Source organism: Adiantum capillus-veneris, chromosome 27, assembly GCF_014529385.1.
Source record: "Adiantum capillus-veneris isolate H3 chromosome 27, ASM1452938v2, whole genome shotgun sequence".
Classification (NCBI taxonomy): Eukaryota; Viridiplantae; Streptophyta; class Polypodiopsida; order Polypodiales; family Pteridaceae; genus Adiantum; species Adiantum capillus-veneris.
This window is the reverse complement of record NC_140957.1, coordinates 62,431,130-62,575,308: the sequence shown is the minus strand read 5'-3', so window position 1 is coordinate 62,575,308 and position 144,179 is coordinate 62,431,130. Positions and strand designations below refer to the sequence as shown.

General features: G+C 42.7%; 2 protein-coding genes across 4 annotated transcripts; both read left to right on the top strand.

Moving 5' to 3' along the window:
• Window positions 1–33,012: 33,012 nt before the first annotated feature.
• On the top strand, window positions 33,013–120,152 carry LOC147422080 (uncharacterized). Of its 3 annotated transcripts, none has more exons than XM_086503559.1 (4): window positions 33,013–33,167; window positions 33,608–34,962; window positions 61,264–61,397; window positions 119,089–120,152. In XM_086503559.1, the coding sequence occupies exons 2-4, from the start codon at window positions 33,707–33,709 to the stop codon at window positions 119,916–119,918; spliced, it is 2,220 nt and encodes a 739-aa protein (XP_086359685.1). In that variant the 5' UTR covers window positions 33,013–33,167; window positions 33,608–33,706; the 3' UTR covers window positions 119,919–120,152. The 3 variants fall into 3 exon arrangements, with proteins under 3 accessions (XP_086359685.1, XP_086359683.1, XP_086359684.1); XM_086503557.1 differs by lacking the exon at window positions 33,013–33,167 and adding an exon at window positions 33,188–33,414; XM_086503558.1 differs by lacking the exon at window positions 33,013–33,167 and adding an exon at window positions 33,423–33,541.
• Window positions 100,546–102,033, top strand: LOC147422081 (uncharacterized). Its single transcript, XM_086503561.1, has one exon. The coding sequence runs from the start codon at window positions 100,546–100,548 to the stop codon at window positions 102,031–102,033; it is 1,488 nt and encodes a 495-aa protein (XP_086359687.1).
• Window positions 120,153–144,179: the final 24,027 nt, after the last annotated feature.

The window sequence follows — 144,179 nt, the reverse complement described above, 5'->3', positions numbered from 1 at the left end:
CAGGTCGAGCCTTGAGAGGCAGATATTACATCAGATTTTACAACATGAAGGCTTTGATCAAATGGCTTGTGCTGCCCAAATCCAATCATCGGACTCATGACTTTTATATTTCAAAACAAAATTTTGAAATGTATCCAATAAACATGGCATTTAAATGAAACGATCTCTTCGCTTGTTTTAGAAAGCCAATAAATTGAAGCATATAAGTGTATGACAAACACATATGCAGACTTTAGCTTTGTTGCACCAAAATAAAACTTGAACCATGGCTCTCTCTTCTATATACAACACATAGAAGTAATCTTGTAACTTCCTCAACTACATGTCTATCAAATTTAGTTGAAAAGATATTGCACCTACATGTGATTTATAACATCATCAATACATAGCAATTTCATCATGAATTAGACTCTAGGTAGAATTTTAATAACAATAAAAACTGATGGAAATTTCACTTCCAAAATTACTGTGACCAAATTGCTTTTACTTATGGTCTAAAATATCATGTCTTATACATAGATTGATCCAAATGGGCAGAACAGAACATCAGGCTTGACTAGGCAAATAATTCATTAAGATGGTTGGCATTCATCGGCTTCGGTAAAAAATTAAGTCATTCTTCGATAAAAAATTAAGTCATTAGAATGAATACCATTCATTATTCAAAAAAATTTGTTTACATTTCAATTGAATGTAAACAAGCAAAATTGAACGACCTTGGCCCCTTGGGTACTAAGACCTCTAGAGGCCAAAAAGTCGTAATTATTGTTTGATTAGACCTTAATTTTCAAGGTCAAAGTTTGGACATTAGATAGAGAGAGAGAGAGAGAGATTGGAGAGAGCAAATCCTCATACCGTGTTGCAAAAATGGATCGATGTGTGTGTGTGTGTGTGTGTGTGTGTGTGTGTGTGTGTGTGTATATATATATATATATATATATATATATATATATATATATATATGTGTGTGTGTATAGAGAGAGAGAGAGAGAGAGAGAGAGAGGTGTTGGAGAGAGCAAATCCTCATACTTTGTTGCAAAAATGGACCCATGTGAGGCTTTTAAATGAAAGTCCTCTTTTACAAACAAAATTTCTAATAAAATTAGAGACACTGTCAAATCAAATGTAAAATATATGCCTAACTCCCTTCTTCATTAAAGTCATTAAAGGCAACTCCCTTCTTCATTAAAGGCTTGTTTTAACAAAATTTGAGACACTGTCAAATGTCAAATATATGCCTGACTCCCTTTTTCATTAAAGGCTTGTTTTAAAAGGTCGATAAAATAAATTAATGAAAATGACCCATGTGATTGCGATAGGATTTGATACCCATTTGCACTTAAGTCGCAAGTCATTTCTTCAATCATAGGAACGTCAAACTTTTTTTTTTTGCAGATCGCACAAATTTTGTGCAAAATGACAAACATGTCTGTGAGCGCTACCAAGGTGGCTTGTCCGCACTCGAACCTATGACCTAGGTCATGGCGGGCAAGTGCTTAACCAACCAAGCTAGTTCCTTTGGACATAAAGGTCAAACTTTTAATGAGAGCATCATTTGAAGGGCTTATATAAAGCTTTCAATGAGAGCGTCACTTGAGAGGATTTCCAATCAATGAGCAAAGAAAATCGAACGAAACTAATTTTTGAGCAAACATGAGTTGTACCCTTTGACAACTTGATGCACAAGAAATGTATATTGAAGAAAATAATCATGTCATGTGTTGCACTCAACCAACATCTCAACACAAAAGTGTCGTACATCTTAAATTGCCACAAAGAAGCAGAGGCTTCAAAAGCTCAAACCTCCTTACATGTTGGGGCCCTAGCAAGATCCCAAGTCATAGAAGTACATATAAAGCGGTTAATTATGGATATGTCAAAAACACCCAAAAAGCTTATAACTAATAAACTCCCAGCAAGTCTATGAGGCCACTCAAGAAGTAGACATAAAATTCTTGTATAAATGAGAACCCTCATGATCTATAGCATTAAAATATTCTCCCATATTATTTTCTCTATGCTCAAGCTTTAGATGCTCTCCTGACAAAGTGAGAGGACCTCGCATGTTAGGTGTGTCCGAAAATGCTCCTCTAGTCTTTGGCACAATGGAATAGTGCCACCATAGATATCTAAGGTCTTCTGCCCTATCCCTTTCCTCATCAACGAAAGCTTGATTGTTCTTAAAATTCTTGCCTTGCCTTAAATGGCAAAAAACGTGCATACCGACCAGCAAAAAGCATTGCATGTTAGAACCTTATAGAAGTGCAAAGGCTTTATAATGGGTTGACATGATGGACCTTTTTTTTATGCTAATGGACATGTTTGTTTTGGATAAATTTAAAAATTTGACAATTAAGGGAGATGCAAGAGCAAAGTGCGACATTGCAGAAGAGAAGGGTAGGCGCAGAGGTTGACGGTGGTGGTCAAACAAGGAGGAGCAAACAAGAACAGTCATGGCAACATACTTGCGGATGCGGGTGCAAGTGCAGGGATGGTTGAAGCACACATGCGGTTGCAAGGGTGGTTATGAAGTGCAAAAGGACATTGAGGCACACATAATGATGCAGAAGAATGCTATGCATCTACATTAGTGATTTTAACAGGTGCAGACTACAGGAAAGTAAGAGTAGCTCCACAGAGCTTATGTATCAGAAGGCTCCTCATGTCCTCCTCAAGCTTCTTGTAGTGGTCGCTCTTCCTCTCTCGCTGCCCCAACAATGTAGCAAATGATGTTGATCATAGACAAGCATGCTTTTGATACTGCCAACAATGACATTCGTATTGCCTCATCACTCTCTCTCTCTCTCTCTCTCTCTCTCTCTCTCTCTCTCTCTCTCTCTCTCTCTCTCTCTCTCTCTCTCTCTCTCTCTCTCTCTCTCTCTCTCTCTCTGTCACACACACACACACACACACACACACACATAAGGCAAGCAGGCCCTCCTACATCTCTAGCTACCCAAGACGGTCTTCGCCAAAACACTTGCTCGCTGAGGGTTGAATCAGTGCGTGATCCCATACACTTAATTGTATCCAGCCAGGTTAAGGCTTGGCGTTAATCTAATGCATGATGGTTTGTGTACCCGCTAATGGGTGATGAGTAGACCAGCAAGAAGAAAAGAGGAAGAGAAGGGTGAAACTTAATACACGGGCGCAGAGTTGAGCCGTTATGAAACCTGTCGAAACCAGTCCGTGCTGGCGCGGACTGGTTCCAAAACAAGTTACGCATGACATGTAATTTTCTTTATCACCTCCTCTTTTTTCTTTTTTAATAAAATCGGCGTTATGGGCGGAATTTTGCGTGCATTATGGGAAAAAATTATATGCGACCCCGAAATTGCGCAAAGTCTCAACCGTTATAAAATCTATCAAAACCAGTCCACGCCGACGCGGACTAGTTCCAATAGGTTTATGTAATTTACTTTAGGAAAAATGACCAAAATACCCCTCTTATTTTTTAAAATTCCCAAAATGCCCTTCAAATTTTACAAAATTCCCAAAGTAAACCTAGTTGTGAGAGTAATTTCTCCAAAGATAATTTCTTTTGTAGCTTTTCATTAGAAAACTGATTGTCTATCAATAAAATACACTAAAGCTAGAATTTGAGATAGTTATGTAGACTTTGGAGATGAATTGCTTCGTTATTTTTAGACATAATTGCCTTTTTTTGCGAGGTAATTCATGACAAATTACATGCTAAGCACTCAAAAATTGATCCCAATTGTAAAAAAGGAGTAAAGATTAAAAATTCTTGAATAATTCAACCAAAATAGATAGAAGGGTATTTTGGGAATTTCCACAAATTAGAGGGGTATTTTGGTCATTTTCTCTTTACTTTATAAGCTTCTTTTCTTTTTGCTTTTTTTATAAAACCGTCTCTAGCAAGCTATACAAGCATATGGCCTTGTTCAGGATATAAAAACACATTTTTAAACTAGAATTTCTCCCTTTTTTAGGTCAAAATTTGAAGCTTTTTTTGGTAATTACTCTAAAACTTGTGAAAAATTTCCAGTTTTCTTTAAGGCAAGCTCAAAATCTAACTAGGATTTTATAATTTCAACCTATTAAAATACATTGGACCCCAGTTTTTTCTAACAGTGGCCACCATGAAACTAGTCCAAACCAATCCATGTTGGTGCGGATTGATTTCAAGATGGGGAGGGCACCACGACTAGCGACAGTGGAACCCGGTAGTGTTGTGATGGGACTGACAAGTGGTGTTGCAACAGATTGTTTATGTTTTTTTTTTTGCCTTCTTGGTTAAGTGGATCGCATTTACATGTTAAAAAATCCCTTAGGAATGTTGGAGAAGGTGGATAGCTATCGAAACTATGGGTTGCAATAGATGTTCTTCCCTTAGGGCTTGGTTTGGCCAACCTTTTCCAGCCGGGAGGATTCACCTCAAATTCCTAGGCATGACACTCTTTGTAAACGCATTGGTATTTTATATGGCTCTAATTAGTAGTCTTATTGTAACTAACTTGACTCAGAATTGTTTAGAAATTTATGAGTACTTTTCATGTTTCTAAGAAATTCACGTAACTTCAAATGTTTCCATGCCCTCTCACATTGTACATTAACTTATGTTTTTAACCATGTTTCCTTCCCTCCCACTATCTCTCTTTATCATGTGTGTGTGTGTCTGTGTGTGTGTGTTTCTTCGCTCGGAATAGTCCCTTGCTCGGAAATAGTCACTCGTCTTACGATAAGACTTTCACTTGAAGGGCTTGTTTAAAAGTGCCCTTCTCTAGAAAAGGGGAATAGAATAGAGTATATATCGATGAAAGGGGATTGTTTGTCCAAAGAAGCTAGCTCGGTTGGCTAAGTACTCCACCTCCATGACCAAGATCATGGGTTTAAGTGTGGCCAAGCAACCCTGCGCACTCATAAGGACGTTTGCTTCAATTCGTAAATTATTTGTGCAATTGGAACTGCTTTCTTGAATAATTTAGCCATCAACGAGCAATCGTTTTTGAAGACATACAAGTTCCTAGACTTTCAAACTTTTCTGATATAACAAAAGTGGACAATTTGTGTGCATATTAGAATAGATTGGTTCTTCCATATCTTTCTTCCCAAGAGTCGGTCATTCTTGATGAGCAAAATGGTCCAAGTCTTCTTTATCTATTCGCATATTTTACATGCAAGGCCTCTCATAGTTGGATAGTTCAGGAACAAGTGAAGGGGATCCTCGCTTGCCACTTTGCACCATGAGCATCTATCTAAGCCTATCCCCTTGGTTACGCGGCTTCATGGGAGGTTTGATACTAGGGAATGCATTGAATTGCAAGCTTGGTGAGGCTTGGTTTGGTGATACCTGGTTCAGCAATCGGATGTTATGGGGAGTGTCCTTTTTGGTGGCCATCTTGCCATACTCAAGCACTTCATTATCCTTGTTGCTCTCATCTTCTCCTTGCTTTGCAGCTTCAATATCCATGTTAAATATTGTAGCTTCTTTGAGTGCGGTCAATTGTGCCTATACAATTGTGTCCTCTCTGCCTTCCTTAGAGTCATTCAAATGGCAATCTCTAGCAAAGTGACCAAACCCATTGAACTTAAAACATGCTCCAAAAAACATATCAAACCTAAGTGGAATCACTTTCAGACCTACCCCTACATTGATCACCATGCTTTCTGGAGGAGGCTTGTGTGTATCCCAACAAATGCACACTTTATTTATTTTTGTCCCCAACTTCCTCTGCGTTGGTACGAACAAAGAATTATCCAAGGTGCTAGCAAGGTCTCCGAGGTTGTCCCACAACCAAGCTGGAAAGTTGACAAAATTTACCCACACTGGGCATAGATTCTTGAAGGCCTGAGGTGATTCAAAGGTCGGGTTCCATGGTAAGATACACAGATCCTTGAAGGCCTCAGGTGATTCAAAGGCCAGGTTCCATGGTAAGACGCACACATAGGGAGAGGTTCAGGTACACCGGGCTTTTGGCTAGGATCTTGTCAATCATCACAAGATCATTGACCTGACACTGAAGAAACCGTTGGTCAAATATTGGATGTAATCAATCGTTCTGCCATGGTTGATAACCATCGGACTAGAAATCCATCTAATGAGCTCTATCTGTGAGGGTATGCTTCCCATAAAGCCGAATACTAGAGACGACGAACTAGTCACCGCCGCCATCCCCTTTTTTTATCACTGGTGGTAGGACCACATCGTGCACGCATTATCCACTTCCACCACCTGTTGGCAGACATTTTTCAAGGCTTGGAAGGCCATCTCCCCAACCATAGGGACATGGTGAGATTCACCTCTCTTCGCAACTTTCGTAAGTCTCTTGAGGTGACCCTCTTGTAGAGTCTTGTTGCTTTCTAGTTCGACTCCCATAGGCTTGGGCTATTGGCTAGAGAGCTTGCCCTCAAACCCGAGCCCACTATCCAAGCACATTTCTTCAGCATTATCAAAGTTAAAAGAAAAAGGGACTCTATTACAACAATTACTAACGAGAGGGGGAGTGTTGTAAGGTACCATAATGCTATGGCCAAGATCATGCTCGACCATCTCAGTCAAATTAAGCCTGAAAAGAGGGTTGATCAAACCTATCCCCAAGTTGGTATGTTGCTCTTTGCTGAAGCACTGGCGGCCTTTCTCTATGATGACAATTGCGTACAAGATCATTGCTAAAGTGATTGCTCTTATGCTGGCTCTAACCTTGAATAACACCCCACCAACATGGATTCATAAAAGGTAGGTCAATTTATGCAACATTCTAGTTGTCATGGTTGGTGTTGAATACGCTTCTTTCACCAAGCAAGAATGTTGCCTCCTCTAGCTTGATCTAGATAAGTCTTATGATAGAATCCCATGGTCATACATTGAGGCAGTCATGAAGGCTCTGGGCTTTGGACCCAGAATGTGTGCAATTGTCCAAACCTTGGGGGAAGGAAGCTACTCTGAGCTCCTTTTCAACAACAAGATAGTGGGAGGGTTTGAGGTCAAGCACTCAATCAAGCAAGGCATCGCCCTTGCCCCACTGCTTTTGCTATTGGCTCTCACCTGTTGGTAAATTCACTTAAAGATAGTGCGGCAAAAGGGGAAATTTAAGGTCTTTCACTACCTGGAGGAAAGCAATTGCTTGCAAATCTCTTTGCAGATGACTCTTTGCTTTTTCTCAAAGCTAAGTCAAAAACGCTAAGAAGAGCCCTTGAGATTGTTCAATTATTTTCCTTTGCCTCCGGCTCAATGTGCAGTATTGAGAAATCAAATTTGATATTTCTCTCAAAAAGCGACCCCTTCAACCCCACGAAATAGTCTAGAGAAGTTATAGGAAAGGGCACTCTGTTCAGGCACCTAGGTGCTCCACTTGGGGTGGGCATTACTGGTAAACAGAGATTTGACTGGCTCTTGACCAAAGTTAGTTGTAACAGAATATGGCTATAGCATTGATTGTAGCGGAATTAAAATAACAATAGTGAGCATTTCCTTAAGAGAATTATCAAAGAGAATAAGCAGAGTACTTGATTAAAGGTAGCAAAATGAACATTATACCTAGTTAGCTTGGCATGAACAATACTTGTAAAAGAGAGAGAATTAGAGAAATTGACAACACTCGAGACCAGATTTACTTGGAGCCAGTCCCCCCTCCGAAAGGATTTTGTATTATAGATTCTCTTATGAAGAGAGACTTGGTACAATACATGCTTTATGTTCCTTGAGACCTCGTTGATGCAATGAAGATGGTAAGCTTCATGCACCAAAATTATGCCCTTAACTAACTTGCAAAAGCATTAAATTGTCACCAGCCTCAATCCCAAAACCTCAAACACCTTCAAAGGTGGAGAGAGCTAGCAGGGATTGAGGGAAGGGAAGAGGAAAAAGAAGAATCATACGAGAAAGAAGTAGTTTCCTCTCATATCATTACTCATATAGCATAGCATAGCGTAGTAATGAAGATGAAGAAGATGGCAAGCATTTCTTTGAAGCACGGCTCTTGGTTGGATTTGCATTCCATAGCCAAGAGGTGTTGGTGTAGGCTCTCTACTTCTCAAGCCGCTTGGAGAAGGACATGGAGTTCTTGCTCAGCACAATGAGAGAGAGAGAGTGAGTGTGGGAGTATGCAAAACAAATGAGTCTCCTCTCTCTCTCTCTCTCTCTCTCTCTCTCTCTCTCTCTCTCTCTCTCTCTCTCTACTCATGCTTGACCCCTATTGGCCTTTTCCAAGCTTGGCCAATCATAGGCCATGGTCATTTCAAGCAATAGGGGTAGCATTTGGACAAGTTTCCTTCTTTCCCCTTTGAGAGAGGGGCTTGAATAATGCTTGGATAATTATTTAATCAATCTAGATTTTCATTGGACCTCTCTATAGGTCATCCAATAGGCTTTAGGTACAATATGAGGGCAACCTTGCTAGGGGCTTGACATGTGTCATGTATGCCTCTTATGGAAGGTGGTGTGACCCTTGAGAGGGTGCATGTGTGTTCTTGCTTGCCCCCTCCTTTGAATGAGAAAATCATTTGGGATAGCTAGCTATTAAATTTTATGACATTAACAACAAAATGAGAAGATGGAAGTTTGTGCTCCTCCCCTTTCATAGTAGAGTCACAGTGATTAATGCTTTCATGATATGACCGTTGCTAAAAATGAGCAAATCTAACTAAAAATAATTCTTCGAGCCTATAAAGCGGCTTTTATGGAAAAGTAACATGAAAGCCACAACCCCTTACCAATGGGGGAGATGGGAATTGGTAGCAAGACCCAAGAATTAGGGCGGAATTGGGATTATTGACCCAATGGTGCATGCAGAAGCCTTTTGTGCCAAACTTGTTGTTTCTTTGATGAACTAGAAATAGGAGTGGGCTATTATGGCCCAGGATATGATAAACAATGCAAAACATGCCTCAAAATGGGGCATATGGGAGATGGCCACTGTGTCGGACAAGATTCTACCACCTTGTTGGACATCCCTCAAGCTTGGTGGCTGCATAGGGGAGCTAGCACGGAAGTGTTACAAAGAAGCCTCAGCTCTGGAATGGGGAGGGAATCCCAAATACTTCAAGGATTCCTCCTGCAATATTTGGTCCCCCTAGCTCTCCAAACTTAAAAGGGGCTCCTTGGACCCATTGTGGAGGGAACTTGCACGACTAGTGAACAACAAAGGAATCTCTAAACTTTCGCATCTTTGTGATGACAAAAGCTTTCGCTGGAAGGATGTGGAGCTCATGGTGATGCAACATAAATTGGGGATTTACGAAAGGCTTTTGATTAGTAGACTCTTGGAAGTGTTGGCATCCTCATTTCCTTCTCTTTGCGGATCAGAAATAGATTGAAGAGCCTGGCATTGGCCGAAAGACAAAGTGTTGTCACTTCCCAAGACCCGAAGTACCTTTAATGTCCTGGTGTACAAAGCTAATTGGTTTTCCCCACTCAACAGAAGTTGGAAGAAAAACTGGTTAGAAGAAGGCTGGCAAAAGAGGGTTACTACCATATGGGAGATTAAAGGGTCGGATTACATAAAGGTATTCATTTGGAAGGTTCTCTAGGGAACCTTGTCCATTGGGATTAAGGTGCAATCTAGAGGGTTTGGCTTTGACACTTTCTTTAGCTACGAGTCAGCCTCAGAGGACCCCCTTCATCTATTCGGCAAGTGCCCTACTTCGCGGGGACTAGCCGCTAGGGTCCGCAACTGGGTAAGAAGGACTTGGAAGATCATCTTTTATACCTAGTCTTGGGAGCGCATGGTATCCAAAGCCAGGCCATTTTGGTGTGCACTCAAATGATTAGATTTTGCTACTTGAACCAGGTATGAAAGTCCAGGAACCTTCAATTCTTTGAGGGGAACCGAATGTACCTCTCTTTGATTATATTGAGCCACTGAGCACTGCGCTCATACATATGGTAGGAGCAAGAAGAGGGGCAATGAACAAAGGTGAAGGATGGGTGCATGCTTTGAGCTGCTTAGAACATGCAAGAGGGTAGGAGTAACATCTCAAGTAGGCATCCTCTTTCTTTGTGTGCAAGTCTCTGATGGAACCCTAGCCCCCTCAAGGCACATGTAGTGCTTGAGGGCAACAATATTCTTATCGAGTTAATATAAATTCTCTCAACTCACAATTGTGAGTATAAAAAAAAAAAGGCAAAAAGATGCACCTAGCATCCAAGGAATCAACATTAAAAAAAAAAAAAAAAAAAGCAAAACTCACTCACAGAGTGAGTAGATTTGTATTGAAAAAGAACCTACAATACCTCCATGCTCAACACAAGCCATGGAGTTCAAAAAGAATACACCAATTCAAAGATCATATAAGTCCATAAGAGACCGGTCTTTTTACATGGAAGCCAAAAACTTATACAAATGTACCCAAAGAAAACCCAAAAGGATCAGAGAGGTTTCCACCACACCTGATCCCCTCACACAAAATCAGGAATGCCCAAGCTAGCCAGCAAATTAGAAACTGAGCATGGAAGGACTAACAAAGCATACCTAAAGCCTCAAGGAGAAACGAATCCAGAAACACCAATCACGAGGAACATGTCAACAAAGTGCCACCAAGGGATCTCCCCTGCAACCAAAGACCCACCCGCAATCCAGACATAATCGTCACCATCACCAAATGAAATCCAGAAGAGTCCACAACATTTGAATAGATAGAATGACCAATCTCCACAATCCAAACATAACTGCCACCATCACCAGAAGATACCCAATTCACAGCACGTGAAAGGATAGTCTCCACACACCTTGGGCCAAACCACCCACCATCCAATGGTTCTGTATCAGGAAGACTTTTACTCAAACTTGGAAAAATGAGCACTTGATCTCCAAAGAGGAAACGGGCATCCGCCAAGCCCATAAGGCAAAACTATACCTTCAGCTAGTCCACCAAGTACCGCTAGGGAGAGTAAGGACAACTGGGAGCTCCACCCCAAGAGCACCCCTATCCCCAGGACTCGTCGAATACCTCTTGATAGCAAAGAAGCCTGTAGCACACTGAGATCTATGTGCCATCAGCCCCGTGAATTGCCAGACAACCCAGCAAAAGGGCCCCTCAACCTGATGTGGCATTGTTGAGGCTATCTAGAGGGCTGCTCGCATAGAGCTTGTAGGATTCTTTGTGCAGGTATCCTCCAAATTTAGAATTGAAGTCCATAAGGCTAGAATTTAGTTGTGTAGTGCAAATGAGTCCAAAGGATTGGACAAAGTCTTGAGCTAGTCAATCTCCCACAAAGTCACCTTGATTGGAGACCTTTATTGGTGCTTCTCAAAAACCTTGAGTGTAGTATCAACTCAAGAGGAAAACAAGGTACTTGTCCTTAAAAATATTCTTCAGTTGCTCCTATTTTTTGTTCAAATAATTCTTTGATGCCATGTAAAAACAGGGAAGAGGAGAAACCTTGAGTTCTTGGTAGGCCCATTCTCTCTCTCTCTCTCTCTCTCTCTCTCTCTCTCTCTCTCTCTCTCACACACACACACACACACACACAAACAAAAGGGAGTAAATCAAACAAATAGAGGTTGGAATCTTCTTATCAAATGACAAGAAAGATGCACGTGACTCAAATCACAACTTAAACTAGACTAAGGGCAACATGAAATTCTTTGATTCCATGTAAAGACATGGAAGAGGAGAAAGATCGAGTTCTTGGTAGGCCCTCTCTCTCTCTCTCTCTCTCTCTCTCTCTCTCTCTCTCTCTCTCACACACACACACACACACACACACACACACACACACACACACACACACACATGAGCAAAGAAAATAGTTAGGCTAGAATCTTCTACTCAAATGACAAGAAATTAAGATGCACATGACCCAAATTACAACCTAAACTAGACAAAGGGTGACATGAAATCTAAAACAACTAGTCAGAGAGGCTTGTGGGCCATACTAACTCTCAATAAGTAGACCAAGTCAATGAAGTCAAGCTGTACTATCAATGACAATGATTTATGTGTTTGCTTACCACGTGTCAATTGAAGTGAGTGGAAGTGAACTTGGAGAGAGTGAGAGAGGAAAGGGGAGATAAAAGAATGATATCTTAAGGTTAGTGGATGCACATTGAAATAGGGTTGATGCACAAAAAAAGGCCTTTTAGCGGATGTGTCTTTAGGGTAAAAGCCCCAACTTAAGGACAGTGAACTTGCATGTTTCCGTGTTGGGGCCATTCTTCTTTGATTTCGGCTTTGGTATACGCAAACGATACGCTACATCATGCGCTTCCAAACAAGCTTGGTGATGTTCATTCCGGCAATGCATGCAAGTTTTCCGACGCAATACATAGTTCCCAATGCAAAAAAAATTAATTAGGATAGTCATGTCTCAGAAGAAGGACTACGTTGTTCCACGCTCGGACTCAAATCCCTGCAAATGGGAGAACCCCACGTCAGATGGGCTAGTCCATCTTCTCAAACGGCGCTGTGTGATTTTTGGGGGGAGGTGGGTCCTCTTAAAAGGGTAGTGTCCTTTTATTGGGACATTTACCCTAGGTAAGCTACAAACATATCTACAAAGTGTATAGAGCCCATTTCTCTACTCAATGCCCATAAGCACTCCAAAGTTTTCAAACCACTATGTAGTAAAAAGATCTATAGTGTTGTGTTTAGTGTCAATCTTGAAAATATAGATGCAAGCATCCTCAAGCATCTCCCAAATGAAGTGACATTTTACATCAATGTGCTTATCTATGGAAGAAGTGTTGGATCCATGCTAAGTGAATAGCACTCTTACTCTTACAATGCAAAATTGAAACCCTTTCGATATTACCCAAATCTTCCACTAAACAAATAAGTGATCTAGCCTCCATCTTGGCCTCTAATGCTACAACATACTTGGGTTCCATGGTAGATCGATATGTATAATCTTGAAAACAATATTTTATGAAACGCTACCACCAATTACTAATGTAAAAACGTAGTGTAAAGTAGATCTTTTTTTGCCACATTCCCTAATTAATCTATATTTGTGTGAGCAACTACACATGCTTGTTTGCATCCAAAGTAAATTCATAACTCCTTTGTACCAATTAAGTATCTCATCACACCTTTCAATACCTCCCAATACTTCTTGCTAGCATTTTTTCATAAATTTATGACAACTTTCATTGCAAATGCAATGTCTAGATGAGTCCCAATCATGGCCTACATCAAATAGTTAATAGCAGATGCATGAGGAACCTTTCCCATCTCAATCCTCTCCTCATCCAAGTTGGGATAATCCACTTTTCTGCGTTTCACTTATGGAGGTGATGGGAGGTACAAATTGTCTTCCCTCTCTCCATATTAGAACATAAGATCTCTATATATGTACTCTTTTGGATACAAGTAAAGAACATTCTTGGGCATGTTAGACATAATGTACATGCCAAGAGTAGGATCTTTTAAACTCAAATACTCCATGTCATTGTTCATATGCAACTTGAGCCTCAAAGCCTCTAGCTCAAAATTATTGTTTTTGGCTTTAAGCTTATTACCCCCACAAAGGATCAAAGTCACAAGACTAGTAGTGGTACCTCCCTTTGTATAAAGGCAATGATCAACTTCTCTCCATTTGTAGCCTTGAGACTTTATAATGCATACCAATTCCCTTGGTGCTTGCTTAAAACCATATAGGCTTCTCTTGAGCTCAGACACCAAGCTCTTTGCCTTTAGCAACAAAACCCTCTAATTGCTCCCTGTAGATATGCTCACAAAATCACCATGAAAAAATGTTGTCTTTTCATCCCTTTCAACAATATCCATGCCATCTCTAGTTATTTTCATTCCCTTTTGGTTCATACGACCTAATCTATGATGTCGCAAGGAGCTAATTGGCTGCTTGGTCATTGTTATCACATAATTATCAACATTGGATGCCTACATTAAAAGGGTCCACTTGTCATTGTTATCCCATGATTATTAACATTGGATGCCTACATTCAAGAGTCCACTTGAGCATTGAAAAAATATTATTGCACCACTAGCTAGCATAAGTGTATGCTTTGAAATAGGTAGAGAGAAGCAAATTTTTAGAAAAAATATCAATTCAAATTTTGATGTTGATATTGATGTAGATATTGACGTGCATGCCAATGAAGATACCGCCATGCATATTGTTGCCTTGTTGTTGTTTTCTAGAGCTCGTGAATTCATTTTGCTACACTTTTTGATGCAGCACCTTTGCGCTCTCCATCCCCTTCTAAATCTGATGTGCTAGGGCCCTAGCCTTCCCACCCTCTCTGGTACTTGGATGACCAACTAAGACGCTCTCCCATTGCATTAGAGGCACACCTTTTTGTGTATATGCACACGTGCACGTGCTTTTGGATTATGTCATGTTTTTTTGGTGTTTTTCTAGGTGTTTCCTCCTTGACACTATAAGATATCCAATGTAATTGCTATGACTATCTTTTCGTGCGCACACATAGTTTTACTAATTAGGATGGCAGTTAAGCTAATAATTTTTAAGTTTTGACATGGATGACAATTCATAGGTTGTTTAACATATCCAAGGCTTAAAAAATCTATTGTTTTGTTTATAGGGATGTAGGTCAAAGTTCTAGCCTTGCTTAAAGATATTTAGGTTTGCTACAATCCAACCTTGAAGATGAGGACCTAGTTCACTTATAAACCTATTTCTTGCCCTTATGTTTAGGATATTTAGAATGATTATTGATTATGACTAAATGTATATCAATGCTTCAAATATAGAAATGTTTTTGTGCATGTACTTTCTTATTGTCGAGATCCGACTGTCTTTTGAACATGTGTTCTTTTGTGTCTAAGTAATAGACTATTTAAAACAACAACGCACATAGTCCAAACACAAATCCCTCCTAGGTAACTGTATAGAGTGGGACACTGACGCTGGAGTACACTTTGTATACGGTCTTTCGACAAACCCACTATTGATAATTCTTGCTTAGGTTGATAGGTGTTAGCGAGGTGTTAGCCAGCTTTGACCAAGACCCTATACAAGGTTCCCATTCACAGACATTGTAGTCCTTTGGCTTGGTTGGATTTAGGAGATATGAACTACCAATTTCACACTTATTGTTACCATATACATGTGGTAGTGATGTGTGTGGACACACTTAGGACCGTCGGGGAATTTTTTCCCTCACTAGGAGGTTTTTCCCCCCGTGCATTTGTATATACACCATCACGCTAGGGCTATCTTATCTTTCCATTGCACACTAAGTAATATACTCTCTGTTGTGTGCCTTGAGCTTCCTTTGTCTTTTCCAAGCTGTGTGTGATTTCCTGCATAACAGGTCCCTTACAGTCTTCTACGGTTTGTGCTATATAGCATGTGTTGTTTGCTCTTTGTTTCTCCTCTTTTCGGTTAGTTTCACATCAAATGCAACATTTGCCATGGCTAACAACAACACATATGTGTTCAAGATGTTTGTTGCTGAGGATGGATTGGATGTGGAGGACAATTACCTTATGTGGGCTTATATGATGCAGCACGTCCTTGTGTCAAACGTGTTTGGAATATTGTGTAGGGCATTGATGTACATCCTGGTTTTGAGGATGTACACGATGTTGAGGATGTTGCAGGTTTTGGTTGCAGGATTGCTGCTGCCAGTGCTATTTTGCCTACGACTGAGCAAGCTCGTTGGGATGTGAAAGATGCAAAGGCTCATGCATTGATTGTGTTGTCTGTGAAGTGCACTATTACTCCTCATATTCGTTCAACAAAATTTGCGCAATAGGCTTGTGATATTCTGGCTGGTCATTATGCAAGTCGCAATGAGGCAAAATTTGCATTGTTGCATAAAGAGCTCGAGTCAAAGATTATGCATGAGGAAGATGAGAGTGGACACTTTCCTTGATGGTGTCAAGGATATCAATGAGCAACTTATTTCTGTAGGCGAAGTCATTTGTGACAGTTCCCTTGTGCATATTATTCTTGATGCTTTGCCACATTTGTACCAGGCTTTTGCTAGTACTTGGAGACTTATGACCCAAGGAAACACGAATTTGTCATGTTTGATCCATTATGTACATTTCTATTGCAAGAGTCACTTTCCAAAAAAAAAAGGGCTAAACAACATGCAATTGAACAGGCTTTTATTGATGCTCAAAGAAAAGGTGGCAGCAGCAATGTAACCACTCCTCATGGCGAGTGGAAAATCTTTTGTTCCTAATGCTTCTACTAGCAACACTTTGTCTAGGAATTCTGGTGATAAGGGCAAAATGAAGATGCGTTGTCATTATTGTAAAGCTAATGATCACTTGAACAAGCAGTGTTCGAAATTGAAGGCAAAAGAGGTTGGATAAATTATTGAGTCCAATACAAGTGCACCTATTGTAGAGTCTTCCGTGAAAGGAGATTGTGATGCTGATGTAGATGCATAGTGGGCTTTTAATGCAGACTGTACTTATGATCTTGTTTTTTTTTCTAGTGGTGCTACAAAGCACATTACCTCACATTGTGATTTGTTTACCTCTCTTGAGCATGTCCCTCATGGGAATATTGTCACTTGTGCCAACAATGCTTCTTATCCGGTTCAGGGAGTTGGAAAGATTGTGCTTATTGCTACAAATGGTGGTTCTCTCACACTTCTTGATGCATTGTATGTACCTGGGATCAAGAAGAATCTTTTGTCTGTATCTGCACTTGTTAGACTTGGACTTGTAGTCAAATTTGTGGATGATAGATGTACAATACATGATCTCTGTTTCGATGATGAAATTGTTGCATCTGGCATTTTATGATGTGGGATGCATAAGCTCACTTTGTATGAGAAGTGTGGGCTGAATTTTTCCAGTTTGCTACGTTGCCTCTTGAAGCACCTGTCACACATGTTTGTGAAGGTTGTATTTTGGGTAAGATGCAGTGTTCAATGTTTCCAAAGGATGGTTTAGGGCCACATGCAAGTTGTAGCATGTGCATAGTGATGTTTGTGGGCCCATGAAAACTCCGTCCTTGGGCAATTATTTACATTGTGCCTTTCGTTGATGATTACTCCAGGCATGCATGGGTGTATCCTATCATAAAATCTAATATCTAACCAACCCAATTGATTTTCTCATATTAAATTGATCATTTAATGTGGTAGAATAAACGAGAACAAGGGTTAGAATATGGACATGTGCTTATGGATCTATCTCAACATGGGGCCAAGGTTAAAGGGGTCCAAATGAGAGACGGTCTGCCAATGAGCAAGGCTAGCCAATGGAGCTTAAAGACCTTAGGTTTAGCTTCATTAAAAACCTTCAAAGGTTAGTATCAAAAGTCCTTTGACCTTAGGCAAGCTAGGGTTGTGCTTGAGGTGGGAACCCGGCCTAAGCTTGAGGTGCTTGTCATGCTTGCTGACTAAGGTACTTGAGGTGCTTGTCGTGCTTGCTGACTAAGGTGCTTGAGGTGCTTAATGACTAAGGTGCTAAGGTGCTCCATGACTAAGGTGCTTGAGGGGTTCAAGGTGCTCCCAAAATTCAACACGATCCCTAATCAAGGGGGGGTGAGCCCTCATTTTAGGAGCATGAGAGAGAACACACACACCCTCACACAAGGCAAGCTTGGTCTAAAGAAGCAACAAGGACACTTGTCAAGTTCCTCTCCATGTTGCCCTCATGGTGTGCCTAAAGCCTGCCTAAAGCCTATTGGTTGGCCTCTCAACGGGTCCAATGATAATTTAGCTAATTTAATTAATTGTTTATGCATTTATCAAGTCCTCTCTCTCAAAGGAAAAAGGGGGACACTTGTCCCAAGGCTAGCATGGTTGCTCGATTTAACTAAAGCATGTGATTGGCTAAGCTTGTAGGGGTCCAATCAAATTCTTTCATGAGCTACAAATGGGGGTTAACCAAGGAAGCTAGGGGCTAGCTTGGGGGGTATGCTCCCCCCCCCCCCCCCCCCCCCCACTCTCTCTCTCTCTCTCTCTCTCTCTCTCTCTCTCTCTCTCTCTCTCTCTCTCTCTCTCTCTCATGGTGTGAGGTGCAAAGTGCAAGAGCTCCATCTCCTTGTTGAGAAGTTGAGAGCCTGCACCAACACTCTTGATTATGGAATGCAAATCCAACCAAGAACCATGCTTCAATGCTTAAGCTTGTCATCTTCTCCATCTTCATTACTATGCTATTATGTATGCTAAGCAAGAAGAGTGATGATAAGTGAGGAACTACTTCTTTCTCCTATGAATGTTTCTTCTTCCTCTTTCCTACCCTCATTCCCCGCTATCTCTCTCCACCTTTGAAGGTGTTTGAGGCCTTGGAACTGAGGTTGGGGGATGGTTAATGCTTTTACCAAGGATTATGTTATGCTTGTGATGCATGAAGTTTCCCATCTTCATTGCATCACGTAGGTCACAAGGAACACAAAGATTGTATTGTACCAAGTCTCTCTTTATGGGAGAATCTATCTTACAAAAGCCTATAGGAGGGGGGACCGGCTCCACATAAATCCGGTCCTCAATTGTTCTCATCTTCTCTAATTCTCTCTCTTGCAAACGTATTGTTCATGCCAAGCTAGTTAAGTATAATGGTTATGTTTCTACCGCTAATTAAGTTCACCCTCTATGTTCTCAATGTAGTCTCATAAAAATGCTCACTCTAGTTCTTTTAGTTCCGCTATTCTCAAAGTTCATAGGCATTGACTTATGCGGTTGAGCAGATTTCGCAAAGTGTGATGCACGGATTTGCAGAGAGTTTTTGCAAGGATTTTTAGCTGAATTTTCAGAAGATTTGGATGCTCTATGATACACATTTGGTACATGCTTGATGCTCGTTTATATTGCCATGTGGATGCACATAATGTGCGCTTTTCGGTGGATGATATTCTTCGCCTTGCAATGGCATACGTGGGCTGATTTTCAGTTGTTTTGAGCATCAATTTGTGTCATATTTTTTGGTTGGTTTGTATCCAAGTTTATGCTAGTATATGCCTCGCTTATAGAGTGCAGTTGATACACTTTGTGTTTCGGATTACAGGATTGTTTTCCAAATTTAGGGAGTCGAGACTTTGGGGTAGCTCATGTCTGCTTGAGAGCGGATTTTGCGCATGATTTGCTCATGGTTTTGAGCATGTTTATGGCATGTATGGTTATTATGGTTAGATAGCCAAATACTGCCAAAACTCTGTCGGATTTTTCTTGCGAGTTTATTTGTTTATGTGTATGGTTTGCAATCGTGTTTTGATTGTATTTGGCACTTAGTGGTTGTTTTGCCATAGTGTTTTGGCATCGCATTGTGAGAGTGTTTGTTCACTAGATTACGTCATTTGACATATATGTGATAATCTCTTCAGGAGGGAGGTTGTTGATGATAGTCTCATCGATTACCACATAGTGCTCTTGGATTAGAGCGGGGTTGTTGACATCATTTGAGCGGTTTTGCTCATTTTGTTTCGTTACATTGATCCCCATATTTGTTGACACTTCTCTTAGATAGCTTATGCAAGCTTATGTTGTATTTTGACAGTACTTGGTGTATGAGTTAGCCAGGCTTTGGCTATTGTCAGTTGATCAATTTGTGCTTGGTCTTGTCATAGGTTATCGCCATGGATTTGGCATGTACATCATTGTCAGGGTTTATGCTTTTCCATACAAAGTTTGATGGTTCAAACTTTGAGCATTGGAAAGCAAGTATGCATGATGCAGTGACTCAGTTGGGCCAAGTGTTGCCACTACAGGGCATGGATGCTAGGCTAGAGTCTATGACTGATGATGAGTGGGAGGACTTGGATGAGCTTGCACGCTCAACGATCATGTTACACCTTGGTGAGTTTGTCTATCGCATTGGTTTGGATGCATGTACAGCTAGAGAGTTATGGCAAAGCTTGTGCAATGCTTTTGGCACAAATGAATCTAGAGAGATGCCTACAGTCAAAGGACGATCTTGCAGACAAGAAGATGTTGTGTGTTGGCATTGTGGTCATACAGGGCATGTACTAGGCGTTGTTTTCGATGGATGAGACAGCGCAGGAGACAACACAAGAGGGATGTTATCACTTTGGATGATGTGGGAGTAGATGTAGCAATGCATGATGGAGATGTCGCCTTTGCTTCCATGTTTACTCTTGACTTTCTTATGTTAGTTTTTGACGACACATTACCTTTGCATTGGATACTAGATGTGAGTGCTAGGTTTTCACGTCACGTCGAGTCGTGAGTGGTTTAGCACATATGCTAGTGGTATGCTTGGACGTGTGTGTCTACCTGATGGTTCAATGCATGACATAGTTGGTGCAGAAGATGTCAGACTATTGTTGCCGAGTGGTGCATCATACGTGTTGTGAGATGTACGCCATGTGCCAGGTTTGACGCAGAGCTTGATCTCTGTGAGTCAGTTTACGAGACAACGGATGCCATGTAGTGCTGGATGAGCACAGTTTTTAGATTGCATCGTGGACAACTAGTCATACCTAGAGGTGCTAGTGTTGGCATGATTCATGCGATCCGAGTACGTCATGTGCAAGACGACACAGTCTTTGTGAGTACGCAGCTATGGAGAGAGACGAGGCATGTCTCCTTTGCAGATAGGTTGCATGATGCTCCATTTTGTGAGCATGTTGAGCCAGTTGTGCAGCAGGGCATGTCATTCGTGGATACGATAACAGATATAGATGACTTGAGGATTCAACCATGATTCAGTCATTCATGGATATGCTTAGGCCAGAGGCTGATGCTCTTGCCACACATGGTTCATGACAGACAGATGCTCTTGGTGTGCATGTGACATGCGATGGACACGAGGATGGATTCCAGGGATCGGAGTTCGGGTGTTAGGGTGATTTCCATGAGTGGACTTCTGCGCCAGATTTGACCGAGATGGTCAAATTGGCAGATATTGCTAGGATTGCATCAACATTTTGGAGTCTCATGTACGAGATACTCATCTCGAGACCCGAGATTGCATTTGCGGTAGGTGCATTTGCAGTGGGAGCAGTTAGTCATGCAGTGAGACGTTGGCCTTGAGCATAGGGACACTTTGCAGTGTATGGTGAGATACCTGCATGATGTGTGCGACTTTGGTGAGGAGTATGGGGTCATTCACTCTATATTTCCTCTATGATTAGAGCTGGATGCACACAGATTTAGTGAGCCAGTGGGTGCTGGCTGAGATCATACTTGTGATGGCCTTGTACAGGTTTTGTAGGGTTTTATTATCTCTCTCATGGCCACATTGACCTTTACGTGGGAGGTTGTTGGGGTAAAGCCCCATGTGGCCGGTTAGGCCAGGTGCCCGCCTACTATACTTATTCATTATGTACATAATAGAATAATGGGGCTCACATGTAGAGAGTGTTGGGGTATAAAGCCCAATGTGGTTGCCTAGGTAAGTGGGCGGGCCGCCAGGTATGTACAAATATTCTTTTGTAAAAAACCTAATAAGAACTCACTATGCTCTACACATTATAGTAGAGCGAGTTCACCATATCGTCGTGCTCTTCTTCTCGCACTCTCTATCGCGTCGCACTTCCACTCGTACTCCTTCAACTGGTATCAGAGCTCAGATCGAGGCTCGGGGCAGCACTGCAGGAGGCTAGAGTCACCAACTTAGATTGGAGTGAAATTCGACAGGCGAAGACACGGCCCCAAATCTTGTGGGTAAGCCCGTAAGGCTTGGTGTGCTCAGAATTTCATTATGAGGTCATCTCGGTCACCGTTCGGCTTCGACAAAGTTCTGCGCATGCCATTTTCGACTACGTGGTCTCAGCGGGTGCAGATCCGACTCTGCAAATTTGGGGTTTTCGGCCTACGGCTGCAGGTGCTGAGGATATCGACACTCCCAGAGTGTTGATTTGTGGCTATCTACACATCGAAGGACGGCTCACAGTTCTTGGAGGCGTGTCACATACGACACGGGCGCATTTATACACAGACTGTAGGCGACATCCACTAGTTCATCAAGTAGCTTGTGTTTGCTACTTGATATTCCAGATTTCATCCTGACATTGCAGGTACTTCCACATGGGATGTATTGTCAGAGATGATGTATGTTTGTTGAGGGTTTGCTGGTTGTGAGTCACGCAGCAAATAATCGCCGCAGCGGTTACAGCATACAGTGGGAAATTTGTGGATGTATGACTTTGTGGGAAGTCTATGTACTGTCAGATTTACTGCAGCCTTTGTTGAGGGTCGAGTGAGGTTTTATTGAGCTGGGGGATTCTCGAATGTTGAGATCCTTTCGGTGATACAGGTCTTGGAGCGATCCCTCGAGCACCCTTAGATAGGCAGCTAGGATGTATTGACTGTGAGTTAGACAGTTGGGATTGCATCTTTGCTTTACTGCCGTTGAGGCATTGTCGCAGTCTATGCTTACAGGACAGTGACAGGACAGTGAGAGACAGTACAGGTGCAGGACAGGTTTACCCGCAGCTTATAGTGTTAGAGAGACAGTGGTTTTTTGAGCTGTTTTTTGGTCTGTTTTTAGTACACCAGAGCCATTTTACAAAGGAGACTCTGCCAAAATTTATGCAGAATCTGAAGCTTTCTTGGTTCATTTGACAGGTTGATATTGGTTCAGAGGTCAGTTTACAGGGGAAACTCTGCCGAATTTTTCCCAGGAAAGTAAACTACTGTGAAGCATAGCTATGGCTGGATCACAGGACACTGCTCTTTACAATATCATGAAGCTGGATGGAACCAATTTCCCATTGTGGAAGAAGCAGATTTGGCACGTGTTGGTACAAAAGAAGCAGATAAAACCTATAAAGCTCAAGGGGATAAAGCCAGAAGATATGGACGAAGACGAATGGAGCGAAATGGATGAATTGGCACTTTCTACCATTATGCTGACTTTGGCAAAAGGCGTTTACTTCAATGTAGCAGACGAGATGTCGGCTTATTAAGCATAGTTAAAGGTGAGTGATCTTTATGAGAAGCAGAGTGCAGCTTCACAGGTATACTGGCTTAAGAAGCTTGTTGACTTGAAGATGAAAGAAGGGACACCTATGTCCAATCATCTGAATGAATTCAACACAATCTATAGTCAGTTGTCAGCTGAAGGTGTCAAGTTTGATGAACCTGTTAGAGCTATGTTCCTGTTGATCACATTGCCGGAAAGTTGGGACACTTTTCGCACAGCTTTGAGTAATTCTGCACCTCCAGATGGTTTGAACATAGCAGGTGTAGAAGGAAGTCTGCTTACTGAAGAAACCAATAGAAAGACAATGGACAAAGGCAAAGGAACAGCCTTAGTTGTCAGGGGAAGGACCAAAGAAAAGTACAAAGGTGGAAAGAGGAATCAGTCTCGTAGCAAGTCCCGCAGTGCTAAAGGCAAGAGTGACATAGAATGCTACCATTGTGGCAAGAAGGGTCACATGAAAAGAGACTGCAGAGAATGGAAAGCAGAAAAAGGCAAAGAGAAAGTTGAAGACCATGGTGAGAAGAACAAGTCCTCAGTGAAGATTCAAGAAATAAATGTGACAAACACTGTTGCAGAGGATGACAGTCTAGTGTCAGGAGACATCTACTTCTTGAAGAATACAATGGACTCAGCTCTTCTTACAACATCTGATGGAAATGCACTGAGTGACTGGATTATAGACTCAGGGGCATCACTTCATGTGTCTCCAAACAAGGAGTGGTTTACCTCTTATGTGACCACTAAAGATCATGTTCGGCTAGGCAATGGGCAGACATGTGAGATCTTAGGTGTTGGAGATGTTCAATTGAAGTTTCAGAATGGCTCTTCTTTCACGCTGAAGAATGTGAGACATGTTCCCGCAATTACAAAGAGCTTGATCAGCACAGGTTTACTTGATGATGCTGGCTACGTCACCACTTTTGGACAAAACATGTGGAAGATATCCAAGGGTTCTATGACAGTAGCACATGGAGTAAAGTGTGGAGGACTTTACATGATTTATGTATCAAATGTCTCTAAAAATGTAATCAATGTAACCGAGCAGCCGAACGTTTCTTTGTGGCATAGCCGGTTAGGACATATGTCCAAGAAGGGAATGGAAATCTTGTCTCGTTCTGGTTATTTGCCTGGCTTTTCATTTAATGATTTTGAATTCTGTGAACATTGTCTGTATGCTAAGCAAACACAGCAGCCACATAAGCATAGAAGCAGTAGAAGAGATACACAGCTGGCACTTGTTCATAGTGATTTGTGTGGACCTATGCCTAACCTATCTCTAGGGGGAGCTTCTTACTTTATGACATTTATAGATGATTACTCGAGGAAAGTATGGGTTTACTTTCTCAAGCACAAGGATGAAGCGTTTAGTGTTTTCAAAACGTTTGTGACACTTGTGGAGAATCAGAGTGGCAAGAAGCTTAAATGCTTACGCACTGACAATGGTGGAGAGTATGTTTCAAAGGCCTTTCAGGACTTTTGTGAGTCAAAAGGTATAAAACGTGAACTTACTGCTCCTTACAATCCTCCTCAAAATGGTGTTGCTGAGAGGATGAATAGGACCATACAATAGAAGGTCAGAAGCATGTTGTCTAATGCACAGCTGCCAAATGGGTTTTGGGCTGAAGCTGTATCAACAACTTTTCATCTTGTAAATAGATCTCCTAGCAAGGTTTTGCAGAAGGATTCAGTGCCAGAGATGGTATGGTATACTCACGTTCCAAAGGAATTTAGGAACAAACCTGAGCCAAAGAGTAGAAAGTGCATCTTTCTAGGCTATGGTAATTCTGGTGAGATGGGGTACAGACTTTGGGATCCCGAATCCAGAAAGGTTGTCCGCAACAATGATGTTCACTTTAATGAATCCAAATATCATTCTAAACCAGAGAGGGTTGAGGAGATTAGAAGAGTTGTCTTCCAAGAAGATGGACCTGCACGTGCAAGACAAAATGTCAGGGCTCAAGAGGAGCAAGGACAGGATAGAGTGGAACCATAGGTTGTGGCTGAGCCTGAGCCACCTATTGTGCGTAGATCTGGACGTGTCACACGACCTCCTGATAGGTTTGTTCCATCTATGAACTATGTCATGTTGACTGATTGCAATGAGCCTTCATGTTACAAGGAAGCAGTGCAAATGAAGGACTCTGGGAATTGGCAATTGGCCATGCAGTCAGAGATGACAGCTCTGCATAAAAACAAGATATGGAAGCTAGTTAAATTACCACAGGGCAAAAAGGCTCTACCTTGTAAATGGGTTTACAGGTATAAGATCACCTCTCATGATAGTCAGCCAAAGTACAAAGCAAGGCTTGTTGCCAAGGGATTTAAGCAAGAACAAGGCATTGACTTTCATGAAGTGTTCTCTCCGGTGCTCAAGATGACTACATTGAGATGCTTTCTTGCATTGGTTGCCATATTAGATTTGGTGTTGCACCAAATGGATGTCAAGACAGCGTTCTTGCATGGTGATTTAGATGTGGAAATTTACATGCAGCAGCCAGAAGGGTTTGTTGAGAAAGGCAAGGAAGATTGGGTATGCCAGTTGTTAAAGAGTCTTTATGGCTTAAAACAATCACCGAGGGCATGGTACCATAAATTCCACAAGTTTATGCTTTCTCAAGGCTACAAACGTAGTGAGTTCGATCACTGTCTATATACAAATAAGGCTAAGGATGGTAGTTGGCTGATCCTTATTTTGTATGTGGATGACATGTTGATTGCTGGCAAGCACTTGGAAGAAATTTCAGCTTTGAAGTCAAAGATGGCAAAATCGTTTGACATGAAAGACATGGGTGAGGCAAGTCATATACTTGGTATGCGCATTGAGAGAGACAGATCAAAGAAGTTGATTTGGTTATCTCAAACAAAGTATATTGACAAGCTTTTGCAACGTTTCAATATGGGGAAGGGAAAGGCACTGAGTGTTCCATTGCCACCATATGTGAAACTTAGCAAACAAGATTGTCCTATGTCTGAGGAAGAACAGGCTGAAATGGATAAGATTCCATATGCGTCTGCAGTGGGTAGTTTGATGTATGCAATGATTGCTACTCGCCCAGACATTGCATTTGCAGTGGGAGTAGTAAGTCGATACATGTCAAACCCAGGCAAGAAACATTCGGAGGCAGTGAAAGGAATATTGAGATACCTGAAAGCTACAAAGAGTATGCGTATATGCTATGGGAGTCAGGAGCTAAGTGTAAAGGGTTTTACAGACTCAGATTATGCAGGTGACTTAGGCAGCCGAAGGTCTACGTCAGGGTATGTCTTTACCTTGGCTGGTGGAGCAGTATCATGGCGTTCTAGATTACAAGATTGTGTTACTCAGTCTACTACAGAGGCTGAATATGTTGCAGCATCAGAGGCATGCAAAGAATCAATTTGGCTTAATCGACTAGTAACAGATTTGGGAATCAAAGAAGAGATGCTTGTGTTATATTGTGATAGTCAAAGTGTTATACAATTGGCTCGCAATCCAGTTTATCACTCAAAGACAAAGCATGTGGATGTGAAGTATCATTTCATCAGGGAAATGCTCGAGGATAAGCAACTTCAGCTTGTCAAAGTTCACACCACAGAAAATCATGTTGATCTACTTACAAAAGGACTTCCCTCAGAGAGCTTTGCGCATTTTCGCAAGCAGTTAGGTGTAGGGTAGTACATCACTTCTCTACATCTCTTGTATATTAGCTTGTATAGTAGCTTCTCTCACACTTAAAGTACCACATTGGACTTTAAGTGGGAGGTTGTTGGGGTATAAAGCCCAATGTGGTCGCCTAGGTAAGTGGGCGGGCCGCCAGGTATGTACACATATTCTTTTGTAAAAAAACTAATAAGAACTCACTATGCTCTACACATTACAGTAGAGCGAGTTCACCATATCGTCGTGCTCTTCTTCTCGCACTCTCTCTCGCGTCGCACTTCCGCTCGTACTCCTTCATAGAGTGAGTTTTAGCCCCTGCGTACACAAGGTCTCCTCTTCTCCTCTCTTCTCCATTGGGTAAAGCCCCATGTGGCCGGTTAGGCCAGGTGCCCGCCCACTATACTTATTCATTATATACATAATAGATATAATGGGGCTCACATGTAGAGAGTGAGTTTTAGCCCTTGCAAACACAAGGTCTCCTCTTCTCCTCTCTTCTCCATTAATGCACACATGCTCTTGCTTGCGCACTTCATATATGTCTCATGAATTTAATGCATTTCTGGCTAATCATGGGATAAAACACCAATGTACAGTGCCATATACACCTCAGCAAAATGGTGTTGCTAAGAGGAAAAACATGTCACTTATAAAAATGGCACGATGTATGGTTAAAAGTCAAGCTTTACGGCATTCATTTTGGCTTGAGGCCATCATGTGTGCCACTTATGTACTTAATAGATGTCCTACAAAAGCTTTGCAATCTATGACTCCATTTGAAGCATGCCTTGATAGCAAGCCTTATATTGAGCATATGCATGTTTTTGGTTGTTTAGCATATGCTTTGATGCCACAAACGTAGCGTAGAAAATTGGATGATAAGATTGTCAAATGTACTTTTGTTGATTATAGTGCTGAAAGCAAAGATTACAGGTTGTATCATCCACAAGCAAAGCGTATCTTGGTCTCATGGAATGTTGTGTTTGTGGAAGATTATGTTCAGCCCTTGTTGTCATGTACTAGAGACAATAATATAAGCTCGTAGGAAATTTATGACACTTTGTTACCTCTTTTCACTGGTGGAAGTTTGAATGTAAATTCCAGTGAGGCAAATGTACAGCCTATGGGGGTACAGATTAGCCTATTACTGATGCAGATGTACATGATGTACTTGATGAGGAAAGGGTTGAGAATGAGCAGGCTAGAGGTATGCCAAAATGGTTGCTGCATACTTTGCGTGACAGTAAATTGGATGTACATATGTCTAGTCGCACTCGTTCAAATTCTCACCATGCATCTTATGCATCAGATTGTTATGCTTTGGCTGTGTCTAGCTTGTGTGATGTTGCGGAACCTCTGTCTTTTGATGAAGCACAAAATTCAAAAAATTGGATAGCTGCCATGCAATATGAATATGTTGTACTTATAGAAAATGATACATGGACTTTATGTGATTTGCCTCCTAGCAAAAGGGCCATCGGTACAAAGTGGGTTTACAAGTTGAAATGCAAGCCGAATGGTGAGATTGGTTGCTATAAGGCTTGAATTATTGCAAAGGGTTATGCACAACAAAAAGACATAGATTATGAAGAGACTTTTGCTCCCACTTGTCGTATGACTACTGCGCATTGGCAGCTTATTTTGGTTGGGATGTACATCAATCAAATTGTTCCTGCTTTCTTGAATGGTGACATATTTGAGGAAGCTTATGTAATGCAGCCTCACAATTTTTTCAAGAAAGGACAAGAGGATAATGTGTGTAGATGTAAGAATTTAGCTTTGTATGGGTTGAAGCAATCTCCTCGTGCTTAGTAAGAGAAAGCTGATACTCAATTGGTCAAACGAGGCTTTCATAACAATCCAACAGAAAGCACATTGTATGTAAAGCGTGAGGGTGATGTACTTCTCATTGTCGTTCCTATGTGGATGATTTGCTGATCATTGGACCCATATTGCTGAATTTAAGGTTGATTTGAATGCTATTGTCAAGATGAAAGATTTGGGGTTGTTGCATCATTACTCAGGTATACAGTTTAAGCAGTGTGATGGTGGTATTACCTTGTGTCAGACAAGTTACATAGAGACATTGCTATGTAGTTTGGACTTGAGGATTGCAAACATATTGCCACTCCCAATGAAACATGTTTTAAATTGAGTCTTCATGATGCTGGTGATCCTGCCAATTTCACTCTTTACCAAACTAATGTTGGTTTCCTTATTTATGTATGCAACACGAGGCCGGATATCTAGTTTGCAGTCTCACAGGTTAGCAGATTCATGCATAGCCTAGGGTCTAAGCATTAGCAGGTTGTCCAGAGGATTTTTTGCTACTTGAGTGGCACTTTACATCTTGGCTTGTTTTATCCCAAGGGGGGATCTTTGCCACCATATTTACATGCTTTTTGAGACTCATATTGGGCTAGTTGTTTTGACATGCGAGCGTCCACGAGTGGTTTTTGTTTCATGCTCTGCAGTTCATGCATATCATGGTTGAGCTAGAAGCAACCGACTGTGGTCACTTCCAGTTGTGACGCTAAGTGCAAGGTAGTCTTCAAAGCTACGATTGAGTGTGTATGGCTCAGATGCCTTATGGTTGATTGGGTGTTGGATAGGACACTGCCAACACTATCTACACTGACAGTCATACCGCATTGGTAGTTGTGAGGAACCCAATTTTTCATGCTCGCACAAAGCACATTGAGGTGCATTACCACTATGTTAGGGAGAGGCTCTCAAGAGAAGAGATCAACTCGGCTTATGTGCCAACACAGGACAACCTTGTAGATCTTTTCACAAAGGCATTGTCTCGTGAGAAGTTTGAAGCTTTTGGAAAAGGTTTGGGCTTACTCCCCTTTGTGGACTGATCATGTCCTCATGGCATGGCACTTCTCTATCATCTATGTGTCAGCTCTCGTTCACCGCATCACTCTAGGGGGGATTTGTTACCATATACATGTGGTAGTGATGTGTGTGAACACACTTAGGACCGTCGGTGTATTTTTTTCCCTCAATAGGAGGTTTTTCCCCCTGTGCATTGTATATACGTCCATCACTCTAGGGCTATCTTATCTTTCCATTGCACACTAAGTAATATACTCTATGTTGTGTGCCTTGAGCTTCCTTTGTCTTCTCCAAGCTGCGTGTGTTTCCCTGCAACCCTAATTCCAACACTTACTTTTTAGAAATTTTCGTAAACTTGATGTTTTTTTAAAAGGGAAAGACTACATTGAAGTGGATAGCTTATCAAAGTACAATAATCACAAAAACTATAATGTTGGCTCATGAAGCCTTACAACTCCTATTGAAGTACAATGTTTGTAGAAACATTGACTAATACTAACTCACAAAGCCTTAAACCTATAGAGTACATTGTTCACAAAATCATTGTTAATCCTTATACAGGTTTTGGGAGAAATTAAGCAACACTCTCACTAAGAGTGTTATTAGACAACTTACTTGTATACATATTTTCTTGATAAGGTAGTGGGTCCATACTCAATGGGCCTACTACCTCATTGAGTATGATGCTTGGGAAATGGCACACACACCACATTTATACTAATTAGGACTATAATTAAGCTATTAATTTTTTGGTTTTGACATGGATAACAAGTGGTATATTCTTTAACATCTGGAAAACGTATCCAAGGCTAATAAAATCTATTGTTTTGTTTATATGGATACATGTGAGAGTCATATCCTTGCTTAAAGATGTTTAGGTTTAACGACCTTAAAGATGAGGACTTAGTTCATCTATAAGTCTACTTCTTGTCATGATGTATAGGACAATTGAAATAAGTATTCATTCTTATTAGAACGTACAAGAATTCTTTGAATACAAAGATGTTTTTGTACATATACTTTTTTTTTGTTTGGACCCAATTGTCTTTTCAACATGGTGTTCTTTTGTATTTAAGTAATTTATTGAAAATATCAACACACGTACACACACACACACATATATAATGCTTAATTTATGATTTAGTGCCTAAAATTTAGTTGTACTTGTAATTTAGAACACACATGCACACCAAAATGTCCACACACATACACTCACACACACCCATGAAAAGACACAAGACCATAGTTATAAGAAATGGTGAAACAAGAACAACACTAGAAAAGATAACATGAACGATATTTTTTTTTTAAATTTTAGAGAGAATTTTGGATCGTCATAAGACTCAACCAAAACAAAAGTGAAAATTGAAACGGCAACAAAAAAGGGAATGGGGAAATGAAAAAGAATTGGTAATTTTGTTGGCATGCACACATGATATACTCTTGCACATGCATCAATGTGCATGTAAACGCACATAAATACACACATACACTTTCAAATATACATCAATGTGTGCAACATACAAGTATATAGTATTTAGCTATGGTGCACATAGTACACATATCTAGTATATATACAAAAGCATAATACCCGTACTCATAATAGATAATTATAGCGGATAGTAGACATAGTTGTAGATCATAACATATAGTATATTAGAGTAGGTATCTAGGTGAGTGATAGATAGTATATTAAAAAATGTGCTAGTAGATAGAATATATGATGGCAGATTTATCACGTGATAGTAGGGTTGCTACTAGATTGGAAACACGACATCATACATAAAAGTATGCAAAAGTAGAACCACATAGTGATGGAAAAAGACACTGATAAGTAAGCTAATGGGATAAAATTAATAGAAAATGAGCTAAGTGGTCTTTGCAGAAATCTTACTCTCTGAATTTATTTCTCAGGTGGATTCGTCAAATATGGTTGATAAGATGGCATGCCCTTATATGCGGTGCATGTATGAGATCACAGGGTGATGTGGTATAGGTTGGAGTCTCCATTCATGAGATGCCATAGATTTTGCGGGCTGTACAATATTCTAAAATTCTATAGTTTCTCGATGTTTATAAAGAGATACATTTTTGTATCATTTTGCTCGTGGTTATTGGCATGGTTTTTGATGGACTTGTCCATGATTTTTTCTTGTGGCTACCAATATCGGCTCTAGTTATGGCCATGGTTATCGATCTCAATTCAACTATAGTTATAGCTAGCATTTCTTAAATGTTTATGATTGTCGGTTTGGTTATGGGTATCGTTACAAAACCTTGTCAGCTATTGCTCGTGCAAAGATTTTGTAGGCTGTGTTGAACATAGTTAGATGTCACCAAATTGCCGGGGACTTCTTTGGGCTTTTTCTTGTGCAAGAGCTTATAATGCTAGTATTCATAGAGAATGGAAGGGCCCAACGTCAATGACTTCTTCTCGTATTTGAAGGAGGAAGGGGAAGAGTAGTTCCTTGACGATTTGAAAGAACTCAGTAGGAGTCCATCAAGACCTGAGGTGTTCTTAGGCTTCAGAGAGCTAATTGCTAGATAGATATTTGTTAGGGAGAGAGGTAGATTATTAGCTTCTACACTCCCAAACCATTGCACCAACTTGGAGAGGGTTTCATCTCACATCTCCTCCTTGGGGCTGAAGGGGGTTTCCAAAATTGGATTCAACGGTTTTCTTCAACTGTATGAATCACGGTTCCTTGGTCTAAAAAAGGGGGACCTTTTCACAAGCATTCTTTCCCATGATTGATTTGAACACAGTCTGTTGACCTGTCCAGCCCACCTCCCCTCGAAGAAAAGTGTGGAGTGTTTGAGGGCTGGCTTCTTCTCTTGCCTAATTTGAGCTCGAAGTATAGAGATACGAGACTGGTCCTCTTCACTAGTGCGGTTAGCCTTGAGAATAGTTAGCTCCTCACAAATAAGATCTCCTCTCTTCCTTTTGATTGCACTTTCTTGTGTGAATGAGACAATTTTGTGTATTCTTGAATACAACTCACTAGGCCTTGGTAGGAGGGGTGTGGAGTGAGAAGGCTTGCCTATAGTCCTTTATACTCTTGGATCTCGAACAAGTGAAGGTCAGTGTGAACCCAATAATTTCAAATTTTCTTGACCTTGTCATCTATTGTGACCATCACATGGTAGTGGTCCGACATATAGTTATTACATTGAGGTTTGACTTTGAATAAGTGAAGACTTTGGCTGTTAATATCTGATACGCTCTTGAGGGTGAGGAAGACGCTTGTCCACCAATGCAAGATAGGATGGATTGGGACAGATGCAGGCCAAGGTGGGGGTTATTAGGGAGAATTGGTGAGGGGGAGGGAGGGTTGGATTGATCCCATGCGTTGGGCAAGAGTGGGGCATGATGAGCGGAAGTGCTCGAAAAAAACTTTGTTCCAAAAACTTAGAAAACCTACATATGAGAAATATGAGAGGTAACTTAACAATATTTGAAGGTTTTCACACTAAATTTATCTAAAATTTTGCAGGTCTTCTCACCTTCAAATCTAAAATTTAGAGGAGGGATTACGCTAAACTTAGGGTTTTTTGAAGCACAGAATTGAGCAGATAGGGGCCCTGAAACTTTCCATTAAAGGATAAATGAAGGATGCTGCGGCCTTCAACCGGAAGTACTCAAACGAAGGGAAAGTAAGTACATACCCGAAGTACCTAGGTTAGCGGTGTATTTGTCTTGAAACCATGGTTTGAAGTTTGAACTTAGCAGGGCAGGTGGTTTCAAGGCGAGCGAGTGGATTCCGTCCGGACAACAGTAAAGTGGCCCATGGCAGTGATGGCCCCATGCTTCAAACAGGCTTTAAGTCTCAATAACCTGATGCGCTAGCTATGGGAGAAGCGCCAGCTCTTGGCTCTAGCAACGCACAGTGACGCGGCTACCTTGGCCTGCGCCATTTCATTTCATCCCGTTTCATTTTATCTCCAGGTACCCATTGCGGCCCCCCCCCGCTCTCTCTCTCTCTCTCTCTCTCTCTCACACACACACACACACACACACACACACACACACACACGCACGCACGCGCACCCAAATATACACGCAAGGACCCCCGGTCCCCCTCCCGTGGCTTTGCTTGCTAGCAGCAAAGAGGGGATCCCTTATATGTAGTACAGAACAGCATGAGGCTTGCTCGCTGAATTAGACCTCTTCTTCAGTTCTGTCTAAAGCTGAGGTACTACTCATTGTCCAAGTTTTCATATTTGGAAAAGAAAATGAGTTCTGTCCTACTTTACTTTTGAGTTCAGCAGAGAAGATGGACTTTCTGAAGCCACCATAAGGCGCATGTCTTGTTAATGCATGTGTGTATAGTAAATATGTTTTAATTCTTGGGTCATGGATTTTCACTTGGTAGTGTTTCTTGTCAGGTTGGTGCCGGTGGCTCTCACATTGTTTTCGACCCAGAACTGGCATAACTAGAAGTTTCCTCCGAGCCTGTGGAGGGTCTTCTCAATTTGAGATTATGCATGGCCTGGGATTCTACTTCCTTCCCTTGGGAGTGGGATGCAGAAACATTCCATTTACCAGGTCATGGCGTTGAGACTGATCTTAGAAAGTCATCTGGAATCTCTCGAGCACTTGAAACAGATCTCTGTGTTGGAAAGAATGGGGTTTCTCCTCATATCAGCAAAGAATTGGGTTCCTCGGTGCCTAATACAACTGCCATTTCCTTGGGCAAACATGATACATTACAAGTACAGTGGCATATGAGCAATAATGGACTTGTTAACGGAGCTAAGAAAGATCAAGCGCTTCCCAAGGGTACCACGACTTCAACCAAGCACGATGCACCTCATGTGGAGTGGCATACAAACCGGCATAACAATAACATTAGCAAAGAAGTGGGCCTTGTTGTGTACACAGATGAGACCACACCTTCAGCCAAGCATGTTGCATTGGATGATCGGCACGCAAGTCAGCACACAAATGGAGACAACAGAGGAGGAGGCATGGTCATTTACCCAATGTCTTCAACAAAGCTCACTGAATCAAACATTAATTGGCAACATGTTAACAAGTTTGTGGGTTCAGCTTTAGAAAGCACAAATAACGTGATGCTTAGCACTGGTCTGGCTAGCCATGGCAATGTCTCTTGTGTCACAACAGGAGTACTTCCCATTGTTACCACCTGCACAGGCATAAAAAATGGGCCCTTTACTGGTTGTATTTCTGATGTCACTCAAGGCCCTACTGGGAAAACAGTTCAAAAGGGTGTGAATGTTGCATGGAAAAAGATGGACTATGGATTTGCAGGGGTTTTTGAGTCAGGCACACCACAGGCTAGTTCGATGCATCATGCACAACATCAGCAAGTCCTAGGCACTAGGGGAAAAACACAAATTTCTGCAGTGGAAGTTAAAGAGGAGAAAGGTGTTGTCAGTACGTCCAAGGGTGTTGGTATGAATGATGAGCAGCATAGTAGCAATGCCACCGGTTCAGCTGGCTCAGGTGATTCTTTTACTGGTCTGCACTTAGGCAAGCGGACATACTCTCAAGATGTTTCTAAAGGTACTGCAAGCAAGCCAGCTCTAAGGTCGGTGTTGGCTTCTAAAAAAGCTCGCACAGCCTTTGCAATACCACGGTGTCAAGTTGAAGGATGCAAATTAGATCTCACTTCTGCCAAGGACTACCATCGTAGGCATAAAGTGTGTGAGCCTCATTCTAAAGCTGGAAAAGTAGTGGTTGCAGGTACGGAGCAGCGTTTTTGTCAACAATGCAGCAGGTATGCCGTACTATACTGTACTCTGTAGTAAGTCACCTTATCTGCTTTCTAGTCTTTCTACCGATTTTTTGTATTTTGTTAAAGAGTTTTTACATACACACATACCTTTACATATATACATAACACACACACAGACGTACACATATTTCATGCATTTTGTGTGTGTGTGTTCACACACACTCTCATGTATGTGTGTGTGTGTTGTGTATGTGTCTATTTAAGTCTTTTTAAGATGACTTGCCGTAAGGGTGTAAATAAGCATTCTCTTCATTCCAGCGTTAGGTTTGTTCTTGTGATCAGGAAAAGCTTTTAAGGGACCTAATATGGTTTACCTACGTCTGTAGTACTTATAAGCATAAGTGTGGATAAAATGCATATGGCCTTGCTCTTAAGCTTCTTCAGCGTACGTGGTCTCCAGGGATGCCGCATGCAAGTAGCATCATGGACCAGAGAAAATACTTTTCCACTTCCGTGGGAACTTAATCGTGTGTGTAACTTTCATGTGAAGGGAAAATACTGCAGCAATATACTGAACTAGTCACACTGATGATAATTGATTTTGGGACGAGTGTACTAACCTAGAAGAAATTTGTAGAAGGGAAATGCTGTGGAAAAAAAGGCAGATCTGCTGCTTTGAATATCAGCTTAAGAATGGTGTTGATTGATGGTTTGAGATTTGATTAAAGTCACTGCTGACACGGCCTTAAGTGGAAAACCTAGTGTGTTTGCAGTCCCAATGTCTTGTTTGTTTACATTTCTTGCTTTCAGAGACTTCCCAAGACTAACCTGGTTGAGTTGTTGGTCTTTCTTTTGTTCACTTTTAATTCCACACTGGATGCACCAGCAACTAGCTTTCTTGTTGCTATACCTGTTGCCTAGCATCTGTAGGCTCTTTCAATTTTGTGTATACTTTTGAAATATGGCACAAAACTTCATCGCTCATTTTCAAAGCCCTAGCTTACAAATCTACAGTCAATCTACTTTTTCAGACAACATTTATGTAAATGAATGTGAGCATGCTTTTGGGTACATCCCCAGGTATTTGTTTAAAGCGTTTTAGCGGGCATGTGAATGAAAGTTTTGTCCTATTTAGTTTTTCTGTGCATAGTGGTGCATATTTCCTTTCAATCACCTCTTTATTTTAGTACTTATCGTTGGGCTGCACTTGATTATGGGCAATCTGCCTTGCATTTTTGGAGCCATGATAAAATATAGCATTATATTGTGGTATGCTATATTTTGTGAGGGAGCATGTACATTGTATTAACACCTAGCTCTTTGCTCACTATTGGCCGTGTTCGACATTATTTAAGGACGTTTCACTATCCATGTGCTATATTGATGCACCATGTAGCCGAATTTAGTCTCGTGGTTAAACAACTGTGAATTTAGAAACTATACTCTCTCTTGGGAAAGCGAATACTCAAGGTTTTATACGTTTGTGCCATTTGAGGGTAGACAGGAAAAAGGAACATCTTAAGTTGTGGACCGCCGAGATTTTGCAGATTTTTTGTTTAGACTGTGTAGATTACCTTCATCTTTAAGGGCGTATATGTTCTATAAACTACCATATTTTTTTTGTCATAAAATTTATTTTGTTCAATTGTTACTTCCATGCTTGATTATGACCAAGTGTGTCTTGTGTCTTTAGAGCTTTTCACTAAATTTGAATGCATATCTTGGTGCCAAGATGTGCTTATGAGTGCGATTGGAGTGTCTAAGAGAGGATTTGCTAGACTGGATCCTACATAGCATCACCTTAAGCAAGAAGAAAGGTCACTTGCATGCCGTCTCTATGTGCCATGTGGGCATGCTATTTAGACAACCAGAAATAATGTCTCAAAAACATAGTCATAGAGGATGGCCATCTTGCTAGAGCTTTATGTTCACCTTCAATACTGCTTACAGCTTTTCGTATGTACGCACAAGCCCTTAGTTGTGGGTTGGCCACCCTTTCACTCTTTTGGTAGGGATTCTAGGCACATATAGTGTTTGCATAAGGCATCTTGCCCATTTTATATTTTTGTTCTCAATTTTGTGGGTTTTCTAGTGTTTTCTAATTTTTGTGGTTTTGCTCGACTCGGAGTTGGCTCACTATATCAGTGCAGCTCCTGTCCTCTCTCTTGTCATTATGTATCATTCAGTCTTTGGAGTTATCGAGTTGCCAGCTTCACCTCTCTCTCTCTCTTTCTCTCTCTCACAAGTAAAAGTAGGCTTGGAACCCTTTGTATTAATAATCTAATTACAAGGCTGAAGACATTACATAAGCCCGTAGAAGAGATATCACTAAGATAGATAGAGACATGACAATCTGATCTATACAAGTGACCAAGGGTGGTCTCGCATAGATGTGACTTGCCCTCGATGGATAGACCCTTCGTACACACAATTGCTATTGCTACTACCATTTGCTCCTGCACATGAGACCTTTGACTCGGCCTCAAGATCGATAGCAACCCCAAGCATCCTGAGGTCCTCAATGTGTCATGAATTCAGTCTTTGCTCACCATGGACTACACCTGCATAGGGTGAGTGCTCTCCATATGAGGTCGCTTGGCTATTGCTGCCCTCCAAAGAAAAAACCTCACGGGTAAAGCCTCTAGGTTGCCCGGAATTGCCACAAAGAAACACAAAAAAACACCCACTGGAAACGTTGGGGAGGGATGGCCCCTAAAAAACGTAGGTATACCCCCCTCTGCATGGCTTGCTACTTTTGTGGCCTAGGGCTGCCCATAAGGGGCGCCTTGTTGGGCTGCATGCCACCTGAGCAGTACCCTCATGCCCCTTATAAGTTCCATAGGCTGTTTGCTCATTCCACACATTAGTCCCCACGACTTAGAAAATGGGGCAAAGTGTGGGAAAATATGGAGAGGGGCCAAGGAGGCATGTGGGAGCACTCGGAAGGCATAAGGAAAATTCAGCAAGCTTGCTGGAGGCTACATGGCCATGGAAATAGCCTAAACTCGGACTACACATGTCACGTGCGCACTTCACTTGCGCCACATGGACATGCTTCTGCCATGGTCTAGTGTCAGTCTTAGCCTAGGAGTGAGCCCGACACTTTGTGAGCCTCTAGCAGGACATGCATGTCCAGGCCAGTCATAGTTGCATACCCTCTCTTGCACAATACAATCATTTCAGCATGAGCATTTTCCAGAGCATAGAACCCTTTTTTCCAAAGTACACATTTTTCACATATTTATTAATAAGTGACTTTTGTTGGAAGGTAGGTAGGGAAAATTGCTAAGAAACTATAAAAGAAACCCATTGGGCACTCAGTGAGGCAGAGGAGGCAATAGAGGGTAGTGCACCAAGTGTTGCACCCGGCAGGTGGTCTCTTTCTCAGTAGTATCCTAGGAGCACTAGCGTTTTTGGACAGATTTCAGCCATCAACGTTTTTGCAACTGTACCATCCCTTTAGCCTCGTTGCATCCGCGATTCCATTCCCGAAAGCAGATCCTCGCCGGAAAGCAATATGTCACAAACTGGTAATGTGGTAGGCCCCCTGACACACACACACTGTTGACGTGGCAGCAGACAGATCCTGTGAAATCCGCCGATAGGCTGACGTGGCAATGTACGGACCCCCGCAAATTGCGTTGATTACTGACGTGGCAGATTTTCGCAAAACACACTGACTTGCTGACGTGGCTATACGTACTGATTTCGAAAATTACGTTGGTTGAATTTGGTAGCTTTTGGTTACAATTGCTTTTGAGTTTGAGAGCTTTTGAGTTTAAAAGATTTTGGGGCTCTGCTTTTGGGCATCCATTGTAAGAATAAATAAGTCCTTTGGGACTCACTCTTTAGAGCATGTGGACGTATAGTTTGAGTGTGAGTTCCGACAGACTTTTGTACTTTGCACACAAATTAATATAAAAAGAAATATCGAAAGGGACGCCAGTCTTTGGAGCCATCTCAGATCAGTCAGCTTTTGGACACGAAGAATCAATCCAAAAAGCAATTGAAAAAGCGCAAGAAGGGGATTGACTACCTTGGTTATTTCGGCCGTCAATCTTCGTTTGCATCTTCAAGAAAGCAGAAGAAGCGTGTACGTTTTAAAGGACTACCCAGTTCTTCTTCTTCCTCTTTTGCAGACAGTCCTTCTAGCGAGCGAGGAGGACATAAAGGGCAACAAGAGAAGCAAAAAGCAAAGCTTCGGAAAGGGTAAGAAAAACTCAGATTTCGCCCAGTTTCTGATAGCTCTACGGAGGAGTCATCCTCTGACAGTTCAAACTCCAATGACCATATGTTTTATGCAAAGAAGAAGCACTTCTACAAAGCCAACCAATATGACTTCCTCGAGGACGAGAGCAAGAAAACAAAAGAATTTAAAGAAGGTGGACAATCGATAAAATTTGAGTCCTTTTCTGGATTTTGAGATGCTCCAAGGGCTTTGGCCTTCATCAAGCACTTTGACATAGCCTTCTCTGGAGGTCACTACCAGAGCACTCCAAGATTAGGAGGGCTGGATCTTTTCTCAAAGGGAATGCTCGAACATGGTGGTCCACTCTTCTTCTGAGGAAAGAAGCTCCAGTCAAGTGGTTGAAATTTAAAAGACTCTTTATTTCTTCTTGGTTGTTTCGAGAGTACGAATGGGATGTACGAACCGCTTAGAACCATCTTCGGATGACCAAGGGAGATTCTTTGGACGCTTATTGCGAGAGTTTTTGGGACTCTTTTCTATCAACCTCTTCATTTAAGAAGGTCACCTCTAAGGAACAGTTTGAGCGGTTTTGCTGCGGACTCCCTACATAGATCTGAGACTACTGCCTTGAACAAAGGTCGAATTCTATCCAATGATCTCAATGAGATCTTGACTCAGAGGACCAGAAAGACCTCTAACAATGAAAGTAGAAAGAAAAAGAGTTCTCAAGAAAAGAAGGATACACGATCCCGACTGATTGTTCAAGAAAGGGCTAACTATATCAAAGAGGGGAAGTGTTGTGGTTGCGTGAACAAGGGCACTTCCCGCAAAGTGTCTCAAAAAGGCTTAGCAAGGACAGACTAAAGACAGGCCAGAGAGTTCGAGAGTAGCAGAGGAATGTGCTAGTATTAATGTCACGAGGATGTGGCAATTGCTAACCTTAGTTGTCATTTTCTTTCCGATGATTTTAATTTAATTTTTGGGACTCTCTTTTTGAAGTCACAAATGGCTGGATATTGTATGGCCAGTGTGAAATGGCCGACGGCCGAGACTTTCACCCGCAGACGGGAAGGACAGGTCGCCACGAGATGGTCGGGTCAGTCGGCAGTGGAATCCGAGCCGTAAAAGGGTGTCTAGACTCAGTTCAAAGTCATTTAGGCCCCTCGCTACACTTATAAGTTGGTGGGTACTAGGAAATTAACTTGAAAGAGGCAAAGTGGACACTTGGCGGCTCCAGGCTGATTCTGCCATATCTGCATGCAGAAGGGACGCCCAAATTGAGAGAGGGGGCTGCTTTGACTTAATAAGTGACTACAGTGTGTGTGAGTAGTGGGTGCAGATGATCACAGCTTTAATGGAAAGCTTGCCTTCTCCCTTGCTCTATGTAGCACGACGATTCCGCTCTCGTGCATCTGTCTTCCCCTTTGAGTACAGAAACGTGATGCCCCGCTTGAAGGCTTTTCATCTTTATGTACAGTTGTGTGGGTTCATGCGCGATTGCCGAGGCAAGAGCCTCTTGCACAGGTACTGGATTAGCTAGTGGCTAATCCCCCGTAGGTACATGTGAATTTAGAGAGATTTCACGTGAGAAATCTTGTCCGATTCGAAGGGCAAGTAGCCCTACATGTGCGGGAGCTCAAGGGCTTGCTACGGATGCGACTGGCACGCGAAATGGAGCCCAAAACAGAAAAATACAGCTTGCTGTGTATTTTTGCAGGTTTAGGGTTTTGACCCTAATTGATCCCTAATACCCTTAGGGGCTTCGGGGAAGCGAGGGGATCGCTATACAGGTGTTCTGGTGCATTTTTGGGGCAGAAAACAGAGAATTCAGCGTGCTGCAGATTCTCGCCAGGTTTGGGAAAGTGTCTGTATGCGCCGGGACAGTCACCTTTGGCATGGGGATTTTTTTTGTGAAGCCTCCAGTTGCGGTTATGCTACTGAAATCGGGTTAAAGTAGGCCATTTTCAGCCCGGTCAAAGCGGGGCAGCGCGTAGGAACTTGCATGCAGGTTTTTCCCAAGTGTTACAATAATAAAGAAATACCGAAAGGGGTGCCAGTCTTTGGGGCCTACAGGGTGTCGCTGTGCGCTTGGTAGCACTCTAGCTGCCAGGCCGTGGTTTGTCTTGAAGTGTTGAATTTCAGTCACATGTTTCTTTGTGAAGTTCCTCTATGTCGTAAAGTCAAGTGAAGTTATCAAGTAAAGAAGCGGGTGAAAGCCAAAGTCTACCGCCCTACGGGCCGGTTTTAATTAAAGAAAGACGGATCTTGGAGAATGTCCATTGATTACAGAGCTCTCAATAAAATCACTATCAAAAACAGATTTCCGATTCCAAGGATCGATGATATTCTTGACCGACTTCAGGGATCCTCTTGTTTCAGCAGGATTAATTTGAAAAATAGATATCATCAAATCAGAATCGCTCCGGGAGATGTCTACAAGACAGCCTTTTGGACAAGTTTCGGTTTGTATGAATTTTTGGTGATGTCTTTTGGCCTTACCAATGCTCCGGCGACTTTCAACTGAATGATGGACAGGATTTTCGAGAGTATCGATCTTTTGTCGGCACTTTCTTTGATGACATTATAGTCTTCTCCAAGGATGAAGCAGAACATCGACACCATCTGCTGTAGGTCTTTTAGGCACTGCGTGATCACAAATTAGTTATCACTGCCAAAAAGAGTGAGTTTTTCTTGTCGGAGATACACTTTTTGGGACACATCGTCTCAGCAGTAGGAGTACAGATGTACCCGACCAAGATTAGACTATACGTGACTGGCCAGATTTGAAGAATGTTCATGAAGTTAGAAACTTCTTGGGCTCGTGTTCTTACTACCGGCGGTTCATTCGAAAGTTTGCAGAGGTAGCTTTCCCTTTGCACATATTGACTCAGAAAGGAGTCCCTTTCTCGTGGGGACCGACAGAGGTGACTGCCTTTCAGACACTTAAAAGAAAAACTGACTACTGGACCAGTGTTGACTTTGCCGGAGTTGCAAAAGTCATTTGAAGTATATTGTGATGCTTGTGGTTGTAGTCTGGGAGCGGTCTTAATGCAAGAAGGCCACGTGATTGCCTATGAAAGCGGATTGTTTTCAAGGCCAAAATTGGCAGCACAGATTTATGAGAGAGAGCTTTTGGCAATGATCCATGCTCTTACTCGGTGGCGACATGTCACAAGATGGGCACCACGTGCCAATAGAAAAGAACAGATTGAACAAACTTTTAGCACTTCAATATCAACTGAACTGAGAGAGAGAGACGACATGCGACACGGAGTGGCGGAATTCCATCCCAAAGAGTATTGGCCCCAAATCTTGGTGCCCCTTTCAGTATTTCTTTATATTGCATCAATATAGTACAAGATGGTACTCCAGACTCTGCACCTTTTCCGGGAAGCATGCCAGAGAATGAGCCCATGGCCTCATATCTAAAGGCCCTAGGCCCTAAAAGTACTTTACATGAAAAGCCTTCAAACTCAAAAGCTTCTGGTCCAAAAGCAAGGCCAAAAGTGGCTTAGTTCCGTGCCAAGAGATATTGGCCCCAAAGACTAGTGCCCCTTTTGGTATTTTATTTTTATATTAATCTTTGAGCAAAGTATAATCGACCCGCGGGTGCTCGCTCTCAGACTCTACGTCGAGATGCCCTGCAGAGTGAACCCTAGGGTCCTTATTAAGAGTTGCAAGGTTTGCTAAAAGCAGAGGCCCAATAGCTTATAAAAATCAAAAGCAAAACTGCCCCAAAAGCTGCCAGCGCTAAAAATGGAATTCCATACTGCTGTTTGTAAAACGTGGAGTGTTCGTACAAGCAGCGTAAAACGCAGAGGTTTCGTACATTGGCACGTCAACCAGTCAGCATGAATTTCGAGCGCCCGTACAGTTGGGCATCGCTCTGTTTTTATGGTCTATATGTCCCCAGGCCATGCCTTTGCCAATGTCCAGAAGTTGGGGCAACTTATAAGGTGAAAACCTTTTACTTGATACCACTGGTCATGCGACGTCATCAGGATGTGACATACCCCCCTCTTGAAAAAATTGTAATCGCTATCGATTACGCTTGCAAAACAGACAGAGGCCATAAACTGTCTTAGTAGACATTGATTGTTTGTACCGACGCACTAGACACGACACATCTAGCACTTGTACAAAACAACACTCACATCACAGGACATCACAGGACATCACATGACAAATCACAGAAAAATGGATTTCGAATCTCACCATGACCATCTGTCACAAGGACGTGGCAACTGCTAACCTTAGTTGTTGATTTCTTTCCAATGATTTTTGTTTTATTTTTGAGACCCTCTTTTTGAAGTTGCAAATGGTCGGACATTGTATGGCCAATGTGAACGGTAGTTTCATCTACAGATGGGAAGCTGGTCGGCACTGGAATTTGTATAGTAAGAGGATGTCTAGGCTCAGTTCAAGATCATGTAGGTCCCCCCATCGCAATTAGCAAGTTGGTGGATAATAGGAAGTGAACTCAATAAAGGCACAAAGTCAAGGTGGGGTCATCAAAGGAAAGTACCCGACAGTTTGGCCACATTGCATTTTTGGATGCGGTCCCAATGGGGATAGATGGTTAGAAGACCAATGGGAGCGCATCTCCTAAAAATTAGGGAACTGCTATTTTGGGCCATGAAATCTATTCGCGTCATTATCTCCAGAATGACAAGAGGAACATTTTAGAACTCTGCTGCAAAGTCAACTGGGCAACCAGTTGGGAGATTTTTAGGCGGCAACCCCGAAACGGGAAATTGCTTATAAACGCTCCAAGTGGCACAATTTGGTGCACTTTCCTCATGCAAGAAGTGGCGTTGAATATCTAGCTGGGAGGCTCATTTGCAAGCTCCCGCCACAGGTTAAGAGCTATTGTGTGCAAGCTTTCCCTCTCATGTACAATGTAGTGCAAGAAGTGGTGTCTTGCACACTCTACATTGCTCTTTCTCTCCCCTACGTGCAATAATGTGATGCCCCACAAGAGGGCTCTTCATTTGACTCATGTGTAGCTGTGTGGTTACATGCGTTTTTGTTGAGGCAAGAGCCTCTCTGAACAAGAATAGGAGTAGCTAACTGTTGCTCCAAAAGCAGGCACTGGTGAGGGTGATAACCTCACCGTACAGGTGCGATTTCAGCGTTGGTTATGTGTTGTATTTTGACTGTTTTTCAGCCATACGGACGCCAAAACCCTTGGGAATAGTGCCCCATTGCTAGAGGGCAGTTCAAGGACTGTTTAGGGTTGAAAACAAGGCAAAAACCAGTAAATACAGTGAGTTGAATTTACTGTTTTTGGGCAGGAATCAGAGGGTTTATGCGAGTGGAAGTGAGTTCCAACAGGGGAATTGGTTTCGGGCAAGTTTTGGGGTTGTTATGTTGCCGAAATTTTACCAAAACAGGTATTATCTAGCTGGATACAGGTAAAGAGTTCCCCGGACTCTTCTTTGTAATCTACCCTCTTAAAGTATAAAGAAATACGGAAAGTGGCGCCAATTTTGGGGCCTACAGGTTGTCGGCGTCTGCTCGGAGCATTCTAGCTTCCGAGCCGTGTGTGTGCTTAAGTGCTCATTCCCGTTGTAAAGTGCTTTGTGTGTGTCTAAAGTAAAGAATTTCCGGTGAAAGCCAAAGGCTACCGCCCCATGGGCCGGTTTCAAGGTTCCATTTTCAGGACATCAATCACTTTTTCCTCAAAGAGTGAGCCTCGGTTGTTTTGGGTAAAGACACAGAGTATAGGAACACAGGATTACACTACGGCCGACAAAGGGAAGGGCATTATGGAAGAGGGTTCCTCTTCGATGGACAGACAGGAAATTCCTATGGTGTTCGCGATTGGCGAGAGCTCACGGCCACGTCAGTCTGTCCCTCTTGTTGATGTGAGTGTCCCTCCAGTACAGGGCTTTATGATTGGGCAACTTGAGGATGATGCATTCAAGATTCAGTTAGTTCTTGCGGTGAATGTGTTTTTGCAACTGGTGCAGAACCCAAGGTCTATGGAGTTCTTACAAGCGCCACCGGTGCTATAGCAAAATAGGCAACCTACACCGTGAATAGAGCTTGTTGAGGTTCAAGCCCAAGTACTTCATGCATCTCAGTAGGATAGGGAACACTTGCATGTTGCGGAGTCAAGGGCTCCAAAACAGGTTCCTCTTGTCCTTGAACAGGTGGTTAGAACGTCTATTCCACAGGTTATGCCTGTTCAACCCGCCACCTTTCAGAGCGCGCATGCTATCTTGAATGGACAGGGATTTGGTTACCAGGCAATGCACAATTTTTTCCACCACCCACGGTACATCCTGGGTATTTTGGGGATGGATCTGTATTCGAGAGTTTGGCTGGTTATGCGCCTGGAAGTCAGCTGTACATGCCAGGAACAGTGTTCGGGGGTATGCAAGCATGATGCCGAACCCCATGTATGGTAGCATTGGCATGCGGCAAGGTTTTCAGAGCAACCAGGGCTAGTTTGGGGTGCTGTAGGGTCATTTTGGCATGGCTGGTTTTTCTGGACAGCAGCGATATGGCACCTTTGACGCAAAATGTTAATGGCCAAGATGTGCATGCCTACTACAGTGCCCTATGACAATTTGGGGGCACTGGAAAAGCTGAAAGCTTACAAAGAAGGTGGTGCAGCTGTAAAGTTCAGCACTTTCAGTGGCTTCGAGGATAAAGCAAAGGCTCTCGCTTTCCTCCAGCAGTTTGATACAGCTTGTGTAGGAGGGAATTTTACAAAGGACTCTTAAGGTTAGGAAAGCTGCCACTTTCTTGAAGGACAATGCGCTTACCTGGTGGACGACACTGTTAATGCAAGGACAGGCACCTGCCACTTGGGTTTACTTCAAGCAAATGTTTGCATCTGCTTGGTTGTCAAATGAATTTGAAGCCGACATCATAACAGATTGGCACCGGCTTACTTCCGCTACATGCAAGAGCTTGCTGGTGTACAATCGGAGGTTTTGTAAAGCGTTACTCTCAGTGACCTCCTACAGATTTGTGCCATTGACAGAGCAAATAGAGAAGTACTGTTGTGGGTTGCCTAAAGGGCTTCGGGACTACTGTACCAAGAACAAAGTGGCTCTCCTCACCCAGCTCATGGAAGTTGCTAACACTGCTCTTGCCTTGTTGAAAGGAGAGGACAGTGGGTTTCCGAGCAACGAGAAAGGAGGGTAGCAAAAGAAAAATTCAGTGCAGAAGCTCTTTGTGAAAACGGCTCCTGAAGCGTCACAAGGGTCAGAAAAAGCCACCAAAGATAAGGATTCTGCCAAGACTTCTGGAGCGCAGGCAAAGAAACAGAAAGGAAGCCTTTTGTGCGCAAGTCGCTCGAGGAAAAGAAGGTCCTAATGGCTGAAAATAAATGCTTTATATGCGAGTAGCCTGGTCACTTTGTTACCAATTGTCCACAAAGGAAAAGACCAGCTTACTCAGATGATAAAGAAGACTAGAAAGGCAAGAAGCCTAAACCCATGGCAGGTTTGGTGCCAGATATGGTGGCTGATAGGCCTAGTACAGATGCCAGTGAGTTATGCAGAACATGGGGTAAAGTTAGAGATCATACGGCACTCATGTTCTTTGATCCAAGTGCCAAAGCAAACTTTCTCTCACCCGAGTTAGCTATGAAGCTGGGCACCAAAGCTGAAGAGATGGGGTACATAGTAGAGGCAGGGTTGACATGTCCTGGCTACTCAGAGTGTGTTACTCCCATTATTGGAAAGCTGCGTCTGCATATTCAGTCATATGTAGACACATAAGAATTTTATATCATGCCATTGGAAGGGTGCGATGCGCTACTTGGAATTCTGTGGATGTTCAGAGTACATGGTGTGCTGGATGCCTTCGACAAGACGATCACCCTTCAACATAGGGGCAAAACTCATGTTTTGGATGTGAAGCTCAAAGGGGAGCTTGTCTCTATTGTATCTGCTTCGGCTATCACTTCTGTAATGAAAAATCATCTTTCTGAGTACTTGATTTTTGTACGTGATGTCTCAGATAATTGTCAGTCAAATTTATCTGTGTTAGATAAAGAAAGTTCAGCATTTTTGCAAGAGTTTAGTGATTGTTTTTCTGATTCATTACCGTCGCAATTGCCACCAGAGAAACCGGAGGACCATTGGATAGATTTTGTGCCAGGGTGTAGCCTACCAAATAGACCTCCCTACAGGGTTAGTGCGGCGCACCAGAAAGAGATTATGGGTTAGGTTGAGGAGTTATTAGAGAAGGGGCTGATTCAGCCTAGTTCTTCACCCTTTTGCTCCCCAGTGCTCCTAGTGCAGAAAAAGGATGGCTCATGGCACATGTGTATTGATTACCGTGTGTTGAATAAGAATACCATCAAGAATAGGTTTCCTATTCCTAGAATTGATGATATTCTCGATTGTTTAGAGGGTGCTGCAATTTTCAGCAGGATAGACCTTAAGAGTAGGTACCATCGGATTCGTAGAAGGCCAGAGGATGTGCACAAGATCACGTTTAGAACGACATTTGATCTTTATGAGTTTCTAGTGATGCCGTTTGGGCTAACAAATGCTCCTGCCACGTTCAACAGAATGATGGACCGGAATTTTCGCTCGCATCAACAGTTTGTTGGGACGTCTTCGATGACATGATAGTCTATTCGAAGAATGAAGAGGAGCATAAGCGTCACTCGACCATTGTGTTCGAAGAGCTGTGCAGTCATAGGCTGCTTGTCAATCCTAAGAAAAGTGAATTCTTCCTAGAAGAGATCCACTTTCTTGGCCACATAATCTCAAAGGATGGTGTCAGAATGGATCCCGCAGAGGTCGAAGCTATTAAGACATGGCCAGACTTGAAGAATGTGCACGATGTCAGAAGCTTCTTGGGATTGTGTTCCTACTATAGAAGGTTTATCAGGAATTTTGCAGAGATAGCATCATCTCTTCATGCTTTGCAAAAGAAAGAGGTCACTTTCAGATGGACCCAAAAAGAGATTTCAGCTTTTAGTCTCTTATAGGAAAAGGTGACTTCAAATGCAGTAATTGTTTTGCCAGATCTCAGGAAGTCATTTGTGGTCGAGTGTGACACGTGTGGCAGTAGCATCGAAGCAGTGCTAATGCAAGATGGACAGGTAGTAGCTTATGAAAGCCGAATTTTGCAAGGGCCAGAGAGGACTATGCAAGTCTATGAGAATGAGCTATTGGCTGTGATTCATGCGCTTTCTAGCTGGAAGCACTACCTTTAAGGTGTTGATTTTGTTGTCCAGATAGACCATTAGACCTTGCGATACTTCTTGACACAATCAAAGTTATCCGAAAAGCATATGCGATGGGCAAACATTCTTTCTATGTTCCACTTCCAGATTATGCATGTGGAAGGCAAGAAGAATGTTGTGGTTGATGCGTTATCAAGGAAGCCACAAATTTCAGCCGTGTCAATTCCTTATCATCATGAGTTGGATGACATGAAGGAACAGTATGTTACTGATGAAGATTTTTGCAAGGATCTTTGAACAATTGCAAGAGGGGCAACATCATGAGCATTGCTTCCTCAGAGATGGTTTTATGATGATGCATGGCAGACTTTGTGGCACTAGGCCATTGCGACATAAGGCCATGAAAGAGAGTCATGTCCCACCGTATGCAAGGCATCGTGGTATTGATGCGACAGTTAAAGCGGTAGAGACATTCTTCTATTGGCCTACCTTGAGGAGAGATGTGGTTGCCTTTGTGCGAGCATGCAAAAGGTCAAGTTTGACAGGCAAAAGGCACCAGGGTTGTTACAACCACGCTGATTCCAGATAAGCCATTGGAAAGCATTGCTATAGACTTTATCTTTGATCTTCCAAGAACGCCAACAGGGAATGATGGTGTATGGACCATTATCTGTAGGTTCAACAAGCAGGCCCATTTTATCCCTATTAGGAAGAAGATAAAATCTGTCCAGATGGCACGGTTGTTCATGTACAATGTGGTTAAGTACCATGGTATGCCACAATCGGGCACTACACTCAAGTTCTCGTCTTCGTTTCATCCACAAATTGATGGACAGTCAGAAGAGGCTAATTCTAATGTCGTAGATCTACTGAAATGCTATGTGTCAGATAATAAGGGCAAGTGGGAATAGTATTTGCCTATGCTTGAGTATGCATACAACAATACGGTGCATTCGTGCAGTATTTGCCTATGCTTGAGTATGCATACAACAATACGGTGCATTCGTCGACTGGCAAGGCACCTTTTGAGATTGTTGAAGGCGGCAAAAAAGTTCCTCCCATTTTGCATACAAAGGACAAGATCTTTGAGGAAGATCTATATGTTGAAAACATGGATGAAATGTATAAGAAAATTAAAGTTGCCTTGGAGAAGACTCAGTCAAAGCAGAAAAAGGCTATTGATTGTCAACGTCGTGAAATGTTGTTATCGTATGGTGATTGGGTTCTGTTAAGGTTCGAGAAGAGGCAAGGTTAAAAAAGATGAAGGGCAAGGAACGCCTGTTTCCTAAGCTCAACATGCGTTATTATGGGCCTTTTTCAAGTGCTTGACAAGATCATCGATGTGGCTTACAGGCTGAAATTGCGTGATGCGTGGAAGATTCATAATGCGTTTCACGTGAGTCTTCTAAGACCCTTCATGGGTGATGTGCCAGATGAGGATTAGCCAAAAGTTGAGGAACTTGATGAGATTCTGGTACTTTGAGCAAGTTTTGGGACATTAGGACAGAAAAGCTAAAAGGGCAGGTTGCAAGACGCTACTTGGTGAAGTTCAAGAACTATCTGCCTATGGATGCAAAGTGGATGGAAGAGCATGAACTGTTAGAGTCACCAAATGTATTGCAGCTTTACCTTGAAGCCTTTGGGTTACAACCTACTGACGCCCCAATCCAACGTGTGCAAAGGAGGGGTAATGATAGCGCTAGCACATTAATTGTACATATGAATTCAGTGTAATAGATGGAAATGACAAAAGTATGAAGGTCTCATTAAGTCATTTATATCTATGTGTGACGACCTTTCTTGCGGATACATGCGATGATAAAAGAGTGTTGATAACACAAGATCATCAGTGGTGTGTATTTATGGTATGCAATTGAGGATGTTTGCGATTTCAAGAGGGGGGTATGTCATGAGGACGTTGCAATTGCTAACTATGTCATGAGGACGTGGCAACTGCTAACCTTAGTTGTTGGTTTCTTTCCAATGATTTTTGTTTTATTTTTGAGACCCTCTTTTTGAAGCTGCAAATGGTCGGACATTGTATGGCCAATGTGAACGGTAGTTTCACCTGCAGATGAGAAGTTGGTTGGCACTGGAATTCGTATAGTAAGAGGATGTCTAGGCTCAATTCAAGATCATGTAGGTCCCCCCGTCGCACTTAGCAAGTTGGTGGATACTAGGAAGTGAACTCAATAAAGGCACAAAGTCAAGATGGGGTCACCAAAGGAAAGTACCCGACAGCTGGGCCACATTGCATTTTTGGATGCGGTCCCAATGGGGATCGATGGTTAGAAGACCAGTGGGAGCGCATCTCCTAAAAATTAGGGAACTGCTATTTTCGGCCATGAAACTGTTCACGTCATTATCCCGAAATGATAAGGGGAACATTTTAGAACTCTTTCGCAAAGTGAACTGAGCAACCAGTCTGGAGATTTTTAGGCGGCAACCCCGAAACGGGAAATTGCTTATAAACGCGCCAAGTGGCACAATTTGGTGCACTTTCCTCATGCAAGAATAAGTGGTGCTGAATATCTAGCTGGGAGGCTCATTTTCAAGCTCCCGCTCCACAGGTTAAGAGCTATTGTGTGCAAGCTTTCCCTCTCATGTACAGTGTAGTGCAAGAAGTGGTGTCTTGCACACTCTACAGTGCTCTCTCTCTCCCCTACGTGCAATAATGTGATGCCCCACAAGAGGGCTCTTCATTTGACTCATGTACAGCTGTGTGGTTACATGCGTTTTTGTTGAGGCAAGAGCCTCTCTGAACAAGAAAGGAGTAGCTAACTGCTGCTCCAAAAGCAGGCACCGGTAAGGGAGAGAGAATGCTTTTGCTTTCAAGTTTTGATTCTCTGTGAGAGAGAGAGAGAGAGCAATTGCTTTTGATTTGAAGCTTTTGGGGCTCTGCTTTTGAGCATCCCTTGTAACCTTTAAATAAGTGGTGAGGCTCTCCCTTCTCAGAGCATCTGGACGTAGAGTCTGAGAGTGAAACCCCAGCCACTCTCTTGTACTTTGATCTGATTAATATAAAAAGAAATACCGAAAGGGGCGCCAATCTTTGGGGCCAATATCTCTAGGCACGGAACTCTGCCGGGCCAGGGTACATCTATTGTGATCTGTGACTTGTTTTGAAGTGGTTATTTGGTGTTGTCGCGGTTGATTCTTGACTTGGAGTGTCCAAGTCTGTTACAGTGGTATCCGAGTACGGCCGATTTCTCTTCTACGGGAAATCCGATCCCCGAATTTTTTTTCCGCGGCACCTATGGCTTCAGGCAATGATCAGTCGACTCCCTCTGCATCTGGAGATGCAGGCAGGGATCACAACGAAGATTCTGGCACGGAGTATGGCTTGCCCAGGCCTACTCAGGCGGAGCAACAAGAGATGGAGCGTCGTCAATTGATTGGCGATGCAACAAAGATGATGCTCAATTTTGCCAAGGACCCGAAGATGGCAAAATATATGAACCAGACCTCTTTGGAAGAGGTACAGACGGAGTGGCAGAGAACCACAACACCACTCCCGAAACCCGCTCTCAAGAAACCTTCTGCCTCCAAGAAATATACGGAGAAGAAACTGGAGAACGTGGTTGATGCACGGATTGCTTAGCTCTTCGACGTGCAAAAGAAAGGCAAAAAGCACGGCAAAAAGCAAAAGAAAGGCACTGACTTCCCGGGATATTTGGGTCGTCGGTCGACATTTGACAAGGCAAAGAAATTGAAGAAGCGCGTCAAGTTTGAAGACCTACCCAGTTCTTCTTCTTCTTCTTCTGACAGTTCTTCTAGCTCTTCAGACTCGAGTGAAGAAGACAGGAAAAGCAAAAAGCGAAGCAAGAAACAACGCTTCGGAAAGGGCAAGAAAAAGGCAAGGAAGTCTAAGTCTCGCCCAGTGAGTGACACTTCTACATAGGACTCGTCTACGGACAGTTCAGACTCCAACCACGGAAACTTTTATGCGAACAAGAAGAATTTTTACAAAGCCAACCAGTATGACTTTCTCGAAGATAAAAGCAAGAAAGTCCAAGAGTTTAAGGAAGGTGGCCAAGCACTTAAGTTTGATACTTTTTCGGGATACTTCGATGCTTTGAAGGCTTTGTCTTTTATACAGCAGTTTGACATCGCTTTCTCGGGAGGACGCTATTCAGAGCACTCCAAGATTCGGAGAGCTGCCTCTTATTTAAGGGGAATGCTCGTACTTGGTGGTCCACACTTCCCTTAAGCAAGACTGTGCCGGTTACATGGCTGAAATTCAAGAGGCTTTTTATTTCTTCTTGGTTGACTCAAGAGTTTGAGCGAGATATATGAGCTGCTTGGAACCATCTCCGGATGACCAAGAACGATACAATGAATTCTTACTGTGAAAGATTCTGGAGCTCTTTTCTACCCGCCTCTACATTCAAGATCATCTCATTCAGAGAACAGATTGAGCGGTTTACCTTGGGTCTACCTACAAAGATCCGAGATCACTGCTTGGAACAGAAGTCAGCTTCTATTCAGGAGTTGATGAGTCATGCGAAGTGGGGCTTTGCCATTCACTCTGGCAGTCTGACCTACCCCACAGATGAGGCCATGACACAACGAACCGAACACACTTCTGGGAATGAAAGTAGAAAGAGAAAGAGCAACCCAGAGAGAAAGGATGCACGACCCAAGCTTACTCCTGAGAAGAGAGCTCGCTTCATCAGAGAGGGGAAGTGCTTTGGATGCGGGGAACATGGACATATCTCCGCAAAGTGCCCTAAAAAGGCACAGAAAGAACAGAATGATAAAGACGACGACATGCCTGAGAGTTCGAGGGCAGCTGAGGAATGTGGCAGAAAAGGCAAATAGAAAAGCAGAATTGGTACCACATGGTGTGGGACCTGCACCGAATCTAATGAATGGAAGTACAAACTTTGCCGCTTTTGGGGCAAAGTGAAGGATCAGGAAGCTCTTTTGAAGGAGCCAAAGCCAACTTCTTTTCACTTGGAATTGGCGGCTCGATTTGGAATTACACCCCATAGACTGACGCCACAGGCGGAGGTCGTTCGACTGGCACCCGGATGGGATGTTGCCATTTCAGCGAGCATTGGCAAACTTCGTTTGCAATGACAAGGGTGTTTAGGGCACGCGAGTGACGTTCTACTCAGGATCCCTTGGTACCACAAGAACTACGCCGTGGTTGACTACAAGGCTGAGAAAGTGACTTTGATAAATGAAGGGCTTAGAGGTTGTACTTGATGAACTTCAGTTTCTTACTCATTCTTTTAGGAGAGAATTGAACGATGGATAAAGGTGGAATATGTTTTGACCTGAACAAAAGAACTCCAAGATTTTTCTCCATGCTCATGCCGATTGCTTTTTAGAGGGCCTGAAAATCATACCATTGATCTGATATCTGGAAGCACGTCACTGAACCGGCCACCTTACCGTGTGAGCCGAGCACAGAATGAAGAGATTATGAACCAAGTGAAAGACCTCTTGGAAAAGGGTCTTGGCCAACCTAGTACTTCACCGTATTGCTCTCCAGTGTTGTTGGTTTTGAAGAAAGACGGATCTTGGAGAATGTGCATCGATTATAGAGCTCTCAACAAAATCACCATCAAGAACAGATTTTCGATTCCTAGGATCGATGATATACTCGACAGGTTACAGGGATCCTCGTGCTTTAACAGGATTGACTTGAAGAGTGGCTATCATCAGATCAGGATCGCGCCGGGAGACGTCTACAAGACAGCTTTTCGGACGACTTTTGGGTTTTTGGTGATGCCTTTTGGCTTAACCAATGCTCCTGCGACATTTAACCGGATGATGGATAGGATTTTTCGAGAGTACATGCTATTTGTTGGCACTTTCTTTGACGACATCATTGTTTTCTCCAAGAATGAGGCAGAACACAGAGATCATCTGCTTCAGGTCTTTCAGGCATTATGAGATCACAAGTTAGTGATTAATGCAAAGAAAAGTGAATTTTTCCTACCAGAGATACACTTTTTGGGACACATTGTGTCAGCAGCAGGAGTGGAAATGGATCCGGCCAAGATAGAGACTATCCGTGATTGGCCCGACTTGAGGAATGTCCATGAAGTTAGAAGCTTCTTGGGACTGTGTTCGTACTACAGGCGGTTCATACGAAAGTTTGCAGAGGTTGCTTCCCCTTTGCATACCTTGACTCAGAAAGGAGTACCTTCCTCGTGGGGACCCACAAAGGTGACTGCCTTTCGGAAAATTGAAAGAGAAATTGACTACGGGACCTATTTTGACTTTGTCGGACTTGCAGAAGTCATTTGAAGTATATTGTGATGCTTGTGGCGTAGTCTGGGTACGGTCTTGATGCAAGAAGGCCATGTCATAGCTTACGAGAGCCGTTTGTTCTCTAGGCCGGAGATGACAGCACAGATTTATGAGAAAGAGCTTTTGGTGGTTATCCATGCTCTCACTCAGTGGCGGCATTACCTATTCGGAGCGGATTTTACTGTCTTTACAGACCATGAGAGTTTGCGCCACTTCTTGTCACAGAAGCAACTTTCGGAAAAGCAGATGTGGTGGGCGAACATCTTGTCACAGTTCCACTTCCAGATTGTCCATGTGCAGGGACATAAGAATGTGGTGGCAGATGCTTTGTCTCGGAAACCGTTGGTTCTGGCTATTTCCGCGATACATCATAGGAGCTTTGAGGATATGGTCAATCAGTATGCCACAGATACAGATTTTGCAGATATTTTCACACGGAGACGGGATGGGGAGACAGTAGCTGGATACTCCCTTCGGGAAGGCTACTTGATGAAAAAGACTATGTTGTGCATTACACAGCCGTTGAGGGAAAAGGTTATGACTGAATGCCACTGTCCACCTTTTACGGGTCACCGCGGCATTGCTACCACCATGAAAGGGGTAGAGAGATACTTCTTTTGGCCGTGACTCAAAAAGGACGTGGAAGTGTTGTGCGCAGTATGCCAGAAGGTCAAGTTTGACAGGCATAAGACACAAAGATTGTTGTTACACCCTTTTACCCATACCCACCTGCCCCTGGAAAAGTATTGAAATGGATTTCATTTTTGATCTCCCGAGAACATAGAAAGATCATGATGATTTTCCGATTACATGGCACGTCTGAGACGATTGTCTCTGACAAAGACCCCATATTTATGAGTTTGTTTTGGAAGGCAATTTGGGAGAACATTGGCACGCAGTTGCAGTTCTCGTCATCGTTCCACTTGCCGACTGACGGGCAATTTGAGATTGCCAATTTAGTGATTTTAGATTTATTGAAGTCTTGTATATGGGATCAGAAGACTCAATGGGAAAAGAACTTACCTTTGGTGGAATTTGCCTACAATAACACGATACACTCTTCGACGGGGAAGACGCCATGTGAGATTGTTGAAAGTGCTACGAAGGTTCTATCCTTCCTGAGCACGAAAGATTAGATATTTGAAGCGGATGAATATTCGCGAGATTTGGATACGGCTTTTGCCAAGGTTCGCGAGACTTTGCAGGAGTCTCAAGAACGACAGAAAAGGCAGCGGATCGCCATCGTCGCGACTTGAAATGAAGGAGGATGATTGGGTGCTCTTACTTTTGAGAAGGCATGCCTAAGAAAGAAAAGGGAAAGGAGAGGCTTTTTCCAAAGCTTAGTATGCGATACTACGGACCTTTCCAGATTACTGAAAAGATAAATGATGTCTCCTTCCGATTGAAACTGCCAGATACTTGGAGGATTCACAATGCATTGCATGTGAGTCTCTTGAAACGTGTTAAGGGTGATGTGCCTGATGATGGGGAGCCTGATGAGCAACCCGAAGTGGAAAGAAAACGAGGAGATCCTTGTTCCTGAACAGATTTTGGCACATAACGATACGAAGAAAGGTAAAGTCCGAAGGCGGTTCTTGGTTAAGTTTAAGATCTTTCCTGCATTTGTTGCGAAGTGGATGGAGGAGGAGGACCTAGCAGATACTTCTCGGATTGTGAAACTTTACCTTGATGTTTTGGTTTAGCATAGTCTACTCCAAACGGAACCCAGAATTTAGCTTGGCCGGAGATATGGTGCAGTGGGATGCTCAAGAGGGGAGTCACTCCGCTCCCTTGTCAACAGATGCCTTGATTTTGATACTAAAGTCGCTGATGTCTCTTTGAGCTTCATGGATACTGAGAGCTGACAGTATTCTGCTGGATGACTTTATGAAATGGAATTCTTGATAATGATACTGATTTGTTCTTGACTTCTTGTGAGTGCAGGAACTCATAGACGAAATGACTGCAACATTTTGGTCTGATTGATCTCGAATAGACATGGTTGCAATAGGGGTTAGTCAATCGGACATCGTTGAGGTCCGGATTGGACCTGGATGTGATTGCTAGCTACATTGCTGATAAATCATGGTCTAAGATATGAATGAATGTTAACTGTCATGTGATGTCCTGTGATGTCGTGTGATGTGACTGTCGATTTTGTACATGTGCTAGATGTGTGTTCCTAGTACGTAGGTACTAATAGTCAGTGTCTGCTAAGACGGTTTATGGCTTTTGTCGGTTTTGCAGGCATAATCGCGGTCGATTACAATGCTTTCAAGAGGGGGGTATGTCACAAAGTGATGACGTGGCTATGGATAGCAGAAACCCTAATTTCTGCCAGAAACCCTAAAATTCCTGCAAACCCTAATTTTTGCCAAAAACCCTAATTTTCAGAAATCGCGGAGGCTTTTTTTTTTTTTGAGAATGATGAGCGACGCAAATTTTGCTTTTTCTCTACAATATGAGAGAGAGAGAGAATGCTTTTGCTTTCAAGTTTTGACTCTCTGTGAGAGAGAGAGAGCAATTGCTTTTGATTTGAAGCTTTTGGGGCTCTGCTTTTGGGCATCCCTTGTAACCTTTAAATCAGTGGTGAGGGTCTCCCTTCTCAGAGCATCTGGACGCAGAGTCTGAGAGTGAAACCCCAGCCACTCTCTTGTACTTTGATCTGATTAATATAAAAAGAAATACCGAAAGGGTCGCCAGTATTTGGGGCCAATATCTCTAGGCACGGAACTCCGCTGGCCAGTGTACATCTATTGTGATCTGTGACTTGTTTTGAAGTGGTTATTTGGTGCTGTCGCGGTTGATTCTTGACTTGGAGTGTCCAAGGCTATTACAATGCCCCATTGCTAGAGGGTAGTTGAGGGACTGTTTAGGGTTGAAAACATGGCAAAAACCAGTAAATACATCGAGCTGAATTTATTGTTTTTGGGCGAGAATCAGAGGGTTTATGCATAGTTATCCGTAACGGGAAATCGAATGGGGAACGGGAACGGCAATTGACATGAAATGCCATTCCTTATTACGGATACTCGCGTTTGAAACACGGAACATGGATTCGGAACAATAAGTAGAAATGGGAATGGGGTATGGAGACCTCAAAATGGCCATTCCCTGTAACTATGGGTTTATGCCAGTGGAAGTGAGTTCCAACAGCGGAATTGGTTTCGGGCAAGTTTTGGGATTGTTATTATTGCAATCATGTCTATCGAAATTGATGAGACCGAAATAGTGCAGTCATTTCGTCTTTTAGTTTCTGCACTCAAACATGTCACATGAGAGAGTATAAATCAATCATATTCATTTTTGGGATTCCGTGTCATAAAGTCATACAATAGAATACCTGAAACCCAAAGGGGGCATTAGTGACCTTATTCAAAAAATCGGGGTAATCTACTGACAAAGGAGCAGGGTAAGTCTCCTCTGTTTGATCCAAGCCAGAAATTAGCATTAACATAAAGGATCCATCTTTAACGCAAAGGACTAAGTAATTACACAATCGAGCAAGAAGGAGTATTATGTTAGTGTGATATTTGATCTCCCTGTTTGTCCCCTACACTTAACAAACTCAATTTTGTTGTGGTATGCATCTGCAAATAATTTGCCTTTTGTTTCCTTGTTCACGCAAATTATCATCAAAATTATGTGCATGTATGTTGAGAAGTTTGTAGCGGCTAGGAAAGCACTGGGCCTCTGACTGTGAGAGTTCGGAGCAAAATCAAGTGAACCATAAAACTTTTGAAGCAAAAGATACACAAAAAAAGAACAAAATTCCGGCCATGAAAGCCTCAATCTAAAAATGAACCAAGATTAACTCAAAACTCGTGCGTGTGATGATTTGGTGTAGCCTTGCTCCCAATTGCACAGATACAATGCTCATTTGCCCTGTTAAAAACCCGAGTTTTTCTCTTCAATTCTTCGTCAAGACCATTTCTTACGCCCTTTAATTAGATAAACCTAAATGCTTATTTGAAGAGAGAAAACCCTAATTGGTGGCCTCACATGCTCAACCACGGGGTAGGAAGTGCATGGAACTACTCTAGCACCTCTTTAGTTTGAGCAACAATGCCAAGTCTGTTGATGTGGCATTTTGAACCATTTTTGGGTTATTTTAGACTATTCACGGCCATTTTTAGCCCAAACATGACCTTATTTTGTTTGTTAAAAGCCCAAACAAGCGTGGAAAAATCCCCAAATCTGCGAAAACATTCCCTTAGGCTCAAATTCCATGCTGAACCTCTTGTCAAGCACTTCGGATACATCTTTTACGGCTGGCTACACATGAAACCTTATCTTTGGACAAGATCGCTTGTATTGGACTTTCCAGGCAAGACGAGCGTGCCACTTCAAAAACTTGACATTTTCACATTCCTAAACCAAGCTAAGCATGTTTTAAAAAGAGAACATGCAATGATGCCACATTGCCGCAACATCTGTTTTTGCATATATCTCACTTTGTACATTGTAGCACTTGCTCCCACATATGAAGAAGCATTAGCAGTGAGGTAGATATTTTATTTTCACATTATGCATGTGGCACGGTACGACAATGTGCACCATTGGGCATTGCCATCATTAATGGGAATGGAGCAGCATGATGGAGCTAATGCTTATATAGTTTTGTGGATTACTATCGGAGTCTATAACTTTCACTTTCCTTTGAAGTTGAATCTTGGCTTTTCGTGGATTCATTTCTGTATGAATGTGCATTGAAGGATGCTAGCTTGTTCGAGCGTCCCCCCCCCCCCCCCCCCCCCCCCCCCAACCCCCCACTCCCTCAGTTGCCTATAGTTAGGCTCCATGTGCTATGTGGCATCACACCCGAGAATCCATGGAAACAAGGAGAAAGAAACACACTATAGACTCATCACTTGTACCACTATAGTTGATATGTGCCTCCATGTCTACGTCTCCCACTAGTAGTGCCCGCAAGCCAACATAGTTACCTAGAGCGGGGAACACGGAACGGCAATGGGTATGAAATGCCATTCCTTGTTACAGACACTTACGTCTGAAACACGGAACGGGAAGTTGGAATGGGAATGGGGACCGGAGCACCTGAAAATGGCCATTCCCTGTAACTACGCAAGCCAAACATGCAACCTGACATGCAATAACAACACCGCAACAGAATAGACATCTGACACCAGACATAAGCCATATTGGCTTACTTAAGCTTGGGAGCTTGCAACTACTTGGCCTGTTGCCTGACCAAACCCAAACTTGGGATCTCCGTAAGGACTTGGGCTGGATATACTAGACCCAATATTAAATTGTAGCCTCAAATAAAAACTGAGCAAAGATCCTCCATATTACTACTACAGTAGAAGATAACAGCAAAGGATGCACCTGCCACTGGTGTTCAAACAGTGATGCCAAGAATCACTAGCACAGCCGGCTGAAAAATTAGCAAAACTGCCATATCAGCCAAAAAACAGGCGATAAGAATGATGTCATCCAAATGCGAAGCACCCAAGCACTGTTAAAGCAAAAGTAGGGCCTGTCTTTTGCTCTTTAGGGAGGGGTTGGGTCGTGACACATTGCCGAAGCTTCATGCGACTCAATGATTAGTTCACAAAGAGGTCACATGGCTCCAACATTGGGTGATTGAGCAGCTGCTGAGTGGAGATATTGTCAAAATTCAAATGAAAGGAGGATGCCTGTTGCAACTTGATGCCTTTTGTCGTCACTAGGTAGCGTCAAGCTCCTTTGAAATTTCTACACTGTTAAGGATCCTTTCGGAGTGTTAGTACACCTGGGAACTTGATGTGTGGATTTATTTAGCTAGATCATCAAATCGTGGACCCTTCATGAGACATAACCAGTCACCACCTGCATGCAGCAGTACTCAAGATATCATTGGTGGGATTCAGGATCACAATTTGTCTTGTGATGGGTCATATTATTGCTGAATTTTTGCATTCTATTGACTTTTTAGGACATACATGAGCTATATGATAACAGTCAACATTTGATAGGCTCCAATCTCTTCATGTAACTCTTTCTTCTAAAATCAACAAGACTTGGAAAGGGATATCTGAGAATGAAGGGTAGTTTTGGATGCACACGTTAGTAATATTAAGCATAGGTTCTGCTTCTTATAATTATCTCCATATGCAGATTATGAGAAGTTTCCAAGGAAGTGTCTGATCATGAGCTTGTACCTGATAATTACATCTGTTGGCTATTTGCCTTAACTAGGTTTACTATTACATACTGTGCCAGAGGAGTTATAAAACAGAGCTTTCTTTTGATACTGTCCCGGTTATGTGATAGTGACTGGAGAATTTTGTAAGCTGGATTATCAGGATGCGCTTTGCTTTCTCCATTTTGTAGGAAATATGCAAAGAGAAGGTTTCTAAATAGCTTGCTTTAGGTTCATTTTCTTCGGTTGACCGGGATTTGAAGGGGGGGGGGGTGTGGATCAATGAACTGCATTCGCGAAACTCGGTTGGGGGTACAAACTGCTTAACTAATAGTCTTCTGAATTCAGCCAGTTCTGCAATTTGGATCAAGCTTGATGTGTACTTGCACAAAGTGTGAAATGCATATTGCATTTCCTTTTTTTTTTTTGATGCGTTGTATGTATGTATATCAACTCAAATTCGCTTGTTAATACTACAGTTGAGCTTAGTATGCCATTGTGCTTTTCACTATTTCAACCTCCCTAAGTATGCATCTATTGTCCATTCTGGTTTGCGTTGATTGATTTTGTTCTATGGCAACTTTGTAGGTTTCACCTCATCTCTGAGTTTGATGAGGCAAAGAGAAGTTGCAGGAGGCGGCTTGCAGGGCATAACGAGCGCCGTAGAAAGCCTCAACCAGATCCACTGGCACTACATACAAGATTGCACTCCACATTTGAGGGTAACATTATCCACTTGTGTTAGTCACCCTTCTAATGTTCGTTTTGTAGACTTAAGACTGTTATTACAAAGACTGATTATTCCTTCTGATCAGGTATGCTTAAAGAAGCACCTTGGTGACGGTGTGCTTCTTTGACTAGTCTAGATGCCAATGTTGAATGGACATCCCTAGTTACATGAAAGGGCCAATCCCGTAAACCATATAAGACTATTCCAATACCACTGGAAAATTCAAGCAAAGTTTAGGGAACGTATATCATATGCTTAAATGGTTCACAAGATAATTCACATTACCATCTATATCCATCAATAGGTAGCTAGATACTTCTGGATCTTCCAATGTATCCACAAACACGATGTCAGGTGTCTACTCATGATGGAGGTGATGACGTTACTGTCTTGTGGATGACTACCATGAGTTTATCCCTTAAACTTTCCTTGAGAGGTGACTCTGGGCTTATCCTGGATTCATCTAGGTATATATATCTGTCATAACAGTAATTAATTTATTCGTAGCAGAATAATAGTACAAGGTCTAATACCTGATGCTCAATGCAATGGACACCTTTAATGTGGTCTATCTCACTGTCAATAACATTTCAGGGCTGCCATTCTTGATACCATTCTTGAATTATGAGGCTTCCCTGTTGCTCTGCTCTTCTCTTTTGTTTCACCTAATTATGTTAGTTGGTGGGCTGTCTAGTTTTTGTTATGTTATTTCTAGTTGTCATCTCCCAATGACAGGTGATAGGGAGTGTGGGCTGTTTTTGTTGTGATTGGCCGGAGTGCGGGTTTTGTCTAGCGATGGCTAGCCCTTTTTGGCTCTCTCCGAAGCCATATAGCCTTTTGCAGGCATACTTAACCTTTTTTTGTGGAGCCCTAGCTGCCCTACTTCCCCCATCATCCAGGTCTTGGGGTTGTAGGTATGGGTCAGGCAGCTTTCCTGGAGGCCTATATATATTGGTTCTGGGGGGTTAAAGGAGGATTCACATGAAGAGGTTGATAGAAGCAACCACTAGGATTTAAATAGTTTGTTATGTGTCAACCAAATATAGCTTGTTATGATGTCCTACGACTCGATAAACATCTTACAAAGTAGCCTAGCTCTAGTGTAGATTATGTAGCAGTTTAGATTTAACCGATCAATGGTCTTGATCGGCCACCATCCCACCTTTCAATTGGGACCATTGATCCTATGGTTTGGGACCCCGTGGCACTTAAAGGGGAGGAGGGGCAAGTGGCCCTTTCACTTCACACAACAATAATTTTAACCTTAAGTTTCTAAAGGGATGCCTAGTATGTCGTACGTCGTACACATTGTGAAAAAGAAATGGAGAGGAGAATCTAAGCAGATTCTCTCTCTCTCTCTCTCTCTCTCTCTCTCTCTCTCTCTCTCTCTCTCTCTCTCTCTCTCTTTGTGTGGACAATGGCAGAGAGAACTGCCAGTTCTGCTCGTTGCATGGTGCAAGGATAGGTCACTGCATCCTCTCTCTCTCTCTCTCTCTCTGAGTGCAACTCTCTCTCGGAGTTTGCACCTGGATCAGTGACGGTGTTGCTGCTCTCTCTCTCTCTCTAAGTTATTTTCTTTATAATAAAGGTACGTTCAGGGTACTTTAAATACTTCATCAATTGCTCAAAATTCATGCTATTTAATTGCACCCTATATAGCAAAGTTATACTATTTATCCATAGTTCATATAGCAAGCACAACTAATACCATCATAGATCATCAATAGTGCATAGCATGTTGCCAGCGTAACTGTGAAACGTTTCACCCCGAAACGTTTCACCCTCACTGAAACGTCTGATCGAAACGCCAATTTTGTGTATGTATAGAGTTATGTATAGACAGAATCGGTGTTCACAGTGTAGTGAGTTGAGACACATGCTATGTTAACCTTGAAATAGCATATACATAATAAATAAATAACTTTTTAATGGCCAAATTCTCTAAGGAGAATTTTTTTAAAAAGGCGTTTCACTCTTGGCGATTCACCCTGCAGGTGAAACGTTTCGGCCGCACTTTACGTTTTATCTTTCTATGTTTATGTGCCAGTATCTGTTCTGGGACGAGCTTTTCTCCACTTCGGGTTGCTCATATGGCTCCCCATCATCGGACACATCGCCTTTAAAAGGCTTCAAGAGACTCACATGAAAAGCATTGTGAATTCTCCAAGTATCGGGCAGCTTCAGTCTAAAGGAGACATCATTTATCTTTTCTTTTATCTGGAAAGGTCCATAGTATCTCATGCTAAGCTTTGAAGAAAGCCGCTCCTTTCCCTTTTTCTTTCTCAGGCGTGCCTTCTCAAAACGTAAGAGCACCCACTCGTTCTCTTTTAATTTCAAATCGTGACTGTGTTGATCTGTTGCCTTTTTGTGTCGTTCTTGAGATTTCTCTAAAGCCTCTCGGACCTTGGCAAAAGCAGTGTCCAAGTCCCTCGTGTACTGGTCGGCTTCAAAAATCTTATCTTTCGTGCTTAAGAAGGGTGGAACCTTCGTAGCACCTTCAATAATCTCAAATGGCTCCTCCTGTGTCGAAGAGTGGATCGTGTTATTGTAGGCAAATTCCACCAAGGGTAAGAATTTTTCCCATTGAGTCTTCTGATAAAAAATGTAAGACTTCAATAAATCCAGTACGATTGAATTTGCAATCTTAGATTGCCCATCTGTTTGCGGGTGGAATGATGATGAGAAATGCAACCGTGTGCCAATGTTCTCCCAAATAGCCTTCCGAAACAAACGCGTGAATCGGGGATCTCTGTCGGAGACAATTGTCTCAGCCATGCCATGTAATCTGAATATCTGGGCAATGAACAGTCTCGCTAAATGATCCGGTTTGACTGTTTTTTTCACTAGAATGAAATGAGCTTGCTTGCTAAATCTGTCAATAACAGTCCAGATACCATCGTGCCCACTTTGTGTCTTTGGGAGATAAAAAATGAAATCCATAGCAATACTCTCCCAGGGGCGGGTGGGAAAGGGTAAAGGTTATAACAATCCCTGTGCTTTATGCCTGTCAAACTTGACCTTCTAGCATACCAAGCAACTGCGTACAAAGTTGTCCACGTCCTTCTTGAGTCTCGGCCAAAAGAAGTATCGCTTCACATCTTTCAAGGTGGTATCAATGCCGCGGTGACCCGTAAATGGTGGACAATGTCATTCGGTTAGAACCTTTTCCCTCAACGTTTGTGTAACGCACAACATCGTTTTCTTCATGAAGTAGCCATCCTGAATGGAATATCCCGCTACTATCTCCTTATTCTGTGTAAGGATTCCAGGTACTAATCCTTAATTAAGTACCTAAACTCATGATTAAGACTTAAGAAACTTGAACTGAACTCAGAAACAAGACTCAGAAGACTCTGTGTTTGATTGATTGAAAGTGTGATACAAGGGCTCCTTATATAGGAGACGAACAGGTACATATGAAAAGGTATGACCCTTCACAAAGAGACACATCCTTTAGACGAATAGACATGTCTTTAGGCGAATGGACACATCCATTCGATGAAGAGCCACAACCATTGGTCGAAGAGACATGACTGGTCATCGAAGGAGTGTGGCTGTTGGTGAAAAGGTATGACTTTTGGGCGAAGGGTTGTGACTATTCGAGAACAGGAGTCCTCCTGGGTTAGTCACACTTCACATCTGCATCTGTAATGAATCAAGAAGAGTATAGCAAGTCACAATCGTGACATTCCCTCCCATTTAAATTAAAACCCCGTGTTCAAATGAAAGTCATCCGCTTGTCAAAGAACTCTTGAAGAAGGTTTGGGTACTGTTGCATGTCTTCATCCGTCTGCCAAGTTGAATTTGACTCATCAAGATCCATCCACTTAACAAGAAGTTCTGTTGTGATCTTCGCCTTGTCTCTTTTTGTCGAACATCAAGAATCTTTTTTGGAACAAGAATTATGTGTTCATCCTCAATTTGTGGCACATAAGAAGATAAGTTTGGAATTGGCGAATCTCCTTGTATGTACTGTTTGAGCCAAGAAATGTGAAAGGTTGGATGAAGTTTTCCCCATGAGAGTGGAAGCTCCAACTTGTAACTGACAGCTGAATTCTTATTGATTATTTTGAAAGATATATAGAAGCGAGGGTGCAACTTTGGAAAGACCGATTGTCACGTGACACATCCAACCCTATGTGTTCATGGACAAGCTACAACACGACAAGGGTTCAGTCAATCCAGTCAGTCTAGCATAGGAAGCGTTCTGGCACTTTTGTGAGTCTGTTCGCAAACCGTGTGTAACAAACTGTTGACGTGTCAAAGCCTAAAGAATGGAGCCAACTTACAGATGTGGCCGAGGGGCCTAAACCCTAATTTCGGCTAGAAACCTTGACTGCTAAAACCTTAATTTTGGAAACCCTAACCCTAAAACTTGCAAACCATAATTTTGGAAACCCTAACCCTAAAACATGCAAACCCTAATTTTGGAAACCCTAACCCTAAAACTCCAAAAACCCTAACCCTAAGGGCAGCAGGCGGATTTCCGTGATTTACGCTGGCAGCTTTTGGCATTGCTTTTTGGGCCAGAAGCTTTTGAGTTTTAAAAGCTTTTCACTGTAAATGCTTTTCAGGCCAAGGGCCTTTAAATATGAGGTTAGGACTCATTCTCTAGCATGCTTCCTAGAGAAGGTGCAGAGCCACTCCCACCCTTACTTCATTGCGCATCGGGCGTGCTCCCGTCTTCACCGCTCATGTCTTACAGGGCATAAGCCATTAAGATCACTTGCAAAAGAAGGATCCAAGATTTGTTTCGAGTAACTGTTCTTTCTCAAAGACGTTGCCATGCAGATGTTGATGTCTACAACTACCAAGCCACACACTTTCAAGGACTTGGCAAGCTTTCAAGAAAATTTTTGCCCGAAGTTATATGGTTTCTGACATCTTCCTCTGGAGTGCAACTTCTGGCAGAGTGGGGTATCCTGAAATGCTTGCCATGGAAACCCTAGCAGATTAATTTCTCGACATCTCTCAGTAGATGTCTCTTCACGAGCAAATGACCTTGGAGATTCAGTGTGATTGCTATCTCTTGGGACTACCGTCGCCACCAAAGAAACACTGTCTGTCCAAGAGCTGATGGACCATGTTGTGCTCGGCTACGACCTCATGGAAGGAACCTAACCCTAATTTTTGGTGCAGGTTTCAAGATTGAAAGTCAGTCGACTTTTCGAGCTCGACTGATATCGAGATTGCTTTTTAAGTTTGAGTTCTGTTTGATCTTGTTTGGTGATCTTGTTTGGAATTTGTTTGAAATGGATGGTATCTGTTTTGAACCTGTTTTGGTGCCGATTTGAATTGTTTGACTTTGGTTTGATACTGGTTTTGAATGATTGGTGATTTTACTTCCAAATGGAGAAGTGAGAAATACTGTTTTGGTATTGTTTGAACCTCGGAACGACGCAAGCCGATGCTTGGGGAGTGTTTCGTTGTATGTTTGAAAACCTTGGAATGCCACAGGCCGATGCTTGGGGAACGTTCCATTGTATGCTAGAAAACCTCCGAACGACGCAAGCCGATGCTTGGGGAGTGTTTGGTTGTATGCTTGAACCTCCAAGCGACGCAGACTATGGTCTGGGGAGCGTTTGGTTGTACAGTCCTCTGAGCTCATGGCCCGTACCTATTTAGGTTATTTGCGGGGGGAGTGATGAGGTAGTCGTTGAGTAGCTTCATACCGCAGATCGTTTGTCTCGGGGGAGTGCTCAACGGCTGTAAGGTGCAGCAGAATGAATGTTTGCACTTTGCTCAAGATGAGTGCTCCGAAGTGTGCTCAAGGTTCCTTTTGTTCTTATGGAAGGTAGAGCCTTCCGTTCTCAATGAGAGATTGCAATGATCACAAACAAAGTGAATGGACTGTGCGTGAAAGTACATGAGACTGAGAGATAGAGAGAGAAGAGAAATACGACACCAGAGATGTAAAACCCTCCTCCGAAGGCCCCACTCTCGTCGGCGAGAGTGGTCTACTTATGATTGCACAATCTGGCACAAATGGTATGCATGAGATTGATGCAAGTCTAGGCTATGTCGACGATGACGACGGTGACGACGAAGTCGACCTAAGGGTTGAAATCTGCAATCTTTCTACTGCTGTCCAAAAACGCTATGGGCTGAAATCTACTAATCTTCTATCTGCTGAATTTTGACTCTATGTCGATGACGATGTCGATGTCGATGGCGACGATGCGACAGCGACGCGGTGAAAACGCAGATGCTGAAATCTGTGTTTTCCGGGCTGAAACTTTAAACCTTGCGGAAACTGACCGTGCGGCGAGGAACTGCTGCGGGAAGGTGAGATCTGCGAGGTTCGGGACTTTATCTGCGGGTGCTAACTGCTAAAAACTGAAAACGCTGATGTTCCTTGCTGTTTTGTTGCGGTAAAGCTGCAAAACGCCGGGGCTGATATTCAACCAAAAACGCTAGGGCTGAATTTTTGCTAGTTGCTCTGCAAAATGCAAAACGCTAGGCTGCTCTGAGGTTCTGCTGTTGCCGGAATCTGCAAAAGCAAATTGCTGGCTGATCTGTGATGAAAACGCTAGGTGATGGCTCTGCTCCAAAAACGCTAGGTCTCCTGGTGGGGTTCTATTGAGAAGGTGCCTGTTGAGCGTGGAGCTCCTGCTGCCTCTTTTGCCATTTAGTGCTAACTTTGGTTTGCTTATATATTTTCTTATCCAAATTGCCCTACCTACTTTTGTTGGAAATTCACTTAAATTAATAAGTGAAAATGCCAAAAATAGGTAAAATAGGCTAAATGCATTGGAAAATTCCCCTGAAGGATTCTGATGGGAATACTTACGATCATGCTGTGTGCAACCAGAGGATATGCATCTACACTAAGTGACTGGGCATGCACGGTCTACGAATAGACTCACAAAAGTGCCAGATTACTTCTAAATCTAAACTGACTAGACTGACTGAACCCTTGTCGTGCTGTAGCTTATCCACGGACACATAGGGTTGGATGTGTCACGTGACAACGGTGCTGTTTGTTGTGTCTTGTAACATGCATATGTAAGCATTTGTGTTGCATTGTGATGTGCCAATTACTGAATATTCCTAATTGGATGAGATTGCCTGGGTATGTAATTTTAGTGCATCAAGACACCCGTGGAAGATCAGGACGGTCTGGGTGTGATGGCTAATTTTACTATGTCGGAATATCAAGAGTTCCGATCTGGACGAAAGGAGAAGCTAACTCCTTGATCAAAAGAGTAGAAAGGAGAAGCTAACTCCTTGATCAAAATTGCCGAAAGGAGAAGCTAACTCCTTGATCAAAAGAGCAGAAAGGAGAAGCTAACTCCTTAATAAAAAGAGCAAATTGATTGTCCCTTGGAATGTCCCTCGGAATGACCCTTGGAAATTTTTGAGCTAACTTGAGTTGTTTTGCAGATATGCTGTAATCGCGGACGATTACTCCCTTTCAAGAAGGGGAGATGTAACAAACTGCTGACGTGTCAAAGCCTAAAGAATGGAGCCAACTTACAGATGTGGCCGAGGGGCCAAACCCTAATTTTTGCTAGAAACCCTAACTGCTGAAACCCTAATTTTGGAAACCCTAACCCTAAAACCTGCAAACCCCAATTCTGAAAACCCTAATTCTGAAAACCCTAACACTACAACCTGCAAATCCTAATTCTGGAAACCCTAACCCTAAAACTTGCAAACCCTAATTTTGGAAACCCTAACCCTAAAATTGTAAAAACCCTAACCCTAACCCTACGAGCAGCATGTGGATTTTCGTGATTTACGCTGGCTGATGACGTTGCAAGCTGTACGGATTTCCATGATTTACGTCGGCAGCTTTTGGCATTGCTTTTTGGACCTGAAGCTTTTGAGTTTTAAAAGCTTTTCAGGCCAAGGGCCTTTAAATATGAGGTTAGGGCTCATTCTCTAGCATGCTTCCTGGAGAAGGTGCAGAGTTTGGAGTACCGGCTTGTATTGTGTTGATGCAATATAAAGAAATACCGAAAGGGGCGCCAAGGTTTGGGGCCAATACCCTAACCCTAACCCTAAGGGCAGCAGGCGGATTTTTGTGATTTACGCTGGCTGATGACGTGGCAGGTTGTACGGATTTCCATGATTTACGTTGGCAGCTTTTGGCATTGCTTTTTGGACCAGAAGCTTTTGAGTTTTAAAAGCTTTTCAGACCAAGGGCCTTGAGGTTAGGGCTCATTCTCTGGCATGCTTCCTGGAGAAGGTGCAGAGTTTGGAGTACTGGCTTGTACTGTGTTGATGCAATATAAAGAAATACCGAAAGGGGCGCCAAGGTTTGGGGCCAATACTCTTTGGGGTGGAATTTCGCCACTCCGTGTCACGTGTCGTCTCTCTCTTTCAGTTCAGTTGTTATTGAAGTGCTAAAAGTCTGTTCAGTCTGTTCTTTTCTATTGGCACGTGGTGCCCGCCTTGTGACACCGTGCATGCCCAGGCACTTAGAGTAGATGCATATCCTCTGGTTGCACACAGCATGATCATCAGCATTACCATCAGAATCCAACAAAATCCATCAGGAGCATTTTTCAGTGCATTAAACCTATTTTCCCTATTTTTGACATTTTTCACTTATTATTTTAAGTGACTTTTGTTGGGAACTGAGTACTGCAAATTGGGTAAGATAATATATAAGCAAACTTAGGCTAGCACTATTTGGCAGAAGAGCAAGGAAAACACAGGCCAAGGACAGCAGGTTCCCCCCCTCTCTCTCAAGCAAGACTCCCCCCCTTTGGTGGCGATTTCCTCCAGCAAGACCAGCCTTCTATCAACCATCTCCCTGGCGTTTTCAGCGCTTAAGCCTCAGCAAACCATCACCATAAGCCTTAGCGTTTTCAGATTACCAGCCTCAGCCCACAGCGTTTTCAGTCAGCCATTGCCGTCCATATAGCCCGCGATAAAGCCTCACCAAATCAGCGGTTAGGACCCGCAACATCAGCGTTTTTGGAAGTCTCAAAAGGGCCGCAAATCAGTGTTTTCAAGGCAGCAGTAAAGCAGCGTTTTTATGCTACAAAGGGCTGTGTTTTTGCATCAGCAAATTTCAGCCTCCTTGGCGTTTTTGGACAGCCGTACACAGGTTGTCGGAACATTCAGTTTTCAGCCATAGTCCCGTCCTTATGGTCCACACCGACAACATCGACATAGCAAGCATTGTAAACGCAGTGCATCAGCCATTGTATTTGATTGTGCAATCAATAGTAGACCACTCTTGCCATCGAGAGTGGGGCCTTGGGAGGAGGGTTTTACGTCTCTGGTGTCGTATTCTCTTATCTATCTCTCAGTCTCATGCACCTTCACGCACAATGTCCATTCACTTGTTTTGTGTCCATTGCTCTCTCATTAAGAACGGAAGGCTCTCCCTTGCGTAAGTAAAAGGAACCCTTGAGCACAGTTCGGAGCACTCATCTTGAGCAAAGTTCAAACATTCATTCCGCTGCACCTTACATTGGTATCAGAGCTTTGGCAGTGTTCTGTATCACTCAAGGAAAGAACCACAAGAATTTTTTTTGCTTGTTGCGGTCGCACGTAACCCAAGTCCTCTTGGGTGTGTCGATTCCTAATTGTGTTTTTGAAGAGTGACAGGAATCCCAAGAAAGAAGGGCTTGTCCAGCCTCCCCTTGTGTCTCTTTTCACTCATTGAGAGCGGACCGTGCACTTAGCGGCCGGCCAATCGACGTGAGGTGGAAAAAAGCAACCTTGGTGTGAGCGCAAGGCCGCCAAGGGGTGCATCCGCGGAAAAGAGCAGAACTCGGGTGAAGAGAAGATCCTTCTCTAACACAGATTGCAAGCGAAAGAAGACCCTCAAGAACCCCAGAACCTCAAGACCCTCAAGAATCCAAGAACCTAAGACCCACAAGAATCCAAGTTCCTCGTGAACTTACGAACCAAAGATCACAGTGCATGGTCATCACCTGAAGCGGAATGGATACTTCGCATGGAGGTGATGGGCATGAAAGTAGTGAAGAAGAATTTCCTCACCATGGAGGTTTGCCTGACCCTCCCCCTACGCCATTTACGCCCGGGATTGCACCAAATCCTATGGAGGCCTTGGTCAAATTAATGATGGACATGATGGCACGACAAGAAGCGACTCGCATTGCCTTGGAACGCGAGCACGATGAACTAAAAGAAAGAAAGGCACAACGAAAGGAGGAAGCCGAAGCAAGACGAGCTGCCTTGGAGGCCGATCGGGAGGTTTAGCGGGACCTCCGTACTCAAGAATTGGTTCGACAGGTTCTTGCCTGGAAGTCCAAACTAGCCAAAGATATTGGTAGTTCCTCAAGTGGCGCAAGCCGAGATGTGGACTCCAACAACCTAGTCGCAAAGAAGTTGACTTTCAGTAAGTATGATGGTAAGATGGATGCTACGGTTATTCATTCTTGGTTGCATCAATTTAATGCTTATTTTGCGACAACTAAGAGGATAGGAAATAGCAAGGTTTTGACGACAGCTATGTACCTTGCCGGTGATGTCATCAATTGGTACCATGCATGGCAAGAGGCACAGTTAGCCGCGCACCTAGAGGAAGCCGACGAATTTACGTCCCTTTCCTTCAATTGGATTGATTTCCAAGACAAGCTCAAGGCGCGGTTTATGCCACCTCAGTACCTCGCAAGATTGAAGGACGATTGGCGCGCTCTCAAGTAAAATGGTATGCCAATTATGTCTTTCTCTAGTCGTGTTTTACAGCTCGGCACTCAATTACGCAAATTGGATGTGGAGCGCAAGGAGGCATTTCTTTATGGATTGGACGAGTATATCAAGTTTGATGTGGAGGTGCTTGATCCAATCGATCTCAACAAGGCGGTAGCGATTGCTCTTGCACAGGATATGAAGCACAACAAGGGAAAGCTTAAGGAAAACAAGACTTCTCAAGGAACCCCTCAGAATTCTCAGAACCCGTCGAATGGTAAGAACGGTAAGACAGTAAGAATGGTAACTCTTCTAGCCCATCCTCCTCTAATTCTTCGGAAAAGAACTCTAACAATAAAAGCACCTGCAAAACCTAAGCTAACCCCGGATGAAAAAGCTGCATAAGGAATTATAGGAGGATACATCACGACTGAAGAACAAGTGATTTATGCTAAGGAAGGTAGATGTTATCAATGTCACGTCAAGGGTCACATTAAGAAGGCTTGTCCTAAGATAGTCGCACCTAAAGAACAAAAGACACCCACAGCAACCACAAGCACTTTAATGAACCAAGCTGAATCTTCTCATGTCTCTGACACACACATTGATGAGTCTCTCATGAAGTGTTATGGTCATGTAAACGGTCAGCGTTTTATCATATTGTTTGATCCAGGCAGTATGCATGATGTGATTAGTGTCTCTCTTGTTGAGAGAGTCCGCCTAGAGGTTAGTCAGAAATCTCCTCTCGAGGTTTCTGGCTTCGCTCCTGGTATGGACTCTCATCACGAAAGAGTGCCTTGATGTAATGTTTACAGTTCAATAAGCTGCTTTCCGTAGGAAATTTCTTGTGTCTCCTCTTTCAGGTGTGATATGCTTTTGGGCATAAGATGGTTTCGTGAGCATAACCCTCTCATTGATTGGGAGACTAACACTCTCACATTAAATGCCGAAACGGACTTCCCTCTCATCATTTGTGTTGAGGAGGGTTTGCATTCTTTGCCTCTCATTTCTCATGTACAGGTAAAGCGTGAATTACGACGAGGAGCACAAGCGGCATCATCTATGTTGCTCTAGTTTCCCAGAGCATTCAAGCTCTAGCTAAGTATTCAGATTTGTTTACCAAGTTTAAATATCTCTTTTTGCAGAACGATCTTCCACCTCGTCTCCCAACGGAGCAGCCGGAGGACCATCGCATCGAGCTTATGGAGGGGGCACAGCCTGTCAGTAAGGCTCCTTATCGTTTGAACAAGACCCAAGAAGAAGAGTTAGAGCGACAACTCACATAGTTCGTGGCTAGAGGATTCATACGTCCTAGTGTCAATCCTTTTGCTGCTCCTATTTTGTTTTTTCGCAAGAAGGATGGTTCACCTCGTTTGTGTGTTGATTACAGATCATTTAACAAGATGACCGTCAAGAACAAGTTTCTGATGCCTCGCATTGAGTATATCCTTGATATGCTCAATGGGACAATGGTTTTCAGCAAGGTCGATCTCAAGAGTGGATACCATCAGGTACGGATATTCAAAGGCAACATTTTCAAGACTGCTTTTCGCATCAAGCGAGGGCAATGGGAGAATATTGTTATGCCTTTTGGATTGACAGGTGCCGTGGGTACATTTAATCATCTCATGGTAGGTCGTTTCGGCGATATGGTCGATGTATGTGTGTTCATCTTTTTGGATGATATTCTCATTTTTTCTGCATTGTGGGAGCAACATAAAAAGAATGTCGAAAGGGTACTAACCCGTTTGGATGAGTGTCAGTTGTACATTGCAACAAAAAAGTATGAAATTTTTCTTACTGAAGTCACTTATCTGGGTTATATTATTTCTGCAAAAGGCGTCAAGCTAGATCCGGCGAAGGTGGAATAGGTTCGTAATTGGGATTTGCCCAAAACTGCATCTGATGTGCGTTCTTTTCTTGGTTTATGTCAAGCATATAGTTCGTACATAGAGAATTTTGTACGCATTTTCGCACCTATGACTGAAGTTTTGATAGGGGTAAAGACTCGCCGTCAGCGCGTAGACTTGTCTGAAGCAGCCATTGAGGCTTTCGCAGCTCTCAAGGTTGCGGTGACAAAATCATCGTGTTTTATCTTTGCCTCTTGGGATGATCCCTTTGAGATATAGAGGGATGCGAGCAATGTCACCATAGGCACTGTGCTTCAGCAGCATGGTCGTCGTGTAGCTTTTCTTAGCCGAAAGCTCAATAGTGCAGAGAAGAATCATTCAGTTTATGATAAAGAACTTTTGTCTGTCATTCACTCTCTTAAGCATTGTAAGCATTTTCTTTATGGTAGAGAGTTTATAGTTCGCATAGATCGTCAAGTCCTCAAGTGGCTCCAGTCTATGCCTAGTGCACATTGGAGTGATCGCCAAGCACGGTGGTCATAATTTTTTGAGTAATTTGGAGGTTTGATTGAGTATGTGCCTGGAAAAGCTAACCCTGTTGTAGATGCGTTGAGTCGCACGGGACATATTTTGGCTCTTGAGTCAAGGTCCACATTGTCTATTCAGGGTGTGTCTTTCGACAACATGAAGAATCAGTATGCGGATTCCGAGTTTGGTAAGTATTGGTTGTAGGCTCTTGCTTTCCAAGGGCCAAGCAACTATCTCATTCGTGATGGTTTGTTGTATTTTCGTCAACGTTTATGTGTGTTGCCCTCTCTCAGGCCAACCATATTGCATGATGCACATGATTCTCTAACAGGTGGGCACAGGGGAATGAACACCACTTTGGAAAAAATAGAAAGATTCTTTTATTGGCCTAAAATGCGAAAGGATGTGTTTTGTTATGTCACACAGTGCACTATATGTCAAAAGGTAAAAGCTCCTCGGGGTAAGCAACAAGGTCTCTTGCTTGCGTTGCCTATTCCCGATAAACCTTTTCAAGATATTTCCATGGATTTAACCTTCCACCAAGTTTGCATTCAAGGAACACTCAATGATTGACAATAGTCGATCGTTTCAGCAAGTTTTGCATGTTGATATCTTGTAAAGCCACAGTCATTGCACAAGATATAGCACGGTTGTTCATTAAGCATTGGTATCCCCTCTGTGGTTTGCCAAAATCAATTGTTTCAGATAGGGATGTTAAGTTCACGTCCAATTTTTGACGCACACACTTTGAAAATTTTGGCACTACGTTAAATTTTTCATCGGCTTTTTCATCCACAGTCAGACAGAGATTTACAATCAATTGGCTTTTGATGTTTTAAAGTCATATGTACATGATCAACAGTCTCAATGAGAGCTCTATCTTCCATTGGTTCAGGCTATTTTGAATGACTCTTTTTTCTCTGCCTTTGGTCGAACTCCGTATGAGGCAGCTTTTGGCCGTGTGTTCTAGTCACTTTTGACTTGCTCGCCGATGCCAATGCTGAAAGTCAGTCATTGGATGAGATTTCTGAGAGTGTAAAGCTTCGGCTAAGCAAGGCTCAGGAATTTTATTCACTGCATGCTAATAAGCATCGTCATGATGTTTTGATCAAGGAAGAGGATTGGGTGTATTTAAGAATCATGAAGCAACGTCTTAAGCAAGTTGGAAAGAAGTGTCCCAAGTTGTCTTTTTGGATGTATGGCCCATTTCCAATCATTAAAAGGATAAATGAGGTTACAATGAAATTGCAGTTGCCTAACTCATGGTCAATGCACAACGTTTTCCATGTTTCTTGGTTAAAAGTGTTTCAAGGAACACCTCCAAAGGACATTTTGGAAGAAGAACCGGAGATCATTGATGAAGCTGAAGTGGAGCCGGAGCAAGTATTGTTGCATCGGTTTCGACATGGTTCGAAGAAGCAAGTGAGACAATACTTTTTGAAGTTCAAGGATCGAGGAACCCACGAAGCGGTGTGGGTCGAAAAAGAGTTTTTGAAGGATTATCTAGAGTTGTTGGCAGACTACAAGGAAGCCATGCAGCTCGGTACCAGTACCTCGCTTTAAAAAGGAGGGGATATCACGTGACACATCCAACCCTATGTGTTCATGGACAAGCTACAGTACGACAAGGGTTCAGTCAGTCCAGTCAGTCTAGCCTAAAAAGTGTTCTGGCACTTTTGTGAGTCTGTTCGCAGACCGTGCATGCCTAGGCACTTAGAGTAGATGCATATCCTCTGGTTGCACACAGCATGATCATCAACATTACCATCAGAATCCAACAGAATCCATCAGGAGCATTTTCCAGTGCATTAAACCTATTTTTCCTATTTTTGACATTTTTCACTTATTATTTTAAGTGACTTTTGTTGGGAACTGAGTAGGGCAAATTGGGTAAGATAATATATAAGCAAACCTAGGCTAGCACTATTTGGAAGAGCAAGGAGAACACAGGGCAAGGGTAGTAGGTTCCTCTCTCTCTCTCTGCAGCAAGACTCCTCCCCTTTGGTGGCAATTTCCTCCAGCAAGGCCAGCCTTCTACCAACCATCTCCCTGGCTGCTTGGAATGGAGTCATGCCAATTACTGAAGGGATAGAGTTATTGTATGCGAACTCTACAAGTGACAAATACTCTTTCAATGACCCCAATTGAATTTGTATGTAATGTCCAAGCATTTCTTCCAAAATTTGATTCACTTCTTTGTGTTTGACCATTAGTTTGAGGATGGTATGCTGAGCTGAATAGCAAATTTGTACCAAGAGATTTGAAGAGAGATGTCCAAAAATGTCCTATGAATTTTGGATCTTTGGCTGAAACAATAGACTTTGGTAATCCACGTAATCTGAAAATGTGTTCAATAAACAATTGCGCAACGTTTGGGACCGAAGCAGCCTTCTTGCAAGGAATAAAGTGTGCCATCTTTTAAAACCGATCAACCACTACGAGAATCTGTGTATTGCCTTTTTGGGAACGAGGCAAAGTAGTAATAAAATCCATGCTGATACTTTCCCATTTTTCTTGAGGTATTGGTAAAGGATGAAGTAAACCTTGAGGAAGTTGTCGAGAAGTCTTCATTGTTTGACAGGAATGACAAGCTTTGACAAACTTGATAACATCTTGCTGCGTTTGTGGCCAAAAATATGTTGCGGATAACAATGTGTATGTCTTGTTGATGCCTGGATGAGCAGCAAAAGGGACTTCATGATGCTCTTGGATCAAAATCTTCCTCAATGGTGCATTGTGTGGAACACAAATGCGATCAATGTAATACAGCAAGTCATCAATAATGGTGTAAGCTGCAGCAGGTGTCGGAGTAGAGGATTTAAGAGCTTGAAATGCATCTCCAAAATGTGTATCTGTCAAATACTTATGCTTGAAACAAGCAGGTATTTCCATCTGCACACCAGAAGGGCAAAGTTGATAGCGAGAGGCATGCAGCTTAAAGCATCTGCAACTGCATTTGCAAGGCCTGGCACGTATTGAATAATCATATGAAAATTTGCCAAGAACTCAACCTATCGTTCTTGACGAGGATTCATCTCGTTGAGTAAAAATGTATGTTAATGGTTGATGATCTGTGTGCACCATAGAATGTGTGCCAAGAAGATAGCGTTTCCAAGTGCGGTAAGCATGAAGAATGGCCAAGAATTCCTTGTCATAAACTGGGTATCTCATTTGAATGGTTGAAAATTTGCGGATGTCAAATCAATGACACGCTCATTCTACATAAGAACACCTTTAGAAGCATGATCTGACGCATATGTCATTACCTGAAAAGGTTGAGTGGGATCTGCAATAGCCAAGATTGGAGTTGTCGTCAAGGCATGTTTAAGGGCTTTGAACGAGTGTTCTGCTTCTTCAGACCATTGAAGTTTATCTTGCTTGGTAAGCTTAGTCAAAGGAGGTGTAATATCCGAGAACTTGTGCACGTGGTATGATAGAAATTTGCAAGTCCCAAAAAAGAGCGCACATCTAAGATGGTGAGCGGTAAAGGCCAATCCACAATGACCTGTATTTTCTTGGGATCTATTGCAACGCCATTAGCAGAAATAATATGACCAAGATATTCCACCTGATTCTTGGACAAATCACTTTTCTTCTTGTTGATGTATAGCACATTGGTACACAGAATTTGGAAGACAAGCTGCAAATGCTCCTCGTGATCAGCCATCGTTCGACTGAAAACCAGAATGTCATCCAAATATATGATCACAAACTTGTCCAAGTAAGAATCAAAGATTTTGTTCATCAGCATCATGAAAGAGACCGGGGCATTGGTTAATCCGAATGGCAATACCAAAAATTCATAGTGACAATACTTCGTGCGAAAAGCTGTCTTGTACTCATCACCAATCGAATGCGAATTTGGTGATACCCTGACTTTAGATCAATTTTGGAGTAGATCTTTGCACCCAATAATTGATCAAATAACTCGTCGTTGTGAGGCAAGGGAAACTTGTTTTTGATTGTCAACTTATTCAAAGCATGATAGTCGATGCAAAGACGCATAGACCCATCTTTCTTCTTGACCACACCAAAAATTCATATAAACCGAAGCTCGTCCGAAAAGCTGTCTTGTAGACATCTCTTGGCGCGATTCGGATATGATGATATCCGCTCTTCAAATCAATCGTGCTGAAATAAGAGGATCCCTGTAGTCGATCAAGAATATCATCGGTCCTTGGAATAGAGATTTTGTTCTTGATGGTGATTTTATTGAGAGCTGTATAATCAATGCACATTCTCCAAGATCCGTCTTTCTTCAAAACCAACAGCACCGGAGAGCAGTAAGGTGAAGTACTCGGTTGGATAAGACCCTTTTCCAAGAGTTCTTTCACTTGGTTCATAATTTCTTTATTCTAGGCTCGGCTCACACGGTAAGGTGGCCGGTTCGGTGGTGTGCTTCCAGGTATCAGATCAATGGTATGATCCTCAAGACGAGCTGGTGGCATCTCTCCTGGCAGGCAATCGGCATGAGTGTGGAGAAAATCTTGGCGTTCTTTATCAAGCTTAGACATATTTGTCCTATGTTTATCATTCAACTCTCGAGTAAACAAACAGGTTGGATTCCATTAATTTCGAAACGGTCGAAGCCGATACAGTAGGGACAGACTCGCCCTTTAGTTTCACATCAAGTACAGTGTTTCGGCCCTTTTCAGTAGTCAATGTCGTAATCGACCACAACGTTGTTCTTATGGTACCAAGGGACTCCCAGGAGGACATCACAACCTTCCAAGGGCATTATGTAGAAGTCCTCGTGCCCCAAATACCCTTGACAATGCAACGGAAGTTTGCCAATGACATGTGTAATAGCCACGTCCCTGCCGGGTGTCGCTAGAACTGTCTCTGCTTGTGGTCCCATCCGATCGGGTCTAATCTCGAGCCGCGCCGCCAATTCAGGTGAAATGAAGTTGTCCTTGGCTCTTCCATCATAGAAAATCAAGGCTTCTTGATCTTTTACTTTGCCCCAAGCTCGACAAAGTTCTGTACTTTGATCAATCGTGCTTTTGTTAGTACCCATGCAATCTGGAACCAGTCCTCCTTTCATCTTGCCTTTTCGTCCACGTTCCTCAGCTGCTTTCGAACTCTCTGGCTTGTCTTCATTCTGTTCTTGCTGTGCCTTTTTAGGGCACTTCGCGGAGATGTGCCCATGGTCCCGACATCCAAAATACTTCCCCTCTTTGATGTAGTTGGCCCTCTCTCGAAGAGTGAGCCGAGGTCGTGAATCCTTATCTTTCTTTTCTTGGGGGCTCTTTTTCTTTCTACTTTCATTATTAGAAGTGTGTTCGGTTCTCTGAGTCAAGATCTCATCTGTGGGGTAAGTCAGATTGCCTGAATGTATGACAAAACCCCGTTTCGCATGACCCATCAATTGTTGAATAGAATCCGACCTCAGTTCTAAGCAGTGATCTCGGATCTCTGTAGGAAGTCCGCGGCAAAACCACTAAATCTGTGAGATCATCTTAAATGAAGCATAGTTACCCGAAACGGGAACAGGAGAGTCCGGAACTGGACGGGAACGAGGAGGAGAAGGGGGGGCCGGAACGGGAATGGGGCTGGAACGGTCCACCTAAAGTAAGGATTGAATTACCTCCATTCAGCTTAGTCTCAAATAAACTCCTAAACAACCTTAAAACTGCCCCCAAATCTGCCTCCTAACTTGCCCTCAAGCTGCACCAAATATGTTCTTCGAACAGCCCTAAATCTGCCCCCAAAAGCCCACTTTTTTCCCCCCAAATGCCTACTTTTGCCCGTTCCGCCCCGCGTTTCGCCGTTCCACCTCATGTTCCGCCCATTCCGGAACACCGTTCCGGTTACACCCCGTTCCGGAACGGCGTTCCATTCCCATCTCCGTTTCGGGAACGGGACTCGTCCGGAACGCCGTTTCGGAACGTTTAGGCTGTGTTCCCCCCGTTCCATGTTATAGTGAAATGAAGAAGCTGGTAGAAAAGAGCTCCAAAATATCTCGCAATACGCCTCCAGAGAATCTCTCTTGGTCATCTGAAGATGATTCCAAGGGGTTCATATATCTCGTTCGTACTCCCGAATTAGCCAAGAAGAAATAAAAAGCCTTTTGAATTTCAACCATTTTACCGGAGCTTCCTTGTTCAATAGAATGGTGGACCACCATGTTCGAGCATTTCCCTTGAAGAAAGAGGTAGCCCTCCGAATCTTGGAGTGCTCTGAGTAATGCTCTCCAAAGAATGCTATATCAAACTGTTGTATAAAACCAAAGCCCTCGCAGCATCTCGGAATCCAGAAAAAGTGTCAAACTTAATTGACTGTCCACCTTCTTTAAATTCTCTAACTTTCTTGCTTTTATCTTCGAGGAAGTCATACTGGTTTGCTTTATAGAAATGATGCTTCTTTGCGTAAAATCTGTGGTCGTCGGAGTCCGAACTATCTGAGGATGAATCCTTCGTAGAACTGTAAAAACTGGGCCAAACATAGGCTTCTTTGCCTTTTTCTTGCCCTTTCGGAAGTTTGCTTTTTGCTTCGCTTTTTTCCTTTCTTGTCTTCCTCTCGAGTTAGAAGAGATAGAAGAACTGTCAAAAGAAGAAGAAGAAGAAGAAGAAGAACTGGATACTCCTTCAAATCGCACACGCTTCTTCTGCTTTCTTGCTGATGCGAAGGTAGATTGATGACCCAAATAACCTCGGAAGTCAGTTCCTTTCTTTTGCTTCTTGTCGTGTTTTTGGCTTTGTTGTTTGCGTCCAAAAGCTGATTGATCTGTGTATCAATCACCTCTTCCAATTCTTGCTTTGTAAACATGCTTGGAGCAAGAGGTTTCTTGAGTGCCGGTTTGATGGGTGGCTCTGTGCCTTCTGTCACTAGGTGTGCATATCTTCGAAGGATTGCTGAGTCAAAAATTTTGCAAATTTTGGATCCTTCACAATGTTAATCATCATCTTTGTCGCGTTGTCAACCACTTGTCGACGTTCCATCTCTTCAATCTCTGCTTGAGTAGGCCGAGGTAGGCTGTACTTTTCGTGATCTCTTCCTGCATCCCCAGATCCAGAAGAAGTCTATGTTCTCTGTTGGAATCGTGAGAAAAGGATCGGAATTCCCAGTAAAAGAGAAATTGGCCACGCTCTGATACCAATGTAACAAACTTGGACACTCCAAGTCAAGATTCTACCGCGACACAGCAGAGATTCACTTCAAAACTGTTCACAATTCACACTTGATTCAACATGGCCTGGCAAAGTCCCGTGCCTAGAGATATTGGCCCCAAAGATTGGTGCCCCTCTCGCTATTTCTTTTTGTATTAATCTGTGTTCAAAGTACAAGAGAGTGGGTAGATGCTCACTCTGAGACTCTGCATCCAGATGCTCTGAGAAGTGAGGGCCTAACTACGTATTTATTGGTTACAAGGGATGCCCAAAAGCAAAGCCCCAAAATCAAAAGGTCTTAGGCTTTTCAAAAATAAAACAATTTATTCCCAAAAGCTGCCGAATCAGCCATCGTAATTTCAGCCAACGCTAAAGCAGAATTTCCATACAGTTGCCCGCTTTTTGCACCGCCAATCACAGAGATTCCGTAGGGGTGCCATGTTAGCCCTGGTAGCGGGTTTTGCGCTGTAAATCACGGAATCTGCCGTACTGTCTGCCACATGTACAGGCGGCCAGTGTGTTCAGGTCTGCTGCCATGTCACCATTTTGTGACATCGGGAGTACAAACGAGATATACGAACCGCTTGGAATCATCTTCGGATGACCAAGGGAGATTCTTTGGACGCTTATTGGAAGAGATTTTGGAACTCTTTTCTACCAACCTCTTCATTTAAGGTGGTCTCATTTAAGGAACAGATCGAGTGGTTTTTCTGTGGACTCCCTACAGAGATCCGAGACTCTACTGCCTATAATAAAAGTCAAATTATATTCAAAGTAAGGGATAGAAAGGAGCTATGGAATGTAAGAGAGAAAAGAGAGGAAAGGGAGAGAGAATGAGAGAGCGAGAGAGGAGAGAAGACAAGAGAGGGAGATATGGAAAAGGGAAGAGAGAGAAAGAGGGAGAGAGAGGGACTATACCCAAAAAAAATTGAGGGTTATGGGGGAGAATAGCCATATCGCTAGTGCCCTCTCATACCCCCTCTTTTTTTTTCTGTGTGTAGGGGTGCCTCATGCACCCCCTTACCAAAAGAAAGAGAAGAGATGACGAAAAGAAAGAAAGAGAGAGACAGAGGGGTTTGGGGCATAGTTACAGGAATGACCATTTTCAGGTCTCTGTTCCCCGTTTCCATTCCAACTTCCCGTTCCGAATCCTCGTTCTGTGTTTTAGACGTGAATATCCGTAACAAGGAATGGCATTGCATGCCTATTGGCGCTCCTCGTTCCGCGTTCCGATTTCCCATTCCGGGTAACTATGGTTTGGGGGCACTAGCTATTGCCTCCCTCTCAATTCCCCGTCTCTTTCCTTTTTTAAAAATTATCTCTCTCTCTCTCTCTCTCTCTCTCTCTCTCTCTCTCTCTCCTTTTACACACACCAACAGACCTCTCACAATAAAAGTAGAAAGAGAGAGTTCCTAGGACAAAGAAAAGAAAGATACACATCCCCGACTTACTCTTAGAGAAAGGGCTATCTATCTCAAAGAGGGGAAGTGTTTTGGTTGCGGGGACTTTGGACACATCTCCGCAAAGTGCCCCACAAAGGCACATCAAGAACAGACTTAAGACAGGTTAGAGAGTTTTAGAGCAGCAGAGAAACGTGGCAGAAAAGGCAGATGAAAGCAGAAATGGTACCACATTGCATGAGGCCCGAACCGAATCAGATGGACGAGAGTACAAAACTTTGCCGCACTTAGGGCAAAGTGAAAGATCAAGAAGCCCTCATTTTCTTTGATGAAGGAGCCAAGGCCAACTTCTTGAATTGGCGGCTCGATTTGGAATTACACCGACAGGCTGAGGCCACAGGCGGAGGCAGCTTTAGCGGCACCCGGACGAGATGTTGTCATTACACAAATCATTGGTAAACTTTGTTTGCAATGTCAGGGGTATTTAGGGCACGCGGACTTCTACGTAATGACCTTAGGAAGGTTGTGATGTCCTCCTCGAAATCCCGTGGTACCACAAGAACAACGTCGTGGTTGACTATCGGGCTTAGAAAGCGACTTTGACAAATGAAGAGCAAAGAGATTGTACTTGATGAAATTCAGTTTCTTTACTCGATTTTCTGGAGAGGACTAAATGATGATTGAAGGTCGAATATGTTTTGACCTAAAAAACGAACGCCAAGATTTTCTCCACACTCATGCCGATTGCTTTTCTGAGGGCTTGCCAAGCGAGTTGTCACCATCTCGTCCCAAGGATCATACTACTGATTTGATATCTTGAAGGATACCACCAAACCGCCCACCTTACCGTGTTAGGCGAGCCCATAATGACGAAATTATGAACCAAGTGAAAGACCTTTTGGAATAGGGCCTTATCCAGCTGAGTACTTCACCTTACTACTCTCTGGTGTCGTTGACGGATCTTGGAGAATGTGCTTTGATTTTAGAGCTCTCAATAAAATCACCATCAAGAACATATTTCCGATTCCAAGGATCGATTATATTCTTGACCGACTACAAGGATTCTCTTATTTCAGCAGGATTGATTTGAAAAGAGGATATCGTCATATCAGAATCGCGTCGGGAGATGTCTACAAGACAGCCTTTTGGACGTGCTTCGGTTTTTGGTGATGCCTTTTGTACTTACCAATGCTCCAATGACTTTCAACCGAATGATGGACATGATTTTCAAAGAGTGCAGATCTTTTGTCGGCACTTTCATTGATGACATTATTGTCTTCTCCAAGGATGAGGCAAAACATAGACACCATCTGCTTCAGGTCTTTCAGGCATTGCGGGATCACAAGTTAGTTATAAATGCCAAGAAGAGTGAATTCTTCTTGTCGGGGAGACACTTTTTGGGACACATCGTCTCACTAGCAAGAGTACAGATGGACCCGGCCAAGATTGAGACTATATGTGATTGGCCCGATTTGAAGAGTGTCCATGAAGTTAAAAGCTTCTTGGGCTTATGTTCTTACTATCGGCAATTCATTCGAAAATTTGCAGAGGTTGCTTTCCCTTTGCATATCTTGACACAGAAAGGAGTCCCTTTCTCGTGGGGACCCACAGAGGTGACTGCCTTTCAGACATTGAAAGAGAAATTGACTACTAGTTTTGAGTTTGCCAGATTTGCAAAAGTCATTTGAAGTATATTGTGATGCTTGTGGTCGTAGTCTGGGTGCGGTCTTAATGCAAGAAGGCCAGGTCATTGCCTATGAGAGCCGATTGTTTTGAAGGCCGAAATTGACAGCACATATTCTTGAGAAAGAGCTTTTGGCGATTAACCATGCTCTTACTTTGTGGCGACATTACCTACTGGGAGCCAATTTTGTGGTCTTTACTGATCATCAGAGTTTACGCTACTTCTTGTCACAACTTGGTGGCAGATGCTTTGTCCCTGAAGCCGTTAGTCTTGGCTATTTCCGCGATTCATCATAGAAGCTTCGAGGATATGGTTGATCAGTACACCACAGATCCAGATTTTTTTTTCGGAGGTATTCACACGAATACAGAATGGGGAGGTAGTAGTGGGATATTCCATACAGGATGGTTACTTGATGAAGAAAACGCTTATGTGCGTTAGACAAGCGTTGAGGAAAAAGGTTCTAATTGAATGCCACTATCCACCTTTTACGGGTCACCGCGGCATTGACACCACCTTGAAAGGTGTGGAGCGTTACATCTTTTTGCCGAGACTCAAGAAGGCCGTGGATGATTTTGTACGCAGTTGCTTGGTATGCCAGAAGGTCAAGTTTGACAGGCATAAAGCACAGGGATTGTTACAGCCTTTACCCATTCCACCCGCCCCACGAAAGTATTGCTATGGATTTCATTTTTGATCTCCCGAAGACACAGAGTGGGCATGATGGCATTTGGACTGTGATCGACAGATTTAGCAAGCAAGCTCACTTTGTTCCAGTGAAGAAGATAGTCAAGCCGGATCATTTAGCGAGACTATTCATTTACAGATATTCAGATTACATGGCATTCCTTAGAAAATAGTCTCTGACAGAGATCCCCGATTTACGAGTTTGTCTTGGAAGGCTGTTTGGGAGAACAACGGCACACGGTTGCAGTTCTCGTCATCGTTTCACCCACAGACAGATGGGCAATCTGAGATTGCAAATTCAGTTGTACTGGATTTATTGAAGTCTTACATTTGTGATCAAAACACTCAATGGGAAAAATTCTTGCCCTTGGTGGAATTTGCCTACAATAACACGATCCACTCTTCGACGGAGAAGGCGCCATTTGAGATTATTGAAGGTGCTACGAAGGTTCCACCCTTCCTTAGCATGAAAAAGAAGATTTTTGAAGCCGATTAGTACATGCGAGTCTTGGACATTGCTTTTGCGAAGGTGTGGGAGGCTTTAGCGAAATCTCAGGAAAGACACAAGAAGGCAGCAGATCGACACCGTTGCGATTTGAAACTAAAGGAAGACAATGGAGTGCTCTTTCGTTTTGAGAAGGCACGCCTGAGAAAGAAAAAGGGAAAGAAGCGGCTTTTTCCAAAGCTTAGCACGAGATACTATGGACCTTTCCAGATAAAAGAAAAGATAAATGATGTCTTGTTTAGATTGAAGCTGCCCGATAGCTGGAGAATTTACAATGCTTTTCATGTGAGTCTCTTGAAGCCTTTTAAAGACGATGTGCCCGATGATGGGGAGCCAGATGAGCAACCCGAAGTGGAGGAAAGCGAGGAGATACTTGTTCTAGAACAGATATTGGCACACAGGGATAGAAAGATTAAAGGTAAAGTGATTAGGTGGTTCTTGGTTAAATTTAAGAACTATCCTGCATTGGATGCGAAGTGGATGGAGGAGGAGGACCTAGCAGATACTCCTCAGATTTTGGAACTTTACCTTAAAAACATTCGGTTTAGCATAGTCTACTCCGATAGAACCCCGATTTCAGCATGGGTGAATTTAGTGCAGCGGGCTTGCACAAGAGGAGAGTTGCTCCGCTCCTTTGTCAACAGATTACCCCGATTTTTGATATAGAGTCCCTGATGTCCCTTAGGGTTTCAAGGATACTTTTGGGCTGACAGTATTCTGCTGTATGACTTAAATTGGAATTCCTGAAAATGAGAATGAAACTGATTGATTTGTACTTGACTTGTTGGAGTGCAACAACTAAAAGACGATGAGGTCCCGACTGGATCTAGATGCGATTACTCAATATGTTGCCGATTAATCATGGTCTGCTATTTGGAATGAATTTGAATGTGATTTGTCATGTGATGTCCTGTGATGTTCGGTGATGTGACTGTTGATTTGTACAAGTGCTAGATGGGTTGTGTCTAGTGCGTCGGTAGTAACAGTCAGTGTCTACTAAGACAGTTTATGACCTCTGTTTGATTTGCAGGTGTAATGTACCTTTTTTTTTTAAAGAGGGGGGGGGATATGTCACAAAAATTGGTTACGTGGCAGCAGGCCCCCAGACACACTGTTGATGTGGCAGGCCAGCGGTTAATGCGCCGACATGCTGATGTGGCTACAGGTCTCGGAAAGCGCGTTGACAGGTTGACGTGGCAAGCCGTACGGAGCCCCGCAATTTCCACTGACATGCTTACGTGGTAGCGTACGAGTTTCACAAATTACGCTGGCTGATTTTGAGTGCTTTTACTGCAGATTTTTAGATACAATTGCTTTTGGGAACTCTTGCTTTTGAGTTTGAAGCTTTTGGGGCTCTGCTTTTAGCATCCCTTGTAACCTTTATAAGAAACCCAAGGGGGCTCACTCTGTAGAGCATCTGGACACAAAGTCTGAGAGCGAGCACCCACGGGAGCTGTACTTTGCTCAAAGATTAATATAAAAAGAAATACCGAAAGGGGCGCCAGTTTTTGGGGCCAATACCTCTTGGCACGGAACTACGCCGGGCAGTGTCTTCTTTTGTGAATTGTTTTAAAGTGAATCTCTGTTGTGTCACGATAGAATCTTGACTTGGGGTGTCCAAGTTTGTTATAGGACCGCAAGGAAAGCCGTCAATAAAAGGGTCTTTTTCTTTTTATAATGGCTTGTTGACTATGAGCTCAACGAATTGAGCATGGCGAGCTGGCTATCACATGTGACTTTCATGACCCTGAGCACTAGAGTTCAAGTCCGCTTGTTGCGGTTTTACTGTTGCGTCCGTTGCAGGGAGAAGATATAAAGCGGAATCTTCAAGCGAAATCTCCAAGAATCTATGAAGATTCTGCCTAATAAGATTGAGAACCTACCAGTATGAACTTCACAGTCAATAAGCCACTTAACAGATTGACCGCCTAAACCACTTGCGCAGAGAGAGAGAGAGAGAGAGAGAGAGAGAGAGAGAGAGAGAGAGAGAGAGAGATGTGCATTTTCGCGTGCGCACCAGATTCAACCCGCTGATCTGTGGGAACTCATGGAATGTGTGAACCCGCTCTACTCTTTTTGAGTACAATATGTAAAATGAGGGGCGAGTCTCAGAACTTCTCTCTAGAGCAAGGTGCTTGGGAAGCTCCCTCAATCATCGAGGTGGTTACGACCCTCCCCAACCCCATAGATATTGGCACCGATAAGCAAGGGAGTGATGTGTTCGTCATTGTGTGTGCCTCCTCGTGCGTGTAATTTATTACCGAGCTAATTTTGTCTCCTTTCCGCACTTATTGCCTTAATTATCTATGTTTCTTGGCATCTTCCCCAAGCAAACCACTAGTATCTATTCCCGTATCACTCCACCTTCGTGCCATGGCATCACATGATACATCTCCGCACGAGATTGGCACTGCTAGCACTCATCAACCCATGGAAGACATGCCGGTAGCTGTTGTCTCCTCCCCTCCACACACTTGCCCGTGTAGCGTCTCAGCGGCTATTCTTTCCATCTCACACTTCACATGCATTTCTTGTTTTTCGCATGTGATCAAGAGTCTCTTGTCTCTTCTAGCTTGTTCGGGGCTCTTTTCGAGGGATTTGTAGAGTTTGAATTGACTGCCATCGGCTCATGATTTGCGAAATGGATAGCCTACTTAGGCTTATGCACGGTGGGTTGCACTATGCTCTCACCCGAGATTTTGGAAATTGGCACACTTTCAATCAATCTATGGTGCTTTTCTTGCGCCAATGGACACGATTGAATGGTGCACGATAAATATGGTACCAAAAAAACAATCAAAAACGTTGTACAATATGGATAATCACACGAGTAGAAAAAATACGGCAAGTACTAATTAGAAATAGACATACATGTCACTTAGGCATGGTTGCATACAAGTAAATATGCATGCGTACACACCAATATACATGCACACGTATACATATGTACATACATATGTTTACAACCTAATATACATGCATGCATACATGCACGTATAAAGTAACAGCGAGTAAGTTGAGTACTAATACTAGTACGCATATTTATTCTATGGTATGAGAAGAATGATAAATACTAGTTTGGAATGCAAAGTTACCCGGAACGAGAACGAGGAACCGGAACAAGAGGGTCCGGAACGTAACGAGAAAGGGGAGGAGCAGGGGGGCCGGAAGGGAAACGGGGCCAGAATGGTTGACTAAAGTAAGGCTTGAATTACCTTTATTCAGTTTTATCCCAAATCAACTCCTAAACAACCTCAAAACTACCCCCAAACCCACCCTGAAATTGCCCCAAATGTGCCCCCAAACAGCCCCAAATGCCTACTTTCTTTCCCCCAAATGCTTGCTTTTGCTCTTTCCACGGTTCTGCCTCCTGTTCCGCTCCATTCTCCCCCGGTTCCGAAACACCGTTTCGTTCTCGACTCCGTTTCGAGAGCGAGACTCGTTCGGAACGCCGTTTCGGAACGTTTGGGCTATGTTTGCCCGTTCCGTGTTACACTATTGGAATGTACCTTGGAATGGTGTTCACCTTAGAGATGGACTAGCAAACCTTGGGGCGCTTGCTCATTGGAGACCTTGACGTAGATTTTGGAAGATCCACAAACTCTCTTGCAAATATTATACATATTTGGGTTGCAGCTCGCATACCCTCTAGGTATTGCACAATCACATGGATTTTTAACAATACATCTATAATTTTGCAAATAAATTCGACAATACTTTGGCCGTTAAGATGGGGTGAGCGAACAATTGGGGATGCTCCTCGTTGTGTCATCGCTTTGCCAAAGTTTATATGCTTGCAACTTGGGCAATCACAAGTCAGTCAAAAAAACAGTAGCGGAAGAAGTACATGTCACAAATTGATGACGTGGCATGTCCAACTTATGGACCTTTGCCGAGGGGCCTAAGGACACTTGGGCCATTAAAAATTAAGCGAAGAGCATGCTGACATGGCTGTTGTACGGAAGCCCGGAAAACGCACTAACTGGTTGACGTGGCACTGTACGGATTTTCCGCGTTTTACGTCGGCTGGTTGTACGGATTTCCGCAATTGGCGCTGACTGCTTTTGTAGGGAGATTTTAGCCAAGATACTTTTTGGAGCTGCTTTTGATTTATTGGTTTTGGGGGCTTTGCTTTTGGCATCCCTTTGTAACTATTTATAAGTGACCCAAGGGGCTCACTTCTCAGAGCATCTGGACACAGAGTCTGAGAGCGAGCACCCTCGGGCGGTTGTACTTTGCTCAAAGATTGATATAAAAGAACTACTGAAAGGGGCACCAGTCTTTGGGGCCTATCTCTCTTGGCACGAAACTAGGCCGGGCCGTGTCGACTCTTAAATTTGTAAAGTGTTTTTGAAGTGGAACTCTCCTGTGTCGCGGGAGAATCTTGACTTGGGGTGTCCATATTTGTTACAGTGGTATCAGTGCACGACCGATTTCTCTTCTACCGGGAAATCCGATCCCTTTTCTCGCGACAATGGATTTCGAAAAGAACTAATCAACCTCTTCTGCAACCGTTGAGGCGAGAGGAGGCAACGTAGAAAATTCAAACGACTTAGAGAAGATGAGTACGGGGCACCTCGGCGTACACAGTATGAACTTTTGGAGATGCAACATCGACAACAAGTTGGCGAGCGCACAAAGCAGATGCTTGAGTTTGCCAAAGATTCTCTGTTTTTAAAATTTTTGACTCAGCAATCCATGGCTGAAGTGCATACTCTGTGGCAGAAAGCCATCGAACCACCAATCAAATATGCAATCAAGAAACCTCCTACTCCGAGGATGTTTACAGAAGAAGAACTTCAGACCCAAATCAATCAGCTTTTGGACACGGAGAATCAATCGAAAAAGCGCAAGAAGGGGATTGACTATCTCGGTTAGCCGTCAATCTTCTTTTGCATCTGCAAGAAAGCAAAAGAAGCGTGTGCGTTTTGAAGGACTACCCACCACTTCTTCCTCTTCTTCTGATAGTTCTTCTAGCTCTTCTGATAGTTCTTCTAGCTCTTTTGACTCGAGTGAGGAGGACAGAAAGGGTAAGAAGCGAAGCAAAAAACAAAGCTTCGGTCGAGCAAACCCATGAGGTTGCCACGAATCGAGATGGCTACGGGGCAAAAGCATTACCATAGGAGCAAGAGTCAAGTCCACAAAATAGTAATAGAAACATGTGATATACGGTGGTCATGGAGGAAAGGATCCCCTGACCACAGGCTACACATGATCAAACACAAAGAAACGGTAAGCCCATAACACGGAAGTCAACATGGCTGTTGAATAGTGCTAAACACTGAGGTGAAGCATTAGCTCCACCTTAGTCCATCCATTTGAGTTTTGATGGTTAAAAAACACTTCACATATTTAAGAGTCGACACGGCCCGTTGTAGTTCCGTACCAAGAGGGATAGGCCCCAAAGACTGGCACCCCTTTCTGTATTTCTTCTATATTAATCTTTGAGCAAAATACAACTGCCCGCGGGTGCTCGCTCTTAGACTCTGCTTCCAGATGCTCTGAGAAGTGAGCCCCTTGGGTCACTTATAAAGGTTACAAAGGGATGCCAAAAGCAAAGCTCCCAAAAGCACTAAATCAAAAGCTATTAGCTCCAAAACTTATCTTGGCTAAAATCTGCCAGCAAAAGTAGTCAGCGCCAATTGCGGAATTCCATAGAGCAAGCCAACGTGAAACGCAGAAAACCTTCAGCCAGTCAACGCGTTTTACGGCCATCCGTACAACAGCCACGTCAGCATGCTCGCTTAAATTTTAATGGCCTAGGTGTCCTTAGACCCCTTGTCAAAGATCCATAAGTTGGACATGCCACCTCATCAGTTTGTGACATTCCCCTCTTGAAAGAATTGTAATCGCCCTCGATTACGCGTGCAAAACAGACAGAGGTCATAATCTGTCTTTGTACCATTGATTGTTAGTACCGACGCACTAGACAACACATCTAGTACAAAGACGACAGTCACATCACAAGACATCCCTCGACATCACATGACATCACATGACAAATCACGTAAAAATTCATTCCAAATCTCAGACCATGGTTGTTAGCAATGTATTTAGTAATTGCATTTAGATCCATTCTGGACCTCACTGATGCCCGATTAACTAATCCTTATTGTGATCATGTCTATAGAGATTTATGAGACCAAAATGTTGCAGTCATTTCGTCTTTCAATTCTTGCACTTAAACAAGTCAAGTGAGAGGGTATAAATCAATCATATTTCATAAAGTCATACAACAGAATACTAGTTAGACCATTGGTATCCTTGAAAACCAAAGGGGATATCAATGACCTTATTCAAATTGAGGTAATCTGTTGACAAAGGATCGGAGTGACTCCCCTCTTGTGCAAACCCGCTGCACCAGATTCACCCTTACTGATTTCGGGGTTCTATGAGAGTAGACTATGCTAAACTGAATGCTTCAAGGTAAAGGTTCAAACTCTGAGGAGTATCTGCCAGGTCCTCCTCCTCCATCCACTTCGCATCCAATCTCGGATAGTCTTGAATTTAACCAAGAACCGCCGAATCACTTTACCTTTCATCTTTCTTTCCTTGTGTGCCAAAATCTGTTCAGGAACGAGTATCTCCTTGCTTTCTTACACTGCGGGTTGCTCATTAGTGTAAGGTGCAGTGGAAGTGAATGTTGAACTTTGCTCAAGATGAGTGCTCCGAACTGTGCTCAAGGGTTCCTTTTACTTATGGAAGGGAGAGCCTTCCGTTCCCTTAGTGAGAGTGCAATGAACACAAACAAAGTGGTGAACACTGTGAATGAAGGTACTGAGACTGAGAGATAGAGAGAGAAGAGAATACGGCACTAGAATGTTGTCAAAACCCTCCTCCGAAGGCCCCACTCTCTATGGCGAGAGCGGTCTACTTATGATTCCACAAATCTCTACAATGCTTGGACCTGCCGACGATGTCAACGACGATGAGGACGACGACTAGACGGCTGAAATCTGAAAACGCTAAGGGAATGAGCCCTCCGCACATATTTAACGGCCATTGGCCTATGAAAAGTAGTTTACATGAAAGGCCCTTAAACTCAAAAGCAATTGGTCCAAAAAGCTAATTGTAGAAATCAACCACCGTAAATCACGGAAATCCGTACAAGCTGCCACGTCATCACTGTCAATGTGAAACGCGAAAATCTGTACAGTTCTGCCACGCCAGCATATCATCGCAAAACCCGGACTTGGATTCTTCTGTATAGTTCCCTAAAGCATAGATGTTGTCGAATTGTTGTAGGAACTGCAATGCTTTTTTGCAATCTTTCATCCCAGAAAAAGTAAAAAATTTGATTGTCATGCCGCCATCTTTGAAATCTTTGGGTTGGTTAGACGCATATCCCGGGTATGGATAATAAGGGTATTCATATGGGCTCCAACCATTGTAGCCTGGTGGCGGTGGTGGTGGTGGAGGTGGGGGCAATCGCGGTGGCAAAGGCGGTTGCACTGGATCAGGGTACATGGCTGCACCATATTCCTGAAGACTCCCCCGATTGGAAAAGATGGCTGAGAAGTTTGCTAGTTGGAAGCTCTCGTACTTTCTGTTGCCGAAGGAGGAGGTACCACCTAGGGCATCAGAGGGGGTAACACGTAGTTCAAAAATTGTTGAAAACTTTGCAGCATCGGAAGATTCTGCCGAGGATGCCGCGAAAGAATGTCGTGAAGTTCGTTGAGGAGAAACTGCAAATATTCTGCTGAATCCATGAATTCCAAGTCTTGGGTTCTTTATGGCTTATGCCGTGTAAGACAGAGCAACAACGACGGGAGTGAGCCCGATGCGCGATGAAGCAAGGGTGGGAGTGGCTAATAAGTCCGAGCTCGGAAGCCAAAGATGTTTGCTGTTTTGTAGGACCTCTATGCTTTCAGAAAAGCATACGCGTGATGCTTTGATACCACTGTCACAAGACGGGCACCACGTGCCAATAGAAAAGAACAGACTGAACAGACTTCTATCACTTCAATAACAATTGAACTGAGAGAGAGAGACGACACGTGACACGGAGAGGCGGAATTCCACCCCCAGAGGGTATTGGCCCCAAACCTTGGCACCCCTTTCTATATTTCTTTATATTGCATCAACATAGTAAAAGCCGGTACTCGAGACTTTGCACCTTCTCCGGGAAGCATGCCAGAGAATGAGCCCTAGCCTCATATTTAAAGGCCCTAGGCCCCAAAAGCATTTTTACAATAAAAGCCTTTAAACTCAAAAGCTTCTAGTCCAAAAGCAATGCCAAAAAGTTGCCAGCGTAATTTACGGAAATCCGTACAGCCTGCCACGTCAGCACTGCCAACATGAAAAGCGAAAATCCGTACAGTTCTGCCACGTCAACAATCAGCGGAATTTTCAAAAATCTGGCACATCATCAATTCCTACGCTTCTTTCTTTGTGTGTGTAGGTCCTGCTTTATTTTAATCCTTTATGTCACTTGGTGTCCCATCGGACGGGGTCCCCATAAGTTGGTAGGACTTCTTCTTCTGTTACTTGTTCTTCTTAGGGTTTAGGCTCCTCGGCCGACATCTTTAAGTTGGGAGCTTTGATACGTCAGCAGTTTGCGACACACGGTTATGGGGAACATGGGCATGGGTTAGCCTGGTGCTCTTACAAGGCGCCAAAAGAATAGTCAAAGGACAAGCTAGAGTGTTCTAGAGCAATGGAGGAGCGCGAAAAGAAGGGAAAGACAAAAGCTAGACTGGTAGTAGATTTCGTGGGAACGGACCCCGAGCAAATGGATGAAAGTACGGAGCTCTGCAGAGCGCAGGGCAAAGTACGAGATCAAGAAGCCCTCATCTTCTTTGAAGGAAGAGCCAAGGTCAACTTCATTTGGACTGAATTGGCGGCTTGACTTGGAATTACACCAGATAAAATGGGACCACGGGCTGAGGCATTTCTAGCGGCACCCGGAAAGGATGTTGCCATTACACGTGTCATAGGCAAACTTCGGTTGCATTGTGAGGGGTATTTAGGGCATGAGAACTTCTATACCATGCCTATGGAGGGGTGTGATGTCCTTTTTGGAATCCCTTGGTTCCACAAGAACAATGTGGTGGTTGATACAGGGCGAGAAAATCAACTTTGAAGAGTGATATGGGTAGACATACAATACTTGATGTAAAATTGAAGGGCGAGTTAGTCCCACTCATATCGGCTTCAGCCATTTCGAGATCCGACCACCTTACAGAGTATGGAGAGCCCAAAATGAAGAGATTTTGAACCAGGTGAGAATTGTTGGAAAAAGGATTGATTCAACCCAATACATCACCGTTTTGTCTGTCAGTGTTGTTGGCTCTAAAGAAAGATGAGAATTGTTGGAAAAAGGATTGATTCAACCCAATACATCACCGTTTTGTTGGGCAGTGTTGTTGGTTCTAAAGAAAGATGGATCTTGGAGAATGTGCATTGACTACAGTCCACAGGGCTCTCAATAAAATCACCATCAATAATAGGTTTCCAATACCCAAGATGATATACTGGACAGGTTACAGGGTTCTACTTGTTTTAGTAAAATCGACTTGAAAAGTGGCTATCATTAGATCAGGATTGCTCTTGGAGATGTATACAAGACTACGTTCATGACGTCCTTTGGATTGTACGAGTATTTGGTGATGCCTTTTGGTCTCACAAATGCTCCTGCAATGTTCAACAGGATGATGGACATGATTTTTGAGAGTATAGATCATTTGTGGACACCTTTTTCGACGATATCATTGTATTCTCCAAGAATGACGTAGAGCATTGACACCACCTCTTACAAGTTTTAAGGCACTGAGGCAACATCGGTTGGTGGCAAATGGGAAGAAGAGTGAGTTTTTCTTACTAGAGATCCACTTTTTGGGACACGTCGTCTTTGCAGAGAGTGTCAAAATGTATCTGGCCAAGGTTGAGACCATCAAAGATTGGTTAGATTTCAGGAATGTTCATGAGGTTCGAAGCTTTTTGGGTTTGTGCTCTTACCATCGGCGGTTCATTCGAAGGTTTGCGGAGGGTTTGTGGAGATTACTTCTCCTCTGTATGCTTTGACACAGAAAGGGGTTCCTTTCACTTGGGGACGATTTGAGATTGTAGCCTTCAAGACTCTGAAGGAGAAGTTGACGACCGACCTTGTGTTGGTTTTGCCAGACTTGCAAAGGCCATTTGAGGTACAGTGTGATGCCTGTGGCCGCAGTCTGGGAGCGGTCTTGATGTAGGAAGGCCATGTTGTAGCCTATGAGAGCATAACGTTTTCTAGACGAGAGCAGGTTGTACAAATTTACAAGGAATTGTGGGCAGTTATCCATGCTCTTACTCAATACTGGGAGCCGATTTTATAGTGTTCACCAATCATTAGAGTTTACGCTATTTCCGGTCGTTGAAGCAACTTTCGAACAAGCAAATGCGGTGGGCAACCATTTTGTCACAATTTCACTTTCAGATTGTGCGTGTTCAAGGCATGTGGTGGCGGATGCACATTCTCGTAAGCCTTTGGTTTTGGCTATTTCAGTAGTTCATCATCACAGCTTCGATGATATAGGCAGATCAGTATGGCCTCAGGTCCCGATTTTGCAGACATCTATGACCGATTGCTGAGTGGGGAAGTAGTGGCGGGCTTTTCGCTCAAGGAAGGCTAATTGATGCGGATGAATTTGTTGTGTGTTACACAAGCGTTGAGCAATATGGTTTTGTGAGAGTGCCACTGTCCTCCTTTTTCGGGCCACTACGGAATAGACACCACCTTCAGAGGTGTGGAACAATTTTTCTACTGGCTGAGGCTCAAAAAGAATGAGGATGAGTTTGTTCGTAGTTGTTTGCTATGCCAGAAGGTCAAGTTCGACAGGTAGAAGACACCAGATCTTGTGCAGGCTTTACCTATACCTAGCCGACCTTGGGAAAGTATAGCAATGGATTTTTTTTTTTGATCTTCCCAAGACTCAGAGTTGGCACGATGGTATCTAGACAGTCATCGATAGATTTAGCAAGGAGGCTCACTTAATTCTAGTCAAGAAGACAGTGAAACCAGATTATTTGGCTAAACTGCTTGTCTCGTAGATACTTCGACTTCATGGCATGCCTTAGTCTATAGTTTTAGATAGAGATCCTCGTTTTGCTAATTTGTTTTGGAGGGCAATCCGGGAGAATATTGGTACTTGGTTACAATTCTCATCCTCTTTGCACCCGCAGGCAGATGGGGAGTCGGAGATTGCGAATTCAGTGGTTCTAGACGTCTTACATCTTTGATCAGAAGGCTCAATGGGAGAAGTATTTGCCTACAACAACATAGTGCATACGTCTACAAGGAAGGGGTCATTTGATATCATCGGAGGTGCTCAAAAGGTTTCCTATTCTAAGCACCGAAGATAAGATTTTTGAAGCATATCGGTATGTTTAGGATGTGGAGTCTGCTTTTGCAAAGATACGCAAGGCTCTTGAGAAGTCTCAAGCAAGGCATAAGAAGGCAGTGGACGAGCATTAACGTGACTTGCAGTTGAAGGAAGACGATTGGGTACTTCTACGGTTTGAGAAGGCACGCCTACGGAAACGAAAGGGTAAGGAGCGGCTTTTTCCAAAGTTGAGTATGAGATACTATGGCTTTCCAGATTAATGAAAAAAGATAAATGATGTATCCTTTAGACTGAAGTCACCAGATTCTTGGAAGATTCTCAATGCATTTCATGTGAATCTGTTAAAACCTTTCAAAGGTGAGGTGCCAGCAGCGGATAGGGAGCGTCAGGAGCAACGTGAAGTGGAAGAGATAGAGGAGATTCTCATTCCAGAACAGATATTGGCTCACAAGGAAAGGAAAGTGAAAGGTAAGTTGATATGCCAGTATTTAGCAGGTTCAAGAACTATCCGGCATTAGATCGAAATGGATGGATGGAGGAGGACCTAGCAGATACTCCTCGGATTTTAGAGATTTTTGAATACTCGATGATCAGCGGGTTGAAGTTGGTACAATACGGACTGCACAAGAGAGGAGTCACTCGGCTTCTTGTCACAGATTACCGAGATGGATTAAAGTCACTAATTTCTTTTGAGATTTTAGGGGTATCGATGGGTTGACAGCATTCTACTATATGACTTTAAGAAAAGAACTAATTTGAAATGGAAATTTCTTAAATGAATTTGATAAATATAGTCTCTCATGTGTGTGATGTTTGAGTGAATGTTTGAAAGGCAAAATGACTGCAACATTTTGGTCTTGTTTCACCTAAGGGGTGATGTGGATATGATAAGTAACAAGATTTAGTCAATCCCAACATCCACTAGAGATCGGTGAGATCTAGATGTGATTGCTAAATACGTTACGATGATCATGATTCTCATCAAAGATCTCGACGGGGAAAGTGATGTGGATGTTCAGTGGTTGTCATCTTCGTGCAAGTACTGAATATGTGTTGTCTAGTGCGTCGGTACCTAAGAGTCAGTGTCTACTTAACTGGTTATTGGGTTATTCTGGCTTTGCAGGTGTAATCGAGGGCGATTACATTTCTTTCAAGAGGGGGGTATGTCACAAAAGTGATGACATGGCATGACTTGTCACAAACTGCTGACGTGTCAAGTCACTGAAGAACGGAGCCAACCTTCAGATCCCGGCCGAGGAGCCTAAACCCTAAGAAGCAGAAGTAGTAGAAGAAGAAGAAGTGGAAGAAGTTCCCACCAACTTATGGGACCCCATCTGATGGGGCCCAGGTGACATAAAGGCATTTAAATAAAGTTGGACCTAGCGCACGTGCACACACGCATACATGCTAATTTGCGAGTAGCTTGATGACGTGGAAGTTGTCGTATGGATTTTTGGATTTTGCACTGGCCTGCTGACGTGGCACATTATATGGAATTCCGCATTTTGCGCTGGCTTGCTGATGTGGCAGAGTTCGGATTTTCGCGTTTCACACCGGCTGCTGACATGGCAAAACTGTACGGATTCTTGCTTTTGCGTTGACAACTTTTGAGGGCTTGCTTGTTAAGAGTTGAAAGATTTTCATGTAACTGCTTTTTATGGCCAAGGGCTTTTATAAATATGAGCCAAGGGCTCATTCTCTGGCATGCTTCAGTAGGAAGGTGTAGAGGGTGGAGTACCGAGTACAAGTAATATAAAGAAATAGTGAAAGGGGCGTCAAGGTTTGGGGCCAATACTCTCTGGGGTGGAACTTCGCCACTCCCCGTGTCGTCGCTCTCTTTCAGTTCAGTTGTTATTGAAGTGCTTAAAGTTGTTCAGTCTCCGTTTCCGTTGGCACGTGGTGCTCGTTCGTGACATGACCTAAAGGATAGACTCCGGAGAGGGAGGGTCAGGGCCTTAAGGAAAGATCCAAAGAAGTGCTACCAACTTGCAGAGCCTAGCCGAGAGACTTGAAAATAAAGGGTCCCAACGGGAAGCCGCCTCCACGTGGCGGGACTGGACGTCGACTAAGTGCTTCCCAAAACCTCAATGGGGGGACCACGTACGGTTGAAAAACCCTCTCCGTGTGTAGGAGTAAAATCCCAAAGGGGAGGGGGGAGGACATTAGTGATCATAACGCCTTAAAGACGAGTATGAGCTGCAAAGCTAGATCGGGGTGGGGTTGAAACTGGGAGAATATGGAAGGCAAGAAGGATGGTCGGACCTAGGGAAAGCCCTGTAAAAATCATCCGAGAATGTCGAACGGACCCATTCAGGGAAAGTTCTGTAAAAATCATACAAGGATGTCGAGCGGACTCGAGGGGGGAACACCCTGAACGCCCAGATACTTTCCGTCGGTTTACAACCAACCCCCTTAGGTGTAAAGGCTCGGCTTCTCATATTTGAATGCAAGGGGAGAAGGAATGTACCTCATGACACAACCGGTGGCAGCCAAGAGGGACACAATCCCTGGAGGACCGCTTGGGGGGAGAGGCTTTTGGCCGTAATTCCGCACCAATAGTGTGAAACACCTACCCAGCGGAAGGGGGGACGGTGACGGCCTGAGACCAGAACCTAGACTGGTGGACTGTGAAACGAGGGACGGGTGAGGTGAGGCGACGAGTTCCCCTGAGCCACTTCATTTCACGACCCACCAGCGGATGGGTGTTTCATACAGCTGAGGTTGGTGGGTTGAAAGCGCTCCTTGTGTAACCTTTCCGCTGGTCCCCCCCTTGACTCACGGAGAGAGTAAACTCCAAACTAAAGGGGTGGCGGTGACGTCCTGAGACGGACTGGTGGGTTGTGAAACGGGGGACGGGTGAGGTGAGGCGACGAGTTCCCCTGACCCACTCCATTTCACGATCCACCCTCCCTCGGGGCGGTGCCAATGTCACCCTCCACGGAACAGTCAACGCTTGCGGAAGGGTGGGTGCACCATGAAACGGGAGACGGGTGAGGTGAGGCGCCGAGTTCCCCTGACCCATCCCATTTCACGGAACACCCTCTACTTCGAGCCAAAATCATGGACCCTCGGGCTTGGTGATCCACCCGCAAGTGTACCAACTACGTGATGAGTTACAGTAGGGTGTGGATTCTAAAGTCTTGCTAAACACGGGACCGTTATGGACCACACCCAGATCAAGGACCCGCTTGTCCCTCGGTCTCGCCCACCGATTGAGAAGCAAAACGTTGTGCGGATTGTATCGATACCATGTGAATCCACGAATTTAGAGGATGGAGTTGATTCGTCAACACGTTGGCATTTGTGACCATGAAATCTTACATGCAGGATAACCATAGTCCGGAAAGTGGGTGGTCGATCCCCCGGGAACGACATACCTAACCCGGACCCCTCCAAATTTAAGGTGAACAACCTGTTCATTAAGTATAGTCGTGCATTTTCTATGAATTCACAACCATATTATATAAACGATCCAAGAGCACCAGTTAAGGGTACCTGGGCTGACGTGGAAGAGGGCTGCTACCAGGTACCCTCGGGGAGGCGGGTGCTGGGAGCTTCCCCGAGTACTGCGATCGACATCACCCCAGAAAATGGGGAGCGGGGCCCCGCTGGTCGCTGCTACGGTGAACCCGAACTCACAGAAACCGGGAAGGACGGGATGAACCAGTGCGTAGCGGGGCAGCAAAACTCACTAGCTATGGCTGAGACTGGACGCCTCACAGTTAACTCGGAAGGGCAACCATCTGAGGAGCTGAGGGGCGGGGGCATAGACCAAGATGGAACGAACTCAACAAGGGAAGTAAGGTACATTGAGGTCATGAATGCCGATCAACTTCAAACCAACAGGCTAAGATCCTTATCGGTACCCGAGATTGACCCGGTCACCGCCCCAAGCAGGCCGGCTAGAGAGGAACGGGTAATGATGAGAGGCAGGCTTGGGAGGGGTGTTTCAGAAGGGACGGTTGGCAAGCTGTGCATTTGGGGCGCTAATGAACACACCGAAGTGTCATTCAGCAAGGCCTTGAGGCGCGCACTGAGATCAACCTCCCTGTTTGCAAGTATTGAGCTTTTGGATCGATTCCTTAACAATCAGGCGGGGAGCACCCGCTTTGATGTTTTCACTTCTAGTAAACAAGCAGCCCTAGATGTCCTCCAGGTCATCCAATCGGAGAGTAGGCTTAGGTGGTTTGCTAAGATCTCGCTTCCTTTCGCTAGGAGAGATAGGAACCGTTTGAGGCCGGCGATGGAAGTGTGGAAATCGCCGATCTTTGCCACGCTTAACATTAATGGACTCCGGTCGAAGCGGGGGGAGTTGGAGTACATAATGTTACAAAAGACTTGGAATGTGGTGGGTCTCCAAGAGACTCGACTATTTCAGGGTGCATGGCCCCTTAGAATGGCGGGGTATTCGACATTCCAAGTGCCAGGGTCTGATAAACCAGGGGCCAGGGGACTTGTGACCTTGGTCTCCCAGGAGCTCAGATCCTTTGAGTTGGGAATGTCGGACGTAAACTCCTTGTTTGTTCAACTCTTCCCTTTAAATATGAAGGATGGTTGGATTTATGGAAATGTTTATGTCCCGCAGAGGCAGTTAGTGGATGAGCGAGCAGACGTCTTAAGTGCGTTAGCTTCGAAGCTTCGTAGGTTGGGCAGAAAGGGCCTTCCTCTCCTGATCGGAGGGGACTGGAATCTTAGACGGCGCCCGATGAAGAGATGGCTGGGGAATGAAGACCTTGATTTTAAGATTGTCCAAACGAGAGGCTCTGGACTCTCGTATCACTCTTCCCGTGGTAAAGGACGATCAGACATTGACTTCTTTTTGGCCAATGATCTGGCTCTTCCCGTGGTAAAGGACGATCAGACATTGACTTCTTTTTGGCCAGTGTCCAGAGATCGGTGGATGTTTCGGACCACTGGCTTGTTAAGGTGAAGTTGGTGTGTGATGCGGTGTGTGCGGAGCCTCCCCCACCACCCCCTCCCTCCATTGATGCGACTAGAATTGAGCCAGCGGCTCAACTCTTTTTACACCACAACTTCTGGGATTCCCTACCAGAAGCAGCGGAGGAGGGGGAAATCACGTAGGCGGCGGTGAACCGTCAGTCGAAGAGCTTTGAGGAGGCAGCTGAAAGAGTCTCTCGAGATGTTGGTGCGTTCTCCGTAAGGCCCCCCAAGAGGCCTAATAGAGGCTTTAGGCTAGACCCGAGAGCCCGGAGATCCATCAACCGAAGACGGGAAGCGTGGAAGTCTCTGCGGGATGCAGAGAGTGATTCCTCTAGTGAAGATAGGGCGTGGAGGAAGTTTGTTGAATGCCGAAAAGAGGCGCGAGCTGAAACGAAGAGAAGCGAGAGAGAGGCTCTCAAACGATTCATGCTCAAGAGTGTCGAATTGGCAAGACGCAAGGAATGGTATGCTTGGTGGAAGCATATGAAAGCCGTTCTAGGGGGGAGCAGAAAAGGAGGGCCCGCTCAACCCCTAAGAGACCAGAACGGCGAGCTGCAGGCGGACGAAGAGAAGATCCGAGACATTTGGAAGGATCATGCTTCTCGCGTCTTTGCCGACCCCTCCGGACACAGCAAGGACCCAGAACACTGGCAAAACCATGCTGTGCGACTTTGGCCTAGAATAGAGGACATCAATGACTCTATTAAATGGACTGAAGTTCGAGAGGTATGCCGCAAGATCAAGCGGCATAAAGCAGCTGGGATAGATGGCATTCCCCCTGAATTTTTCAAGATCCTTATGCAAGACAAGGGAACTAGATCGGATCGATTTAAACCAAATACAGACATGGGAAGAGCAGTCTTCAAACTGCTATGTACTTGGTTTGATTCAGGGAAGTTGCCGGAGGCATCATCTACCTCGGTAGTGGTGTATATCCCGAAGAAGGGTGATCTTTCTAATCCGGACAACTACAGAGGGATTTCTCTGATTCCAATCTCTCTGAAGCTCTTGACCTCACTCGTGATCAATAGGATCTCAGTGAAACTTGAGGAAAGAAACTTCTTCTTGCGTGGTCAAGCCGGATTTCGGACTCAGGAGGAATGTGTGGCACAAGTGATTGCCTTGAAAGAGATTGTGCTCAGACGAAAGGTTGTTAAGAAACCGACGTTTGCGGCATATATTGACTTTGAAAAGGCGTACGATACAGTGCCACACGAGGCGCTCTTTTTAAAGATGGAAGCCATAGGGATTGGAGGTCGCTGCTTGAATTTCTTTCGAGCCTTGTACCAATCTTCCAAGGTCAGAGTGCGGGTGGGAGCGAAGTTGAGTGAGGAGGTCCAAATCGCCCGTGGCGTGCGTCAAGGGTGTCCCGCGTCGCCTACTCTCTTTAATATATTCATTAATGACATCTTGGATGAGAGTGCGACTGACCTTGGGGTGGCTATTCCAGGCCTACTCCTGAAGATCCAGGGCCTGCTTTTTGCAGATGATTTAGTCTTATTTGCGGAGTCTAAGGAGGAGTTGCAGGCTAGTTTAGATAGATTGCATAGTTGGGCGGAGAAGTGGGGGATGAAGTTCGGCATAAAGAAATGCCAGGCGACCGTGTTCAACGGGGACCTTGAGGAACTTATTGCCTTGAAACCCCACATCGGACCTGAGGAGATTCAGGTAGCTTCGGAATATAGATACTTGGGCATATTAATAGACAACGAAGTCTCGATCGATACTATCCTTAAGGATAGGATTGAGAGCGCACGTAAGTCTTTATATGCCCATAAACACCTTCTATGCTCTAAGAAAATTCCGATGTGGTCAAGGTTGGCCTTTCTCAAGGCGTGCGTCTTCCCAGTGGCGACTTATGGAGCGGAGATTATGGGCTCACATGACATGAGGAAGTTGAACCCATTAGAGACGCTTATAGCAACTGGAATGAGGTGGGTAGTTGGTAAGGCCGCGAAGTTGAGTTCTGTGGCAGCAGCAACTCTTCACCGGGAGTTAGGGCTCCCCCCCGTACCAGCTTACTGTGCAGGACAAAGGGTACGAGCTTTTACCAAGTACGCAGGTCTAAAGACTTGGATTGCAGATTTGGTTAATAATATACCAGAATGGAACCAATTCAAGAAGTGGACCTGGTGTAAAAGGACAAAGTTTTGGGGGCAGAGGTATATCAACGGCGCTTTTGTTGAAACCGCAAGGCAGGAGAGCTGGAAGCTCTGGGAACACTCACATCAATGTGTCTCCCTTGATCCTTATATCGAGAGGAAGTATGAGGACATGCGTGGATACCTCTATAGGCAGAGCATTGGGAAGAACCCCGGTGGGATGGAGGAGAAAGTCTTGTTACTAGCAAGAGTGGATGGCTTAAGGCTTAAGGATAAGATTGAACGGGCACAGTCGAGGACTTGCCCGTTATGCGGAATGGAAGAAGGCTCAAGGTCACTTACGCACTTGTTGGTACAGTGCCCTGAACTGGACAATCTCAGAAGCTCAATACGACCCTGTTTGGAACATGCTAGACGGCTGTTAAACAATCCGAGCGGTGAAGATACCGAAGTGTTACTCCTGGGAGGGGAGATTAGCGGAAAGCGATTGCCAGGATGGGTTGTCCCCCGTGGGGCCCATAATGGTCGTCGTGGACCGCAACTGAGGAGTGCCTATGCGGATAACGTTGCAGCATTCCTCTGCGGGGCCGTACCGCGATACTACAATGCTCTGGCCCGTGAGGGTGTTGAAAGCTCGTAGGACTTGTAGTTATTGCGTACGGTGCGGTCCTGCCTAACATGGTCCTGGGGCTTTCCGAGCGGGCCTTGGTGACCATGGTTGGCCGGATCGGGATGCCTCCTTTGAGCCGACGCCCACCTTGGGTATGGCAGTCCTACCGGACATCCGCTGGACGGGGGCCTTTTTCTACCAGGCGAAAATCCTGGAGTACCTGGGCAAGATTCAGTACGGTCTGTGAGTTACAAGGGTTTGTCCCTCTCTCTCAGCCTTGGTCCTTAAATGCATCACTGAATTCGTTTGGTGATTTCCCGACGTTACCCTCGGGTGGCGTGACTAACAAGGGAACATGGACTGACTAACATGGCATGAAAAGACTTTTTACTCCCCCGAGGGGGAAACTTGCTTCCATTCCCCGTTGACATGCCACGATACGGCATGGAAGCGCTTTTCCCTTTGTCGGCAAGTCCGCAAGGTAATTTGTCTTTGACTCGTTTGCGTGCACGCGAAGCAAAGGCAGTTCCTTGCTGGCTTGCCGGCTCTAGCCCAAAAAAGTAAAAAGTAAAAAACTTGAAAATAAAGACCAAGGATTTTAAAGTTGTTCCAACTTCTGGGGTCCTATCCGACAAGGCCTAAAGAGAGACTAGAAGATTGAAATAAAGCAGGAACCGCCAAATCACGTGGAGATGCTGATGTGGCATGACCTAAATGACAGATTCCAGACAGGGAGCGGTCAGGGCCATATGGAAAGATCCAAAGAAGTGCTACCAACTTGCAGAGCCTAGCCGAGAGACTTGAAAATTAAGACCAAGGATTGTAAAGTTGTTCCAACTTATGGGCTCCTATCCGACAAGGCCTAAAGAGACACTAGAAGATTGAAATAAAGAAAAACCCCCAAATTGCGTGGAGATGCTGACGTGGTAGCGTTGTACGGACATTTTGCAATTCGCGTTGGCTATTGACGTGGCACTTGTATGGATTTCCACAATTTGCATTGGACCTAGGTGCTCTTAGACTTGAAGCTTTTCATGTACATTGCTTTTGGAAGGCTTAGGGCACTATAAATAAAGTGCAAGGGCCTCAGTCTTAGGCAGATATGCTTGGGAGCATTGATGAGATGAGGACCCTCGGACATTGTACTTGTGAAGCATTAATAATAAAGAAATACCGAGAGAGGTGCAACCTTTGGGGCTAATCTGTCTGGGTGCGGAACTGTGCCTTGCCGTGTGGTCTCTCTCTTAGTTTTGTTCCATTCTTTCAGTTTGCTCACGTGTGTTGTGGTAGATTCTCGACTTGGAGTGTCCAAGTTTGTTACATCCGCTAATTTGCTCTTCTTCCGAGAGTGCTTCAAGCCTTTCAATATCTGGTTAATCTTCTTTCCAAGAGCTCTGTCCAGCTCTTTTTGCGAGTACAAGTTCTGCTTTTTTGCACTCGTCTATCCTTTCAGCTTTCATCGTGACCTAAGAGGAGAATCTATTGTCGCATGCCATCTTGAGCGAATCTCATCAATCGGGTAATTCTTCAGGCATATGTCAACTTGCAGTTGACGTTTGTACTCTGCACTGGCAAACTTCTCCGCCGAAAGTTTTCCCAAATCTTCCTAGTTTTCATTAGTTGCTGATGACTGGGCAGCGTATAGAATCCCTGAAATTATGCTGGCTGTTTTTGGGGCAGCTTTTGGGATAGATTGCTTTAATTGAAGAAGCTTTTCACTTACTGCTTTTGGGGCTCTGCTTTTGGGCATCCCTTGTATCTATAAAATAGTGGGTAGGGCCTCACTTCTCAGAGCATTTGGACGCAGAGTTTGAGAGTGAGCACCTTCCTACGTCGGGTTTCAACTTTTCTTCGCCTCCCCGTTGAGAGGTGTTGTCTCTGTCAGATTCTCCGCGAGAATCCATTTGTGCTGCAGAAGGGATAGGATCCTCCATAGAAGAATTTTGTGAGCTCTAATACCAATGTCACAAGCTTGGACACTCCAAGCGTGAAAACAATAGCAACACACGAACTAAAACTGCAAAGTTACTGAACTTGAGAGAGAGAGAGAGAAAGAAAGAAAGAAAGATCTATTCATGTCCATGGGAGGCCGAGCTCGGCATATGGGACCAAGATGTTTTATTTACATTCCAGTTCGGTCATCGATAAAAGAAAATCTAAACTAATAGAGGGAGGGAAGGGGGGTAGTAGCTTCTTGGAGACTCTTATGACTTATAAGAGTTTACATTACAATGGGATTCATTACATGGGGTTGAGAATAAGTAATCTAAGTTGGATGTGGATTCGCACCTTTTGGGTGGTATGGAACTCTTCTATGATTGCTCTCCCACCTCTGTATACTTCCAATTTACCATTCTTCCTTGCTTTTCTGACCTTGGCCAACGCTGTAGTGGGATAAGTTCATTGGCTATCCATACCTTTGTCCCTTCAAGGGACCTTGTTTGCTTCATGACTGCTATTTTCTCAGATTTGCCCCAATAGGAGACCTTTGCCTGTGTGCCTTTGACTGTGATGAAGGTGGGTTTCCCTAGGTCCACAAAAGGTACGACTTTGCTCAACTATGCTTTAAGAACATCTCTTTGTAGTATGTAGTCATCTTCAAGCTTGGGGGCAATGTTTTCCCTATCCTAGCCTAAGGGAAACCCACCTATTCTGACTTGGTTCTGTATGCTCTCGACCCTTTCCTTTTCTTTGATTATTGATATGACCTCTTTAACTAAATGTGTTGAGTTTGATGAATTTACCTTTAATATGTGATCTGTTATTTCTTTTATAACGTCTTTGTCATGGGACTCTCTTCTGCTTCCTGTTCTGTCCTCATGATCAACATTTGTTTTTGCAACTTGCTAATCTGTTCATCCTTCTTTATCATCTCCTTCTTCATGTCTACCATTTCTCCATGGAGTTTCTTCAGCTCTTGCAAGAGATATCTCCCATGTAGATGGCTTGGCTAATAGTATGGATTGTGATAGAGCAGCAACAAATGTCTTCTTCTCCATCTTCGTGGTCTGTTGCTATCCACAAGAAGGGGAGGCTAACATAAGTGGCCTCCTAAGGGGATTTCCTCTCCCCCCCTAGGGCAGCCCCGACTGGTGCTGTGACCTAACCCGAAGGGGCCGGGTGTGCAGCGTGTTCAACAAGCGTGGGCGGGGGGTGCAAGCATAGATAGAGAGAGAGAGAGAGAGAGAGAGAGAGAGAGAGAGAGAGAGAGAGAGAGAGAGAGAGAGAGAGAGAGAGAGAGAGAGTCCCTTCTTGTATTTCTTTTTATTATGTGGCATCGGTATAACTCCTGAGGGTCCTCTGCTCGTAGACTCTGTGTCTTGATGCTCTGCAGAGTGAGGCCCCAGGGGCACTTATAAACAGTACAAGGGATGCCTAAAAGCAGAGCCCCAAAAGAACTTCCCCGCGAAAGCACTAATCTCCAAAAGCATCTGCTCCCAAAGTTGGTGCTGCAATCAGGCAAAAATAGCCGGCGTAATTCGCAGAAATCCATATAGCCTGCCACGTGGCAACTTCAGCACAATTCGTGGAAAATCCGTACAGTCTTGCCATGTCATTATCCGTACGGAGTGCCACGTCAGTATGTGAGTGCATTTTACAGAAATCAGCCTTAGACTTCAAGCTTTGGGATTTTCAGGGTTTGGCCCCTCGACCGGTGCTCTGAAGTTCTTTAAGCTGGTCGGTTCATTTCTCTTGTGCACTTGGCCATTTCCCTTTCTGTTCGGCATGCTACATCATCACTTTGTGACAACATCGGTGCTAGATTTGCAGCACGATTTGCAAGGAAGGCAAGGGGAGCATAGGAGGAGAGGACTAGAGATAGAGAGAGATGGCTTGGTAAAAACGCTAGAGAGAGAAATTCTAGTGAGAGAAAAACTTAAAATGCTGGAGAGAGAATCCCCCAAACATTGTCTGGTTTGCTATACATTGATACACATAAAAGTACAAGGGGTGGTTTCTCTAGTCTCAAAATTTCCTTACGATGATATAACACCCCAAGACCGTGATAAATATGCCCTAGCCTAATAAATGTGTAAAGTCACGGTAAGTGACATACTACCCATGTTTAAAAGGGAAAATGCATAGCTTGGGGTTTTGGGTTTGTTCCATGGCTATCAGGCTCTTGCAGGCTACCTTGGGTTTTTTTCCTGTAGGCTTGCCAGATTTTCTCCCTTGCCATATTGGACTTCTAGTGCCTTGGTGCCCATTTTCTCCTATTTTCCATTATTTTCTATTTATAGGGTCATGAGAGTTGGTTGAGATCTGGACGACCAGCATGCCTTTTGGCATATAGGAGTGGACATGGGTACCAGAGGGAGTGTGTGAACAATGCCCTTTGGTGCAGGGTGCCCCTAGGGGGCAGCCCTGGGGTGGCCAATGGGCGGGGAGGACATTAGCATGCTGGCGTGTTTCAGCCTAGCGTTTTTCTCCAACCTAGTATTTTGGTCCCACATGCAGCAAGCAACATCACTAGCAAATAATTGGTGTTGCAAATGATGGGCAACATGGACACCTTCCTTGCACTTATATCTCGGGGCATCCTACAACAATGCCAATGGTGCAGGGCGCCCCTAGGGGGTAGCCCTGGGGTGGCCGATGGGCGGGGAGGACATTAGCATGCTGGCGTGTCAGCCTAGCGTTTTTCTCCAACCTAGCATTTTGGTCCCACATGCAGCAAGCAACATCACCAACAAATAATTGGTGTTGCAAATGATGGGCAACATGGACAACTTCCTTCCATTTTTATCCTCGGGGCATCCTATAGATGGGTGATCACATGTAGAGGTAAAGCATCTCTGATCCAGGCCTAGGAGAACAAATGATTCCCTTTCCTGTAGAGGGCAGTCATACAACGGCAGCCTTGAGTCTTGTTTTCTTTCTCTTCAGATTCATCTTGTTGCTGGGAGGAGAAGCACGTTGGTATTGCCCATGTTGAGGCGGAGTCAGTGGTCTCATGTGTAGGAGCAGATGGTAGTAGCAGTCGCAGTTGTATGTACCTCGGGTCTATCCATTGGGGAAGACCACCCTTGGTCAATTTGTTAGCAACATTGAGAGCCTCTCTCTCTCTCTCTTAGATGTCTTGTCTTTATCACTTCAGTGATCTCTCTTCTCTACAGTTGCCTTGTTCATTCATGTGGCATTGTAGGTGTTCTCTTGTGACAAAGGATCTTATCGGAGTTGAGCTAGATCGAAGTCGAGGTGTTCAATGGATTGGAGGCCCATTCTTGTCTTCATTGCCTCTTCCTCTGCCTATTCTGACAGAGGTGTGCCCCCATTGACCTCGGACATCCTTGTCAGAGTCTCAATCTAGAATGGACATTGCATCCTTTGTGAAAATCACCTCCATGCCTAACTTGCACACTTTGTGCACAGACATAAGATTTCAACCCAGCAAGGTGGAACCATATGTAAAATACGGTACGTATTTGGTATGTAAGGTACACAATCGTGTATGGATTGAGGTTAAAGGTACATAAAAATTCGCTCATGAATGTCCATCAGCTCTCTACTATAGCTAGTATATCATCCCATTCTCAATGTTGTTATAAACAAGCATGTAACAACAATCAAGGTTTAGGGCTTAGAGAAACTTGTTGTTACTCAAATAAAGAAGCACACTCACATATGTGGCTCTTTATCTACAAGAACAGATGGTAAACCAGCCGTAGCATCGAGTCCTCTATGTCTGTGACACACAACATCACGTCTGCAAGGCTATTGTGAGGTTTTGCACCTCCGCCTAAAAAGCCCTCATCAAGAACACGCCTTTGAATGTATTGAATGGTCTCTTGTTGGGAATTGTGCATTTCTCTCCATCTGGGATCCACTAGCATTTACATCAATGGATCTTTTGGCTTGAAGAGTTTATGGAGCACCACATACATATAAGCAAACCTAGTTTTTAAAGGCCGAACTATATCCAATTCGTTGTGGCTCATGATGTCACGTGACACATCCCAACCCTATGTGTCCGTGGACAAGCTACACCACAGCAGGGTTCAGTCAGTCCGATCAAGTTAGATTAGCAGTTATCTGGCACTTTTGTGAGTCTATTCGTAGACCATGCATGCCCAGTCACTTAGCATATATGCCCTCCGGTTGCACACAACATGATCATCGGAATTCCCATCAGAATCCATTAGCATCAGTTAGGGGAATTTTCCAGTGCATTTAGCCTATTTTCCTATTTATTGGGATTTTCACTTATTATTTTGAAGTGACTTTTGAACAAAAGTAGGTAGGGCAATTTTGCTAAGTTAATATATAAGCAAACCCAAGTTAGCACTTTCTGGAGAAGAGGCAGCAGGAGCTCCCCGCTCAACAGGCAACTTCTCAGTAGTACCCCCCCGCCGCAGTACACCATCGCCACACCCTCCCTTCCCTTGGCGTTTCTAGGATCAGCATCGCCATCCCTCCACCCTCAGGCCTGGCGTTTCCATCATTCCCTGCCAGCAGTCCCTCAAGAAGTACTAACGCCAGCCAGCAGTCCAATTCAGCCAGCGTTTTTGGGATCGTTAAGGACCAGCCTTGGCAGCGTTTTTGGACCATCATGGGCAGCGTTTTTCCAGCCTAAAACCTCCTGCTGTGGCAGCGTTTTCAGCCAGGTTGTCAACACCAAAACGCAGCTTAAAGGAGTACAGCGTTTTTCCCTCAGAATTCAAGCCGACAACGACAGCCATTTTCATCCATAAGCACAGTACAAAACAGTCCATTTTCAGCCTTGAAACAGTCCAAGAAATTCAGCATCTAGAAGATCTCAGATTTCAGCGCAAGTTGCCGTCTTCATCACCGTCATCGTCATCGGCATAGTCCCATTACATCTGTCCATTGCATTCACATTGTACACTGTTGTGCAATCAAGTAGACCACTCTCGCCGACGAGAGTGGGGCCTTCGGAGGAGGGTTTTACAACCTCTCGGTGTCGTATCTCTTCTCTCTCCTTCTCTCAGTCTCATTCATTTGCACGCACAATCCACTCACTTTGTTCGTGATCACAGCACTCTACAAGAGGGAAGGCTCTCTCCTTCCCTAAGAACTAAAAGGAACCTTGAGCAATAAAGATCACTAATCTTGAGAAAATACAACATTCATTCCGCTGCACCTAACACATGAAGATGGCAAGTGCTTGGTGCTTCTTGCGGAAAGAAGTGGTTATCTTTGTGGCAACGGACAAAATAGGCAACACCCAAGGGAGTTCCCCTATCCCTGCCATGAATAAATGAAGGCAATGTGAAGCACATGGGGTCCAAACTATGGTAGGAAACCCTGTTGAGGTCATATCGCCCATTGCTTTGTAATTTGATGCATTATCAGTGATAACTTGTAGTAGATTCTCTACACCAACCTCAATGATGGCCTGCGAGCTATGTCTGTCTATGAACTCGCCTGTGGATATGTTCCCTTGAATCCACAGCTCGTAAAAAGTCATCTAAAATGATGGTGCATCGAAACCGTTTCCATCCTGCTCTTATTGGCACCAAACCCGTGTCAATCAAAGCCTTTTGCTCTTCAAGCATTGTCGTGCGCATTTCCTTGTAATCTAAGCCAACCCATGTATCTGTGGGACCAACCTCAGCGATAGCCTTCACCATCCAATTCCACTAGTCATACCACATTGAAGGAGATTTGCACTGAATAAGAGTGTCAACAATCTCCATCTCCGCCACCTTTGTCGCTCCTTGATCCAAGACTGAATAGGCACATGCGAGGGCAAGGTGGTCTGCCGAGGCCCTATGGCATTCTCGGTATCATGAACATCCTCAGAAATTACATCCGCATCCTCTTGCATGACACGTGCCCTCTTATTGCTAATATGAGCTTATGAACTAGGCTGACAACTTCCTTTTGTTTGATCGTGTGTGCCCGTGTCCCCAAGGTCTCCAAGAAGGGCATCGTGTGTAACCTGTTTACCACTACGTTTGTTTGATCTTGCCATTATCGGGATTTTTTTTGCAATCAGCTGATCTTTCACCTTGGGAGGCACCTTCTTGCTTGCGTCACAATTGGCAATACGACCTATTTCCGCCTAGTGCTCGACGACATGAGTGACGGTGCTTGTCTTCTGCATTCCACAATATTTGCATCCCCAATCTTGCGTACCTGATCTGGATCGACGAAAGGTATAAAGGCGAGTAGCTCTCTGTAAAACCTCCGCGCGGTCTGAGATGGGGGGGTTGCTTGGGCTGAGGCGGTTGGGTAGGGTAGTCACGAACCATAAAGCATGGCACCTAAGGCACTGATGAGGACGACCAATCACCGCCAAACACTGTAGACGAAACCTACATGTACTATGTAGAGTGACCCTGAGTCAAAGTGTGTCCGAAAAGTGGGTATTAGAGGGGTGTACACCTGTATTTGTGGGGAACCAATCTTCGTAGTGAGTGAGCTTGGTATAACCAGGCCCCATCGAGCAACTACACTAGTAAGACAACTTAAAAAGTCTATTGGGAGGGAGTGAAAGGAAAGAGTCACTGTTGAACTAACGGATCCCTGCTGGCGATCAAACTCCTGCTCAACATTGAAATATGGTGTTCAATGCGCTAAAGCCAACAAGCGGGTCCAACCAAAATAGGAGAGCGGTTGAAGAGAAGATTGATACAGCGCACGTCTGAAAGCTGTACCAGAAAGTTGCCATAGCCCAGCATGATGAGCTCCAAAATGTTGCCCTCGGAACCACCGAGTGCAAACTGAAGCCACTCATATGTCTCTCGTCATTTTGTGTCCATAGACAATGATGCTTGGCAGTCACCAATCTGTTTCATTTTTACAGATGCCTCTTTGGTATGCCACATTTGTCACCATTTATGTCTTGCTTGTTGTGGATTTGGAGGGATGCGTGTCTTGCGTTAAGTCGACATACACCTTGTTGTTTGGAGCAGCTAGCGAGGCAGGCACTTCTTTGGAATGCAATTTGTCACAGACTCAGAGGGTCTACAACTAGGAGAGAGGACGCACATTGATTGGGCTAGATGGAGGATGGTCCAGCATTATCCCTATGTGATTGGTTGGTGTAGAGGTCATTGGAGCTACCTGTGGGATTAGGAGAGGGGTTGCACTCTATGACAGATCCGGCCCTCATGCTTACATCATTGGGATATAGATTGGGCACTCTATAGATGGTTTCAAATAGTGTCCATCAGTCAAATTTCTCTGAGAGGGATGCAATGTTTACCACGATTTGTAGCATCAGTTTATGGATCATGTGGAAGGCTCATTGTGTGGACATTTTGGTCCACAGTCTTCCCTGACATCGACCACTTTGACAGCTATCTGGACTGAGATGTTGCATATTCTTCGCAGGCAGTGGGATACTTCAACGGGCTCCTCTAGGGCAGTCGAGAGGCGTAGACACTCTTTTCTCAGGACATGGGTGAGATCTTAGATCGTTTCAGTTTGGACTATGGACACATTACATGGCACTACACACCTGCCCAATGGTTCCTCTTGCACTCTTCATACATGCCACTCTTTTGTACACTATACTGACTTTGTACCCTCAATCTTGTACTCACTTTGTACACAGTACTCACTTAGTACCCTAAGTCTTGTACGTTCTGTGGATGATAGGCCTTGAAACGGCCTCTTTGTACGCAATATACAACCACTTTTTTCTGCCAAAAAACAAGTATGATGTGACAGGGCATTTGGAGATACTTGAGATTGAGAGCAAAGAGTCCTCTTTTGACGAGGCAAGCCTCAAAGTATTCCAAGCACAATTGAGGATTGTGGATGGTGGTGCTTGTTGGCGCATGTTTCCCAGTTGTGCAAGACTTTTGTTGCAGGCATCTTTTGTCTTGGCATGTGTAACTTTCATTTCTTAGGTCTGGTTAGGGCTTAGGTCTCTTTGATATTAGGGAGGATATTTGTATGGTGGGCCTCCATGTGGAGTTCAATGCAATTGACTATAGGATACTTGATACGGGGTCTTGTCTAGCGAGCCAGACCAGGTTTGAAGAGCTAAGTTTTTTCAGGATATTTGTTGCTGAGGGGTTTCGGGAGGATGCTTCTAACGAATGCTAGTTTGGATCTTTGAGATGACATTATGGTTTCCAATATCTCTTGGGTAGGGATTTTCGAGAGGATATTGCTAATCAACTAAAAGCTGATAGATGACACCTTGAAAGTGTTAGATTCTTCATCTCCAGATACTTCGCACCCTGCCTACAGGCTTCACACACATCACGTGTACTGGCCCTTGATTGTGGGGTGGCCACCCGTACACTTGTTGGATAGGGATCTTCATGCACATTTAGGGTTTTGCTTAGCACTTTGCCCGGCCGGACCTATTCCGGTTCTTTTTCATTTTTTCGTGATTTATTGGTTTTTTGTGCATGGTCGTTGGGTTTCTGGTCTGCCCTACCTACTCTCTATTCTCCTATATATAGGAGGGGGGGATGCACTCTCCCATTCATATCTTGTGATCTTGTACACAACAGTTTTGTCATTTGGAGTTCTTGGGGCTTGCCAGCCTTTTCCATCTGTCTCTTGTGTGTCCATCTCCATTCTCTCTCTCTCTCTCTCTCTCTCTCTCTCTCTCTCTCTCTCTCTCTCTCTCTCCACCTTTCGTTGCTCACTCCGACATGGTATTAGAGCTCTAGGCTTGGATCTGCCATCACAATCACTTGGGAGGACTTTGCGGAGATTTCCATCGTGAAGAAGTGCTTCTTCCCCATCATCGTTTTTTTGGGACCAGCGTTTTCTGCTTCAGCCCTAGCGTTTTGTGGACAGCCATCATCTTGTGCAACCTCTGCTCTCGCCCTCCCTACCTCTGCAGGATGGCAGTCCACTGATCTGCGTTTTTCAGCCCTATACCCTAACGTTTTTTGACAGGACAGCAGCCAGTTGTTCTTGCGTTTTTTGTGGCAGTCAGGACACCATTGGACCAGCGTTTTTCACCCTCTACTTCAGCCGGAGCCCCGCTCCTTGCCCCTTGGTCTTCCTGCTTGGAAGCTGAACAATTGTGACTATTGCCGGTGATTTCGTGATCACTTACCTGCGGATTTTCAGCCTGTTTTTGTGCATTTACAGCCCTCATCTTACCTTGTTGGCATCCGATGTTCATCACCTGGCGTTTTTGCTCAAACCCCTGTGTTCTCGCGGTGTTTCGAGGTCCCTTTTGCTGCGATTTCAGGTTTGGACAGCACCTCGACTTTGCTTCATGGGCATCCCTTCGGGTTTCCCTTGCCTCTCCCATCATGTACCTCCTACTTCGCGGTCTTCTGTCGTTCTATCCAGTGTGTTTTTCCGATCCCATCTTCACCTTTGCTTCTGATTTTACACACGATACTTCTCTGCTGATATTTTTGTGTGTACCTATGGCAACACTCCTAGCCATGCCCATCTTACCTCTTGCGAAAGCTCGACGGTTCCAACTTTGTTGTCTGGAAGATGAAGATCATGGTGATCCCAATGTCGTGTGTCCTGGCCTTGCTGTTGCATCTGGTGCTCCTACATCGACGACGAGACGGGCGGAAATCTGAAAATGCTAAGGGCTGAAATCTGCAAATCTTTTATCTGCCGAATTCTGACTTTATGTGGTGACGACGGCGATGACGACGATGCGACGACGACGCGCTGAAAACGCAGAGGCTGAAATCTGGGAATAGCGGGCTGAATCTGCGAACTCTGGCTGATTTGACCGTGCGGAGAGGATCTGCTGCGGGAAGGTGAGATCTGCAAGGTTTGGGGGCTGCGGTACGGAGTCTAAATGCTGAAAACTGAAAATGCTGATGCAAATGGGGTACTTGTCGCCGGGAATCTGTAAAACGTTGATGGTAGTCTGCAATTGCAAAAACGCTAGGGAATCTGCTGACGCCAGGCTGATCTGCAAGTTGCAAAACGTTGGGGCTGATTTGCAAATGCTGAAAACGCTAGGCTGTCTTGATGGCTGAAAAACGCTAGGAGTTTCTGCCGGGTGTCTTGCTGAGAAGGTGCACTGCCAGACACTTGGTCTCTGTTGCCTCTTCTGCCAGATACTCCTAGTGCTAGATTTCTTGTATAGTTCCTTGTGGAAATTGCCCTACCTAGTTTCCCAACAAAGTCACTTATTACTAATAAGTGAAAAGTGGCTAAAATAGGAAAAATAGGTTCTATGCATTGTAAAATGTAATGATTGTAATCTGATGATCATGCTGCGTGCAACCAGAAGAAATGCAACTACTCGAAGTGTCTGGACATGCACGGTCTGCGAACAGTCACAAAGGTGCCAGAACACTTCCTAATCTAACTGAACCCTTGTCATGAAGTAGCTTGCCCACATGCACATAGGGTTAGATGTGCACGTGACATCTTCTCATGGCACTGCTTCTAGCGGATCAGGTACTGTGGTTACACAGGCTATGATGAATCTGTGGAATCTGAACCATCGCAGAGTTTACTCTTTCTTACTCATGAACTGTGTGGACATCGTGTTGACGTTTTTCCGCTCTCACACCATTGCACACGAGGTATGGGGTTTCCTTTGCAACATGTACGAGGCGAAGACACCCAGAAGGATCCTCGCTCTGGAGAAGACTTTGATGGACTTACAAGTCTCGTCATTTTCGACTATTCAGGACTTTATATCCCGCATGCTTCTGCTCCGTGATGAGCTAGCAGCATGTGGTCACCAGATCTCTTCCGAGGGCATGTAAACTCGGTTGCTGCTCAAGCTTCCCGACGCTTACGATTCCTTGTTCCAGTCACTTACTACCTCCACGTGTCCTACTCCTAGTACTTGGGAGGAGCTCTTACCCGCTGTGCAGCAGATAGCTTCGCGTATTGACAGAGCCACCTCAGATGCCTTTGCGGGTTCTACTGCATTGGTTTCTACATCTAGTAGGGGTGGTAGTGGTCCCGGATAGTCTGGACCTGGTTGTACAACTTCTTGCCCTCACATTACTTGTACCTATTGTGGAAAGAAAGGTCATTATGCAGCTTAATGTTATAAATGACGGCGGGACCGCAAGAAGGATTCAGATCCTGAGGATGGGACAGCTTCTCAACAAACGTCTGCCACCGCCATCGCTAGCCCTTCAGAGGCCGATGGCTTTACCCTCTAGTTTCATCCACCTCCTTCTTCCTTGTTATGATCGAGATCATTTTTTGGCTTGGAGTTTGTCGGATTTACCACCTTGGCCTTCTATCCTTTTGTGTCAGAGTGCTCTGCTTAAAGGGGGGTTCTCTCTCTCTCTCTCTCTCTCTCTCTCTCTCTCTCTCTCTCTCTCTCTCTCTCTTTTGCTGAGCTCCACCGATGAGCTCCCTGCTTGTCTTCCATCTTTCCTTATATATATCCTCTTCAGCGACTTGTTCTGTTGTTAGCCTCTCCATCAGCTTTCTTGTGCGACTTGATTAGCCTGACCTAGCTTCGGTCATTATCACATTGGTGCTGGACGGTTCGTCGTTTTTTGTTTGGCTGGCGCTTTTTCTTTTCACACTCCAGATTTGCCCGGCGTGTTGCATCTTCTTCCTCAACAACTCCGCATCTGTCGTTGAGGGGGGGTGTTATGTTCTTCATCTCTAGATGCTTCGCACCCTGCCTACAGGCTTCACACACATCACGTGCACTGGCCCTTGGTTGTGGGTTGGCCACCCGTACACCTGCTGGGCAGGGATCTTCTGGATCTTCTGGCACATTTAGGGTTTTGCTCAGCACTTTGCCCGACCGGATCTATTCTGGTCCTTTTCCATTTTTTCCTCATTTATGGGTTTTTTGTGCATGGTCGTTGGGTTTCTGGTCTGCCCTACCTACTCCCTATTCTCCTATATATAGGAGGGGGGGGATGCACTCTCCCATTCATATTTTGCCATCTTGTACATAGCAGTTTCTGCCATCTGGAGTTATTGGGGCTTGTCAGCCTTTTCGCCTTTTCCATCTGTCTGTTGTGCATCGCGGTTCTCTCTCTCTCTCTCCACCTTCCGCTGCTCACTTTGACAGAAAGACCATATACAAGATAGCCAGCTTGCTGTAGCCTACTCAAGAGACTTGGATAAGAGAGATTTGACAGCAGATGGTCAATATCTTTAATCCAAAGGTATGGTGGGTGATCAGTGATTGGGGTTTCTCATTATGCCCTGAATGATAGTGATCTATGAGTTTTATGCCCTCATCTTCTGCTAGCCCCTCCTCTTTACATTCTCATCTGCTGCTAGTCCTATTTTCATTGTGCAGTCATGAAAAATTAAATTTGAACGTCTACTGGATTGTTTGATGCACGTGCAAGAGGTCGCACATTAGCCATATATGCAGATAAAACACATGATTTTTTTTCTGGCATTGGTTTAGCTCTATAATTTTTTTGTTTTCATACTCTGACAGGCTAAAAAACTTTTTTTTCTTTTTGGTCTTCTGTAGACTGGTCTTTTTTGCATCAGTCAAGGTTCTCCAGGATGCCTTTACTTTGGCAAGACCCTGGAGATTTTCGATCAAATGGGATGTGGCCACGAACAACAACAGGTTTATTGGAGAATTATTCAGCCTGTGATTATAGAATGCAGGGGCCAGCAGTAGAGAGACAAAGTTATCTGAAGAGTCTCTCTCAATCAACACTTAGTTACCATGACAAGCTCTCGCTTCTTCTCCTTCAGAGTCCAAAATCGGTGATGCCAAATAGTGCGGCATATCCACGAGCTCAGCAATATGCCATGGAGGGTCTTGGTGGGCTTTTGGGTGATGGCCTGACTTTGGCACCATCATCAACAGGAGTAGGAGTGTTGCCAGGCCTTGATACCACACCGGTTACTCGTGGAGTAACAAGAGTCTCGGACTCTGGGCGTGCTCTCTCTCTTCTGTCACTTCAAACACGGGGCTCCCAAGCCCCCGATGTCACAATGCCTGAATCCCCGGGTCTTGCAAACATTGCCGCTTTTAATCATCAGCTTGGGCACCATGAGGAGGTCATTGCGCCGCAACAGTTTTTTCTTCAAGGAGGGCCTCAATATTATGGTGATGTTTCTGTTGATAAAAGCATGGTATCCATGTCCTTGTCAAGCTCGCAGCAGCAATCTGGCGGTGCCCACTTGGGCTCCTTGATGACATTCGACAGAGATCTGGATGACTGCTCCTTTGCGCATGATTTGAATAGGCAGGCAAGCAATCATCCTCTGTTTGTGGTATTGCCTTATCACCAGGAGGATGGGCTGTCACAGGGAAGAATGCACGAGGATGAGGATGCTGCGGGTTGATGCACACATGTTTTTGCATTCTTACTGGATAGGTTTAACTAGCTAGTTCCTGGGATTCTTTTTTCGTATGGGCCCTTTCATTGCTCTTTAAGTTTAAGAAGTGGCTTAACTTTATGTGCATTTGTCGGTTATTTGTGTGGTTCCAAAATCATTTGAACTCTTGTTTATTTTGGAACAAATGAACAATAGCCTTTTTTGATATGGACCTGTGAATCAAGAAAGTCCTTTGAGCCACTTCTCTTCTTGATTTGATTAGCCTTGAGACTAGTTATTGTACATAGATCTCTTTGATATGCAGGCCACGTAACTAATGTTATGTTTTGATGGTTGTGCAAATGTCAAGTTGGAAGGTCATTATATAATCACATGGTAGAAAATTTCTATTCATATGAAATTCACTAGCTATAAAATTGGTCATAACTTCCAAGTTCTTTTGGTCTGTCAATAAAGCCTAGCTAATTCGTGGGAGGAGCTCAATTTACTGAAAGTGTGGCTCTTTGATTTTGTCCATTTTGCTACAAAATTTATCAGAGCTAGTATCCCCTCGTTTTGTTTTTGGCCATCCAAGATATGTATGTAGAGTCTTAAAAGGGAAGAGGCAACCGTAATCTGTTCCGAAGCAGGAATGGAGCACAATGAAAGTTAATCGTTAAGGACATCTCCATTTCACAAAGTTTAAAAGTCTTGTAGTTGGAGTGTATGATATAAATCGCTCTCGCATGTTTGTGGGAAGTCAAAAGTGAATAAAATCTATATAGAGCAGAGGCAATCACGATCTTCCACCAGAGAGTATGGATGATTAGTAAGATGCATCTTCAACTTGTATGCACAAGCAACTCTTTAACTAGGTTTGGCCTTTTGGTGTTGGAAGTGAGCTTGCTAAATGTACTACTTATTGGATGTTTTCCTTTCTGACAGACCGTTGGAACAACTCATTTTTCTTGTAAGACATGCGAGATATGCGTTTCTAATGACTATTTGAGTGAAAGGGCACACAACACATAAATTTTGAGTGGCAATTAACATATCAGTAATAGAGATTTAGAAAGAGGTGTTAGTCTAAACCTTGGTGACATGTTGTATGTGGATCCTACTTATGGACTACTTTCCTCACACATCTATTTTCTTAATGGTCCCTACTTGGCAACTCTATCACCTCCCATTTTGTGGAACTCTCAGTCAGACTTGCTTAAACTCTAAAGACCTTTGGCATTAGTTTTTTAACTTAACATGAAAAACCCCAATTACAAAGCTAGTGCAACACACTTTTTCTATATTTTGAGAACTTGCACGCGATGACTTTATAATCGAAAATATGTTGTAGTGCTCGATAGTAACATGATTACGTAAAAGCATAAGGCCACATATTATCCAAGGAAATAAAGATAGATAAGAGAGCCAAAATTTTCAAAGAGAGTACAAATTCAAGAGATGATCTTGGCAAGAAAAAATACCTATAGCATATCTTCTGGTAGAGCACAAAGTTACCAAAATATTACAATTATGATTTGATGCATTGAATCTTAAGGTATGGATATATCATATTTTATAAGATTACGTTAAATCAAGATTGTCCATGAAAAGATAAGTTATACCACCAAAGCATGCGTTCAACCTAGCTTGAATCTCAAAAAGATGCAAAAATTCAACGTCCAGAGAAAGAGTTTGAATTGGCCCTAAATCTAGGATTATCCGTATTGTTGACTTGCGAGCAACAAATCATTTATCCACAAAAAGAACACTGTTAAAGAATACATTGTTCGTTTCAACAAGGTGCTCTTAGTTGTGATCTTTTGAAAAACCATGAACAAGCAAGTATAAATGAATCCTCTGATACCAAGTGCATGGTGCTTGTTTGAATTTATATCAAGCTTTTAAAATGCATACTTTGGCTTCTGGCCTTTCCCATGAAACCATATGGTTGTGATCATTGACCTCCTTATGCAAATCACTATACAAAAAATGAAGCTTCAATGAACCCATTGATGCATATTCTATCCATTGTACATTGCCAATGCACAAATAATACAAAATTTTATCATACATTGTGGGAGAAAACGTCCGGTTAGCCCATTTGTGGAGCATAACCTTTTGTAATAATTCTTGCCCTGTGGCTACCAATCCTACCATCTAGATTACTTTTCATATTATTCACCTAGTTTATACAAGTGTCCTTTTTTATAGAAGGCAAGTGAGATAAAGTCAGAGTAATGGGTAGTGAATGACATTATTATACTTTTCCATTTTCAAAACTTTGTGCGTCATCAAATGAAACGATTCATGGTCGTCAAATAGCTTGGACACAACAAAAGAAAGACAATTTGATGTAAGCAAAACACGTTTGAGAAGTATATCAAGTTTGAATAGGTAAAGGTACAAACATTTTACTATGAAGCAATGTTTTCACCAACAATTTTTTGAATTGGCATACATGCCTCATGTTTTTCGCTTTCCTCATTCAATGCTTTATCTACATTAGAATTAATATTTGTCTATTCCATGGACTAATTACATGTTGCTTATTAGCATCTACATTTAGATTTTAACCCTTGAATAGAGGCAATGGTGCATGTCTAACATCTTATATGCCTCTTTTGTGCATGATAACAAGCGCTACACCACATCTTCCACAAAAACTACATTATGACTAACAAATATACAATTTGTTTCTATTTAAGATATAAATACAAAAAAAGTATTTGATAGCCTCATCATCCTTTTTTTTTTTGATGTTGCTCCGGCACCAAGGGAAAGGTCAAGCATCCAAAGGTACACAAGTGATTGATGTTTGATTGCTTGCCATGCAAAGCTTCATGAAGCAAGATAGACCGCAAGGCTTTAGAGGGGCACATTATAAACATAGATAGCCTCAAGCTACAATTGGGGGCCATGCATGGGTTTTGACCAAACATTGTGCCATTGCCATAAGTGGCTTATTTTTTCTCTTATCAATACCATTTTGATGAGATATATATGGCAGAGTAAATTAGTGTTTTATCTGACAATAGCGAGAGATGCATTAGATTAGATTCTTTTGACATTTATTCATGCCACAAATTAAAAAAGGGAGGGCGCCCATAGTACAACTAGGCACATATTTAGCCATCAGACAAATTTCATTGAAGGTGTAATGGAAACGGATATTTAAGTAATTGTTTGATATTTATTTGAATTGATTTTATTGATGACACAATGCGAATATTGATATGTCTATTATGATCACACGATATGGTGTTTTTGTTAGTAAAAAAATGAGTGGCTAAGTGTAAGACGCATTGACAGTTATTCGATTATCTATACAGATAATATGGATCGATTATTAGCAAACTATTTATATTTTTGCTTTTTTTAAACCCAAAATGGATCATATCTATTGAGTTGGACCCTTCATCTATATATTAAATATGTGTGGAAAGAAGGGGCTAAACTTTGCAAGGTGGGAGATCGTACCCAATGCTTTGTTGTGCTGCTCTCGCTGTTCACCTCTCTCCTCTACCTCTTGCTTGTGTGCATACGCGACACTCTAGTTTAGGATGTACACATGCACACTCTCGCATGTTCTCTCTCTCTCTCTCTCTCTCTCGCATCAAAGATATGCATGTTGGGTTTTGTTGCTTGTATGCATGTCTTCTTCACGTGTTTTGCCGGGCACCGCACCTTTGATTGTTGTAGAAGCACATAACTACAACAGACATTGCCTTAAGGGGATAAACCCATGCATACCTAGAGCAATCATCAATAACAATCACAAAGTACAAATAGATCCCAAAAGATGTAGTATGTGTACGGATTTATTATTTACGTAATCACTTCAAATTCTAGGGATTACTAAGTGCTATTTTCACATTTACATAACTATAGTTTACATGATCACAATTAAGCCGCTTTAGGGTGATAACCCACTAAAAGTCCATCGGGCTTTTAGTTTTTCTCAACGGGCCCGTCGAGAAAAAAAAGCTTAACCAGCCCACAACATAAAAAAAAGGCGGGCCGGACGGACGGACGCAGAGAGAGAGAGAGAGAGAGAGAGAGAGAGAGGAGAGAGAGAGAGAGAGAGAGAGAGAGAGAGGACCTTTGTAGGTACGTCAAGAAGAGAGAGGGAGTCAGGGGGTCGTGTTGGAGTGTGCTTTGCGTCGCAATGTAAAGAAGTAGTAGAGTACTTGACCACACGACTCGTATGTTTGTGTTGTGTGTGCGTTGTGTGGTAGCCTGCCTTGCCTTGGGTTGTATTGTATGACAATAAAAATGTACATTACCACACAACATGAGTGTGTGCGTTAGCCATTCTACGGAATGATGCTTACCACAGGGACATCACCTTAGTAACGTGAGGAATATGATGTCCTTGTGGTAAGTATTGGCTCATCGTATGGATACTACGTCGGCAACACGAGGATACTAGTATGATTGTGGTGAGTTAACTTCCCTTCCCAATGCAAAAGAAAAATATGGGAGCCAGTCGGTAATGCTACCATATGATACTTGTATTTAAATTGTTTTACTCTTTAGATTTGAACGGCACTTGGTCGGCAATGCCACAAATGTGTTTTTTGCTAGAAGCATGAGTTAATGCATAAATGTGACGTTCAGGTCATTGACTCGGCTTTATGAGTGTTGTATAAATTGTATATGCATGTATATACAATGTTTGTTTAAGTATTACATAGATGAAATACTTGGTCAGTTATGTAGTTGTGAAGAGTATTTCGTATACAAATTTTCATAATGTCTATAAATGTTTATGTTGACTATTTTTTCAAAGTATCTCGTATAAAAAAAAAGAAAACATGCATACAAGAAGAGGTGACACTAATTGTTGAAGGCGCATATCTAACCTTGAAAAAGAAAAAAAAATTGATGACAGAACTTGCTAGAAAGGATGCAAAAATAACACAGCCCCTTGAAGTAGCAGAAACACCTCAAGCATCTCATGCCATAGTGGAAAAAAGATTTGATCACCTAAGCCAAGACGTTCAAAACTTGACACAGTGAGTGAATCCCCTGCATGTTCAAGGGACACACATAAGTCACTTGGTTTTACATCCAGAGTTAGTCCCCACATCACACTCGGATGAATCTTCATCCTCTCAATGCCCATTATGCTACAAGACTCTTGATGGATGGAGTGGATACTACACATTGGCATGTGGCCATTATTATCACCTATTTGCTTCAATTGAATTATAAAAAACAATAGCCGATGTGAAATCTGATCTCAAGAAATTGGAGAATGTGTATATTACATATTTGGGATGGCCAATGAGTATAAATTCAAGCAAGCGTGACAAATCACTCCTAGTGCAATTAGAAATGTATTTACTACTAAAGAAGCACATTCAAAATATCAACCTTGACAACAATAGACATTGTAATTTCACTTTATAGGAGAATTGTATACATTCAAAACTTGTTTCAAAATATAAGCTTTAGTTATAGTTCACATCTTGCAATCTTGTGACGTCTTAAGCTGAGTCAGAACATTCATTGTTTTGCTCTGAGTCTGACCATTGTATGTTTTTCTCTATTGAATTCTATGTATCTAACGTGAGATTCTCTTTGTTTTGGTTATCGTGCACTAAGGTATGCCAACATTGAACTCACCTTCATCTTCTGATTGTCAGTTGTACACCCAACTAGGCATTTATTCCTTGTAGCCAACACTTTCGATATGATATCTTTTCATTGCAGAACATGTAAACTAATTTTTCAGCTCTTTTTGTTAATAATTTGTTGTGAATTGTGCTATGAACATATTTGTATATGATCCAATTTCTCTTAGAGCTCGAATTTGCTACACATTGTGCCAAAACCTTCATCGCAAGTGGACGTAGAGTCAACTAATGCTCCCCGCCGTTCATCATTTGCCACTTCTATGCAGGTTACTCTTTTGCCATTGATTGCACAAAATAATTTTCAAAAGGTCCTTCTTTTAATATGAATTCACTCATCTCTTTGATGCAACTAATTTGATCTTTAGCATTTAAGTACGATGTATTGACTACGTGGTAGAAATCATTGACCACCTCTGTATTTGACATTAAGTTTAAATTTCAATACTATGGATCTAACATTTAAGCTACACTATGGAGTGGACTGTGAGCACTCTTCGACCTTGCATGAAAGTACTTTTCCGTTGTTTTGCAGAATGTGGTATTCAATACTACTTCTCTACTACAGACTCTAGTAACTCCTCAGGATTTTTTAAACTTTGCTAGAGTGTCCACCACGTCATCCACACTTTCCTCATTTGGTGCTTTTTGATCAAGGTTGTGAATCACAAACATAACAGGCATCATTACATGGTATGCATCTATTACACTCCTCCACCAAGCAGATTTATTTATGAATCTACGTAAACTCATAATCTTCTAATTCACTCATTTAGACTGGTCAAGCTAACACTTGTTAAACACTATGTGCAGCTAAAAGTAATCACAACACCCTTATTGCACATGAGTGATTCCAATGTGTAATAAAGCGTGAAAAAATGACTATCAATAGGCAATTTCAACATAACTGACATGAATATCGTGTATAAATTAAGCACTCTTTCTTGTTTCAAGATAAACTTTACAACTTGACACGCCGTGTCAATTATTTTGGCAAACCGTGTAGTTTCTTCACTAGTATACCAATCTTTTAGCATCCAGGTTAAACTATGTGTGTATTGCAACCATTGACGTAAATGTGTGGAATAATCTTTTTATTATGTTATGAGTAGTTTTTCAATTGTTTGCATTGTCCACGACTACTTGAATGAAATGTTCAAAACCTATTTCTTTAATTATATTGATTAAAATCTTAGCAATATATTTTTCACTTTTAATAGCACCGTAATTGTCAATAGCTTTTATAAATATCTCTCTTGGACAAACCAGCATAACATTGATCAATGGTCTTCTTTGAACATTAGACCAACTATAACTGGCAATTGTGCATCCTAAAAGTGATATATTCTCAAGAATTATTTTGAAAACACGCTCTTTTACTTTGAATTAACATTTGTCTAAGAAATCATTCCGTATCGTGTGATACAAAGGGGTTGAAAATCTTGGTCCACACTTACATATTTTCTTCCATGCATATTTCCAATGATGGTTGTCAACCATGACTAATGCACTCCCTGTGAAAAAAATTGCTTTTGCAAGTGCATTTTGTTCCTCTTCTAGCATCTGGGTTCAAAAGCTTTGGTGTAATGATCTTTGTCGCATTTGACCAAGCCCAACCTCACTGTGGTGCTTAGAAGAAACATTGCTTGGTATTGTGTCTCGTTATGCATGTTGTTCTATAGTGTTCATTGGTGTTACCACAAGAATTTCCTAATTGGTATTTAACTCTCGTTGCTCTTGGTATGCATCCATAATAGATTTCTCTACCCATTGTCTCTTGCCACCCTTCTTCATGAGCACATTGTGCGATTTGCAAACAATAAGACATATTTGTAAAAATCATAATATCTTTGTTTGGTGGCTGTAAATTTTATTACTCGCTCCATTTTTTCATATGTAACAAAGAATAATCAACTTGTGAGACTTTATAGTAAAAATGATAATTGATTACAAAATACTAATAAAAATCAACTCTTGAGTCTTTAAACATGGTAAATGATGATAATTTATTACAAGATAGAAAAAAAAATCAATACGTATGATTCCAATCTCATGCACTAATAATCTTTCACAGTACGCAATGCACTCTCTAAAATAAAACCATGAATTCGTCAATGCAATTACACACTTGAGGATCACTTTTACACACTATATGATTTGCAGACAATAAGACACATTTGTAAACATCACATTGTCTATATTTAGTGGCTCTACATTTTATTATTTGCTCAAATTTTTTCACATGCAACAAAGAATAATCAACTTAGACATGGTAACGATGATGATTGTTTACAAAACACAAACAAAGATAACAATATCTATGATTTCAATTTCATGCTCCAACAATCTTTCATAGTACACATTGCACTCTCTATATGAGATTATGCATAAAACAAAACTATAAAATCTTCAATACAATTACACACTTGAGAATTACTTTTACCCAATCAAGGATTGTAGTCCCCTTATACATTCGATTAAATATGTAAGATATTTTCACCCAATAAGGATTGTAGCTCTCATATTGTGCAGTGACAAACAATATATATCAAATAAAACCTATGGTGGTGTGAAATGCAAGAATTAAAGGATATTTATAAACCCGATATACTAGTACATGACATCCAATCCTTGACTAGCGACTCATTTTTAGTATATGCTCATCTTCTAAAACCAACTTCAGCCCCTTTACGAACCAACGGCTTTGTTGCAATGAGTATGACCCTAAAGAGATTCAATTTGTTTAGCATCGTACCTTTGTCTTAGATCAAGGATTTCATTTTTTTAAAGATGTGGTTTCCATATTAAGAATCACGTTCAACCTAGAAATAGGACCTGTGACTTTGTAAACTTAGGTCAACTCTCAAGAAGAAATAACTCTACTTGGTGTAAGGATACACTCCCGAGGGATCTACCGAGGCAAAAGGCTAAAAATGACAAACTTTTAACTCTATACAAAATGGCCACACCGAGCTTTTTTTATTTCCTAGTAGGCCTTTAAAAAAAATCGACGGGCTTAAGTGGTTTTTATAGGTTATCAAGAGGGTTATGTTAATATTTAACATGATTAAATGTTCTTGATGGTTAATCATTCAACGTTATTAATATGTTCACATGTTTGGGATCACATTAATAAAATCTTTGAGTATGTGTTCAACTACAAATGTCTTCACAACTGTGTGTGAAAAAACTTTCACTTGTAAGTACCTTGCACAAAAGCATCCTTTGAAAACTTAGAACACTTTTCTTCCAAAATATAGCCAAAATTAACTCCTAGATGCTACAATTGTATCATTTTAATTAAGATAATGAAGAATATTTTTATCCACAGAAATTTACGACCAAGACCTATAAGTGTAGAGACAAACAACAAATTGTTCTTGATCTTTGGCACAAATAATGCAGCATAGAGATGCTAGTCGTAGTAGCGAGACCAATTCTAACAAATTCCTTGACCTCATAAAACACACTATTAGCAGGTGACAATAGTTTTATTAGGTACCATATAAAGAGAATTAAACATTTCACGATGAGAGATAATATGTTTTGTGATAGCATTGTGAAAAAACCATGCATGAAAATCTACAAAACTATAAAACGTGCATAATGCCCACAATGTCCACTAAATGTTTGCTTTATATTCCAGAATAACATCATCCTTAGAAGAAACATCCACAATGCCTGAGTTTGCTGGTTTTCTCACATGGGAAATCTTGGTACCAGTCATAAAGAAGTTTTTATTTCCGCCAGAGTCAGAGTCAAGTGGCCCATTGGTCATAACCTTTATGTTGCCACCATTTATACAGTCTGGACATCGTATCAGTCACCATTTTTGTAAAACACATCCAACTGTAGCATGTGTTAGGAACGGCCATCAAGCCAACCATCATGTTCACAACCATATACATACACATACTGCCATATATGCTCAAGAGGCTTTATGCGGAGATTAAGCCCTTTACAATTTCCTCATGCTACCCTTACTGCAAAACAACCCCACTGAACTACGTTTTCTTATGCATAAGAGACCCAAGGTCTGCCATGATGTCAAGGCTTTAATAAAATAACTAGTCAGGCTCATAAACCTGCAACGAATTACCAAAATCGACAAATCCTTCAATTATACTACATAGGTGATCTATTCAGTCCTGAGGTCAGGAGATGCTTTAATACAAGGCGGGGGTACAATATCCCTAGGTTTACCATTTCAAGATTTGTAAAAGATTATCAACAGAAAAATAGCATTTGTACACAGTCAACAGCAAATCCCCCCAATCCTTCTCCTAAGTCCCATTAGGTGTCCTTTCATTCAGTTAGAGAATGCTTTGCTACCCTATCTAAGGGTTACGATAGTTTATGCAAAAAAACCAACAGTGCAGAAACAACCTGTTTATGGTATTCTCCTGCACATGGAAAAAAACATCCTTTCCTATGTTTTATATGTAGTTTAATGAGTTCAATAGTTCCTAGTTACTGTCTTCCACACAAAGCAGCAGAACACCCATTAATACTCAGTATATGCCATGGTATTACCTCTATTTCTTTTCATTGCCTGGCTCAAGAGGAGCCAGTAAATCCCAAAAAAACCCAGCCGATATCTGATAGTAAGTCATAACGAAGGAAAAAGAGAGTTAAGGTAAACCATAGTACCTGAGGAGTTGAGCTGCAAGCTCCATAGCTTTAGGAAGTTCAAGTAGTAATGACACATAGCGGGATTAACCACAACAAAAAACTGAATCTCAAGCTAAGTGAGGGCTAAGGAGTGCCCTCACCTTAGTATTTATAGGTTGGTTTGCACGCTTCCTGAGCGTCCGAAGTGAAAGAGCAGAGCCGCCCCTTGCTGTGAGAGCCCCTCAAGCGTCAGAAGCCATTACTGCCTGGGGAGAGAGCGCCATTACACGGTCCGAGGGTGGAAGGAGCCGCCTTCCCATTGTAATGATAGTTGAGGATTCCCTCTTGCTCTTTTAAAAGACTCCTTATTATTTTGTCCCATACCAAAGTCGGTGGCACAGTGTAGCAATGAGGGCCCTATTTTGCCAATAGTGGGGGGGGGGGGGGGGGGGGGGGGGGGGTTCCTTTTTATGGAAAAAACCCATATGAGGAGGAGAAAAATACCTCCATAGTGTTTACCACAGTGTGTGTGTGTGTACCTGCCCTAACTCAGGCACCACACACAATGGGTCGGTAGTAGGCCCATTGTGTATGGGTCTACTACCTTATGAGAGGGATAAGACTCTCTTATTGGAATAACAGTCCATGCCAATTGTGCCTAATGAGAGCTTGAGTGATGGTATTACGGATCTGATTGCGATTAAATCCATTAAGGCAGTATTTTTTAATAAGTACTGAAATTTCCTCCCAAGCCACGGATGGTGAAGAAGAAGAGTAGCAGATTAAGTTCAGAAGGCCAATACAGGAGCTGATAGAGGATTTGTAGGGCCTATTGCTATTTCTTTTGATGAATTCTATGTGTGGCAATTTAAGAAGATCCTTTTTCCAGATAAATCTCAGGTCATATCCACCTGTAGATGGGGAGTGAAGGGATATTGAAAGGTTAAGAAAGTGGGCTGATTTGCAGAAGCTCCCAAGAATTGAATTCTCCGGGATAGAAGTAGGCTCAATTTTTAGGCAATGGGGGTATATTTGATCAATCTCTGATGAGAACAATCTGTTGTTGATACTAAGTATGTCATCCATATATCTGAAGGTGTGTTTGAATAGTGGGAGATTTTTATGGTTAGTTTCCATGTTTTTAAGACACCATTTGTACTCAAAGAAGCCTAAGTAGATGTTACACATAAGTGGTGAGCAAGAGAAACCCATCGGGATTCCAAGACACTAATTATAGCAGCCACCACCTGCTATAATAGTACAATTGTTTAACAACTAGAAAATGTAGGAGCAAAATTTTGCTTCATCAAAGTGTAAAGGGTTTATGGATTGAGATGCTAGAATCCATCTCGGTTTCTTGGCAAGAGAGATAAAGAGATGCTTTCTTTTTTTAGCATTGGTAAATGCTAAGTTAATGACCTTGGCTAGTACTGTCTTAAGGCGAAGATCTCCATTAAGTGGGATGTTTTCGTAGCATTGTGTGATATCAGCTGCTGTAAAGATGTGAAAAATATGTTGAGGAAGGTTGAGTGTGACTTCTGTGGCATTTTTTGTAAGCCAGAAGGGATTGCATTGGATATTAAGGAAATCCTTACAAATTTTTTGTTTGTCTGCACAGATGATTTCAAACTCTGTGAGAATAAGATCAAGGCAAAGAGTAATATCTTTGGTGATATCTGTGAAGATACAATTAGAGGCATCAGATATCCATCTGAATTTATGTTTGTGGATTTTATAAGTAGGAAATAGTATTGGTAACTTGGTGTTATTGATAGTGTAGCCTAGCTGTCCTAAATGTTTGGAGATCTTGTTAGAGATATCTTGTGGTGATTTGTTGGTATGATAGAATTCTTTTCCTGCTACTCGTTCCCGTGCAGCTTTCCAAGCGAGTTGTTTACACATAATAGTAGGGTAGTTCGAGCTTTTGTCAAGCCCTACTACTAACCAATTATCTGAGATTAGTTGAAAGTCGACGGCTAACTGAGGTGTAAGCCAAGAATTATCAGAAGAAAGCCATTTTCTAGGAAGTAGAGAAATTTTGTTAAGGAAGCATTCCTTAACTAACTTCTTTAAGTCCGGTAGGACTGTCATCTCCAGTCGGAGAGCACTGACAAGGTCAGTGAGGCAGCTAAGTAAAGCTGCTAAGGCAAGGTAAGGGTTTTTTGGATAGTTTGGTATGTGATTGAGTCCTTTGGCGAGGAGCTTATGTACTGTAGCATTGCTGATAATGTTGAGGTTCTGAGTACAGACATGGTTCCCACATTCTTTAAAATTCCTACAGAATGAGGCAAATTGAATGCATGTACAGTAAGGGATTGTTTCTTGTCTAAGAAAGTCATTGTTAAGAACTAATCCTTTTATAGGATGATGATATCTCCATCCAATGAGAATGTTGTCAAGTAGTTTATGATTTCCAAAAAATATGTCAAAACACTCACAAAAGAAACTTTTAGGTGGGATCCAATCGAGAAGAATGTTGTGATAAAGACAGTGTATGTAGGTAGCACCAAAATTCGAATCAACTTTGCTGAGAACTTTTCTTCCACATGGGTTTGTAGACACCTGTAATATATTTAAGGGTTAGATTTTAGGGAAGTTTCTGATAGCAGGGAATCTGCCTCTCCCTCTAGTAAAGCTACGAGACTTTCCTTGATTAGATGAGGAGCTAGGTGTAAAAAAGGAAGTAAAAGAGTTGGGAGTAGCTAAAGAGTTATCTCTTTTAAAAGCAGGAGATTCATCCTCTTCAATACACGGTTTTAGCAGATTAGTGATGTATTTGACTCCTTTGTAGTTTGCATTTGTGGTGAGGTAAAGACCGGGTTCCTCAGCTTTTAGTTCTTTCAAAATATCATGTATCAATCCTCGGAAGATGTTAAAGGCAATTTGTGCAATCACAATCTGCTTGGCCTGTCCACCTAGCCATGAGCAGATAAGTCTTTTTTGGTCCTACAACCCTTCAACCGGCTAAGTCAGAGACTATGGTAGCCGTGAGTAGGGAACCAGAAGAGAGTCTAAAAAGGGACACCTAACAACAGCCTACCAATGAAGGATTTAACGACTGTGGGTCCAATTTAGAGCTCTATTCTTATGAAAATTTCCTAGGCCAGCATCGTGATTTCCCCGGAGAGGGGAGACCCTATGTATAGGATGTGTGTGTAGCTGTTTTAAATCTTACTTAATAAGACATAATTGAACTTTTACATTCAAAAGACAACTGGCCAAGGAACAATGCACTAATTTGTACAAAAATAACTCAGTATCAGAATTATCTAAGTACAATGATTGTAAGAAAGAGATCCTCTTTCAGTGGGGTTGGTAGTAAAAAAACTTCCCCGTTCTTCAGTGGATATTTCATAACAGTAATGTTGCTTGCCAAAGAAAAGAAACCCTCCAAGATAAGATAGAGTCCTTACCTGCATCCATCCAAACAAGACAACAATTATGTTAGCCTTGGATGTGTTTTACAGGTATCAATGGACTATATCAGTTGTTATCCATGTCCATCTTATAGGTTTTTAATCACTTTAGACAAGCAAGTTTATTCATTAGTTTTGGTATGTTTAGCAGTCTTTTATATCACTTTATAGTCTATGGTGAAGTTCATCAGTAGTAATACTACGATCCATAGCTTAGTAGCTATGTATAAAAGCAACCATATACTTACCTTCAAGATCAGTAGCACCCATGGTATAAAAGGGTATTTCTTTTAGGCAGAGAGATCTGAAATCTGACTTCTTTTTCTCATCCAACAAAGTCACAGATGAGGGTGGTGACAACCTTTATGTTTAAAACCAACAAGACAACCATGTAACCAGTCAAGAGTAGTAAGGCCCCCCCTTTTAAAAAAAAAAAAACCTCGGCAAAAGTTTGGGAGCTATACCCAAGCCAAAATAAAACCGGCCATATACTTACCTTTATTTCCATCAATCATTATCATTTTTCAAGAACAGTAATGTCCGGCCTTACCAACCATATCTATTTTACAAAGCCAGAAAAAAACATGTGAGTTGCTGTATACTTACCTTCACAAAATGCCAGGCTATCTCGCGGGCTGTTAATGTCCGGCCTGATATGAGCTCCCCATTTTGTGATAAGCCTCAGTGATAATCAGTTTAATAAAAAAAAAACCAACCATTCGAATGCTGCCAATCAATTAGGTGTCTCTACCTCCTTAGAGAGAGAGAAAAAACAACCAGTTATAACAACGAAAAAAACCAGTCATAAAGAAGTTTTTATTTCTGCCAGAGTCAAAGTCAAGTGGCCCATTGGTCATAACCTTTATGTTGCCACCATTTATATAGTCTGGACATCGTATCAGTCCCCATTTTTGTAAAACACATCCAACTGTAGCATGTGTTAGGAACGGCCATCAAGCCAACCATCATGTTCACAACCATATACATACACATACTGCCATATATTCTCAAGAGGCTTTATGCGGAGATTAAGCCCTTTACAATTTCCTCATGCTACCCTTATTGCAAAACAACCCCACTGAACTACATTTTCTTATGCATAAGAGACCCAAGGTCTGCCATGATGTCAAGGCTTTAATAAAATAACCAGTCAAGCTCATAAACTTGCAATGAATTACCAGAATCGACAAATCCTTCAATTATACTACATAGGCGATCTATTCAGTCCTGAGGTCAGGAGATGCTTTAATACAAGGCGGGGGTACAATATCTCTAGGTTTACCATATCAAGCTTTGTAAAAGATTATCAATAGAAAAATAGCATTTGTACACAGTCGACAGCAAATCCCCCCAATCCTTCTCCTAAGTCCCATTAGGTGTCCTTTCATTCAGTTGGAGAATGCTTTGCTACCCTATCTAAGGGTTACGACAGTTTATGCAAAAAAACCAACAGTGCGGAAAGAACCTGTTTATGGTATTCTCCTGCACATGGAGAAAAACATCCTTTCCTATGTTTTGTATGTAGTTTAATGAGTTCGACAGTTCCTAGTTACTTTCTTCCACACAAAGCAGCAGAACACCCATTAATACTCAGTATATGCCATGGTATTACCTCTATTTCTTTTCATTGCCTGGCTCAAGAGGAGCTAGTCAATCCCAAAAAAACCAGTCGATCTCTGATAGTAATTCATAACGAAGGCAAAAAAGAGTTAAGGTAAACCATAGTACCTGAGGAGTTGAGCTGCAAGCTCCATAGCTTTAGGAAGTTCAAGTAGTAATGACACAGAGCGGGATTAACCACAACAAAAAACTGAATCTCAAGCTAAGTGAGGGCTAAGGAGTGCCCTCAACTTAGTATTTATAGGTTGGTTTGCACACTTCCTGAGCGTCCGAAGTGAAAGAGCAGAGCCGCCCCTTGCTGTGAGAGCCCCTCAAGCGTCAGAAGCCATTACTGCCTGGGGAGAGAGCGCCATTACACGATCCGAGGGTGGAAGGATCCGCCTTCCCATTGTAATGATAGTTGAGGATTTCCTCTTGCTCTTTTAAAAGAGTCCTTATTATTTTGTCCCATACCAAAGTCGGTGGCACAGTGTAGCAATGAGGGCCCTATTTTGCCAATAGTGGGGGGGGGGGGGTTTCCTTTTTATGGAAAAAACCCATATGAGGAGGAGAAAAATACCTCCATAGTGTTTACCGCAGTGTGTGTGTGTGTGTTACTCTATGTGTGTGAATGATGTATGCTTGTGTGTGTGTGTGTGTGTGTGTGTTAGTCTATGTGTGTGAGCATGAATGGGTTAGAGAGAGAGCAAGAAAGCATTGTATTCTTGTGTGTGTGTGTGTGTGTGTGTGTGTGTTTCTATGTGTGTGAGCATGAATGGGTTAGAGAGAGAGCAAGAAAGCATTGTATTCTTGTGTGTGTGTGTGTGTGTGTGTGTGTGTGTGTGTGTGTGTGTTAGTCTATGTGTGTGAGCATGAATGGGTTAGAGAGAGAGAGCAAGAAAGCATTGTATTCTTGTGTGTTAGTGTGTCAGTGTGTTAGTTAGAGAGAGAGATTTATGTTAACACTAGTGAGAGAGAAAGAGATTTCTACCTGTAACGCTATTAGAGAGAGAGTGGGCCACATGTGAATGTATCTGCATGTGTAGGATCCAAGATAGAGAGAGAAATTCATAGTGTGTGTGTAGCAATATTGGGTAGAGAGAGATTGAGAGGGAGAGAGAAATTGAAATTCTATTAATGGTGATTAGGGAAGAGAAGAGAGAAAGTAGAAGTTATGCTTGCTTAAGTGTGTGTGAATTAGCACTGTGAGCGAGAGATTGAGGGATTTAGTTTTTTGCTACTGCTATTAGAGAGATAGAGTAAGTACGAGATCAATATAAGTTAGTGAGTTAGTGTGCAGGATTGAGTAGACACAGAGAATAATGCTGCATGCTTGCGTGTGTTAGTATAAGTCTTGTGGGTGTTAGTACGTTAGTTATCTATGTGTAGTGCTACCAGAGAGAGATCGTGAGAGAAAGAGAGTTTAAGTGTAGCAAAGTTAGAGAATGTGTGTATCAATTAGACTGTGTGTATGCATGGGTAGTGTTGATTTCCTGTGTGCGTAGTAAGAGTTACAGAGGAAAAACCCAACCCACGAACAAAATCCCCCTACCACTCATTTCTATGCTCAAGGGCCAAAAGTCAACCCACCTGCAACATTAACAATAAACTTTGTTTCAACAAACGATGAGATTGATTAACTAGCCAATCTCTATGTTGCCTTGGATCTGAGTGACCTGAATTGACAATTTCCCGCTCTTAAGACTAAATGAGAGTATGAGGATGGAGCTAGAGAAAATTTTAGACATGAAGGAACCAAAGCTGCTGCACAGAAGGGTTTGAGATGTCTTGATCCAGTCAGAGGGCTATCCCACTCAAGATGCTTCCTAGGAACGTCTTATTTCTCAATTTACTCACCTTTCATAATGTGTTTTCTCCTTTTTGTGATCCTATTAATCTTCCCAACCAATGAAATCGATGGATACAAGCTCCGTCTTGTTACCCTTTATGTCACTCAAGTAATGCAAGCTTTTGTAATACAACTGTTTTTGGAAAATAATAGCAAGCTTAGTGTTATGATTTAAATCTTATAACTTAAATCGTGCTATGGAATTGCAAGATAAATATATAATAAATTTATTCACATTTATAATTATCTCAAGGACTTCTAAAAAATACCAAATATAGAAAACTAAGAACGAATTTAATTGTATCCATCAAGAGAAATTTGAGAAGGAAGGACTCAAGACGATAAGCTAGATCTTGAAAATATGATGAACTTGTTACGAGATACAACGAAGACAAAAAAAATCTACAAGTCAATAAGCCCAGCCATCACATGATCACAAAAGCAATTATCACAAGCAGGGCACATATTAGGCCTTTCATCCATAGGAAGAATTTGCTGTAAAATTGTCGCACTGATCTCTCTAGTCTGAGGTAAGAAGTTAAAGGGCCCTCTAAGAGGTAAACCAAAGTGAGGGTAAAGATATATCTTTTAATGAGGAAGGAATTGTGCAAGAAAAAAAACCCGTTCCGAGAATCCATGATTCATTTTTCTCAACACACAGTAATATCAAGGATGCAAACCCAAAGCTTCAATTACCATAGCCAAGCGGACGTTGTTGCAAAGTGATCCCGATCCCAAAGTGTCACCCTTGTTATTCCACTAAATGTCCACTGTTTGGTGTGTGCTACTAAAGTTCCCAAGTGAGGGAAGAGCACGGGCTCATATTGCTCCCCAACTCTCTCCTTACAGATTCAGTTGCTTGTTCAAGATGAGGAATGGCCAGAGATAAAACCATCTTCTACTACTAATCCATAAAATAAGGTAATGAGCAAAGAGAGCGTAAAAACTCTTGGCAAGGACATGGAAAGAAAAGAGAAAATGGAGGTAAGAATACTATAAGAGGTAAGAATGATTTTCACCTTTTATAGATGAGCCAGCTAGCAAAGATTGAATTAACGTTACCTAGAAGTTAAAGATGTAACTTTGTGGATGAAGATTTACCACCTTGTTTATTTGTTTGGAGCTGAGGATGGCTCTTCTTTTTGTTAAGGAGTTTGTAAGGTCCTCCTCATAGTCCTTACTCTTGAACGACACATCTAAGCCATCGTCTTTTTAAGAACCATAAAAAAGAAGTTCGAATAAATTCAGCTCAATCCAAAAACCTTAGTTTATTCGCGAGACACTTTTAGTTTGCACCATGGGGACATGGACATAACCAATGCATGGATACTTAACTTTTCATTTTGAGAAAAATTAGCATAAAAAATAAGATAACAAAAAAGGAAAAGATAAAGATAAAGAAAAAGGAAACGAGAAGATAAGGATAAGGTGAGTTATAACTTGTTGAAGAATTTTTGAAAAGCAAGATAAGTTACCAAGATAAGTAAAAAGAACTTATTGATAAGGAAGATAAGCTATCAAGACAAGTGAAGACACTTATCTAAAATGTGCATAAAAAGAGGTCTTCTCTTCTCATTTTACACGCCTCTCCTTCATTTTTTTGGAAGGTGTAAACTTGAGAGTAATCTTGGGAATGCCATTGCTAAACCTCTTTCACACACACTTCCTACACACGCACCCCTCTCCAAAAGAAGACATGGCCAAAACTCTAATCAAATTTGTCATAACCTGATCTTCTCCTTCTCATTACACTCTCCCTATCCTTTCTTCTAACCCTCAAGATTTCCATAGCTTGAATCTCCCTTGTCACTTTTCTTTCACTGATTCCAAGTAGCACAATTGGTATTCAAGCGAAGCAAAAGGGAGAAAGAGACGACTATGCCACCAAGATTCTCCAATATTTTCCAAAGCATGACGAATACTCTACCATATACACACCAAGGTAATGTTTTATTGTTCTCTTTATGCTATTACACTTACTTGAAAGTGATTTACCTTTCATGCTTACTTAAATTCATGCTTAATCTCTCATGTTTCCATCAGCAATCGTTTCCCTTGCTTGCTTGGAAAGAAGAAAACTTCTTAATTTTGTTATTTCTTTCTAATTATGGTTCATTACTAATCATAACTAACCACAATGCTTATAACTAACCATGATGTTATTTCAAGTTCCGTTATTTCAAGTTATTTAGATTACCAGAATAATATGGCATAGAGAGAGTAGAAAGGTCTCTCTTTAACTATAAGTGATTGGAAATCATATTTACCTAAACAGTATGCATGATGAATGGTGACTAATATCCTTAATTATCCCTTAATCTTGTGCATAAAACTTTTTATTGATTTTTAAGTTACTTTTATTCTCTTACGTAAATTACTCTTATAAAGGTAAATGCCATTAGTCAAAGGCAACTAAGTATATGGCATAGGGAGAGTGAAAAGGTCTCTTTGTAATCATAAGTGATTGGACATCATATTTAACTAAATAGTATGCATGATGATGAATAGTGACTAATATCCCTAATCATCCCTTAATCTTATACATAAGCCTTTTTATTGATTTTTAATACTTTTATTATCTTACCTAAATTACTCTTATAAAGGTAAATTCCATAAATCAAAGGAAATCAAGTATTAGAATTATTGGAACTAGCCTTATTTTCCAAAAGAGAAATCATAATTTCTCCAAAAGAAACGCTCTCCTGAAAGGCTTATAACTTTTTTATTGATTTGACATAAATTATGTGTGTAAAAGTTTTAGTGACATACTTAAGTTAATATCTAATTCTCTCAAGAGGGAGAGGAGTTTTTGAAGGGAAAATTTATAATATGGATTTTTTTTTGAAAGAGGATCTCCCTTCCAAATATCCTCCCTCCCCTACTGCCAATATGAAAAACCCAAAATCCTTAAACCACTCATAGCTATGAAATTAATTATCTTCACAGTAGCGGGGTATGCCTAAATCCCATCTTAATGAAGGAGCTTGTTAAATCATTGATACTTCATTGCATCCACATTTCTCACTACACTAACATGTCCACACTTAGGAATTTTTCATTTTTAATCGTGCACTACCATTCATTGAAGGGTTCTATACTTCATAATCAATCATCGATTCTTGCATAATCAATCAAAGGAAGTTTTAAGATTATTTGCCTCAAAATTGCAAGTTGGTGCATTCTAAACTTTTTGATTACCACTCATGGTTCATACAAAAGCAAAGTTCATTGTAGAGAGCATATGCATTGTTCATTTCAAGTTTGTCTATTTTCAAGTTTGCTTTGCGATTTCAAAGGGGGAGAGTAAAGGGATAGCTTCATGGAAGTGACAACCGTGTTTCTTGAACATAAAACTCCCATTTGTTCCATGAAGATGCCCCATGGATGGCAAATGATGCAAACAAAACAAATAGGATTTGTCCAAGACGAGGTTAACTTGAAACTTACATCGAGACAAAACCTTAAACTCCCAAGAGACTCATTGTATTTTTTTAAGGTCTTGTTTGATTAGACATTAAAAGGACATAGAAACTAAGGGTTTATAACTCAAGGAACTGACTTCAAATTTCAACTAGGATTAAAACTTTACCAAAAAGATTTGACGTGGATAACTCCAGCATAACATAGAAGTTTTAAGTGTGAAACTTGTCTTACATATTTGGAAAAACACCAGTGTAGGTGCTTACCTGTGGGATGCAATGGGGGATGGTCCTTTCTGGCTAGGCTTGAAAACCGTTGGTCTATGTTTTGACTTTGGGTTCATTCAATGCCCTGGAATTGGGATTGGGAAGTGAGTCCCGGCTTGGTGGTGAGACCCGCAAATACGTATGGAAATTGGACTAGTCTGAGTAGACATGATGCCAATGGGATGGAAGGAAAATGGATTCAGGGTGGGATCGGACAAGGGAGGAAGATATGATTTAATTAACAAACTCTTCTGATTGTTTGGTAAAAATGAACCTTGGAAAGACTAGGAATCTAAATGGGTTATCTCACAATTGTCCTCATCAACCAGACCTTTGCTCTCCTCCTCGGAATATATATCTAAAAGAAACTTAAGGTAGATTAGTTTGTAAGCCTTTCCCAAACAAGGTTCTCAAAGGACTTGGCAAGTATAGACCAATTTGTGATTTCTCAAAATATTGTACACAGATTTGTCATCTCTTAGCATTTGAAAGTATTGCAGTAAAGACTTCGGGCGCTTTTGTTTTGGTTTTGACAGGCATCTTTATTTGTGACTTCTTAATCATGAGTGTCAAGTTGAGTTCACATCAACGGTTGCATGTCAGCCAAGTGTCTCTTACTACAAGCTTGTTTGATAAAGCCTCATTAGGAAACCATGTTAAGGCCAATCCACCGTAACTTGCACCAAGGAGTGAGGTGGGTGTCTTATTAAAGGCCTAAGAAAAGGTACTTTTTTGCTATTCTTTGAAATGAAAAACTGTGACTTCTTTACGTGCTTTCATCTAGCTATAAATTGAGAAATGATCACGATGCTGTGTGTGTGTGTGTGTGTGTGTGTTTCTATACTTATACACAAAAGAAAAATTTGTTCAAAGGACAACTAGCTTTAGACATAAGAAAGGTGTTTTGCATAGATTTTGCATTTGACTCGTTTTTGTACAATGTGATCAAAATGAAATAGAATTCCATTTATAATATACATCAAGACTAAACTATTTTACAAGGATGGAATATGCCTTCATCTCTGAGGTCATGGGGTTGCAGCAAAGCTAAAACTTTTTAAGAAAAGATAGAATTATCACATGCATCCACATAGACAAGACAAAATATTCTGTTAGACTTGGCTATGTATAAAAGGTGTCAAATAACCTATCATTTGTTATCCATGTCATACTCAAAAGTTATTAGACTAGCTAAAATCCTATATGTGCAATAGTAAAAAAAAATTTGATCTCATTCTTACCCTTATAGAACCATCCTTTCCTTTGAAGCTTATTGCAAAGTTTGATAATATTGAAAGAAAATATCTGACAATTTTTTAAGTTCCAGGCCGTAACTGTATTTTTGGGGTAATGCTCACATGATCAATACAAACTTAAAACCAACTCTACGTTTTACAAAAGAGTTTAAATTTGTCAGAAGTTTCATAAGCCACCAAAATTTGTATGCATATTTTCAAGGTAACATGTTGCAACTAGATCCATATAGTAAGGATCATGTATAATTCAAACGTAGTTAATTACGGAGTGTTACTATACATACCATTGGGTACATTTAGCAAGACCAGTTTTGGTAAGTGAAACAACAAACACAACATAGAAGGTTAGTTCTCAATTTGGAACTAACCAAAGTCAAGGCAATGGTAGAGAAGAGGCTTTCAAAAATGAAACCATTTGAAAGGGACACTCCTTATGCCAACCCATTTGAGGAGAACAAGTCAAAGAAGAATATACTAGGCCAATGAGAGCAAAAGGAAAACTAGTTTAAGTAAAGCCATCCAAAAAGTAGAAGCATTGTGATAGCCCTCAACCATGTTCTCAAGGCAGATGTGTCAGTCTATTTAAGGACTACCATCTAGAAAACCAAATGAACCTAAAATAAAACTAGGTGAACTCTGATACCCTAAAAAATGAGTGAGAGCTAGGGCCAAAAAAGTGAGGTCAAACCTACAAAAGTTCTTCAAGGCTATTTAGATAATCCATGAGAGACTCAACTAAGAACCGAAGCATTATTTTTCAAAATCAAAGACACTAACCTAAATATTGCAAAGCTATATGCTTAGCATTTTGAGATTGAGACAAACCAAGCTAGCCTAGGAGGCATCTCCATAATATCCAAAGAGTACCAAGGTAGAGGAAATACAAAGTTGCAATAGTAATCGGAAGGCCCCTTAGAAGCGTCACATCAAATGCCTAGCTCATGTTTTAAAGCATCACCTCAAAATCCCAGCAAGTGTTTTATGGCAGCCACTCCAAGGTGATTTATGCCCAATATGTGATTTAAAGCTGCCATACCGATGACAATATTAAGCACCAAGAGAAAATGAGTAGATCAATCAATAAATGCACTACAACTTTCAAACATCATGAGTGAGTGGAAGCAAGTGTCAACCAAGCCCAAACCAACATAAACATCAAACTTTTAGATAAATTAGAAATTGGGGACTACTTATTTTAGTAAGGCATTCCATTTGTAGTGATCATAGCCATATAGCATAGAATTGCCCTCTACAATCTTCATGCTGAGAAGGGAGAAACCCAGTATCTAGAGAAGGCATCATGAGAAAGCCTACAACAATAGAATCATAGAAGCTCATCATATCCTAGCATGTAATCAAGGCCAAGTATTATATCAATTTCTCTTTCCTAGCCCTTATCAAAGCAAAATGCTGCCAGGGCAAGGTTACATCAAAGAGAAAAAACAATCAAAAGATCATCTAATTTGACTTCCGAGTGTTAAAAAAATACACCTTGTATCAAAAAGCTTTAACATTTCCAAAATAACAATAGAGTAGTCAAGTCTAGTCATTTAGACACACAAAAGCAAGTTCCCCATTCCTCAAAACAATTTCTAGAGATCACTTGATCCAATCGAAGACAAAAGAATGTGTGATGGGTAGAAACATGTGACCAAAATCCTTCCATAATTGCCAAGAAGTAAAGAGAATGGTGAAGCTAGTCACCAACCCATAGCAAGACATCCAGTGAATCTTTCCATTTCATCAAATTCACAATTCAACCGTTGTCAAACCAATTTCTCTCACTCTCACCATTCTTTTCATTGTAGACCAAAAGATAAAAAATCTCAATAGATTAAGCAATGGCTAAGCAAGGCTAACCAAAATCTTGGAAGATGGTTTCCAAGATTTAAAGCAGTACAAATCTCATTTCCTTGCATAGTTGCAAGGGAGCACTTAATCCGGTACCTGGCAAGCCCTAGGGGGCACATATGCATCACTTTTTAACATGTTTAATTATGGTATTATGAGACAAAACTAAGCCTCAGAAATAAAAGAATCAACATCAATATCAATATATTAGTGAGATAAAATTAAACAATGCAAATTCCTTCAATTATTCCGAAAGAACCAAATTTGTTATGAAGTCAAATAAAATCAAATTTGTATATTATATCCTGTGAATAAGAAGCACCCTTCAACATCATCAAAGAGTAATCAAAGGAAAAGGCAGTCCAAAGTTCCTCGATAGTAACC

What these genes read in the sequence shown, in the direction of transcription:
- LOC147422080 (XM_086503559.1), top strand. Translation starts at nt 33,707, where the DNA reads ATGGCCTGGGATTCTACTTCCTTCCCTTGGGAGTGGGATGCAGAAACA. An exon ending in TTTTGTCAACAATGCAGCAG is followed by an intron (nt 34,963 to 61,263) that starts GTATGCCGTACT and finishes GCAACTTTGTAG; the next exon opens with GTTTCACCTCATCTCTGAGT. An exon ending in ATTGCACTCCACATTTGAGG is followed by an intron (nt 61,398 to 119,088) that starts GTAACATTATCC and finishes GGTCTTCTGTAG; the next exon opens with ACTGGTCTTTTTTGCATCAG.
- LOC147422081 (XM_086503561.1), top strand. Translation starts at nt 100,546, where the DNA reads ATGAATTCACAACCATATTATATAAACGATCCAAGAGCACCAGTTAAG.